Source organism: Monodelphis domestica, chromosome 4 (assembly GCF_027887165.1).
Source record: "Monodelphis domestica isolate mMonDom1 chromosome 4, mMonDom1.pri, whole genome shotgun sequence".
Classification (NCBI taxonomy): Eukaryota; Metazoa; Chordata; class Mammalia; order Didelphimorphia; family Didelphidae; genus Monodelphis; species Monodelphis domestica.
The window spans coordinates 86,982,271-87,126,449 of NC_077230.1; the positions used below are offsets into that span (position 1 = coordinate 86,982,271).

The 144,179-nt window shown below is 36.6% G+C and overlaps 1 protein-coding gene and 1 long non-coding RNA gene across 7 annotated transcripts; both read right to left on the reverse strand.

Annotated features, from left to right (window-relative positions):
• Nucleotides 1–14,779: 14,779 nt before the first annotated feature.
• On the reverse strand, nt 14,780–96,774 carry KPNA1 (karyopherin subunit alpha 1). 6 transcript variants are annotated; one of them, XM_056793531.1, is made up of 15 exons: nt 95,934–96,302; nt 95,632–95,692; nt 65,631–65,764; nt 56,749–56,856; nt 50,742–50,841; nt 45,369–45,463; nt 36,009–36,140; nt 32,113–32,201; nt 31,414–31,513; nt 29,427–29,590; nt 27,153–27,231; nt 24,964–25,089; nt 22,262–22,389; nt 19,831–20,009; nt 14,780–17,488 (listed from the first exon to the last, which is right to left on the reverse strand). In XM_056793531.1, the coding sequence occupies exons 2-15, from the start codon at nt 95,633–95,635 to the stop codon at nt 17,301–17,303; spliced, it is 1,626 nt and encodes a 541-aa protein (XP_056649509.1). In that variant the 5' UTR covers nt 95,636–95,692; nt 95,934–96,302; the 3' UTR covers nt 14,780–17,300. The 6 variants fall into 6 exon arrangements, with proteins under 6 accessions (XP_056649509.1, XP_007493848.1, XP_056649510.1 ...); XM_007493786.3 differs by lacking the exons at nt 95,632–95,692; nt 95,934–96,302 and adding an exon at nt 96,766–96,774; XM_056793532.1 differs by lacking the exons at nt 95,632–95,692; nt 95,934–96,302 and adding an exon at nt 96,375–96,521.
• On the reverse strand, nt 43,528–45,362 carry LOC130453657 (uncharacterized). Its single transcript, XR_008911121.1, has 2 exons — nt 43,957–45,362; nt 43,528–43,799 (listed from the first exon to the last, which is right to left on the reverse strand). It is a non-coding gene; the product is annotated as an uncharacterized LOC130453657 (long non-coding RNA).
• Nucleotides 96,775–144,179: the final 47,405 nt, after the last annotated feature.

Here is a 144,179-nt window from a genome sequence, read left to right on the forward strand (position 1 = left end):
ACTGGTTTTATAAGCAAACTATTCTAAACCTCCAGAGAATATGTAATCCCTATATTACATAGATTATTTCTAAATAGAGAGAAATATGGTATGCTACATAATTCTTTCCATTTGGAAAATGTAATTTGTTTCCTTAATTGGTTAAAGGTAAGGCTGTAAAATAAGTATGACCAATCACATTAATGATAATGCAAAATATTTAAAATTATATTGATAGGATATAGTGATATATGTGCATCTATAAGTATAAATTTATTCCAGGGATGCAAGGATCATGGCAAATATATTATTTTAATTATAGATGAGGAAACTGAGATGGTAAATGATTTGGCCAGGGTGAGTAATGGAATACATAGTAGAGTCAGAATTTAAGTTTATGCCTTTTAATAAATAATTACAAGCAAAAATCATCAAAAATAAAACTGATTAAGAGAGGCAAGGTGATAGTAGATTGAGCACTGGCCTAGGCATGGAAAGATCTGGGTTCAAAAGCCCCACCCCTGACTTATACTGGCTATGTGACACTGGACAATTCATTTACTCTCTCTGTGTCAGAGGAAATTCTCTAAGAATATTAATGGTAGAGCATTAGAGGCTACTATGTGACAGGTGCTGTACTAATTGCTGGGGATGGGGATGCAAATAAAAATTCAATTCCTGTCCTAAAGGAGTTCTGTAAGAGAAGAGTTAGGGGGCAGCTGGGTGGCTCAGTGGATTGAGAGCCAGTACTAGAGATGGGAGGTCCTGGGTTCAAATCTGGCCTCAGACACTTCCCAGCTGTGTGACCCTGGGCAAGTCACTTGACCCCCATTGCCTAGCCCTTACCACTCTTCTGCCTTGAAGCCAATACACAGTATTGACTCCAAGATGGAAGGTAAGGGTTAAAAAAAAAAAAGAAGAGTTAATCCAATTTGTACAGAGTAGTCTCTGACAGAAATCAGCTGTGGAAGGGGTGGGGGAGGGGGAGGGGCAAGAAGAAAAAAACTGAAAGTTCCAGGAGGGAACATGAAGCTGGGAGAACTCCAACTGGTCCCTCCCTTCACCTCACTTCCAGCTAGGAGCCAGAGAAAAATGGCAGGTCTCCTAGTCTCTGGAGATCCACTATTTCCCTTTGAACCCCTGGATACCTCTCACTCAGCTCTCAACAGCGGCAGAGCCATCAGTGAATATTGAGGACTGTGACTTGAAGAAAGCTGTCCACCAAGATCCTTTTCAAAGATCTCATTCCAAGCTAGTTAGTTTAGGCATAGCCAACTGGCAGCAGAAAAGAGATCAAGGCTGGGAAAGCCTTGAACCCCTATACTTTGGAGGGCCAGTCTGCCAGAGGGGACAAGGCATAAGGCTTCCTGTTCACCCACCTACCCACTTGATACCTTACCACTCCTTCTGTTTGAACCCAAATAAATGTATGTTATTTTAGATCTAGGTCTGGGCCAGTTACTAAAAGTAGTAAAGGGGACTAAAATTTTGGGGGAGGGTCATACCTCTCCCCAAAAAGGGGGGCTAGCCCCAGGATCCCAGTGATTCAAACTACCAGACCCAAGGAGCAAACATCTCTCCTAGGCTGTGGAGTAGTTCCAAGGTCCTGAGGGGAATTGGCAATTGGTGTCCCTGAGGAAACCGGAGGCAAAAGAATTCATCTAGCCTCTCAAGAATAGCCTGGACCTCAAGGGGGACATTGTGTCACGTTACCAGGGCTTTCCCCTCTAGCTCTTGTTCTCCCAGAACCATTCTCTGTCCTTCTTTCAAGGAGACAAGACTTGGTTACCTCCCCCCAAAAGAGAGGGGAAGAACAATCTCTTTCCCCTCTCTCCCTCCATCATCCCTGTGTTCCCTTTTAGGCCTTACATTACATTACAGTTCACAGTCTAATGGTGAAGATAACACACAAGCTGAAAAGGAAGGTGAAAGAAAGGATGTCTTTGGCTTGGGAGTATGACAGAGAAAGCCAAAGAAGTTCAAAAGCAGTGAAGCTGGTGGAAAATGAGGACATAACTGTCCTGGGTCATCCTTAAATAGAGGTTTGAAACTCATGGCACCACTCTCCAATAAGGGGGTCCTATCAGAGGAGCAGAGGATACTAATAAGAAGTGAGTACCAAGAATGACTAGCCCCTGCGGGATGACGAATTTTCCCAATGGTGAGGTTTCTGGGGTTTGATAGCATAATAGTATGATGCCATGTTGGGGAGATCCAAAGATGTTCAGAAGCAGGAAATGTCAGAGGTGGGACTTGAACAAAATTAATTTCCCATTTTTTATGGTCATGAGAAGAAAAAACATGGGGAATGAAATTGGAAAATAGCATGTTTAGGGCTAATCTTCTGTAATATGACAATGCCAAAGTTAGTTGCTAAGATCTATACCATGGAATTTATTAAACTCACCTCGCATATGCCTCAAGATATAATTTTCTGATTTCTGTGACTATAAAATAGGTTTGGCAGGGAAGAGGTATTTTGTTCTAAAGCATAAGCTCTAAAATTAAGTTCCTCATACCAATGAAATCACAGGTCTATTCCAAAAAGAGAACCAAAAATTTGCTTTGCAATTGCTGACGTTTTGGATAAATGAAATTTCTAGTCATACAGTGTCAAAACTTGCATCTTTCCATGTCTTTATCAAGATTCTTTATTCATTTTTTACTTTTCCTCTTCTTTGGTTGTTATTAGCACACTAGTATATTTATTAGTACTGCACTTTTGCCTCAACCTTTTTCCTTTTGCATTAATTCAGAAAGCTTTTCCCAGATTTCTTATTTATCTTGATTGCATCATAGCATTTCATTGTATTGATAACCTTTACTTGATCATTCTCCTATTAATGGACATTTAAATTGTCCCTAGTTGTTTACTATGACAAATATGGTTGCCATGAAAATCATTGAATAGGAACTTCCATGATAATGATTATTCATAGACATATTCCTAACTATGGAATTATTGTTCTAAAACATGTGGCTATTTTTGTTCCTGTTGCTGCCAGATAGTTTCCCAGAATTCTAGGCTTTTGTAATCCTACCAGAAATGAAGGAATACCCAGGCATCGGTTCCTTACTTTTAATTATTTTTCCAATCTGATTGATGTGAGATGGTACTTCAAAATTGTTTTAATTTAAATTTATTATTTATTAATGATATTGGACTCCAAGTGATTATTAATTATGTGTTTTTCCCTTTAAGAATTATGTATTTTGCAAATTAAAACAACTCTGATGTACCACCTTATACCTAACAGACTGGCCAATATGGCAGCAAAGGAAAGTGATAAATGTTGGAGGGGATGTGGAAAAAGTGGGACACTAAAACACTGCTCGTGGGGTTATGAACTAATCCAATGATTCTGGAGGGCAATTTGGAACTGTGCCCAAAGGGCTTTAAAAGACTGCCTGCCCTTTAACCCAGACATACCACCACTGGGTTTGTACCCCAAAGAGATAATAAGGAAAAAGACATACAAAAATACTTATAGCTGCACTTTCTGGTGCTAAAAAATTGGACAATGAGGGGATGCCCATCAATTGGGGAATGGCTGAACAAATTGTGGTAAATGTTGGTGATGGAATACTATTGTGCTAAAAGGAATAATAAAGTGGAGGAATTCCATGTGAACTGGAATGACCTCAAGGAATGGATGCAGAGTGAGAGGAGCAGAACCAGGAGAACATTGTACATAGGGCATACATTATGGAACAATAGAATGTAATAGACTTTTCTACTAGCAGCAATGCAATGACCCAGGACAATCCAGAGGAACTCATGAGAAAGAACACTATCCACATCCAGAGAAAGAACTGTGGAAATGGAAATGAAAAAGAAAAATATATGATTGGTCATATGGGTCAATGGGGATAGGATTGGGGTTTTGATGTTAAAAGATCTCTCTACTGCAAATATGAAGAATATGGAAATAGGTTTTGAACATGTATAATCCAGTGGAACAACTTGTCAGCTTTGAGAGTGGAGAGGGAAAAGGGGGATGGAGGGAAACATGAATCATGTAACCATGGAAAAATATTCTAAATTAAAAAAAAAAAAAGAATGACCTTTTTCATACTTGCACATTAATTCATTAGGACTGCAGGGTTACCCTTATGCATTTTTAACAGCACTTTATACGTTTTATATGTCAAGCTTTTTTTATCTGTTGATTATTTTTCCCAATCTGTTACTCCTCTCTTAGTTTATTTTAATGTAATCCATTTTCTTCTTCCTAATTATTCATTACATTTGTTTAATAGAAATAGTCATCTCCATTCCATAACTTAGAAGAATACATCATTCCATTTTATGCACTGTTTTGTAGGGCTTTGGTTTTTTTACATTTAAACTGATAATTCAGCTTGAATTCAGGTATCCTGATTCCAAACTCGGTACACTTTCCACTATGGCAAAATGTCCTTTTGGAGAATTGTAGTAGTGTATTCTGGGAATATTTAATAAGATTACAAAATGAGTCATACACTTTATCTCATTATCCCTTTTCTAAGTATATAGCCTAACTATGTTACTGTAGGGGTCAACATGTCTAAAATATTTTAGCTGCTTTATCTGTATCTGGGAAAAACTGAAAAAGCCTGTGAAACAAAAAGTTAGTGTGAAAAAACCCCTGCATATCTATATAATGGAATATTATTGGGCTACAAAAATATGAAATACAGGATATATGAAATAATATAGAATGAAAACAACTAAAATGATACTAGAGAACAGCTACAAATGTTATGAATACACAAGTGAACCACAAGTATCTCATCTCTCCCTTACCATCAATCTCTCCCTATATAGAGGCTCTTTTCCTATTGCCTACAAATATGCCTAGGTCTCCACCATCCTTAGAAGACTCTGAGATGTGTCTTTCAAATTATCATTTTATAGCTCTCATTCTTTTCTCACATTCCTAGGAAAAGTTATGTCTATATTTGTTGCTTCCAACATTAGTATCTCTAGTGCACATTGTAGGTCTTTAATAAATGCTTGTTGATTTCCCTTCTTTTCCTGTAAACCCACTTAATTCTTTGTAATCTGGCTTCTGATTATATTATTCAACTGAAACTGGTGTCCAAAGTTACCAGTGATTTATTATGTTCGTTTTTAAATAATCTTCATTTTTCACTTTTCTTTAACATTTGACAGTAAACCACTGTACATTCCAGGTAGACTCAAATCCCTCGCTATTTCATTGACACTATTCTCTCCTGGCTCCTCCTGAGGCTCTTGCTCTGTCTCACCATCTCTATTCCACCCCATCATTGAGGGTGTGTCCCAAAGCTCAATCCTGCCTAGATCTTCTTTTTTCTATACTCTCTTTTTTTAAACTCTTAGCTCCCATCTTAGAACCAATACTGTCTTGGTACCAAGGCAGAAAGGCAGTAAAGGCTAGGGAATAGGGGTTAAGGGACTTGTCCAGGGTCACACAGCTATATACACATCAAATTCTATGTCCCATAGGCATCTCAAACAACAAGTTGACAACACAAAAAGACAGCTAGGTGATGAAGTAACTAGAGTGCTAGACCTGGAGTAAGGAAAATCTGAGGTCAAATCCAGTCCCAGTCACTTACCAGCTATGTGACAGGGCATGCTACTTAACTTTTGTCTGCCTCAGTTTCCTCATCTGTAAAATGGGAATAATAGCACCTACTTCTCAGGGCTGTGGTGAGGATCAAGTGAGATATTTGCAAGGTGCTTTGCAAACCGTTAATGCTAACTATCATTATTATTACCTTTTTCTGTTTGGGGCACCACTATACTATAAAGTCTCATTTAGTGTCACCCTCAACTTTCTCTTTTTAATTTAAAAACCTTTACCTTTCTATCACAAAATTGAATAATATGGGAATAGGTATTATATATGTGTGTATATATATAAAATTATATAGTGATAATACATGTATATAACCCAGCAGAATTGCTTGTTGGCTCTGAGAGGAGGCTAGAGAAAAGGAGAAGAAAAGAACATGAATCATGTAACCATGGAAAAATACTTAAAAAGCCTTACCTTCCATCTTAGAATCAATACTGCATATTGATTCCAAAGCAGAAGCATAAGTGTTGGGCAATGAGGATCAAGTGACTTGCCCAGGATCACACAGCTAGGAAGTATCAGCTCAAATTTGAACCCAGTACCTCCTGTCTCTCAATTGATCCATGTAAGTTGCTCTTCCCCCAATTTTTTCACTCATCCAATACCCATCTATTGCAGGATCTTGTTTTCTTTCTTTGTAACATCCCTCACATAGCCACCCTAGTGGAGGTCCTCATTACCTCTCATTCGATCATTACAAAAACCTCCTAACAGGCTTCCCTGCTTTTCTCCCTATTCTAATCTATTCTACATACAGCTGCAAAATCTCTCCAAAGTGCAAGCATGATTGACTATGCCACCCCCATAGTCAATACATTCCAATACATTCCTTATTACCCAATTGAAAGTTTTTGACAACTTGTTCAAGAACAGAATTTTCACCTTTGTTTTTGTACCCTTATGTACACAGTAAGCAATTAATAAATGTAGGTTGATTGATTGAAGGGAGCAGAGCCAAAAAATTAATCCCAATCATTTTTAAAGGTTTATTTTCCTTTATTAAAATATAAGAGTTCAGATGTTATTTGGAACGTCATTCCTCATTTTGACAATAGGACTTTATACTTGCTGAGATTGAATTTTTAATAAAAAAAATTTTTTCCACAAAAAAGTGATCCACAAACAACTCCTAAAGATTGTTGCTGTGTCCATGGCACACCAACTCTGATTAAATAATAGATCCTTGAGGTACTTAAGTAATTTTCTTGGTACCTTTATCCAGAGATAGCAGTTCAATGAAGAACTCTGAATTTAAGAGTTTCCACAAAGGATAACTAGTTGGCTCAGTGGATTGAGAACCAGGCCTGGGGGTGGGAGGTTCTGGGTTCAAACGTGACCCCAGACAAATCCTAGCTGTGTGACCCTGGTCAAGTCATTTAACCCCCAATTGCCTAGTTCTTACCACAAGGCCTCCTGCCTTGGAACCACTTACTTAGTATCAATTCCAAGACAGAAGGGTTAAAGAAGTCTCCATAGGTTCATCCTGCCTCTGACAGTGACTAAATGTGTCACTGTGGGTCAAGTCACTGAATCTCCCAATGTCTCATCTAACTTCTCAGCATTTAAGTCCTCAACTACAGATAATATAGTAACCTCGTTGCTAAGGAAATCACAGCTCTTTGACAATATGGCTGGCTTTCCCAAGGTTGTATGGCAAGTAATAGATTTTTCTACTCACATTTATAATGATGTTGCTGTTTACAAAGGAACAACAGGAGCTTTCTTCAGGCAGGAGCCCCAGCTTACAGGTGTGTCTGCTTCATAATGTGTTAATGGCAACATTGCCACAACAACAAAAACATTATAATGGTGATTCTGGTCCGAGTCATTATGCAACTATTAGGTTTAGAGAAGGAAAGGAACAGAGGGTCAACTGAGCAATTAGCCCATGAGAAAAGCATTAAAATGGAGAGGAAAAAGAATGTGCTAATAGAGATGGAAAGCTGACTGGCCAGGACCAAGAGAAGGCTATTTCCAAATTATTATGGACAGACCCCAGGCAGCACTGGCCAAGTAAAAAGCATCAACTGGGTTTAAGAAGTTTCAACCAGATGCTGAAGGATGTGGATTTGAATGAAGTCCACACTGATGAGGCTCTACTTCTCCCAAGAACTCAACCTAAACCTGGGAGGAGAAAGAGGGTGGATTAGAAAGGGCAATGACCTTAAAGCTAGAATTCTGGCCTTCTGGAGAAAAGGAAAATAACGAGTCTCTAGAAGTCCTTGACTTATACCACGCTGAATTAACATGTGATGTATTCTTTACCTAACCTGTACATCGTCCAAGACTGCCACACACTTTAATAAATATCAGTTATGCACTTTGAACTTTCTGCAGTGGACACAAATGACAGGAAAAAATTGGGTAAAGGTAGAGATGTCAAACTAAAAAAATTCTTTCCTCACTGATTACTGAATAATGGCACATAAATGGCATGGCAGGGAAGGGACCTGGCTGGAGAAACTTTGTTGACTGCCCTTTTTTGTTTGAATGCTAATTCATGTGTCAATCCACTAGTATAGGACCTGGTCCCATAGATCAAACATAGGATGAATTAAGGCACAGGGTGGCCAGTTAATGACTATGGAAAAGCATGCAACATGGCAAAGGGATTATGGTTTTAGCAGCACAGTCTGAGAACTGGAATGGATCTTAGAAGTTAACTAATCCAACTCTCTCATTCTACAGTTGAGGAAACCAAGGCCCAGAAAAGTTATGCCAGGATTTAAATGCAGGTCTTCAGATCTCAAGTTCAGTTTTCCTTCCATGACTCCGGGTACATTTCAGTAGATACATGCTAGCTTGACATGTCCCCCTACTATCTTCCATTAGGGAAGGGAGCATGTCACTGTGGCCACTGGTATTCCATAACTACCTCTCTTCTATCCTTAACTCTGACACTGAGGGGAAATGATTCTTAAAGATGAAGAAAATCTACTTGAGGAAAAAGTTCCTTTTTATAATTCTCAAACTAACCTTAAGTGTTAATCCTTAGAAAATCATCCTGGATGAAGAAATAATGTGAAAATTATGGGAAGAAGTCACTTCAAGCTTTTACTGGTTGGACTATGGGCGGGCTAGCTTAATAGAAATTTATCATATTTATTAGAGTAACAACTGCCTGATGGGCAGGATTCATATGAATTTTTAACACTGCAAGAAAATAAAGATAATTTAGCTCAAATGCTTCTAGTTATGACTTATTGCGGTTTTGTTTTGGTCTGGCACTGTGATTCTAGTCACAGAACCCCCACATATATCAAGAACCCACAGCCTTGTCAAAGCTTCTTAGATATGAAGTAATTTACCCAGTCACAAAGTAGTATCAGTGCCATGACTTGAATTGAGGTTTTCCAGACTCTCAAAGCCAGCCTTTTATTCCTTCCATTGTGTTGCCCCTAATAAATGATTTGACAGTTCTGCTATTGGAGATCCAATAGCTCTCTGATGAATCTGCAATGACACTCTTACTACTGTTATGTTCAAATAAGGGAAGGTGGAAAAAGGAGGGGATAGCCATTCAACAATGTTTGTTGAATTGAACTGAACCAAATTTTGAGAATTCTTCCTCAAAATTGAATCTAGAAAGAACCACAATTTGCTCTAGTAGCTAGAGTGATTTGTCCAACTAGGTTGAATTGGAAACATGGTTAATAATTCACCAGACTTCAACTACCTTTCCCCCCATACATGCTTTCCTATAAATACAAAGCTTCAGGCCTTTGGCACTCTAGTTGAAAAGTTCAGACATTGCTCCACTATGTGTTTAAATATTGCAATATTGGAGAATAAAGCATTTTATTGGCCCACTTCTTTCTAGATGGGAACACAAGTGTTTCATGCATTAGCCATTGCCCAGTTATGCCTGACAACAGAATGGCTTTTATGTGTAGTGCAGGATGTAGAGCTCAGATCAAGCACAATATAGCCTCACATACCCAGACTTCTCATGCCCAGGAACAATTCAAATATAGAAAATGCTGAGGACTGCTGTGAATCAGTCTGCTTGGAATGAGAATCAGGTACATATCTAACAATGACAGAAAATGTAACCTAGACAAATACCTACAAGTGAGTTGTACTGACACATTAACCTGGGTTAATAAAAATGCTGGAAGAATGATACATTTCCACCAAGTTTACTTTGCAAGTGAAACTGGAAATGTGTTCAAGGCTTGCTCACTCTTGCTATTGGGAGGCTAATGGCAAAGGGCAATGGAGCATCCAAAGGAATCTTTGTGCACTACCCAACAAAAAAAAGCAAGCCATCATCAGGTCTACAACTTACGTCTGACTTACCAGTGGTTCTGGGAAAGTCCAGCTGGAGGGCAGTCAGAGCTGGACGCTGATATTAGGCACTGACTCTTATCGATATACATTCGGGGGGGGGGGGGGAGGGGAGAATCCACCTCTACAGGAAGATAACTAGTAGCATCTAGGCTACAAGGAATTGCATTAGTATATCCTTTCTTAGGGAGTGTCAACCTTCCCTAATTTAATACACAGTTCTTCACTTTTAAGATGCAGATAAGCTTAAACATCTCTATCACTAGATGTTTCCTGAAGTCCAATAGTTAATTCCAAAGAGACAATTACTATTTGAGTAAACCTGGAACTCAAGAAATTCTTTCACCATCCTCAATTTCTTCTATATGTTCCAGGAGTCTTTGCATAATCACTTGGGAACCATAAATTACAGCACTGGGCTTATAATCAAGACCAGAATTCAAATCCAGTTTCCTATTTTGTGATCTGGGGCAAATCACTTAGCCTGTTTTTCCAATTCCCTCAACTGTAAGATGTGGATCACAAGTGTTTACCTCATAGAGTTGTTCTATCAAATGAGATATTTGGTAAACACTTAACATAGAGCCTGGTACATGTCGTTAAAAGGCTTGATAAATGCAAATTCCCTTCCTTCCTCATTGATAGTTTCTCATATTGCATAGGTTCCCACATAAACTTGATTTAAATGCTTTCCCTGGCCCATTACTATCCCTTCCCCATGCCACTATATAGGCTTTCATTCACTATGCTTTTGCCTTTCTATTAGGCCAACTCTCAGTGATCCATTGTAAGCCAGAAAGTGATGTGGGTGAGGATTCAATCACGTATATATTACTTTCCTCCTCCAAATCCTGAGACTTAATCTCTTTCTTACAGAGGACATTGCCCAATTTCAACTCCCTTACTGCCACCCAATCCAGAGTAATATTTTCTAAATTGTTATAAAATATACGGCCTGATCCCTTAAAAAGCAAATGAAAATAGGGGGAAGAGTTTGTTTCTTATAATTTACAAAAACCACAACTGACTCTTCAAAAGTTACTGGTGATACCTGCTTCTAGTTTTGTGCTACATAGCAGGAAAAGGACTGTTGCAAATATGTAGCAAGAAATGATAGCATAACAATGATTAGACAGTCCTTCCATTTTAGCTGCTCTTTAAATTATAGCAAAGGGAGAAACCCACTAAATGCTTTATGAATTTGTTTTTTTACTAACCTCATGGTTCAAAATTCTTGTGTCTTAATGCCACGATGGAGAGATAACTTTACTGTAGCAGTATGCTGTAACCAATAGGGTTCTAGATTGCTTCTAAGGGTCCAAAGGGTTAAAGCTTACCTCCAGGACTCGCAAGGTTATATGACATAGGCAAATTGCTTCTCTGAGATTCAAATTATTCCACCTGTAAGATGGGATGAGTGCCTTAGTACTTACCTATTGAGTTGTGGTGGGGTTCAAATGAGATCATGTATTAAGCACTTTGCAAAACTTAAAGCTATATCAATGTCAGGTTTTATTAACTGTCGAAACAAGCTTATGTCCTATTAATAGTATCCAATACACATTCAATAATTGATTCATTTACTTTTATAACTCTAGAATATTCCTGTTATGTATTCTAAGGAGCAGTAAAGCAAAGAGATAATATGACTAGGGGACAAATCACCCAATGCAACCTCATTTTCTTCATCTGTAAAATGGGGATAATAGCTATAGCATTCATTTCTCAGGATTGTTAAGTCAAAGAAAATAAGTTCTATAAATCTTAAAAGCACTACACATGACAACTATTACATAGGTCATATGAATTTTACTATATTGCATGTCTCTTAAAAGATATTGCACAAATAAATTAAAAGCCTTTTAGCTGAGATCTTAGCATGTAATAATTGTATTCCCTTTGGTTTCCATGAGGGAACCCACTGTAATTTCCCTTGTTTTAAGCATTTGGGGATGGCTTGGCATCCTATTCCCAAAGCTGATCAATACAGAAGGTTTACTATGGTAAAGCCAAACTAAGCCATGGTTTACTATCAGGAATTGCTAGCATATCACCACTGGCTTCTACTAGATATCCCTATCCTCTGAGGTTCTTTTCATTCCCTCACACCTGATTCCATCTAACTTTAACTCAAAAAGACTTCTTGTCATATTTTGCTAACATTTGATGTTACTTAACATTTTATTTCTGCCAATAATTTGTCTTTTTTTTCCTAGCAACCTAGGACCTCATCTAGTAAGGATCTAGTAAGTACCATTATAACTTCTTCATTAACATTGAATTTACTATGCTAGTGAGACATTAAGAGTCTGAATTTTTCTCTGATGGCTCAAATGCAGAGAGAAGCAATCTAATCGATTCCCATTTGTGTGGAGGTTCTTTTATTTTAAGTAGCTCATAATAAAGCAAAATGGACCTAATAGCATCATAGGATTTTGGTGCTGGAAGGGAGATACTATACAAGAAGTCAGTTAGGGGATGATTAACTTGAGAAGACACAAAAGCTTGGGGTGGGGGAAATTACAATAACTATCTTCCAGTGTTTGAAGAACTCCAATAGGGAACAGTAATTAAACTTGTTCTCTACGGCCCCAGAAGGCAAAATCAGGAGCAAAGAGTGGAAGTTGAAGAGGCTGGAGCCAGGAAAAAAATCCCCAATAATTACAGCTCTCCAAAAGTGGAATGGCCTGACTCCAAAGGGGATAGGTACCTCCTCCTTGGGGGTCTTCAGGCAGAAGCTGTACTTTAAGCACTTACCAGGTTTGTAAGAGTGGTGATGGTGGACTAGATACTGAGGACCTTTCAAGTCATTTACTCCAATCCATCATTTTACAGATATATAAACTGAAGCTGGCTCTGTACAGTTCTCCAAACTTAAGCAAGGCCTATTTGGCCATTTTTGGAAAGGAACTACCATCTATAAATAATGGAAGAGTAGTAACATGGCCCCTTGCAAAGTCTGGACAATGTTCTTTACTGCTGCTCTGGGAATATTACAAGTACTTAAAAAACTCCAGTTAAGTCTGGTTCATGTGTATGTATGCACATATATGTAACTTACCACACTACATGAAAAACATTTTTCATGCTGAAACCACTCTGTAGAAAAGGTGCTTTAATAGGACAAGTGTCAGCTCAAGATAGATATACTTATCTTCTCCACTGCATTCAAAGAAGAAAAAGAACATGGCATACTGCTGATCTTAGAAAGTCCCTTCATAACATTACCCCAATCTATGTATTTAAGTCACTGAAAAGGTAATATAGTGTTTAAAGCAATAATAATAATAATTGTTTTTGTTTGAAAAACCTTTACCTTCCTTCCATCTTAGAAGCAATTATTAATTATTGGTTCTAAGGCAAAAGAAGAGTAAAGGCTAGATAATGGGGATTAAATGACTTGCTCATGGTCATACAATTAGTTAGTGTGCCTGAGGCCACATTTGAACCTTCCCATCTCTAGACCTGGCTCTCTAACCACTGAGATAACCAGCTGCCCTAAAATATTGTTTTGAGAAAATTTGATTTGGGAATTTGGATTAGAAAAATAAGTATCACCCAGAGTTAGATTTACTGCTGATTCAAACTATGCCTATAAAAATTCAGGTTCAGATCAGCTGGGGTGTGAAGAAACTTAGTAACATCACCCAAAAGGTGACTCCTCCATGGCATGCAACTAAGAGTAAATGAAAACAATGGAAATGAAAGAGGAAGCAGCACTTGATTAGCAAGCACGAGAGAATTAAAAAACCTATGGAGAAATGTTTCTATAACTTTCTTTTCCTGTCTCCATGCACCATGACTTCCCTGCTCCCTATCTAACTATAATCTCACCTAGCTACTACAGTCTCTCCAGATTTTGTCATTGATTTTGGTCCACCTTGAACCTCACAAGAAAATCTGACTGGAGTTATTCAGACACCAAAGAACTAAGAAAAGAGAGAGCCTGTGCCCGGAAGGGTAATGTGAGATTGGAGAGTCTTTACACAGATTTGAAGTTAACATATGTGGGTCATTCACATAATGCATCAGAAAACAAAACAAACAAATACACTTCCTGTGTGACAGGCACTTTGTGGCTGGCTCAAAATAAGTGAATTAATGAAATGATCAAGCTAGCAACTTTAGAAAACAAAAGTAGATAGTTCATAATTACCTCATTCATACCAATATTTAATTACATATTGGTCCAAATAAAGGTCATCTTTATAAAATGAGATCTTTTTGAAAGGAAAAAAATTGATATACACTGAAAAAAACACAAAATCACTGTTAAAAATGACTCATTTGCGAGTAATCAATGAAAAGCAAATAAAGGATTCTGACCTGTAGAAAAACATAAAACAACATAACCAAGTTAGAAGGAATTCAGGGGAAGTGGGGAAATCGAGACTTGCAAATATGGGAAACTAGGCTTTCCTTGGCTGAGAGGAAGGAGCTGCACCAAATAAATCACTCTTACATCATCCATTCTTCTGGCTCCTCCTCCAGAGGTCCCTGCCTCCCTTTCAGGGCAGTTTCCATAACTTGTTATAAATCCTACTACTCCTTTCCCTCACCCTCCTATTATTTTGCTCCAAGTCACTGAACTCCATAGTTAGCTCTAAACTGCAAGCCAACAGCCTTAAGATCTACACACAAGTGAAAAATAGAACTCCTGTCACAGGACAAAGTATAAGCTTCTTAGACAGAAGAACTCCTACTAGAGATACCCTCCCTCCATCTAAATAGTCCCCTTGGGGATATGGGGGAGGGAAAACTTCTGTAGTAAAATAATTTCTTAAAATTGACACAATGGTAATTTTGTAGTCAAGAACCTGAGGTAGCCCATATGTCATAATTCACAAACCTGCTCCATTTCAGGGAAAACAAAAATTCCCTTGTTTTGGACAGAAAGACGGAACACATTTTAAATGGACTCTTTGTTTTAATTCACTCATTTAGGCACCTGCCATTACTAGCAAAAATTCCCAACATACACTATTCTTACTAACTTGGGGGAAACAACTTTCTGCTGTGCTTTATATATTTTTTCCATTCAAATTGGTTTACAAAATATGGTGTATTTTTGTACTGTCCAATAAAAGGTACATGATTTAAAACAGATCCTCTAGAAATGACATGTTATCAGTAATTTACAATTTAAAAAAATCCAGCCACAAAAAAAATGTCAAAGCTAAAAACAAGATTTTGCTACGAATCAGTGCTTCTATCACCCTTCTGAAAGAGAAGTTACTTTTAATGTGATGTAAAGGCAACATTGAAGGTTTTTCTTTAAATTAACCACCTAATTTATCCCTAAAATTACAAAGAATCAAAGTCCCTTTACAGGTCAAGTGCAGTAAACTAGATGTTCTTTCAGCAGAAAGCAGCACTAGAAGAAGTAACAGTTGTGGATGGAGTGGACTAGTTTTTCAGGGGCTGCTCCAAGATTAATATACATACATCAGACGTTATCCATCCAAGAGCACAGACACAAGTACAGACTGGATGTGAAGGAAGCATGTGTCACACTTGGAGCTGATAATGTCCGCTGTCTTTGTATCTTTATGATTTGGATGACTTTTTAAAAACAATGTTCAAATCAGGTCATGTCAAGTGGCTGCTGCTGCCAATTGCCAATGGTGAATAGCATCACGATGAGGTATGAAAGCTCCACACATCCCACACACTTAGCAGGGTTCCCCAGGGATGTAGGGCAGCTCATCAATGGTATTTTTCAAAAGGTTTACTTTGGGGGTGACTATGAATCCTAGAAAAAAGAAAAAAAAATCCAAAGCTGTGTGAAAGGGTGTGTTCAGACATAGAAATGAGCAGCTTTCCTTCAGAGACCATTGGCACAGAAGGGCAACAGCAAGTCTTCTCTGATCACGTCCCAACGTTGAATCCAGATGGCCAATGAGCACTGAGAAGAAACCATTGGCATTAAGCTCCTTAGCTTTTCATTGGAAGGTCCAGTCCCATGCTGTGGACCAACTGAGGTACTGTTTGTTGGTACGATGAGAGGACATCATGCACAAAGCAGCACCTCACCAACACAGCTAGACGTACATTAGTACTAATTCAAGGATGGCAGTACTAGTAAGGGGATGGAATAAAATCAACATGAAATTAGGAGAAGATCCATGCCCCCTTTTTAATTAAAATAGTGCTGAGAAGGTATTTTGGGTAGGTATTGGGAGGGTGGGGGATGACGGGGGGGGGACATAAGACTGGGAGCTGTGGTCAGAACTATATTTCACAGCTGGAAGAACCATAACACTATCCAGTTTTTCTGGTTATATCCTTATTATTATTATTATTCCTGGTGTTAATATTAAAACAGATTAAAGATGGTCTAGGCTAAAAGAGTCATGTTTACAGCATGAATGTGTTAATATCAAGCTGCCTAAGACCCCCCCCAAAAAAAATCCTCAAGCAATCTTTAAATGGATGTTTTCTGACAGCCACAAGAGAGTGAGAGCACCTGGGGAGAACTCCAATACCTTAAGGATCTTTGTCAGGACCACAAAGCCTGAAACATTTCTTCGTTAATGCAGAGACACTGCTTCTAGTCACATTGTGTTCATGTCTGGGGAGATGTCATATTGGTTTTAATTCTGGGAGTCCTCATAACAGCATTAAAACTGAGCCACTTCCGAATCCTAAAATGTTCTTGAGCAAAGGGGGAGCAACTGCCCTATATGCCCCTTCATCCCTTTTCCTCTAAGGGGACCTGCAACCCACTTCATGGTACTTAGACTTTCCAGGATAAAAATGTCAAATAATTCTTCATCACTCTTGACAACCAAAAAGCACATTCACCAAAGACTGAAGATAATGGGGGAGCAGATGGCTTACTTTAATATCTGAAGAGTTGTACGAATAAGGGTTGGTGGGGAATTCATCAACCTCACTGAGGATTAATGCCAATTTGGCTGGAGAAATTCACCACTAATCCAAGGGGTTACTGTGGAAGAGCATGTGAAAAGAACTCTGAAGTACACACAATGTGTCTACATTTCCTTTGACTTGCAAGCAAGTTGTGTGGAATACAAGATAAATGTTAGTATTATCTTTTGTCAGTATAATTTTTTTCCATTTAAAGGGGAACAAAGGGACAATTTTTTCCAACAAAGGCTAGGAACCATATTAATATAAATGTCCCCACACAACTCTTGTAAAATGTAAATGCTGATATCCAAAACCTATGGGTTTTCCATAAGAAGGTGGGCCATTCTGGTTATCCCTTTGTTAAGAGGGCATTCCACCACAAAGAGCCAGAGGTTTTCCAGATGTGTGTAAGAGAGCAGGTGCGCAAGGCAAGCAAATGAGCGCAAACAGTATTATGGAAAACATTGAGAAATTAGCTCCATGAGGGCTGCGGGCTCCACGAGAGGACTTGATCGAGTAGCCTGATCTGACACAGGAACATATAAGAACACTGCTTCAAAGTTGGAAACCTTCCATGGGAGCCTCACACTGCTGGAAAATGTACTGCTGTTGGTCAAGATCAACTGAAGGAGCGATGCTGCTATCCTCATCCTCTGTCCCAAAGTAATGCTCAATGAGATCAAAGGCCTTCTGGTAGATTTCCTGGTTTTCATGACTCTGTAGGAATTCAATTTTATCCAGACCTGCAAGCATGAGGTAAAACAAAAGGAAATGTGATAAGTGTAGATTCTATGAGGCTATATGGCCCCCAAAGAAGCTTCTTTACAGAAGAATATTTCTATATGTTTATACAGCACTTAAAAATGATTTTTAGGGGGCAGCTAGGTGGTTCATTGGATTGGGAGCCATGTCTAGAAACAGGAGATCCTGAGTTGAAATCTAGTCACAGATTCAAATATGTGTGGCCCTGGGCAAGCCACTCAAGCTCCATTGTCTAATCTTTACTGCTCTTCTGCCTTGGGACCAATACATAGTATTGATTATAAGACGGAAGGCAAGAGCTTAAGATATTACTTTTTCTTACCCTCACAGAAATCCTGTGAAGTAAACAGTAGAAGAGAAAATAAGCTTTTATTAAGTGCCTACTGTGCACTAGGCACTGTACTAAGTGTTTTACAAATACTATCTTAAAAAAAAAGCACAACAAAGCCTCTTCCCCACAAAAAAACAACTTTATCTACTGTCTTAGAATCAACTAAACACTGATTTTAAAGTAGAAGAGTGGGTGGGTATGGGGTAGGCATTTGGGGTTAAGTGACTTGTCCAGGGTTACATAGCTAGGAAGAATCTGAGGTCACATTTGAACCTAGGACCTTGTGATTTCAGGCCTGGCACTCTATTCACTGTGCTACCTAGCTGCCTCTGAGAAGTATATATCATTATTCTCATTTTACAGATGAAAAAATTGAAGCACAATCAGTAAGCAAAAGAACTAGGATTTAATCCCAGTTTTTGACTCCCAATCCAGGGTTTTCTACCTCAGCTGTTTCTACTAACTTCTAAAGTAATTAAATATATATGATTTCCACTGGTATAATAAAATACATATGATCCCAATAACTTCAGGGTTTTTCTTGATCTCTTATAATATCTGCCTGAAAATCACACAAGAATAAAGAATACTATGCACACAATTCACTTGATGGTAATGACCATAGAGTACCATGTAACCAAATCCTTAAAATGGAGATCTACCATCTGGAAATACAATACACTTACACAACAGTCTATAATTACATCTGCCAGGAAGTGATTAAAGAAAGAAATGTTCAATGTTGTAATTTCTAAGTAAGACTTCTTTATTCCATAATATTATGTGCTGTTGTTAAGACCAGGCAGCTAAATCAAAAGGAAGTTTAACAACTGTGCCCTACCTCCCCACAACCTATACAGGAACATAATATAACAAAATGCTACACATGAACCTATCCCTATGTTGACTGGAAGATAATATCCTAAATACAAACTGAAAATGTAAAAAAAAAAAAAGATTCTGTCAAAGACACAACCAATATCTAAAAGGACAACCTGCAAAGTATTTGTTACAGGTGATCTGTGACATAATATTTCAGGGTCTAAAAAACTATTCAGTAATACTACTCAGATGTAGCATTGAGTCTTCTCTTACAGACAGTATACTTAATATACAGTTAGAACTGTCACAAAGAGAAGCAGGAAATCTTTTCTAACTGTCATTGGAGACTAACACAGGTTTTAAAGTGGGAAGGGACAGTAAGAGATTATCTAGTCCAATAACAGTACATAATCTTAAGATCCTGGAAAGCTTAAAATGTAAACCAGACAATACTGATGACTAGACACATGAAAAGATTAGAAACAAACAAAAAAAAAGCAGAGCTAAATGTACACATCAATAAATATTTTTACCACTCTACCTATGTCTTCTATCTTTTAAAGGAGATATCAACGGTCTCACAGTAACATTAGCCTAACAGCTTACATTTACCTTCTCAGTGAACCAGTTAGCAGAGTTAAAAGGAACTGTCAGATTAGCAGGCAAGTAGTGACTATCAGAAGGACAACTGGTCAGAGAAAAAGGCAGAAAGCAAAGGGTAGGATGAAAGATTCCAAGGCTAGAATTCAATGACCATTTTTTTCCCAGTTCGTACATAAGACAGGGTGAGGAACTAGACTTATGATTTCACTGAATCCACAACTATTTTCCAAAGTGAAGAAACTATAGTTAAAAACTTAAGGTGGTCAGTATAGATAAGTGAGAGTTGGCATATTCTCCTGATTCCAAATCTAGATTGGAAGGCAGGTATAAGGCTATCCAGAGACCCATATATGGTTAGAAAACAAGATAGGAAAATAGAAGTAGGTTACAGAGTTAAGAAGCTTTGGCTATCCTATTGCAGAAATTCACTTAATAATGTCACCGGTCATCAGGCAAGGATACTTTCAATGTATGACAAATTTACAGAGCACAAACGAGAAAAGGGGACAGAAAAGGTGAGAGATAGCAACAAAAGCTATTTCAATCATTTACCAAATGATGTCTTACCATATGCTTCCTCAATCAATGCACAGTAAGGGTTAATGCCATTGCCATTCCTCTTGGCCTCTTGCTCTCCAAGCCTCAAGATGTTTTCTAAGCCATTCAGGGCAACTTGAACAATCTTAGAGTCCATGACTGTGAGAAGATCACAGAGTGGTTTGATACAACCAAGATCCACTAGGTACCTAAAAAAACAAAACAAAAAGCACTTTATTCAAATTAAGAAACAGCTCAGTACTCTAGATCATGTGATACCTACCCCTGAGGTGGTAATGTTAAATTAGCAGATTAAAAACATTCAGCTGCCAGAAACAGTCATGTTGCTCCTTATCTTAAGAAGGCTTTGTTTGGATTTTTAGAAGAAAAAACAAGTACACTTTTACTCAATTTCCTGGCCATCACTCCAAATTTTACAATTTCTTTACTAAGATGTTACTGGAATGGTACTTCCACAGTAGAAGAGTTGAATATGGAGAAGGAAACAGCATAGGTGATTTGGAAGGGTTTGGGTTAGTGAAGAGAAAGACTCAAAGAAGGAAAAAAGATTGTTGCTAAGACAAAGTAAGAAAGAAAAGGAAAGTGAAACAAATAGAGAATAAAGTAAATTCAAAGAATGAAATAGGGGGTGGGGCAAGTTGGTGAGACAACCTGGGGAGGCTTCACAGCAGTGAAACTATTAAAATTAAATAAATAAGTAAATGTTAAAAACCTCAAGAAGCTTATATTCTATCAAGGGAGACAACACACAAATATAAACAGAACCCATAAAAATTAAACACAGAGTAGTTTGGGGGGGAGAGAGCACCAGTGGGCCTTGGAAAGAATCAGGAACCGTTTCATGCAGAGGTGGTACTTGAGCTGAATTTTGAATATATATCAAGTGATCTAGATAATTGTGCTATTTGATTTTTGTAGTGCTTAAAAATGCAAAATAATCAAAAGGTGACAATATCTACCTGAGAACAGGATTATTTAACATTCATTGAACTAAAAATATTTCCACCATGAATAAGTCATCTATTACTATAATGTCACATTCATACATACTTCAAAAAACTTCTTCACCCCTTCCATCCAATATGCTTTCCTTTTTCTTTTCCACCTAGTAATTAATGTTTTTCAAAATATTTTTTGAATCACTGTACCTTTGTAATCTCTCCTGAACTCATGCTACTTATTAACTAGATAACCTGTGATTATTAATTATTTTATAACAAATCTCCTGCAGTTTAACTTATTAAATCTTTTTTCATTTTATTTTTCATGTATTCATGCTTATTGTCTCATAATATCTTAAGCTCCTTTAGAACAAATACTTTGTAGCACCTACAATGCATAGAAAATTCTCAAAAAAATCTTTGATTAAATTTAATTTGGTCAATGGATAGTTGAGTAGCAGAGTGGATAGAGCAGCAGGCCTGAAGTCAGGAGGAACTGGGTTCAAATTTGGCCTGGGAAAATACCTAGCTGTGTGACCCCAGGCATGTCACAACTCCCATTGCCTAGCTAGCTGCTCTTCCATCTTGGAATTAATACTAAGACAGAAGGTTTTAAAAAAAAAAAAAGAGAGAGAATTTTAATTTGGCCTTGATGGAGACAACATTAAAAAACAAACAAAACACAACTAGGAAAGGAATGAACTTTATCAGTACTATATGGTATAAACTGCTATTAACAATTTTGGAAAACAATTTACTGGACCAAGAAAATAGGAAAGCATAGTTCCCTTTAAGCAAAGATATTGATTTTTTTTTTGTGGTTGGCAAAATATTCAGTCCAGACATAATATAATGTTGCAATTCTGAGCGGAAGAGGATTTCTGTTATTTTATCAGGGTTCTGATCAGAATTTAGGGGATGAATTATATTATAAATAAAGCATATAACTGTTTCAGGCCACGGTTGCTTTTGTTCTGGGCTATCCAGCTATCTAAGGAATTTTGGAATGACAAATTCAGGTCAAGACTAAAATTACAACTTTACTACTAAGACCTAAGGGTCCATAAATAAAATAAGATAGGTTTTTCAAAGATAAGATTCATATCTTTTCATTGTCTTCCAAACCGACCCAAACCCTTCTCAATCTTTCCCCTCAAGTTTCCAGAAAATGTTGGGAAATCCTTAAGGGCATGTCCTCTGCATTGGTCCCAAATTATGCACTACTAAGTTACTAATCCCCTCCTTCTCTCAGAGCTATAAATATGCCAGAAGTTAGAACTTAGTAATAGGTTTGGTCTAGCACTGGAAGTAACCATTTGCCTAAATATAACAAGGATGCAGTTGAAATGTATACTTATATATAGGTGTGAATCCCCCAAAAAGCTAGGACTGTTGATTCCTATCTTGTTTTTCCCCACTTGCTGCAAAATGAGCCAAAATAATTCACTCCCAAAGTCACAATGAATAGAAACAATGATTAGAAGGATATGAGTACTTACTTTATCTGTTCAGCTGAACCCCCAGAAGTGGCGTTTGTAATAGCCCAAGCTGCTTCTTTCCTTGTTCGAAACTCAGCAGTTTGTAATATGTTAATGAGAGCTGGGAAAATGTTGGCATCTATCACAGTCTACAAGAAAAAGAAAAATTGCAATGGTAAGGAATCAGTTATGTCCACAGGGAAATTACTCATTAACTACAGATTTAACTTTTAATTGCCAGCATCGATCAACTAATTCCTTTTAGTCAAAAAGCAACCATCCCTTTTTTCTAGCCTTAATCTTCAAATCAATCCAGAACATAACACCACTAATTTCCTGAATCATTTTTAGTATTGCCAGAGACTGTGTAGCACAGTATCTCACTTCGTAGTAAGTACCTAATCAACATTTACTGAATAATACTGGACATGACATTTCTTCTTCTGGTTCTCTTTCAACCTCTCTTATACTTCCTTAAAACACATACTCCTCCACACCCCAGTAATGTTCCAAGACTCTTCACTTAAACTGAAAATCATGCATAATAGTGAAGCCTGTTATTTAATAAGTATTTCTTATAGGAACATACCTAGGGACTTTATGATTTTTATTAGATTTATAAGAACTACCAGCATCACTACTCTTGTACTTTAGGACCATTATTAATAACCAAATAGAAAGAGAAGCACTGCTCTGACATAGATGCAATTTGTCATAACTGAGAACTCCAAAGACTGATGTAGGAGCTATTGTTTGGTACAAACTAGAGTGAGAATGAGTGATCGGGTGAACTGCTGAGAGATTTATGCTGCTTGGGAAAATGGTTAGATTAGCATATAATTAAAATTTTTTTTGTTCTAAGCAGTTTTCTGCCTTTATATTTTTCATTTGACAATTGCATAGACTTGAATTCTATTGTGCTGAGTTCATGTAAAAAGAGGCCCTATTGCATACCAAGTGCAGATACACACACATACACAACTCAGAGTTCTAGCCACCATAACACCAGATACCTACATTTTTCAATTCAAATGGGTTACAAGGTTTAATCCTCTGTTCTTTCCCCTTTACTCTCAAATTGTATTATTCAATCCTGACTCTTCATTACCATGTGAACCACAGACTATAAATAGTATATGTGGAGTTTTCTTGGCAAAGATACTGTAATGGTTTATTATTTCCTTCTTCAGTAACTTTTCAGTCTTCAGTGTATTTGCACTCTACTGCAACATATTTGATTATCATCTTCTTTCATTCTGATGATTCTAAAACCATACCCCTACATCCCCAGCCTCTTCCACTTCTTTCAACACCTCATAAAATGTCTATAAAGTCATGTCAAAACTATAATCTTTTTCTTCTCATAATCTTCCAAGCCAAGCTCTCATTTTTCACCTAGATTACTACAATAACCTAATCTGTCTTTCAATTTCCAATTCCTCTTGCATACTACTAGAGTAATATTCCTAAAATGATGTTTTCATCATGTCACTCCCTTAACTAAGAACTTAAAATGTCACAAAGTTTAAGTCTCTAATCTTTACATTTTAAGGTTTCTCCATCAACAGGTTCTATTTTACTTATTCAACCTTGCCAATAAAGATCTTCTACCACCAGAATATCATAGATTCCAAAGGTATAATACTGGCCCCCAAGGAAAGACCCAATGGAAAGCATGAAAGGTCTTCACCCTTGGGGATGACAAGGTACCCAGTGATGTAATCCCTAAAAGAATACCAAAGTTTCAAGAAGCTAGAGCTTTAACCATTAGGAAGCCTCATTTTCAAGAGAAAGTAGGTCTAATCCCAGAGCAGAACTATAAAAATTTGATCTGGTCTAATGTTTAGCAAACATATAGCCACTTAGCCAATGGTTAGTACTTTTCAAAAGTTGCTGAACTCTCTTCTTTTGGAAAGTGAGAAGGAGGTTAATAAAGGGCACTGAAAAGGACTCTATTCAAAGATAATACCTTTACTCTTCCAATAGAAATATATACTTCTCTACCAACTAAAAATTACTTTGTGTTAATAAGCTTTCTTTGATCTCTCTTCATAGTTCCAGAAGGTGGGGAAAGGGACAAAGAAAAGGAGGTGGGAATGGGCAAAAGGTAAATAAAACAGTGCTAATTTTACAAATCTGCAGAGGACCTAAGTGATCAGAACCAACTGAAAACAATAACCTAACTATAGTCTGCAATACTTGTTCTTAATCCTTACTGTTGATCTAAGAATCTGTTCTTTCTGGATTTTCCCCTTCCTTCACACTTTCCTGACCTTATGTCTTCTCTACAGTCTAATGCTCAAATACTACTTGAATACAAGAGGTAAACATAAGAAGTTTTTATAAAAATGACTCAAAAGTCTCAGAGTGAATTAATTCCAAATACTGGTCCACTGGGGGGAAAAAAACCCATTTTATTTGGCAAAAATAAAGTCAATCTTTAAAGCATCACAAATCATCTGGAAGAAACTGGCAAGTACAAAACTAGACAATAAGAGGAGACAAAGTAGAACCTGAGAATGAATTTCAGAGGACTTAGTGTATATGACAAAATAAAAGCTAGAAAAGGAAATAAGAAAACAAAGTTTGGAGTCTTTGGTATGGGAATGAACCACCATAAAAAAAAATGCCCAAGTTATGTTTATTTTTAGTTTTGAAGGAAAAGCAATTATATGAATCTAGGTAGAACCTGTAAAGTTTAACTATGAATTATCTGATATTACCTGGATCTGAGCCCTATTTCCAGCTGTGATATTAGATATTGTCCAACAAGCTTCTTTTTTGATAGATTCTTTTGGGCTACTGAGTAAATGCAATAAACTCTGAAGGGCTGAGCAATTCAAAATTACCTAAAAAAAATAGTTAGGAAATGTTTTTTATTATAATATCGCAAACATAAATCACCCCTTAATTTTAGCACAAGTAAAATTAGATTAAATTTAAAGTTTCAGATAATGCTCTTAAATCCAAATATTTTCTCAAACTACTTCAACAAATTATTAGCTTTAAATATTATTTCATTATAACATTCTCTTGTTAAAATTATACTTAAGAATATATATATGAGAAGGAACTAACAGATTATCATACAAATTAATTTGCTTTTGTAGCATAAAATATACTATGAATCTGCACTCTACTAAAAATTCACAAATATGGATTTTTACATATGTGAAACAGGAATGTCCTTGAGCATGTTGGCAAACAATATTCATTCATTCATTTTTAAAACTCTTACCTTCCATCTTAGAATCAATAGTGTGTATTGGTTCCAAGGCAGAAGAGAGGTAAGGGCTAGGCAACGGTGTTTAAGTGATTTGCCCAGGGTCACACAGCCAGGAAGTATCTGAGACCAGATTTGAATGCAGAACCTCCCATCTCTAGGCCTTGCTCTCTATCCACTGAGTCACCCAGCTGCCCCCGGCAAACAATATTTATAACTAACATGAATTATTAGGATCAAGTCATCTACTTGCCCTTGGCACATTACAACAATACAGCTAGATGTATAACCTTAGTGGCCAGAGAGGTTAGACATTTCCTTTAAAAGTCATCATCTGATAAAGGAAAATTAACCTCCAAATCATCCAATCATTATTTAATGAGTGCCTAGCATTATGCAGTGCATTATTGTTGGAAGGATATAAAGAGAGATGGGAAATATGTAAAACACATAAATGGCAGTTTCTTCTCTAAAATAATTTACAAAGCAGTAAGCCCTTTGAGGAGTGGTCAGAAAAAGCAGAAGAGGCAGTATTTATATAAGGGAATTTTAGAATTGGAAAATACCTCAGAAATCAGTCCAATACCCTGATTTTATAGATGAAACTAAGGCATCCAAGAGGTGAAATAATTTGCTCAAAATCATAATGCACACTCAAACAAAAGGTAGAGGACTCAAACCCAGGGCTCCCAATTCCCAGGCTAGTGCTCCTTCAACTACATTATTTGTTGCTGCTTCTAGACTTTGAATGAGAGTAGGATTTCACTGGTAATAGGAGGGAAGGCAAGGCACTCCACAGAATGGGAAAGACTGAACAAAGGCAAGGAGATATGACAGTAGAATGTTTTCATAACACATTGATCAAACATTTTACTTTAAAAGAGGTTTTATGTAAGATAAGGTAGAATGACACTAAATCATGAAATCCCATAAAAGTCAATTTAAGGAATTTGAATTCTATGGGTAATAGGGAGTTACTGAAGTTTTTTGAGTATTGAGTGATAAGATGGAGGCTGTGTTTTAAGAGCACTTGTAGCCTAAAAAGGGCTAGAGAGATTAAAAAAGACGAAAAGGGAAGAAATGTTGCAATATAGAAGTGAAGTAAAGCACTGAACTAGTGATAGCAATAGAATGAAGTAAACTAATAGTTATGTTACAGCATCATAGAGGTATAAGGAGGAAAGTTTTTCAGAGGGGCTGATCAATAGTAGCAAATATGGCTGAAATCAAAGAATTAAGATGAAGAAAAAGACAATGAATTTTACTTTAAGGACAAAATTTTATTAAGGCGATAATATAAATCAGACTTTGGATAGTTAAAAAAGGGGATAGGAAGATGTCAGTGAAAAGAAAACAAAAAGAATGATCAAGGAGGACAATAAGGTCAAGCCAAAGTTTTTGCAACAGACACTGGTATATACAAATACAATGTAGAAAGGAAGATGCCAATGGAGGCAAAAAGACTGAAGATGATAGAGCAAAAGGAGATGCTGTCATAACTAACTGAGATACTTTAATGAGCACTCTTAGAAGAGAGGTTGGCTACACATAGACTGGCTTATATAGGAACTAAAAAAAAAAATAGTAGGCGTATAACTAATGCTAATTAAAATTAGAAATTAATGTGGCTAAGTACACTGGGTTTTTTAAGCAGAATGTAAAACCTGAAGAGTAACTACTGGATCATACCTGTGTCTGAACATCATCACCTGTAACAATGTTTCCTACAGCCCGTAAAGCAGGAGAAACCACCTTGTAGTCATTATGCCTGCAATTATAGAAAGATTTATATTTCACAACAATTTATTTAATATGATCCATTCATTAATGTCTTACATTATGCTATCTCACTGTGAAATTAAAGGTGATCCTCTGATCTTGAAGACTATGTCAGAGTGGTACAGGCACTGGCAGACCCTACCAACCTTGAAAGGCTTAAATAATACACCCAAAAGATGTGTGTGGCACTAGACACATCTTCTGCACTTGTCTGAGGACTAGTCTAGCACTAAAAGGCCCAGAATTTTAGAATATTTCGAAGGATCAAGCTGCATCACCTGACATGTGCATTTGTTTTATCTATGGCAAAGAAATCATATTGGTAGGATTTCTAAGTAAAATTATAATATCTGCTTATAATTGCATTTAAAATACATTTGCCTACATAAGAGAAACTATGGCCACAAGGTGAATGTTTTGGGTTTTTTTTTTGGCTCCAGTCACTTATGAAAACTCTATGGTGTAGAGAGGTTATTATCTATGTTGGATGAGAGGGTCAAACAAGGTTACAAATTTTCTGAAAGTGTAGGAGTCTAGTTTTCATAAGGCTCAATTTCCCTAAATCATTATAAGGATTAGAACTAGAAAGGTCCTTTAAGTCACCAAGTAGATGCTAGGGCCATGGTCAATATTTATGACAGAAGGGCTTCTAGTTTCTTCATTTATAAAATGAGGAAAGTGGAGTAGATAATCTCTAAAGGTCAGTTCCAGTTCTACATTCTGCTATTCGTTTTAATAAGTTTGAGTGAAGTTCTTCTTTACTGTTAAAAATATTCATGCTTTATATTTATTACCTCTTATTTAGTCCTTCAGAGAACTGATTTAACAATCCACTCAAAAAACTTTGCGAAAGTTATTTATTTCCCCATTCATTTAATCATTTTAACAAGCCTTTTAAAGGGGTGTAGGAAAAAAAGATTATATTATACCTAATTCCTGTCCTTTGAATATTGTGTGTGGGGTTGTATATACGCACACACACAACAGCACTGTACTGTCTCACATTCAGCTTGTGGTCAACTGTGACTGAAACATCTTTCTTTTCTATACATACGCACACACACAACAGCACTGTACTGTCTCACATTCAGCTTGTGGTCAACTGTGACTGAAACATCTTTCTTTTCTATACTGCCTTCATTCTACAACTAACTACATTGTTGTTTTTATTGTTATCATGCCCTTATTCTCACTGAATTTCACAGTACCTTGTTGGATTATAGGAGTATTAGCATCCTAACCCAAGCTAGTTCTATCTATAATTTCAAAAACCACATTTTCCAATCCATTATCCAGGGCTACCTGGCTCTCAGGCCACTAATAAATGGCCATGAAAATTTAGATTGGATACTTGAACTAAAAGACTGATCACAAATTCATTAATTGTAGAACAAACAAGGTGTCTGAAAGTATGATCCATACTGAATTCTTACATAGAGGAAAATGGGAAAAGAATCCTTTTTACTTGATTTCCCCCACATATATGGTGATTCCACAAAAAGAATCACTTTTTAAAAAGAATTGTCACCTGACTCTGGCCTTTTTACATTTTTAGGAGGCAAAGATTAAGAATGCCAGGGGTAGAAGAAAAAATTTTAAGAGTAAAGAGAGAACTATTAAATAGTAATCACTGAAATCCTGCTTTCCCTGAAAACCTCTTAAAGAGTCTATAAATAAGAACAAAAAGCACTCCCTAACAAAACTACATTATTTAGTGGTGCTGATTACTTTAAGGTGCTAGTTTTGGGGGGAACAGGGGATCCTCTGGTATCAGCTTATAATTCTCTCTTACCTTCTATTGATCTTTGAAATATTCAGGAAGGAAAACAGTATGTCAGAGATATAAGACTACTGGTGGTGGCTACAGAGTATATTCCTCCCTCTGTGTTCTTTTGGGGTACAGCATACCCCAACCTCACTGAATAATTAGCCTGGATCCATAAAATACTACCCTAGGGCACAGAAGTGGTCCTCTTTTTGACCTTACATCCTACTAAAGGCAAAAGATAAGGGCTTAAAGACTGTAACTACCAACAATCCAGGAATGGAGCATATAAACAATGCAAACGAGAGGCATCCTCCCTCTGAAGTAATAATATAACCTTCCTTGTAACCAAATAAAAAATTCTGAGAATAAACTAGAAGACTAACAGACAGAAACAAAATGACATATTAAATTCTTACATCAGTAGCTCCACTAGTCTCCTACAAACTCCTGCATCAATTACTGCTTGGATTTTATCATTGGGTCCATCTGATAGATATGATAGTGCCCAGCATGCATCAGCTAGCACATCAGTGTCATTAACAAAGAGCAACCAGGAAAGTACATTCAGACAGGGGGAAACCTGTGAAAAGAAGATAATATGAGTTGTGAAAATTCAGCAAAGTAGAAATATAAGGCAAAAATAGAATATTCGAGAAAGCAAACAGACATGCTGCCTAATGACTTACTAAGCAAATTACCTCTGCAGTTTTAGAGTTATAGGAAGCTATCATCTTTTCTCCTTTGAACATGCTAGTTTTGCTGACCTTGCTTTATGAAAACAGAGATATACGTTGTAGTGGAGATTCATATACATCAATTATAATGACATTTCTAAAAAAGTCAAATTTTTGGAAATGTTTCAGTGAGAACTAGAATCAAGAAGCCTCACATTTTGGTTACCCTACTTAAAAAAAAGGAAAACAAAAAATAATGGTTTCTAAGGTTTCCAAATTAGGAGCTTAAAGTAGCAGTTAAATTCATTTAATAAAAACACTGGCCTAACAAAAGTCAAAAGGGAAGGAAGCTCTCAATATTGCCAATAGGCAATAGTACAAAATATTTTTAAATAAATTTTTAAATGTTGTTCACTAATATGAAAGTAAAGGAAAATAATAAATGTTGGAGGAGATAAGGCAAAATTGGGACACTAATACATTGCTGGAAGAGTTGTGAATTGATTCAATCACTCTGGAAGGCAATTTGGAACTATGTGCAAAGGGCTTTAAAAGAATGCCTACTCTTTGATCTAGCAATACCACTACTGGGTTTGTACCCCAAAGAGATAATAAGGGAAAAATGTCTGTACAAAAATGTTCATAGCGACGCTTTTTATGGTGGCAAAAAAATTGGAAAATGTGGGGGTGTCCCTAAATTGGGGAATGGCTGAACAAATTGTTGTACATGATGCTGATGGAATACAATAAGGAATGATAAACTGCTTGATTTCCATATGAGCTGGAGAGACGCCCATGAACTGATGCGGAGTGAAATGAGCTGAACCAAGAGAACATTGTACACAGAGACTGAAACATTGTGGGGTGATCATATGTAATCGACACTTTACTACTGATAGCAATGCAATGATTCAGGACACTACTGAGGGACTTAAGAGAAATAATGCTATCCAGCTCCAGGAGGGGTGAAAGAACATGAATCATGCAACTATGGAAAAATACTTAAAATAAAATGCTTTTTTTAAAAAAAGGATAAACACAACCACAAAAATATAATAAATGTTGATCACCAAAAACATAATCACTATTCCTTTCCTCTTTCACATTTGAAACTGGCCTGTCTTTTTAAAAAAAATATTTTTACTGTCATGCAAAACACACATCTATATTAGCCACTGTTGTAAGATATACTCATAGATAACCCCAAACCCCCAAATAAAAACCATAAATATGCAAAAAATGACTCCAACAGTTCTTTCTCTGTGAGTAGATAGCATTCTCAATCATAAGTCTTTCAGGATTGTCCCAGATCATTGCATTGCAGAGAGTAGCCAAGTTTTCACAGATAATCATCGTACAACATTGCTGTTATTATGTACAATGTTCTGCCAGTTCTGCTTATTTTTCTCTGCATCAGTTCTTATAGATCTTTCTAACTTGTTCTGAAATCACCTTGCTTTCTTAAAGTACAATAGTATCCCATCACCAACATGTAGCACAATTTGTTCAGCCATTCACCATTTGATGGACATTCCCTCAATTTCCAATTCTTTGCCACGACAAAAAGAACAGCTATAAATATTTTTTGTACAAGTAGGTCCTTTCCCCTTTTTTATTATCTCTGGGTATGAACCCAGTAGTAGTATTACCAGATCAAAGGGCAAGCATAGAAACTGGCTTAGCTTTATGTACATTTGCTATAATTCTAAATTTTTCAAAATATACATACCTTTGCAAAATCTGGAGATGGATTTTTCCCTCTGCAGAGATTAGACAAGGCCCACACTGCATTCCGAGTCATGGTCAACCGGTTCTGCTTTGAAAGAAGCCTACAGGAACACAAAAAAATTAAAATGTAATTCTTGGTCAAGTGGGAGTGGGGAAACCTGTTGCTACTAAATAATTAACAGGATATCCTTCTCCAAAACAGTAAAATCTCATTATTTAGGACTACATTAAATCAAAATTTTGACCCCCTAATTCAGAATCTGAGTCAAGTAATTATCATCACTAGCATTACTATAACAAGTTACTATTAAAACAACTACTATTGATAAAATTAGTACTACTAACAACTACTGCTACTATCACATAACACTTTAACGTTTACAAAAACACCTTATATACATCTTCATTTGATCGATAACCCTGGGAAGTAGTTACCACAATCTCCACTTATACAAGTAAGGAAACAGGCTTAAAGAAATAGAGTAGTAACCTACCCAATGTCAAATTAGCACCAAAAGTTGGATATGAGTCTAGGCATCTTCCACCTCCAAAAACAGTACTCTATCCACTATCCCATTATGTTTCAACTAGAAAGTAGGTAACCTAAAATTATTACCAAAGCTACAGTGGATTGTGGGCATGTAGACATGTTTTCCTTTCACCAAAACTCTGAACTCCGGTATAAATAACAGATACTCACTGCAAGAGCGGGGGGAGAATGTTGCAGTCTAATACATAGTCTCTACACATGGTGCTGTCTCCTGCAATATTACCAAGAGCCCAGACTGCCTGTAAAAGAAGTATTGGTTAGTAGTTTCCCAGCAGATTAATTCCATCATTACCTATTAATATGTCACTCCCATGTTAAGCCACCTATTACATTGTATCTAAAAAACATGATAACATTCATTTCATGACAAGCAATGGATATGACAAAGATTCACATTTCTAAGGGGAAAGGAGGAAGAAGACAAATAAGCATAGACTGAGAACTTCCTACATGCCAGGCACTGGGGACCCAAAAAGAAGCTAAAAATCAGTTTCTACCCTCAAGGAGTTTGAAGTTGTTAAAAAGTGTCTATTTTATTAAAACTACTTAAATTTTTATAAATTTTATTTTTAAAACCTTTACCTTCCTTCATAGAGTATCAATTCTAATCAGAAAGGCAAAGGACAGGCAAATGGGGTTAAGTGACTTGCTCAGGATCACACAGCTAGGAAGTATCTGGGGTCAAATTTGAACCTAAGTGTTCCAGGCGGGCAGCTCTATCCACTGTTACTTTGTTGCCCCTAAAAATTTCTTTTAAAATAAGCATTAAGGAGATAGATAAAGTTAAAAGTATTAGAATCATTTTTATTGGTTGACTTGATCATATTTGACCATGTGGCTTAAAATCTATAGCAATCTTAATTAAAAAAAAAAAGAAAGTACACTTTTAATGTGTTTCTTCAAATTCAAAACAGGATATCACGTACCTGTTCTCTTTCTTCCCTTTTGTCTCAGAGGAAAAAGTATCCTAAAATTAAGGTTAATTCCACACCCTCTTATTCTTGATTCTATCCTTTCCCATACATCCCCTTGGAAACTTGCTTTGGCATTCATTTCTTCCTTGTGACATTTTTATACATCATGTAATAAAGTACCACACTTCTTTTCCCTCACAAAGACAAACTTCTTCTCAGGAAAAAGTAGTCTACACTTTGTGTGAATGATGAAGAACAAAGAAAGCATAAACAGAACTAAAACAGAAATTACTAACGTTAGCTAAAAAGTAACTGAACTGAATCCAATATAATATTTTGATCCTGTAGAACAGTTGATCTCAATAAAGAGGTATTTTAGGCGTACTATGCTGCATATGCATTTTGGGATCATTTTTGCTTAATTGTTCTTCTGTTAAAAGGGAGGTAGGGAGACACTAGATAACTCAGTGGATAAGAGAGCCAGGCCTGGAAAGGGAAGGTTCAAATTTGGCCCCACCTAATTACTAGCTTTGTGATTCTGGGCAAGTCACTTAACATTCCAATACTGCCTAGCCCATACTGCTCTTTAATGATTCTAATTATTCTAAATTCTAGTTATTTATTCTAAGATAGAATGTAAGGACTTAATGAAAAGAGAGGGAGGGAGAGCACAGTGGAGGGAAGTGATGATGCTATAGATGGAAATAGCTGAGATTTTTTTTTTTAAAGGCATCAGTAAAACATTTTCCTTTAAATAAAAAAATCCATTTACATTTCATGGCTTCATTACTTTACCAAAATTCAACTCTACTCAATCCCTGGCTTTCTTCCCCTTCATTTTACTGAAATTTCATTCTAAACAGTCAAATCAACACACATTTTCCTCTATTTTTAAAATTTATTATTAATTTTTTTCTTCCCATCAATTCGTCTCCAAATATATTCCTTCTCTTTTCCTATCCAGTGAGTCTTGTAACAATGATTAAAAAAAAAAAGAAAGCTCAACAAATCTCAACATATCCACTGAATCTACCAGTGATTGTTTTCATACTATGTCATCTTTTCCAATTTCCTGTATTTCTCTTATGATGATCTTTCCTGTGGTTCAATGCCCTTACTCTAGTCATATCCTCCTTGATCTCTCTGCAGCTTGTGATACTGCTGACTCCTACCAGATACTCTCTTCTCATGTTTTAACTTCAGAAACAGCACAATCTAATCATTTTCCAAACACCTCTCTAATTACTCCTTTGCTGGCAACTTGGCCTCTTCTGAACTCTTAAAAGTGTTCTCTAACATTCTGTACCTTTCCAACTAAATTTTTCACAAGGGCAATAAACAACATAAAAAAAACTAATTTTTACTCTTTATGGCTGTACTATTTTTTTCTACTATAATTTTCCACTTTTATAAGTGGTACTGGCCAGTAACATAGACAACTAGGTTTAAAATATATTATCTTTAATTCATCCATGTCCATCACTTCCCATATCCAATCAGCTGTCAAGCACTACTAAACCTTCGTATGTTATTATCTAGCTAGAATTCCTACTCTTCTCTTACTGCCACCATTCATAATTAAGGCTCTCAGTCAGTTCTCTTTCCTTTCTAATAAATTATACTATTTCCAGGTTCAGCATTATAATTCATAGATTTGGTTATTCTGTTCCTCTGATCAAAACTCTTCAAGGCTTCCAACTGAATTAAATCAATCTCCATAGTAGGAAGACTTGAAGAACATTTAAGCCACTCCACTGCCCAAATCAGGGCATTTTCACTGCTTGACCCCTACATGCCTGGAACTCTTTCCCTCCTTACCTCTGCGTATTGTCTCTCTTCAAATCTCAGATAAAGATCTGTCTTCTATAAAAAGCCTATCCCAATCTTCTTTATCACAATGCTTTCCCTCTGAGACTATCCCCAATTCAACCTGTCTATATCTTGCTTATCACCATAGCTGTTAGTTGTTTGCATGCGATCTCCTCCATTAGTCTGGGAGCTTCTTGAGAACAGGGATTGTTAGTTTTGTCTTTCCTTATAGCCACACTGAACTATGCCAGGCATTTTTAACTAGAAGGACTAGAACTTAAGATTACCTCAAAGGATCAAACTATGTCAATGGATACAAAGCATATGTTTAAATACAGAAGGCAAAGAGAAAACAGTAGGATAAAACATTTTACTTCAGAGTAAAATTAGAATCTTTTTTGCATCAAGCAATGCACTTGGTCCTTCTAATGTTTTGGGTTTTATTTTTGTTGGGGGTATCCAATTTTTTAAAAGATCAATTAATTCTATAAAGGTCCATAGTATATAGGTATATATTTCCTTATATATTTGCCCCCAGTTGGGCAATGGAGTGGCTTGAATGTTCTTTAAGACCTCCTACTGTGGAGATTGATTTTACTCAGTTGGAAGCCTTGAAGAGTTTTGAACAGAGAAACAGAATAACCAAATCTATGACTTAGAATGCTGAAAATAATTCCTTATATGTGCACTTCTGTATATAATTCTATGTAAGTACTCAATTCTATAAAGTATAGTTACTATTAATAAAAATCAATTAAAATGACAGCATTTTTGCTGAACTGATTATCCAAAAAGCTGAGTTATGGTTGGGTTTGTTTGTTTTTTAATTCTTATTTTCTGTCTAAGTGAAAACTCTAAATCAGAAGGGAAAGGGCTAAGCAAATGAGTTTAAGGGACTTGCTTAGGGTCATACGGCGGAGAAGTGGTCTGAAAATAGATTTGAACACAGGTCTTCCCAACTCCAGGCCTGGCACTCTATCCACTGTGCCACCTACTTGCTTCTAGGGCTATGTTTCATAGAATTTCTTGGTCAAATGAATTTGTAGTGTCTATAATTGCAAAATATCTACATTTCAGACCTGGAAATAGCTATGCATCAAATTGAGCAATATAATATTATTCACTCCAACTGTACTTTCTAAGACTAAGGTTTCATTTCATCTATGATTAGATTTATGATGAAACATCACCCTCTAGGAACCATGAATTGATAGGGATTTTGTTTATAAAAATCCTATTTAAATAAGGTTGAAGGGAAAATACATTAATACAAAAGTCTGATGCTTTTTTACTTAGCAATTTTAATTCTCTTTGTTTCTTTACCTGTTCCTGCACATCTTCAAATTCTGAGCTGAGTAGCTCTATGAAGATTGGCACCGCTCCTGCTTGAATCACAATTCGTGTCTGAAGAGAATTCCCTGAAGCAATATTTGTCAGCACCCAAGCTGATTCGAACTACAAAAATAAAAATAATTATTCATTGGTATAGGTCAAAATTTACACAATACACAGAACACTCAAGAGTTTCTCTACAAAGAAATAGGAATATGATAACAAATCAGATAAAATGAAATTACAAAACTAAAATACTTACAAACTAAAGGAACATAGTAGGATGCAGCCTTTCATACCTCTTCAGAGGCCATTCAAACCACTTCAAAGAGGAGGGAGTCACCTATATAACACTTCTGGTAAGATGAAGGACCACTGACACTATACTGTCTGGCCCACCAAGATTTTCTACTCACCCTGATGTTGACCCTTATTATATGTGTGTCTCATCCAATTAGAATGTTAGCTCCATGACAGCAAGGGTTCTCCTGATTTTCCATATCTCCCAAACTTAGCTTAGTCCTTGGCATATAGTTAAGTGCTTAATAAATGCCTTTTCATTAACAGAATATAAAGAATGACTAACTTTAAGATCAAGATGGGAGTTTAAATCAATCAATAAATGAGTAAGGACTTTTGGGAAGGCATATTATTGTTAAAAGTTTAATGCAAAGGCATAAAGAAAGAAAACCACAAAATGATATCTACGATAAAATTTAAAATAATAGAGAAAAACAACAGAATAAGGATGGCCTTTCAGTAAAGAGAAAGTTCTGAAACACAAGGTGTAAGAATTCATAAGTTAAGATGATGGCATATTGGATAAATTATTATAGGATAAAGTCCTGGTCTAGATGGATTTGTAGAAGAATTATTCCAAACCTTTTAAGAACAATTAATTGCTATACTACACAAATTATTCCCCAAAATTGACACTCTACCAAAATCCTTTTCATTAGACAAATATAATCCTAATACCTAAACCATAGAAAGATAAAAGCAATAATAGGGAACTAAACATCATTAATGAGTAGCAAACCAAAAATTTTAAATTAACTCTTGGCAAAAAAAAAAGAAAAAAGTATAGTTTCTTATTCAAACAAGCATTTATGGTGATCAAACTGAATTTGGATACAAGATATTTAGATACAAAGAGGGCTGAACATTATGAAAACAATTAACATAATCATATTAAAAACAAAACCATCCAAGACCATATGATTATCTCAAGATATACAGAAAAAGCCTATGACAAAGTTCAACATATAATTATATTAAAAATCCTACAAATTAATCAGTCACTAAGCATGTATTAAGTGTCCACTATGTGTAATATACAGACATAAAGATAAGTTTTAAAAACACATTGATAACAAGTACCTAATTAAAACCCAAAGCTAGCATAGTACGCAATAACAAAACAGCTTTTCCAATAAATATGGGAGTAAAGAAAATAATTTTCCCTTTCCCAGCTATCTAACATAGTTCTAGAAGTGTCAACAATAGCAGTAAGAAAAAGAAAATGGACTAACGACAGGTAAAAAAGCTACAACTATTTGCTGATGACATAGTTTATTTAGAAAAACTAAGGCATCAGCAAAGAAATAGAAACAACAGCCTCAGTATAAAGTTGCAAGCTATAAAATACAAATAGAACTGGATCCTAGTTGGTCACATAGTGACTTAGAAAATCACAAATTAACATTATGTTGTATCGCATTTCTATTTATTTTGTTAAACATTTCCAATTACATTTTAATCCATTTCCATCAGCAGGATTGTGGGCAGCCCCTATATCTGACCTAGAGGACTCATATTGCTTATGAGTCCTTAATCTTGAAATATGTCTATCTAGTCAACATACTAGAAAATGGTATAGCATCCTTCTCTCTGAAGAGTCAACCCAATTTTATATCTCTTTCTTTGTTCCCTAAAAATGAAGCTCAGGAGGTGAGTTTTAGTTGATTGTTACATCTGTCATTCCATTTTAGTATAGGATATGATTCATTCTATCTTTGGAGGAAATCTATTGTATAGATATAGATCACTTATTACAGGTATATTTGAGCTTGTTTTCACTAAAGATAGTAGGCCATTCACTTATTATATTTGTCCATGTTTGGGAAGCATATCCTGATTACTGGACTCTCATGGTTCTTGCTTCTTCTTAGTTGACTTTTCTTCCTCCTATCTCCTTTATTGGCATTCATTTGCTCTCTCCTTTTTCTCTCCTCTAATCAGATTCTTATTCATCTTCACAAATTGATTTTAATACAGATGATTCCCAAATCTCCACCCTTGGCCTTAATCTTTTTCCTGAACTCCAAGACCAACATTGCCAAACTACTTACTGGATCAATTTGCTCTACCTGGAAGTTCTACTGACATTGAAAATGAGTACATTTAGAACCAACTGCTCATGTCTTTCCCAAATCTGCTCTTTTTTCTACCTTCCTATTTCTGTGCATAGAAATGTTATTTTTAAAACAGAACTTTAGAGTTTACTAAGACTTTCCCCTACACAACATTCTACAGAGGGAGAAACTCAGAATCAGGAAGGTGAAATATTCATGTTATAGAGCTAGTAAGTCAACACCATTCTCCCAGTCCCTTTCTTCTTCCTATCCTATTTTATATACTACATGCAAATCTGTCTCTAATGTTTGTCAATTTGTTCTCTGCAGTAATTAACTGCTGTTCTCACTGTCATTACCTGACTTTCGGGTCTTCATTATCTATCACCTGGTAGATTATAACAATAACCTCCTAATCAGTTTCCCTACCATCAATCTACCATACATGCCAATTAATTTTCCCCACGTCCACATCCAAACATGTTACTTTTTAAATAAAACCTGAAAGGACACCAAAGTTTTTCATTACCTCCTCAATAAAATACAAACTCCATTGCTTAGCAATCAAAGCCATTTATACTCTTAAGTCGAATCCACTTTTGCATGTTTATGGTATACTTCACTGTGCTATAGCCAGATATCTCATTCCCCAAGCTGATCACAACTTTCTACCTTGATGTTTTTACTCATGCCATCCCTTTAAAAATATAATTGATTCTGCTGCACCGGTTGAAATCTTACCCATTATTCAAAGATTAGTTCAGGTCTTCCAATCTTGTTCTCTGATTCCTTTAGCTAAAATTAATCTCTATGTTCTCTGAACTCCGTTTATAATTGTTACATGCTTATAACATTATAATATTTGTGGACATATCTTATTTTTCATGGTAGACCATAAATTCCTTAAGGTAGAGACATATATCATTTATTTTTCTATCTGTTTAAATGTCATACACATCATGTTACCCAATAGGTTTGTCCAAATTATTCATGTTATTAATTTTTAAAATGGGAGCAAAACTTGAGTAATTTTAAAAAGCAACTGCAAAATTCAACCTTTTTATAGTAACTGATTAAAACTTAAAAGTATATAAGTAGGATGAATAATGAATTTCCAAATGAACAATTTCCTTTAAGAACTTTCACTTTAAACTAAGAAATAAGCATCTACAGAAAAAAAAGTGGCAGCCAAAGTAACTTTTATTATTTTTATTTTCTCTTGGTAATTTTATTTCTATTTTTGTAGGGCCCAGGCTAAAGCTTTTGCAGTGTTCTATAGTCTGGCACCATATACAGGAGAATCAGATAAGCTATCAGACAGTAGAAATTTTCTAAAGGTTTCACTTGCCCTGGCTCCAACTCTCATCATGGAGAAGTTATTAAAACCAGCTACAATTGGGGACTTTATAGGACATTCTAAAGAATTGATGTTTTCTCTTTCCCCTTCTCACTCAATCTCTACCTAATATTGATGGGTTCTTTTAAGAGAGGGAAAATGAGAAATCCAAAGAAGGTGGAGTACTTCTGACCTCCCATCAAGTTTCCCACTCCATGCTGAAGTACGCCTGGTCCCCCTTCTCCATTTGGATCAGGACTCTTGCTGGCCACCTTGCAGGTCTCACTGTTCCCTAGCAAATGCTAGGATCACTGGTCGCCCATTTTACATCAGGCTCACCTAGAGAGCAAGTGAAAAGAGAGGCTCATATCAGAAAAGTAAACCTAGACATCAAACCCTACAGAGAACAGTGCCTGAGCTCTAAGCAACCTTCCAACAAAGGCAGAAGGACCAAAAGGAGGGTTAAGAAAGGGCTTACTGCAGTTTATCATATTAAGTCAGAAAGAGGGAGGGACAAAGGGAAAAACAGGCCAATTTTATTACATTTGTAATTTTAAGATAAAATACCTCTGTCTAAATTTTTGGGGCTAGAAGATAATAATTCACTTCTGTGTTTAGCTGCCTTTATAAAGCAGGCATGAGGGTATTAAAGCACCTCACTAAAACAGATATCACAGAGATGATAGGTCCAAACAAAGAGATGAACTCAGGAAACTATGATGAGAAAGCCCAAATTCTATGGCTATCATCTAGGTGATCTTCCGCCCCAAAATGCTATACATTGCCAATACTATCTGCATTTCCCAAAAGGGGTGGGTTAAATTGTAGTATTCAGACCCAGCACACTCAGTCTCCTACTAAAAAAACTAAAGTCATGAGATATTTGAGCCCTTAGTGCCACTGAACTGGAAAATACTCACACAGAGAGACAATGCTGTCACTAAATCTCCAGATTTCATACCACATTAGTATTCTAATAGGATAGATAAGATAAGCTAGTGACTGGTTTCTCTCAGGTAGCAGACAGAAAAAAGATAGACAGAGGGCTACAGTTTCCAGAGTAGATGTCTCTCTTCTCTAACAAACGGTTTCTCCTCTTAGGTTCTGAGCATTTCACTGACTTGAAAAGCTAGAGTGATTCCTCTTAGAGCCAAACGGTCAGTGAGGCACACTTCTCTAACAACATTATGTTCCTATCTCTGCCTTGCTCACTGACTCTGGGGATCGATTTTATCTATAGTGCTGTAGGTAAAGCAGCAACCAAATTCTCCTCTGAATTCAGTCAGAGTGCAATGTGGTTCTCCCCCTCTGGGGCTGGGTTGAGACAAAAATCTATACCCGGGAAGGGCTCCCTAGTCAAAAATAGGACAGCCAAGGACAAGTTGCAACCTAAGGCCTCTTCAAACAGCCAGGGGCCTATCAAGCCAACTGTTATTCCACTCTCCACCAAACCTATCCCTTCTTCCCCATCCCACATTCCAAGTATTTTAGAGTTCCTTCCTCACTTGAATAAATGGTAGGGCATGATGGTTCTTAACCCCTCCTCCAGATAAACTTTTCTCCATTCTGCTCTGACTACAAAAAGAAAAAATGGACAGAACCCACCTCTAGTACAACAAACAAGGGCCCTCTGCAATCCTGCCACCCCAAAGATAATTAGGGTTCTTTGGCAGTCAAGATGATAAAACATATACTGGAGATGTGCTCTTATGAGTGACAGCAGTTGCTTGACAGGTTAAAGTTCACCTAATGTTCTCTCTTGCTCCTCAAACTAAAGGAATGCCTCACAGATCAAAGGCTGATGTGGGAAGTGCATTTTTTGCCTATGAACTCTTTAGTATAAAAATTTCCATATTCTTGGAGTAGATGCTTTATTCATATATTTGCCTAGTGTATCTGATGCAAGAAATGAATCTGGGTGTATGCTTAGTATATAGGATGGATTAAATTTCTGGAGGAATTTTTCTAGAGCTTAAATATCCAGAAGAATCTGAGAAGAAGAAGTTAGAATGTTATAGAATTATGTGACCAAGCTGGGAGAAATAGCTGACATTAGGATTATGCTATGCTCTTTTGGCATTATTAGAGAGTCTAGACATGGAGCATGAATTATCTCACTTTGGGAATGTCTCTGATTTTTTTCAATTTATGGTTATAAATTTGAGTTATACAATCTTTATTCCACATAATGACACAGAATCCTGAACCTACTTATAAAAACCTGCTTGAATTTAGAATGAATTTTGTGGATCTTCCCTGGCATTCTTAATTCCTAATATGGGGTAAAGGTGTTCTTTCACATTATAATCATGGACAAATCAATTCAATTTTTCCACTTTCTCTACCTCCCTCATCCAATTAAAAATATCATGCAATAGACTGCAGTAAAGTTCCTTCTTTGGTTTCTTTGGTTTCCTTCCCAGAGGGTTGTTTGAAGCTCAGGCTCTGTTCTCTGCAGTATTGGTTGTCTGGATTTACTCTTCAAAAAGCCCTTTTCCTTGTTCTCTAGGTGATCCTGATATTATACATATGGCTGCTGACCATACAGGTCCTTGCTAAGGACCAAAATATAACACAGGAATCATCTAGTAAAACAGTCCTAATCCAAATAGAGAATGGGAATTGGGTGAATCTCAAGCTGGAACAGGGAAACTTGATGGAGGTTGAAGTACTCTACCTTCTCTCGGTTTCTTGTTTTTCCTTCTTGAAGAAATTCATCACTGAAACAAGAGTAGATGGGAAGACAGAAAGCAGGGCTGGGGTGGTAGGGGTGGGAAGAGGTTAAAAATAAGAGATCTTGAACATGTTCAAATTTCAAATCATCATTCCATGTATATATACGATGCTCTGGAGAGCAAGAAATATGGAGACCAGCAGCAAGTGAAACTTACATAAATGACTGCCATTTATTACCTTGTTCCCCACGTGGCACCAATCTTAGATCAATGCAGAATCCTGAGACCATGTATTGAATTGCCAAATAACAGAACTTATAAAATCATTTTAGTTCAAATGAAAAACAAAACAAAACAAAATGACAGCCTGAGACAGTAAAATAAATTAAAGCTATGATGAATGCCACTTTTTGTTGTTTTATAAATGTTTAATATGTTCTTGGTAAACTGAGATTGATATATTTCAATATAAAGATATCTGGTGAATCATTTAGCACCTTAATGAATTTCTTAAGTTAATTAGCAAAAATTCCAAAGATTGTTTCACCGCATTAATTTCTAAAAACGACCAAAAGTAATTCCAAAGGCTATTGAGAGTTTAGGCATTTATTTGAGCCCATTTTTGGTTTTGAATCAATCGTCAATATATTTGATGGTTAAATTTAACAAATTTGTTGCTCATCTAGTTCAATGATGGTGAACCAATGGCACATGTACAAAAAAGGGTACACAGAGCCGTCTCTGTGGGCATACCTGCAAGAGTTCCTTACCAGAAAGCTAGAAGGAATTGGGACGGAGCTGTTCCCCTCTCCATGCACCTGAGGCCATTCCTCACTCCCCCCACCCCCACCTCTGCCCAGCAGCCCAATAGGAATGCTCCATCCCCCTACCCCCAGTCTAGGTGAGGGTGTGATATGGCACAGATGGCAGTCTGTTAACTCTGTGGTGAAGGTGATTCCTGTGTTGGGGCTAGAGAGGACCCAAGTGTGAAGGGAGCTCACAGTGTGGTACGTAGTTGGAGGGGAGCAGAGCTCAAAGGGAGTAGAGTGCTGGGGCCACTCTTCTTCACATCTTCACACACACCTCTTATCACCAGCCCCCCTCTGCCCAACAGCCTAAAGGAAGTGCTTCCTCCCTTCTCTGTGGGGGGGGGGGGGTACACCATTCGATCTAGGGGTGAAATGGGTGCAGGGCTTGGCACTCTGTCTCTAAAAAGTTCACCACTGTTGATCTAGTTTGTCATATTAACAGATACAGACTCACTGAATTTATATACATCCGAAGAGTTATCCAAGTTCATTTATGTTGGTATTCTTTTCTCCTACTGTGTTCTTTCTTGCAATTAACTTTCTTTCTAGCACCACTGTTCCCCAAAGTAACTACCTTTGACTATTTCCTCTCTCTCATGTGTTATGACCTATCAAGTAAAAAGAGTCCTGATAATCTATCTCATAGCCAAAATATTTCTTATATCAATCCCATCTTTAGTCCTACATCCCAATATAGGTTCTTAGTATCTACATAAGGTAGACCTACATGGTCTACTTTAATGTCTTATTGATAGATCTTCCTACCTTTATATTTTCCTTCTAATTCTTCCTTCATATCAGTGACAGAATAATCTTTCTTGTCTCAAGATCCCTTCAACAATGAAAAGTTTTCAGTGGTTCTCTAATATTTCAAATATTTGAAATTTAAAATTTAAAATTCTTCTGCCTCCAGAATCTGCCTCAGCTCTATCTTTTAGCACCAGTAGTTCTCTTCTATTTGGCTTTTGCTCAAATAGACTACTTTGTACCCACTAAATTTCTTCCAGAACATTGTCCATACTGAGGCAGCTAGATGGCACTGTGGATAGAGCACCAGGTCTGGAGTCAAAGAAGACTTCAAATCTGGTCTCAAACCCTTCCTAACTCTGTGATCCTGAGCAAGTCACTTAACCCTGATTGCCTAGCCTTTGCTACTCCTCTGTCTTAGAACTGATAAAAACACCTCATCATTGTCTATATGAGTGGTTCTCAACCTCTCAATTTGTAGCAATGAGAATACATAACACATATCAGGTATTTACATTCTGAAGCATAACTGTAGCAAAATTACAGTTTTGAAGTAGCCACCAAAATAATTTTTTGGTTTGGGGTCACTGCAACACGAGGAACTATATTGCAGGGTCACATTAGACAGGGTGAGAACCATTGGTCTATATTAATATCTATACCTAGAATGACCCTGTTCCTTATCTTATTATACTGTTTATTTTTTTTTCATTTTTAATAACCCAACTCAAATAACAGCTCTTCCAGAAAGTCAATTCCTATTAAATTGTGATAATCACACTTCACTCAGCTCTCAAGCAATACTTTTTTGGGGGTAATTCTTATGATATGATGTTGTATATTATAGCTACTTTTGTTGGTATCATAGCTCCTTACAAGGCTATATGCTCATTGGGGCTCAACAGTCATATATCATCTAAAGTTTATATCCCTCCCTAGTATCTAATATGTAGCAGATGCTCAATAAATATTTGTTATTCTTTTTGTATCATATATGGACTGGGATATCAAAAGACAAATTCCATGAAATATTCTTTCAACAGGGAAATAATCCAATCTGGAAATCATAGTTTCCTGGTGTTGCTCTACCCTGGTAGTCAGACCAAGAATGTTAACTAGACATTAATAACTACATAAGAATTTTAGATACCCTTTTATGTTTGCAATGACTATAAATCAAAGTTCAGGCACCTTAAAATTCATATGTTCCATGTGAACAATAATGGCTCCCTCTACTACAAATGCTTTCTAAAGGTTTATGTCGTTTTAGCAACAATTATGCCCAAACTAATATTGTTATCCAACTCAAAAAGAAGTTAACTACACTAACTGAAACTGGAGTGTGAATTTGAGCAAAATGATAAAAGTTTTCAGTGTGTTAATGGTGTTCTTTCACTCCAAAATAATATTTAAAAAAGTAAAGTCCATACCTGTAATGTACAATTCTCTTTTCGTTTGAGGAACTCCACAAACCTGGCCACCACTCCCGGTGTGTTGATGACTTCATCAATTGGAGGATTAGGTTCTGTTTCCCCAATAAAAATAAATAAATAAACAAATAAATAAATAAATAAATAAATGAAAGAAAGGAAAAAGAAAAAAGTTTAAGCTTACACCTTAGTAGTTCCAAAGAACTCCATACTGTTTTCCTTATTCATTTGCTTTCCCCTTTTTAAGTTCACTAAATGAAATAAATTTATACTAGTAATGAAGCCTTACCTGTTCAAAATCACAATTGCAAAGAAATATAAAATCTTAGCACCAGACAGTGTTAGTCACAGATAAGATTTTGAAGCCTTGTCCTTCAATTCCAGAAACAGTAGTTACCTCCTTTTTCGATACTAATTTAGAGGTATTATTTCATGAGAAAACTGAGGCCTGAAGAAGCTGAACCCCCCCCCCCCCCAATATGTCCTGGAATTAATACTATGTATTGGTTCTAAGGCAGAAGAGTGGTAAGGGCTAAGCAATGGGGGGGGGGGGGGGGGGGGTCAAGTGACTTGCTGCTCAGGGTTATAAAGTTAGGGAGTATCTGAGGCCAGATTTGAACCCAGGACCTCCTCTTTAGCCCTGGCTCTCAATTCAAAGTGTTGTCTTTGCTTGTTACATTGTGAGCTCTTTGAAAGCAATGACAGTTTTGTGCCTTTGTTTCTATAGTGCTTAGCACAATTCCCAGCATATAGTGGGTACTGTAAAGGATAATTTTAGCATTGTGACCTAAACTATATTAATTATTGGTCGCCATGGGATATCCCAAATAAAATACCCAAGTCAGCTGGAAATTTATGGTGATTTTAATTAATATAGAGGAAAGAAATTAAGGAGAAGGGAAAGAGAAAAGGTGTAGGATTTCTCCTGCCTGGCCTGTGCCAAGAGGAAGATTAGAGGCTTATAGAATGATAAAATTTGGAGAGTAAAGGAGGAAGGAATCAGCCTGAATTCCAAGAGGGCTCAGCTAAGATGCCTGAACCTGAATTAACTCAAGGGCAAACTCACTGCCAAAACCCAAACAAATAGCTGCCATCACACCAAGATGTCAGAATGCTTAGCACGCTGCCAGCCAGAGCCACATCTCCAGGGAAAGAGAGAGATGAGAGGAAGTGACGCGAAATATATAGACGATTTTACATCACTTTCCTGCGTCTCATCTGTACCAATGGTAGCTTAAGCTTGACTTAGGACAGCCCAGGGATCTGTCAGCTGTTTCTAATTCGTCATTTTTCTCTATCAAAGGCCATCCTCCTAAATACTTAATCCTTAATTATGGTTATAGACATTCCTGTTTTTGTTAGACAAAGTAGAATGGAGTGATGTAAAGTTCCCAAGACATCCCTGATTTTGTTAGACTAAGTATCTTCATTGTTACAATCAGGAGATAGCTAAATCCAATCTTCACAGTACTTAGTAAATGTTTACTGACTAAATGGCTGATATCCACAGCTAGATAGTGGTTAAGGTTTGGAATAGTACTCAGAGCTCCTGACTTCAGTGTTTCCCAATGTCAAATATCTATTAAGCATCCACTATAGTGTCAGATACTAAGTGAATATAAAGCATAAGACTTGAACATTAAAAATATTAAGAAAAAATTTTTAAAAGCAAAAAGTGAGACAGCCTTTCAGACTTTAAAAACTACATGAGAAAAGTTGGTAAAGAACAAAGTGTATCTGGAAAACAGTGAATTAACCAGGTAAACTAAACTAGAAAGAGTCCAGATAGGGATGAATGTTTCCTGAATGGAGAATGAATGATTCTTTGCAGCTACTAAAATCTTAATTCTTACAAACTCTATAATGCATAAATACATATTCCCTTCTGGAGAATAGTGGTCATAAACTTATTTCAAACCCATCTGAGAAGCTACATATATCAGAAAATAATCTCTATTCCAAAGAACAAGCCAATCCATTAAAAATTTCTTAAAAAGAACAGAGAAATCTCAATTTAAGTTCTTGCCTGAGGGACACAAATCTTCCTTTTAAAATAATCTATAACATAGTCATTAATAAAAGGTGGAATTGCTTTAATGATGTTAACTAGAGTTATAATAAATATATCTTCCAATAAAAATCTATCCTTATGCCACACTGTGTCATACCAATGAGATTCAACATAAGCTCTGGAATGTAAAGTTCCAATAAGATGAAAAATTAAGATTCAGTGTGAATAAATGTATATATTATTTGATAATAAAAGTAACTAAGTTTGAAAAGGATATCTCAACACCAGATGGTTAGTTAGCAGACAATTCTTGGGACAAAGCATACTAGGGTATGTTGGGGGGAGAGGGGTTATGTGTGGAAAGGGTGGCTTATGATCTGTGTCAGTGGAAGAAGTACCTATACTAATGGAATAAATCATGGAGCTTTTGAAATAAGCAATGGCAGGTCCATCTGAAAATTTGGAGGAAGTCATGGAGTCATGGAGGAAGGAGATTTAGGGTTCCTTCCACCAAGTGCAACTGTTCCTTCAATTAAAGACACAAGATGAAATCAGTTATTATAAATAGTTCTAGAATAAGATTCAAGTCATACGCTGCATACTGTCCAACTTGCCTCAGGAGTGTGGCTGATCATTGTAATGTAATTAAGTAACCCTGGACAAATGACCACATGAGAAACTTTCTATTGGTTTAAGAGCATGGTTAAGTGCTAAAAATATATACTTTAGAAGCATTGGCCCCTTAAGAAACAAGTTTTTAATTTAAAATTCTTCATGCTTTTTAGAAATAAACTATAAATTAATGGACATAAAATTTGATTCACCACAGAATCAGTCTAGGAAATAAAAAGAAAAAAAGGAAAAGGCATTTTATAGGCCTCTTCTCAAGAGGCAAAGTTGTCAAGGAAATGTTTGTCAAGATAGTCATATGGTTTTGTGCTTATATACCTTGACAACTCCACTTTTCTAACTCTGGTAATTATAAGGTATAGTCAGCTAAGTACAGCTTTAAGGAGCACAGGAGAAGACAGACATTCTTAACATACTTCATCAGTATCAGACCCTCCTAGTGTAGAGAGTGCTGGGCAATGCTGAATGAATCAAAAGGTTCATGACAGGTTAAGGACTCTTATTATCAGATGTGGTAAGTCATAAGAACTTCACCATACCAAACTGACCAAAGATTTGAAACTAGTGAACAAGCTCTAGGAGGTCTAATTCCAAGGTAAAGGAGAATAAAAGCTAAAGAGTAACCGCTCACTAGTGTGAAGGATATCTAAAATTGTATATATTTCCTCAAATCCTATTCAAGAAGTAGAGCTTTTTGAAATTATGTTCTTAATCAGTTATGCTAATATGCTATAACAAAATTCAAATTTTGTAAAGAATGGTCACTAAAGATCTAATAATTTTTCAAGCTATTTGGGTTTGGAAGCTGATCCCAATCACAGGCAAAATTCCTGGAAGGAAATTAATATGCTACCTCGCAAAAATAAAACTATATAAAATGACAGTAATGTCTAAACATTGGGATAAACTAGAGGGTAGTAGTGTGTCAAATGAGTGATAGAGTTGATAAGTTGGTGTTGTGTCTAACATATAATGATGCTCAATCAAGCCCTAGCCCCAGACCAATGGACACATTAACTTCTATAAACAGTATATTATTTTCCATATGATTCGGCTGATTTTCCCTAAATTATTGCTTTCCAGTTTTTATTTAAAGCTAACAAAGAATATATGCATCTCCTCAGCACTAACTTCTTTCTACAGCTTGAAGTGGTGCCCTTGTCTGTGTTTCTTACTGATGATAACTACAACTATGATTGTTGTATATAAAATTATAAGTGATATGTGGGGAAAAAAGGTTTATAGCCAGGAGAAACAGAATCATGTTAACTCTAGCTTTCTGATCTAAAAAATATGAACATTATCCACTCTGCCATCTTAAAAATTTTTATTACCAAATAGATTACTATACTACAACCCTCTCAGAAAGGACTTCAAGGTCTAAAATAAAATTCTGGTCCCATTTCAAGGAGAAGCTATAGCTCTTCTATTTTGTTTGTATCCCTTAGTTTTATCTAGAAGAAAAAAATTAAGAAACTCCTTATAAAAGTTAGCAAGCAAGCAGAAAGTTTGAAAAGGAAGGATAACTGTTTCATATCAAATGCTAAAAATTACAAATTATGGGGGAAAAACAATTTAAGAATAACTAACACTAGAGCACAGTTCAGGAATTACTAAGAACCTAAAAAATGCCATACTGTAACTAATCCAATAGCCTACCAATACTCAGTTTATGACAGAGGCACCAAAAATGACAATCAGAACTAACTCAAAAGCAGTCTATAAACTTCAAAAGAACATCAGTCCTATTAAAACACATTTTTCCATCAAAATCTTTTTAACTCCACTTGATTTCCACTGTATTAATTTCTCAAGTTTAAGGTAAAACAACAGTCAATAGGTAGAAGACTCGGGGAAATAGATTTCAGCTCAATATATGAAGAACTCTGCCAAAAAAAAGGAACTGTCCATAAATAAAATTGGCTACCTGAAGCATAGCAATACACCCAACACTGGAAGTAGAGTCCAGACAACAACTGAGTGGAGAAAACAATGCTTCTCTAATGCAGGAGTGACCAGCTGTGGTGCCAGGTCTTCTTGCTTCTACCTGTTCTATCACTAATGATCCCTCTTTATAAAAACTGTACAAGTTCTTAATGTCACTCACTAATACAGATTTTCTTCTAACACTAATGATGTCTCCTTGATAAAGCATTTATTCCCTACCTCATCCTACACTTTTTGAGAGGTTAGACTACATGACTTCTAATAATCCTTATAAGTTTCTAAGACTTATCTGAAGTGGGGAATCATTTAACTCTGGCTAAATATGTGAAATTGAACACCTCAGATCATCAAAACCTTTAACAAACTGACTTAATCCATATGTTTAATTCTACACTTGCTATTTCAGTGGTAAATTAGAAGCATTAAAATTGGAAATTAGAAATTTTCCTTTCATATGACCTATTTTTCATAAAAAATAAATGAGGCTAAAGGAAAAGTCGAGTTCTCCTCATTTAAATTTTAGCTATTAAATGCTACATCAATCAGCAAGTAGTTTTTTATGCAGTAGTTATAAAAATGAGACAAAAATGTCTTGGTTATATTCATCTAATCAAAATGGGAAAAGTTAAGACTGTAAGCATGATTAGAATTAATTACATGAAATTTTTTCTTCTGGTTAACAGAGTAGCTCAAAATATGTTGATCCATGGTAAGGAACAGATTTTGTGGATGTCTAATCTGGAAATATCTTTAAAATATATACTCGTAACAAATTCATAACTTACCTTTTGAAAGTAGCTTTCTGAACTTCTGAGTTGCTGAAAGTTGTTGCTCTGGGCTATTGGAGAATATCATTTCAATCATATCGGAGGTAATGACACCACCCTGGAATAACACACAGAAATGAAATATAATCAAATGATAGTTTACAGAGGAAAAGAAAGCACATGCAAACCCAGTTTGGGATTTGTGGAATGAGCATACTAATACAGGTTGATTAAAAAAATTTCTAAATAAAGAAAAAAGTTTAAACATAGCTAATGCAATAATTGGCAAACATAAGGAGCTGCATTTTAAATTAAAACATATGTATTTAAATAATACCTGAGTTCAAGTCCTGTCTGTGATATAGAAGACTATATGACCCTGGGCAAATCACCTAATCTCTGGATATTCTAGGTATCCCAATAAGACTATAGATTAGAGAGAAGCTACTGCAGTACCTTTTGCTGAGAGTTTCCTTACTTAAGAGTTCTCTTTATGGATGAAATCACAAGTCTTATCCCTATACACATCCTTTCATTTCAAAGCCTAAGGAACCTTAATGAAAGATTCACCTTAGGACCAAACTGGAAATTTAATGCACACAGGATTAAGTGACTTATGCCAAGAATACTATGGCTAAACTGTGGACATCTAAAAACAACAGAAAGAAAGCAAGGTAAGCACAAGAAGTCAGGTCAGAAAATAAAAGGGCTTCAGGTTTACTTTACTTTAATAGTTTAAGTAAACATGACCCTATTTTTCAATTCAGTTCTCTAACAAAAAAGAAAAATATGACTAAGACCCTTTTCTACTCACATCACAACCATCATCTAGTTCGAGCCTTTAATGCTCCTCTCCTGGACTACTACAAAAGCATCTTTCTTAGTCATCTGGCTTGAAGTTTCTTCCCTCTATAATCCACAATGCAAAACTGCTATTACTAAAGCACAGATTTAACCATGTCACCTCCCTGGTTAAGTAAATTCCAGTGGCTGCCTACTACTAAGAAGCAAATTTGACCATTAGGGAAATGCTGGATAGCAGATGGGACGGCTGACACATTATCTGCCACTAACATAGAAATATAAACCTGCTAAGGGAAATCTTAATATCAAGTTTTTGTTTTCTTTCTAGGTTGAAAAAGGCTCTATTTTTTTTTTTTAATCTGGCCTCAGATACTTCCTAGCTGTGTGAGTTACTTAACTCCCACTGTTTAGCCCTTACAACTCTTTTGCCTTAGAACCAATATACGGTATTGATTCTAAGATGGAAAATAAGGGTTAAAAAAAAGTTTACCTGAGTTTTATCAGGTTGACATGAATAAAGTTGATACAACACATATTGCAGAGGTGGTTGTGAAGGCTCCAAATGAACTCATGATTAACCAAATATAGTAAGAGTCAATTGGATGGCCACTCAATGCTTTTCTGATAATTTAGGTACCACATATCTGCCTGCAGTTCATTGAAGTCACCCCTAGATGGTGATCTTTTCTGTGTGGGGACACAATCGAGTAGCTCATTGAATTATAAATCAACCCTAAAGATCATATTTTTAGAGGAAAAACATACACAAGACTTACCTTATTGTAGAACAGCTCTCAAAACTGCATTTTGTTCTACTCAATCAATACTTTTTTAAAACAGCAGACAAATGGAAGTTTAATAAGCAGGCATCAACATGCTTAGTTGATTTAATCCCCCACAGAGTAGAGACATGATGACATGTAAAAAAAAAATGCCTCAGAGTCCTAAAGCTTTCATAGAAATTCCATAACTGGTTCTGGTCTGTTAGGTATGTGATAATGAGGAGCTTTTTTGACTGGCTCCATAGCCATAATTCAGCTGAGTTCAAAAGATTATCTAAAGCTCTAAGTATTCCTGAGTGGCATTCTGGTGAAACAAATTCTATGAGGAGAGAGTTTTGGGTGTTTTTCATATGAGGCCAACATGTAACCATAAATATGGGCCTTTTGCTCTTTGCCACTTTCTATTTAGAAGTTAGAGATGGTGATGATCCTCATGGCTTCTAAGTAGAGTTCACACTGGGTTAAATGGATAACCATTAAGGCATTAAGGCTCTTAAGGAATAATGCTAATGATTAAGTCCATTAATAACTGACAAGCAGGACTCATCTAGAGGTTATGACATATTTGGAAGTGAAACTGGTGTGGCAAATGCTATATAGAAATGAAGTTAAGTTGGACTCCACTCTCCCCAGGAACCAAAGTAGTACATACAGAGAACAGTGTGCTCTTTCAGGTGTGGGATAAAAATGTGTGTATTCCTGACCTTGCTATATTTGTAAATTAATTTACCTCTTGTATAAGTGAATTTGTTAATGTATTAAATATAAATAAAGCATTAATCACTAGCAGCAAACATGGAGGAGAGGATACACTTGAACAAAAATATTAGAGAAAGATGCCCCTACTCCCTCAGGGGTACCAGAGGCCTACTAGAACTCTTAGAAGGAAGACTGCTCTGGAAGAGAGGTCACAGAGTTAATCAGTACTTGTAGGGTCTTAACTGGGATGAAATGTGGCCCTGTGTTTATTTGCAAGGACTCCCTGAAGAAATACCCAAGATTTATAAGTTTTTCGATGCCCTGGTTTTGGAGATCCATTTGAGGAAAATGATCAGTTCCCACCTCCCACCCTCCCACCCTTTACATTTCAGGTTATAATTTTTCAGCTTGTTTTGTTTTTATTGTTGTTGGGGTTTTTCTTCTGGTGTTTGTTTCCATTACAAGTCAGGTTTCTTTGAGATGACTTTTGTATTCCTTTGCATTTGTTGCTTCTTTGAATGTTTAATATTGAAAACATGGCCTTGTATCCCTAAAATTCTGGTGCCTCGTTAAGAAATGTTCACATTATCTTTGTGTTTAAAAAGGCTTAGATTTGCTTACTTGCTTTGAGATCTTTATATACTGCAAAGCTATAGGGTAAAAATTGCTTGGCTGCCTAGAAATCCCAAATAATCAGTCCTTAGTGTTTAATCTCATTCTTGGGAGCCTTCCACTTGTTTGGATTTACTTGATTTGACTGAACCTACTTGTTTTGTTCCTGAGTGAATTTAATTACACTAAGAGTAGCACTGAAGCTACAGGAAACCATTAGTAGATATTGCTGATATCATCTGATAAAAGACCAGAGGAAATTTGCCAAGATCATTAAGTGAATCATCTCTGGTATTTGTATCTTTAAAGAAATTCTGCTGTGCATCCTGCACAGAGAGAAAATTTTGTCTAGACTCCAACTGAATGGCCTTAGGTACTGAGAGAAACCCAAAAGAATTCTCATCCAGGACAGTTTAGGTTAAAAAAGGTTTTATGTCTAGTGTTTAATTTCTATTCTGGAGAGGTATGAGAGATTATGAGAATTGGAGAAAATTATCAGTTCTCTATTTTGGTGGTTACGTGACCCTCAACACTCCTATTATTTCTTCACGGCATTCCAAGAAACATAGATAAGTTAGAAGTGAAGACTAAAGCCAGATTGCTAAGGTAAATTCTTTTGGACAGGAATGAAATTAGTTTCTCAGGAGGCCTTATTCTGTCTGGAAAAGGAAGAACAAATTCAAAGTCTAAAGGGAAAAAACCTAACAGAGAGAAGGCAACCATGTATCTAGATTCAATTCTTTTCTCAGGACTGTATAGAAAATGAGTTAATATCAAATCAAGTATATCTTTTCTCTAATGGGGCAAATAAGTACTCATGAAATCTTCAAAATGTGAAGTTTCAAGAAACACTAAAGCATTGGGAACAACAAATGTTTCCTATTTACTGTAATATTCAAGAATGAGTAGAATACATTAGTATTTAGGAATTTGAAAGAGGTACTAGAGGTCCTTTTAGGTTCTTTAGCTTGATCATCCCTTAGATAAACAGAAAAAAGTCATCCTTTAAGAAAGTAACAGAATAAATTTCTTGAATTTTGTCAAGCTTTTGTCAAGTCACAGGATCATAATAAGTGCATGAACTTCAAGCTAGAAGGAGTCTAAACTGAAAGGAACAAAGCCAGAAATATGAACCCAAGTTCTCTTGATTCCAAATCCAGTTGTCTGGATTCTACCACAATCCCTCTCAGTTTGAAGCAATGTGTTTTATCTTCATTTTTCTCAACTCCTATTCAGGGGATTTACTTTAACAATTAAACTGTAACTCTGCCCAAGTCAGAACAGATCTACAATGCTATCTGCCCACTAGTGCAAATCAATCTCTCATTGCCTTTGTTCATTATAAAATGAGAGACTGGATCAAACAATTCTAAGTGATGTAGTATCTCAGGATTATACTATTCATATCAGGATAAAACCATACTGCCCCCTAACATATTTAAGTCATCCAGAACCAGTGAGTTGGACAGTATTGTTTATCTAGGATTCCATGCACACAAAAGAAATTTCATTTCCAAGAAGCAAGCCAAAAGATGAATTGTTTAAATGTATAATTTATAAGAAAAGTTAATTTCTCTCTTACTCCAGAAGACAGATGTAGGACAAATATGTGGGAGTATCAGAGAAGCAAAATCTGGACCTTTGTAAGGAAGAACTAACTATATCTAGAAATATAATTGGGTTCATTAATTAAGTTCCCCATTATGATAATCATTTTAAGAGTTTGAATGATTAGCAAGATTAGCTCATTTGATCCTCAAAATAAACCTGTGAATTAAATGTTACTAGTATTCACATTTTACAGATGAGGAAACTGAGGTTGAGAGGGGTTTAACTTTCCTGGGTCACACAGATAGTGTCTGAGGCAGGATTCAAGCTCAAGTCCAACAATTATAGCCTCAAGCTGCTAAAAGAATAAATATTATCTGAAATCATACACTATACTATTTTGGCCTCTTTTTGTCTATAACTGAGGAAAAGCTATCCATTGAATCCAAAGACCCCGAAGATAGAACTATCAATATTTATCTGGTGTAAGTCACTGGAATTGCAAGTATAATAGTTAAGAAATACTAGCTCTTATTCTATTCAATGACAGCAAACTTGAAAATGCTACTTGTTATCTTTGAAAGAAGTTAGTTGCCACAGGATAAGTGAATCAGATCTGTTTAGATGCAGCTTTAAAAAACAAAAAGCACTGCTTGGTAAGATTTTTTTTTAGCTGGGTTTCTCCTTTCTAATATAAAGTTCTGGCATGCTTTAAGGTAGAGGGTTATTTCTAACTCTTTCCTGCAACTCGCTACAGTTAATTTTTTAAAAAAAGAGTTAAAATGTGGTGTCAGCTCAAACTAGTCCTCAGGTTGTTTTTTGATTTAGGGCTGCTTCATTTAGAGTATAACTCCTCCAATAAAGTTTTTTGCCCTATCATTCTGTTTATGTATGGAAAAAAAGAGAATATAGGGACATCACTTCATAATAAAATAATAGCAAATCAATATTTACAATACTGAAACTTTCCCACTGATTTGAAACAAATTCTAATGCTTATAAAACAATGAAATCTATGAAGACCTATTTATTCACAAAAATCACAACGTACTACACTTCAAAGTTTTCTGGGCACTATTTCTAGTGTACTCCATATGTGCTTTGCAAAGTAATTAAAATTTTTAAAGAATAAGCTAAGAGGTCTAACCTTGTTGAATTCAAAATCCAATACTGCTGTCATAATCACCAATATATAAAGATAAATAGAGCTTAAATGCTTCTTATTGGACTATATTATGTGCTACTATACAGTGATGTAGTTGTCATGGCTAAAGGTTTGATGTACAAAAGTTCATGGGCTCAATAACTTGGTTTTATCAGTTAACCAATGGGCTTTCAAGGTGATAAGACCCTAAATATCCAAGTGAATCTTCAAACAAAAGTATTCCAAACTCTTAAGTCTGGTCCTATAGACTATGATTCCTGGAGATGGGATGGGAAGCTGGAAAAGGGAGATGTTAATACATGGCCTATATATAAAAAGCTACTCTAAGCTATGTCACAAGTTACTTTAAGGTAAAAGAAAACAAGCACTCTAATTCTTAAAGTTAAAAATGTTTTGCCTTTCACATCTCACTTACTGATGCCATCTCCATGTTATTGATCTGGGCCTCATGAAAGCCTCCATCTGACATTACTTCTTCTTCCGTTTCTTCTTCTGCTGTAGCAACATTTCTTCGCTTAAACAACTGAAAAAGAAAAAAATCTTTTAAGAATAGCATTCCAAAAACTGAGAAAAGCATCAAAAATTGTGATACCCTTTAATCCAAAGACCCCCAAAGGTAGCCATATGTCCAAAAGAAGTTTATCAATAAGCATTTATCAAGCACCTACTACAGATGAAGAACAGAGGGTAAAGGTGGAAAAAAAGGTCTCACACATACCAAAACATTCACAATAGTACTTTCTATGGTAGCAAAGAATTGGAAACAAAGTAAATAACACAGGAAATGTCTGGAAAATGGCCACATGAATTATATAGCATATGAATGTAAGAGAATTATATCATAAAACACAAAAACTGAATATTTCAGAGAAGCTTAAGGAAATAAGGAATGGAAACTGGGAAAATATACATAATGAATATAACAATACAAAGAGGAAGGAAGGAAAGAAGGAAGGGAGGAAAAAGGAGAGGGAGAGATAGGAAGGAAGGACCATTGTTAATTACAGTGACCAAGCTTAGTCTATTATCAAGCTTCTCAACCAGAGTTGAGAAAATTTCCCCCACTTTCTTCAATACATGAGATATGTAATACTGGACATAATTATAACTGTTGGTTATTTTTTCCAAAACTTCTTTTTTTCCTTCTTTCACTTTTAATCTTTATTACTAGAGGTGGCTACCTGGATAGAGATGGAAAAGGGCATATTTGGAAATGAAGGTAATGTAAAAATAAAATATTTTTTTTAAATGTTTTTTTAAATCCTTACCTTCCATCTTGGAATCAATACTGTTTATTGGTTCCAAGGCAGAAGAGTGGTAAGAGCTAGGCAATTGGGGTCAAGTGACTTGCCCAGGGTCACACAGCTAGGAAGTGTCTGAGACCGCATTTGAATCCAGGACCCCCAGTCTTTAGGCCTGGCTCTCAATCTACTGAGCTACCCCCATAAAATAAACTATTAAAAATAGGTTGGTGTGTTTTTTTTTAATGGCATTCCAGAGGAACTCCTTATAGGACCAAAGTAGTTGAGAAAACTGGAGGGCAGTTTGGCAGAATTAGATTTAGACTAACATCTTATCCCATATAGCAAAGTATGTTAAGCTATATAACCAACAGATTAAAGGTCATATCATAAAAATAATAGAAGAGAACTAGATTGGGAACCTTTTACAAACTAGAACTGGAATGTTGTTAATTCTTAACCAAACAAGAGATAGAGCCAATCACAAAAGGTAAAGATTACAAATGACAGATATATTCAGTCTATTTTTGAGATACAGAAAGACAAGCACACTAAGATTTTTAGTAAAGCTCTGAATTAGCCTGACCATTCTGGAAAGCAAGTTGGGATTCTGCTTTTAAAAAGATACAAAAAGGGGGCAGCTGGGTAGCTCAGTGGATTGAGAGCCAGGCCTAGAGATGGGAGGTCCTAGGTTCAAATCTGGCCTCAGATACTTCCCAGCTATGTGACCCTGGGCAAGTCACTTGACCCCCATTGCCTAGCCCTTACCACTCTTCTGCCTTGGAGCCTATACACAGTATTGACTCCAAGACGGAAGGTAAGGGTTTAAAAAAAAAAAGGATACAAAAACAATCATATCCTTTAGACCCAGAGATTCCACTGCTAAAGATATACCCCAAGGAAGTAAATGACAAAAAAGGTAGGGTGGGGCATACAAACCAAATATTTAAAGCATCACAATTTGTGGTAATAAAGAGCTGGAAAAAAAAAACTTTATGCCCCGTAATGATTTAACAATTGTGGTATGTGAATATAAGAAAGTATTATTATTTTACTAAAAGAAAAGGTGAATATCAATAATACAGAGAAGCATAAGTCGTAAGAAGTGATGCAAAGTGAAGTAAAAACAATTAAGAAAACATAAAACACAATGATTACAAAGCAAAAAAAAAGAAGAAAGAAAAAGAAAAGAAATTGAAAACTAATTATAATTACACCAAGTCTGGTCCCAAAGAAGAGATGAAGAGAAAAGTAGGAGACTGTGGATGTGGAAAAGAACACATATAATATAGAGAAGCATATTTTTTTTCTTAAATTTTCTTGCAACATGGCTAATGTGGAAATGTCTCGTATGATTTCTCATCTAAGTGAAATAAAATGGGCATCATGTTTCTTGCCTTCTCATTGAGTGTGGGGGGAACTGAATGTGAAAATTAAAAAAAAAATTATACACTGTCAGACTTAGTGGATATATTGGTCAACTTCGCAGAATTTTTTTTGGATAACAAATATTCATAATTAAGCAAAATATATTCCCACACTTTTAATGACCAAAAATGCACCTCTCATTCTGCAACATGAGTAGTCTATCACCTTTAAGTACCATTCTCATTTATCCTCTAAAATTGTAGTTTTTGAAGTTTTAGAAAAAATTTTCCCCTTTATAATGCTACTGGTTGTTCTCCTTGTTTTGCTCACTTCACTCTGAATCACTTCATATAAGAGTCTTCTCAAGGTTTCTTTGAAACTGTCCATTCAGTTATTTCTCATAGCTCAATAATATTACATTATATTTATATCCCATACAGTCATTCCAACAGATGGACACTACCTTAAATTTCTAATAAAAAGAGCTATCAAAAATATTTATCAACCTATAGGTCTCTATCTTTTGTTGGTCTTTTTGGGGCATATATCTAACTAGAGTTTGGGACAAAGGATATGTATAATTTATTAACTTTTTGGTCACAGTTCCATATTGCTTTCTAGAATGGCTACGCCAATTCATAACTCCACCCATAAAGGAATGTGTCTATATTCCTTATACTCCCATGATATATCATTTTCCTTTCCTTTTTTTCACTTTTGCTAATCTGATGGGTAAGCAGTAACCTCAGAGTTACTTTAGTTTTGCTCTTTACTTTTTCCTCTACCTAATGTTCTTTTTCAAAAAATGCAACAAATTTTCCCTTGTTCATTTTTAATGGGGGAGGGAGGGGAGACTGTAGAGGTGTTTTGTAATGAAATGTCAAAATCAAAAAACAAAAGATATTGTCCCAAAAATGGCACATCAAAAACTAAGATTTTTAGCATCTGAACAAAAAATGTGAGAAAGAAAAGCTAGTCCTTAATGGTAAGATTCTTCAAAGAAGTAGTATATCACACTGATGATAGTTTTTAAAACAAAGTTTAGTCATAAATATTTTTTGGCATAACTGGTGATCTGGTTTAGGGTAATGAAAAATTAAACTAAGTTATTAGCACACGACTTCAGTCTCTAAAAAGTTCACCATCTAGGTAAATGTGCTTAATTGAAACATAGCATGATGATCATTTAAAACTTCAAGAAAGTTTAGGACAGTATTTCATAAAATGACAGTGACAATATGACTTTATGAAGCTACAAATTGCCTCCCATCCCTGACAACTAGTTGGTAAGAAACCCCCTTTCTGACCCTTGTCTCAGACCGAACCATCTCAACGTAGCTAATGCCCAAATCAATCAATCTATCTATCTATCTATCTATCTATCTATACAGCAGAACCTCTCTCTTGAACTCTAGGACTATGTATCACCAATTGCATTTTTGACATCTCAAAAATAATAAGTTGCCAAGCCTCATCATTTCTACAGACTCCATAATATTTCTCATATACACCCACTTCTTCCTAGTCAAACAGCCACCACTCTGGTGCAGATACTCACCACCGTACACCTGAATTACTGCAACTTCTCCCTACATGCTACACTCAGCTGCCAAAGTAATCGTCCTTTAGCACAGCTCTGCCTATGTTATCCCCCCTTCCCTATAAACTCCAAGGCCTTGTATTACCTTCAGGATCAGATATAAAAACCTGCCTGTCTGAGGCACTTATGACAAAGAATGCTATACATTTCCAGAGAAAGAACTGTTAGCATTGGAATGCATATGAAAGGATATAATTTTCATTTTAATTTATTTGGGTTTTATTTTAGGGTTTTGGTTTTATATGACTATTCTCTTACAAAAATGAACAATATGGAGATACCTTTTGCATAATAATACATGTATGACCCAGATCAAATTGGAGTAGGGAGAGAAGGAAGGAAGGGAGACAAATTTGGATCATTTCACTTCCGAAAACTTATGTGGAAATTTATTACATGTAACTGGTAAAATAAAATATCTTTATAACAAAGAAAAAAGCCCTGAAAAAAAAACAAACAAACCCTGAACACTCTATGATTCAGGTATACTGGACTTGCTGTTCCTCATATAAAACACTCCCATCTCCCTTGGTACTGGTATGTCTCATATCTATGTTTCCCCTCCTCATATCCACCTTTTGGTTTCCTTCAAGACTCAGCTTAAATTCCATCTTTGACAAGGAGGCCCTTCCTACTACATTCCTTCCCCACATTAGTGTCTTCCCTTGAGGATTACCTCCCATTATCTACATATCTTATATATACATAGTTTGTTTACATGATATTGCCCCCATTAGAATCTGAGCTTCTTGAGGACAGGTTTTTGTCTTTCTATAGATCCCTAGTGCTTATCAGGGTGTCTGGCATATAGCAGGTGCTTAATAAAGGCCTCATTAATTGACTGACTCATTGACTCCAACTTGCATGGTGGCATCTGCAATTATATGCACAGTCCTAGCTACTCAGGAGACAGAGGATGAAGAGGTTCTGAGTTCCAGGAAGCCATGCTGTTTAGATGATAACACTAAATTTGATATCAATATGGTAAGGCCTGGGAACAGGAAACTGAATAAGCCTAAAAACTAGCCCAGTGATGGCAAATCTATGGCACATGTGCCAAAGGGTATTCCTTACCTCCCCCATCCCTTTGCCCAGCAGCCCAATGGGAACACTTCCTCCCCCCACTGTCTGGGAAAAGGGATGGCTCACATGCAGCATGAAAGTGAGATGTAGACAGCAGCCTATTGAGTATGTGGTAAAGGTGACTCCTGTGGTGAGGTTAGAGAAGAACTAGGTTTGAAGGGAGCAGGGCTCATAGTGTGGCACAGAGTTAAGGAGCTCTTGAGCCACTCTCTTCTCCCCACATGCATCTCATCACCCACCTGTCTGCCCAACAGCCCAATGGGAGCACTTCCTCCCTCCCCTGTCTGGAGTAAGGGGATTGGTGAGGAGCGAAGGGGAAAGGCAAGGGGGAGGGGGGGGTCCTTGGTCGAGGGGGAGGGGAGGCAGGCCCCGCACAGCACTCAGTCTGGGGGATAGGGTAGGTGCAGGACCCAGCCCTCCATCTCTAAAACGTTTGCCATCACTTAACTAGTCTATATAGTGGTAGTCTCTCGGTAACCGAGGATGACGATTGTCTTTGTGCGTTTTTGTGCACAAAGACACTTGTGCGTGAAGAGATTTAAGTGGAAAAGTCGATGCACAGACACTCTCTCGGCGTTGGAAGCCTGGGTCCAATGGCACAAAAAGTCATTACACCTGGAGACTTCCTCAGCTGTCTTTGTAGAAAATTAAATAGATCAAAACTCTTTAGTCAATCAGTAATGGGATTATGACCCTGAATAGTCATTGTATAAAGCCTAGACAAGATAGTGACTTATATATGGTCTTGCTGTTTCAAGGTCACTTTTATTCCATGATAAAGCACTAGATTAGGGCTTATGTCAAAAGTTGAACTGATCAAAACAGTTGACAGGAAAGGTTAACTACAGAATTGTGTTGCTCAATGCAGGAAAAATATATAAATGATACAATTGCTATAAATTAAACAAACTTGTACTTTTGAAGTATTAGAGTTTATTATCTACCTTTCAGCAATATTATGTTGTCTTTGAAGACTGACATAAGCAAGAGTAAGTTTAAAAAAAGATGTTTTTAATCTTCGCTGCTTTGAGGGCAAAAGTATGATTAAGACTGCACATTTTTGACAATAAATAAAACAATACACAAGAGTTAGAATTATCTGCCAAATTTTTATTTAGGTCTGAGAGTCCTTCCTTTTCATTGTCATTTAGCTAAAAGGCTAATCATTCTAGTAATACCACTACTGGGTCTATATCCCAAGTAGATAAAAAAAATGGGAAAGGGACTATTCTTACAAAAAATATTTATAGCTATGTTTTTTTGTGATGGCAAAGAACTGGAAACTAATGGGATATCCCTCAGTTGCGAAATGGCTGAATAAACTATGGTATGGAATACTATTTTGCTCTAAGGAATGATGAACAAGATGATTTTAGAAAGAGTTGGAAAGACTTATGTGAAATGATGCAGAGTGAAATAAGTAAACAGGAGAACATTATACACAGTAACTGCAATCTTGTGGAATGGTCAAATGTGATAGGTCTATGTTTTGGGGTTTTGATTTGGGTATATGTTTTGAGGTTTTGGTTTTATAAGATTATTCGCTCACAAAAATGAGTAATATGGAAACATATTTTGTATGATAATACAAGTATAATCCAGGAAAAGATAAATAAAATTTAAAAACTTAAAAATAAAAGCCTGATCATTAAAACATAAAAGACAATTTCTGCTAACTTTGAAACATTATCTCTAATGACAATGCCCTCAACTCAGAAAATAATGGTTGACAGAAGACAGTGATATTTTCAGACTGACAATGAAGTGACATGGAAGGATCATGGAATTAAGGTAAGTTCTAGAATAAACAAGTACTGTGCCATGATGCTCACGACTTTGTTATGAGATTGGAAAACAAATGCTATATACTACTCAATTATAGGCATTGTGAAGCCTGGACAATTTAAATAAGTTATGTCTGCAAAGAAAAAAACAAAAACAAAATAAATTTCAAAAAGAAATCTAACATCAATAAGAAAGGGTAACACCTCACAAATCCATGGCGTTACTATTCAAAAAAGAGTTGTTTTAGGCAGCTTTCTAACAGAAAGCATGCTACTTCATTATATATCCCAATGATTTCAATAAATGTTGACTTTAAAAGAATTAAATCATCAATAACACATTCCCAATAACACAGCATTCTATAATGCAGTGCGGCTAACAGCACTGAATATGGGATATGAAACTAGCAGTGGCCAAATGAATACTTTCCTATTATACAACTCTGGTACACTTATGGTTCAAGAGCGCACCTACTTCTAGACCGAATTGACTTTTGAAACTTTCTAGCAATCTTGCTAATGTGGCAAAGTTGATTCCATCTTTCTCAAACTAAATAGACCATACTGTATTAGAAACCCTCTCTCCTGTTACTGGTTCATGCTGTCTGACCTCTCAACATTTCACTTCACTGGCAATGTGACAGCTGCCATAGCAGGACATTTGTCTGAAAACCCTATATAAACCTGGGCCTCCTTTGTCTCTGGGTTTTCAACAAAAGAGCATCTTTTCTACTACTTGTATGGGCTCCCACCCAACATGTTGCAACTAGAACACTAGGAGAGCAATGGAGTCCAAACGTAACTCCATTGCCTGACTGCACTTGTCCATACTCCTCCATTGAATGCTGTGCTCTGCTTTATGAAAAATTCATTCTAATCCATCCTAGAGCTGATGTGTGTCAGTCACTCAAAGTCAATCCCAATGTGTATGACAGCAAGAAGGTTTAGTGAACTTTAATCATAAAGATTAGATGTCAAAACAATTGATAAGACCCTATTGCTTGAATGTGTATACTTAAAAGTCATATTCAGGGGCAAGTAATGAGTAGGTAATTTATATGAAGATGTAGGTGATGTATACACACAGAATAAAGAAAGAGGTGCTTGTTTTATAAAAGTAATCAACGATAGCAAATTGCTATGCTTCCTAGAAAGTCACAGTAAGTGTATATTCTTATTATTCATCACTTTGGAAAAAAATGTCAAATGAACAAAGCAACTGGGCAACTAAGTAATTGATGATAAAGTAATTCTTTTTGGCATATAGTACTCAATGTTCCCTTCTAACTCTATTTACAATATATTCTTTTTCTGTACTAGAGTACAGTTGAGACTTGAAGGTTTTTTATGAAGTTGGTTATGCTGTACACAATAACAGTAACAATGTAAAGATGATTAACTATGAAAGACTTCAAAACTCTGATCAAGACAATTCCAATAGACACCAGAGAGAGAACTGATTAACTTAGTGCTAATTGAAGGATATTTTTTAAAACTTTATTTTTCTTGCTTTTTTTGGTATTTGTTTTCTTTTGCAACATAGCTAAATATGGAAATGTTTTGCTTGACTTCACATGTTTAATCAATATCAAATTGCTTTTGCCTTTTCAAGGAAGGAGGAGGGAAGGAAAAGAGACTGAACTCAAAAAAAAAGAAAAGAACTAACTGTTTGTTAACAGTTTTTTACATGAGGTTGGAAAATATTTAACAAAATTTAAAAAATATTTTCGAAAACCTGATTGTTATGCTACTACAATTACAACCATGCCATAGTCTTCATATTCATCTAATGACACTTTCCTTCTTAGAATCTTTCTAGAACTGCCCATCACTGGCATAATGAAGCATCAATTAGTCTACTTCAGCTTGAATTCTTTCTCTCTCCTTGGGAAGAAACCTTAGAACTTTCTGCCCAAAAAGTATACCCCAGCTATTCTAAAAAGAAACACAGAACCAAAAGAAAAATTCTTCTCAAGGTTTTAAGATAGAAAAGATCAAGAAGCATTATTCTAAAAGGTATGACAGCATGAAGGCAGTCAGGTCAGCTGGACCTCTAATTTAGTGGTTTAAGGGAACTCACAATGTAGAAATTGCCAGTTTGGTTTGAGAGTAGAAACATGTATCTAAAACTATGCACAAAGCTACGAACTGACTCTGCTTTCTTTCAGGTTTATCCTGGGATATTAAACATATAAGAAATTAATAAAGATCAAGTATTTACCTGTTCTTCTCTTTTTTGCTTGCGTAACTGAAGTCCTTCTTCTTCCCTCCTTCGGCGCATCTCATCAGGATTCAGGGATTTGTTCTTATAACTCTTCAGGCGGAAGTTCTCTTTTCCTGAGGTGGTCATGATTACTGCAATGGAACATTAAAAGAATAAATCCAGACCCGAGTTTTCCCTGGGAAAGACTCCTTTGTAGTCTATCTTCTGTACTATAATGTTCTGTAGTGATAATTCTGCCTAAAACTATAATGAACTGAAAAGACCTCCAGGAATTGATGCAGAGCAAAATGAGCAGAATTCAGAAGAACATTGTACACAGAACATAAAATATTGTGGCACAATCAAATGTAATGGACTTCTTTACTAGTAGCAATGCAAAACCAGGACAATATGGAGGGATCTAGGAGAAAGAATGTTATCCAGAGAAAGAACTGTGGGAGTAAAAACACAGAAGAAAAACATGATTGATCACATAGTTCAATGGGTACATGATTGGAGATTTGGGCTTCAAATGATCACTCTATTGAAAATATTAATAACATGGAAATAGGTTTTGAACAATGATTAATCCAGTGGAACTGTTTGTCAGCTCCAGGAGTGGGGAGGGAAGAGGGGCTGGAAAGAACATGAATCATGTAACCATGGAAAAATACTGTAATTAATTAAAAAAGTTAAAAATAAATAAAAATTTCAGACTATGAAGAATGGTGAAGAAACACCAGATCTCTGATAATAGCTTTGAATACAGTGAGTCCCTCATTGTTATGCCCTCAAGTATTTAAAGAGGAAAAAAAAACAAACCTCAGAACTTAGTCTACCTACCAAGGTTTGTTTTCTAGTGACTACCTGTTTATTCTTCAGAATTACTGTATTTAGATAGAAACTATATTCAAATGTGTTAACCAAATTAGTGAAGTGTCTACCTGAGAAGGATCTGGAAGGAAATAAAGACATCTTTTTCTTATGACTCCAAGAGTCTAAATTTGAAGAAGATTGTGAATAACTTTGATAGTCATACATTCAAAATAAATAAAGTTAAGATATTAGGCTACTGGAATTTCCTAGTGTGGGTAGCAGTTAGGGTCTGAGGCACTCTAAAGCAGGTCTAGCTTAGTGATCAATAGTGATAGAAGTTAAAAAATCAGAATTCCAAATTAAATGTTCTACCTTAATTTTTTTTAAACCCTTATCTTCCAAATATAATTCTTGCCCCAGGGTCACCAAGCTAGGAAGTTTCTAAGACCACATTTGAACCCCAAACCACTATAGTAGGACTCTCAAAAACATAGTAACTTTAAAAGAACACACAATCTCTGAAAAAGCAAAATATATTAATCTTAATAGAAAGACTAGAGAACGTTTAATGATCACAGGACAGTCAGAAGAACATGACAAGTCCAAAAAAAAAAAGACACTATAACACAAGAAAAAAATATAAGAAAACTTCCCAGAACCTCAAAGATCAGATCACACCCAGGAAAAACAAAAACTTGTTTCAAACTCCAAGGCACAACTTTTTTAATTTTAACAATTCCAATGACAAATAATACATTCTTCAAGTGACTAGACAATCTTCAAATATAAAGAAATAAGCAAAACTACAACGATCAGAAATCACAGAAAGGAATGGAATAATATATTTTACAGAGCAAAGGTACTCAAAATATAAATTGGAGCCTAGTCATCAATGAAAAAAGATGAGATATTCAAAAAAGGAGAGGCATTTGAAATATTCTGAAAAAAAGTGAATAAGGACAGATCATTCAATTGCAAATACCCCCAAACAAACAAAAAACACAAAAAAGATAAATAAATGCAACTACCAGAGAAAGCACAATGAAAGAATGACCCTATCTCTAGTAAACTACTAAAAGGGGAAAAACACATAGATACTTACTGATTAAAAAAAGAAAGAACATGAGTAATTTAAAGAAAGAGGAGAAATGAACTTGAAGAGAATGCCTAAGAGACACCATGGAATAAACCCCTGCAATCTACAGGGAAATCAATTTTATGTATTAAGATGAAGAATAGTAAGGTGCAATAAAAGCAGAGAAAAGAACTAGAGGATAGAGGGAATGTATGATCTATCCTAATCAAGAGGTCTCTTGGCAAGGAAAAAAGCTGCAGAAAAATGGGTTAGGCAGCAAAAAGAACTGAAAAGACAGAGGGAAAGAATGGGAGAGATCTTGACTCATTCAGCTTAAGGGGGTTCCAAATGAAGAATATTTCTATGGAGAGGTATATTTTCTGGGGTGAGGAAGAGGGGGCAGCGGGGAGAACCTTGTAACAGATTTAATTTGCAGGCAGTTAGTACACAGGAAGACCATTTTTAAAAGAGCTTTGTACTTCCACGGATAACATCCCATCTTAGAAGTGAAATTGGAACTACTACTGCTAATGGAAAATGGGATAGGGTGAGTGGGATGGAGGAAGTGAATGACACAGGAATCCCAAAAAGTAGAAAGGCATGAACCTAGCCAAACATTTTAGACTGAGTACCCAAACCACAACCCTCATGACATATGTGAGCCACCACCTTACCCCAGAGAAGGGAGGGAGGAAGCTCTCCCATAGAGCAGCTGGGCAGAAGGGTAGGTGATATGAGAAATGTCCTCAGGGGAAGTGGAAAGGGGGAGGGGGAGTAGCCCCATCTGGCATGTATGCCATAGTTCCACCAACATGGACCTAGAGAGAAGATTGTAAGGTAAATGGAGGGGAGGTAGAAAATAAGTATTTATATAGTGGAATTATCCCTATTTTTGTAGTAGAGGAAACCAGAGGCAAAAAGAGGTTAAATGACTTACCCCTAGTCATATAGCTAGTAAATTATCTGGGGCTAGATTTGAACTCAGGTCCTCTTGATTCTAAGACTAGCACTCTATCCTTTGCACCACCAGTTGACTGAAAAAAGGGAAAGAAAATGATTGAGGGAAACAGGTACAAATGGATCACAGGACTTGGGAAATGTGGCGACTTTAATACAGAGCAATGGTTCTATCCTCATTACCTCTTTGCATGAATTGATATAAAAAAGTCCATAAATAAAAATATAAAAATTCAGAATAAAAAGGATTAATGAGAACAAGGTAAAGAAATCCTTCTTAGAAAAAGTACAGAAAATGAAAAATGTAAACAAAAGGTAGAAGAAAGGAAAGAAGGGCAAATTTTCAATCATTTGGGGAAAGAAAAGGGTTTTAAAAGGCAGAAAAATTACACAACTAATTCTAAGAAGGAAAAAACAAATAAATTTACAAAACTAAAGTACAGGCTGACAAATAAAAAAGTGATATGGAGGATGAGAAGAAAAGAACCTGTGAGAATAATTACCTTAGACAATATAGAGAACAACAACAAAAAAAAAACACACTAATTTTAAGAAATGCCAAAGACCCAAATGTGAGTAAATTCAATTCTCCTAACTTTACATGCAAATGAATTAAATAAATAATTAAAAGAGATAGACTTAATGTCAAAATCTTTCAATTTGTTGCTTATAAGGGAACACAACTAAAAATCGAGAAGCTGAAACAAAATTTACTAAGTATCACATGAATATAAAAAGCTTTAGATGAAATCAGCAATTAAAGCAAAAAAAACAAATAGAAATGATGACAAACAAGCAAATTACAACAAATGCAATCCTTATTGTTTTAAAACATGGATCTGTTCAAACCAGATTTATATATTTGGGGATGATTTGATCTCAAATCAAAACTCAAATTTTGCATTTATTTATACATCATTTCATCCATAAAAATAATAAGAAAACCTAGAAATTGAATCACTACACAACTCACAAATATAGTCATCCCTCACTACATTGTGGTTCACTAATCGCCACTTCACTATCACGGGTCTTAAAAAAATACATATCTAATTCTGTAGAGCGGAATTTTTACTATATAGTGGGGTTTTGTGGATGAATACTGTAGTATACACAATGGAAATGCAGTACTCCACTACCACTTGCAGTAGTTTGCCAACTGTGAGATTGTACATGGCACACTATTGGCTGATGGGATGAAAGGCGACCAACCACAACACTGTGTTCTGCATCCTGGGCACTGATTGGCTCAGTGATTGTAGCATCCTTGTGTTTGCTCTCCTTTACTGTGCCCATACAGTCAGCATCTCTCCTTGTCCACTTCACATCCATGTCTGATCACTGCAGGTAGTGTTGTTCTGAGGTGTTGTGTTTTTGTGAGGATTTTGTAAAAGTCTGAATTTATTTCAAACCCTATGCCACCCAAATGTTCTGCACCTTCTAAGACTTCTGGCTGTCAACACCACCACTATTTTGGATTTTCACCTATCATGGAGGTCTCTGGAAAGTAACTCCCACAATTGGAGTAACAACTTTTCCTACAGTCACTTTGACAAGCAAACAAAAGTCTTTTTTTCTAGATAAACAGACCTACTTACTATATATCTTCTGGTACAGTAGAAGTAATGGTTGGGGAAGGCTGGTCTGTCTACACCACCCTACCTCCAAACATTTTCTACAGTGATTGAATGCCCTTCCCCCAGAGTAATGGTAAGGCTGCCTTTCTCTACTACAATGACTCTACTTTGTCAACCTGAACTCTGTGGAAATCAGAGCACAGCCAAATAGCAGTCCAAGGCCATGGAGATGACAATTTATTGTATTTCTTTATATAAATATGTATATTCTTTTACTTCACATATTTCTTCTTTATTAGGTTCCTGACTTTAGGTTCCTGATTTTATGTCACTCATTAAGTTTTTGAACTCTGGGCCCCTAATTCTATTATTATCCCCATAAAGCCTATGTTTTTTATACTAACATGTCAGGTTGCAGAATTATCAAAATATATCTTTTGTACTCTTTTCTTATATTTTTATCTAAATATGAATATTGTTTGTGCTTCAAGTGGTATAGCATTTAAATTCATAAAGAAAAAATTAACTGGCAATAAATGGTTAGCACAATAATATATTAATGTTCTTTTCTTGGAGTTGAACGAATATAATAGAAAGATCAATAGAAAGAAAATAAAGCCTCAAACAAACTGCCGGAGAAATTAGGAGCTAAAAGACTTACGGTGTACAATGAATCAGACCATCAAGTAAACATATGTACACATATTTATATATACACACTCACATATAAATATAGACACAGGCATAAACATATACATCTCTTCAGAACCACAGGGAACTTTTCTAAAACCTGAATGTTTTCTTTAGGTACAGAGATTATACAAACAATTGTTTTTTGTTTTGTTTTTTTTAAAGGGAACATATGCTCTTTGATACAAGAAATACTAACTAAACAAAGCCTATACAGCCTTTAATACAGTAAAAAATTTATATGATCAGTTCCACAATCACAAATAAGAAAGACAAAAAAAGAGACAAAATGAAACTCTAAATACTGAGCCAAAGGAAAAAAAAATGGAAACATTTAATTATTATGTGAAAGACAATGATGAAGATGAAACAGCAACATTTCTGGGATAAAGCTAAAGTAGTCCCTCAGGAAAAAAATATGTAGCCCTAAAAATGTGTGTATGTATGTATGCATGCATGCATGCATGTATGTATATGTATATATATGTATATATACACACAAAATAAGAAAATGAAAATATTCAAATGAACTAAAAGAGAAATCCAACAAATAAATCCAAAGTAAGCACAAAAGAGGAAATCTTGAAAATTATAAAAATAAATTGGAAACCAAAGAAACTATAGTAATTACAAATAAAACTAAAAGCTGATTCCAAGGGGGGAAAAACTAATAAATTAACAAATCTTTAACTAACATGATTAGAATACAGAAGGTAATATGAAAGTACAGAAATCTCATATAAATCTGGAAAGACTTGAATAAACTGATGCAAAATGAACAGAAAGGAAAAAATGTATATAATTACAAATATGTTTTAAAGGCAAAGAACAGTGAAATACCTAAGAAATCTAATTACCACTCAATTTTTGAAGACCAATAATGAAACATATTACCTGCCCTCTAACAAAGAGGTAAAAGACTCAAGATGCAGAATAAGACATGAATTTTTGGACCTGGTTAATGTGAGAATGTATGGTGCTTATTAATAATGCATATTTATTTTACAAGGATTTTTCTTCTTTTCCTTTTTCCCCCTAAATAGCAGGGAGATAGGAAAGGAAAAATGGTCATATGAAATAATGTTATTAAAATATAACTAATTTTTTTTTAAAGAATAGGATCAGAAGGGCTTAATGACAACAATAAAATTAAAACTATGTTGGAAGCAAGAAGCTCAAAACATTAACAGATCAAGTTATCCCACACCAATCCTCCCTTCCCATATAATCACAGAATGTATAGGGCAAATAACACAGAAAATGAATTATATTTTAAAACAAGTACAAAGTAGGAATTTAATTTTACTAGGTGTGGAGAAGTGTTCAATAACCAAACTTAATGGAATTAGAAGGGCAATTTGCCACTGATTGGCCATGTTCAGTATGTGACCTTTAAAAGCTAACTTGCCAGTTCTAGGACAAAACTGGGGCAAGGAAAAGTGTTTCAGGGAATATGATCCTTAAAAGTCTAGCAGAAAACCAGTTATAGAAGAAATACAGTTCCTGTGGAGATTGCCTCTTTTCTTTCTCCTGGTGGAAGGGCGAGAGGGGGAGGAGGGAGGAAGAGATTTATCTACTCCCAGCCATTTGCCAAAACATTTTGCTACAGAACTACTTGTCCAGTGGATACACACTGTGCTCAGTAGAGGGCAGGTCAAAAGAAAATGGTGAAAGTCAGTGAAAGCAGCTTGAAGAAGTGTTGACCCTAGTGACAGAAAAAAGAACCAACTACGAATTCAAGAGAAAACTAACCCTGACAGTTGATTCTATAAGGGACAATGTCCAAAGAGTGGCTGCGTGGCCTACTAACCAAAGATATTTGGGGGGCAGGGGGGTAAAAGGCATGAAGACAGTGAGAAAGTATATTAAGGACCAGCACTGTTGGAGGCATTGAGTTGCCTAGTCACATGCTTTCTCTGCAAAATCACTCTTCCCACTGATTCTAAGTATATTTGAGGGGATAATATGCTCCAAATTTATGGGGGGAAATGTTCTCTACTGTTCTTCTATGCTATCTTAGTAGGTGTTTTATTCTTTGAGCTAATAGCATCTAGTATTAAAGTACATTGGTGGAGGCACTTGAACTATAGTTTTTAACGCATAGAGCACCAGGAACATCCTGGATAGAAGTCACCCCTCAAAGAGACCTAACTCATAAATAACAATGTGATCTACCTACTGGGAGGGACACTTTAGGAGGAACTGGGCAACTGCTCAGAGTAGAAAAGAATAATAATAATGATGAGGAATACACAGAATTACTTACCAAGTTGATTTGTTTTTCTGGTAGAGAAAAAAGGAAACAATCTTTAGACTGGGAAGGATAGACTAAAATGCCAAAAAAATAGCTAAAGTCCAAGATAAGTGAAGAGAGTCTTTGGATAGTTTATAGATTATAAGAATAATTACATGTAGATTTCAGGAAAACATCTGACAAAGTTGTACATGTATCACTGTGGGTAAAATGAAGAATTTGAACTGTACAATGGAGAGAACTGGTTCTGTATATAAATATAGAGTGCTTAAAAAAGAACTGAACCCATTAAAAAAGGTATTATTCAGTAACTAGGTTATAAAATGGGAGCATGTAATATGTACCAAATGGTAATGTTTTATATCTCACAATTTTCTTAATTGCTTTACAAATTGGTTTTGACTACATGTTCATATAAAGCCTAAAAACTGAGTGATAACATTTTTTAATTACCTTGTGTATATGTATAATACCCTCTCTAGGCTCACTCTCCCAACTCCCACAGGGTGGCGCAGCCCCCAGAAAGCAGTTGATACACACATGTTGCATGTTATAACCATTCTAGAGCTTTTTATAATAAATCTCTTTGGTGTTTGGGAAGTAACAGCGCTTCCATACTTTGATGGGCCCACACCATGAATGCAGACTGCAATACATCTCATCTTGTGTAAAATTGTTCCTATCCTCCCATAAATCCTATTGGGATTATGGGGACCATCCCTTAACTATTTTGGAACTGTGTGCATACTAATGGAGCATGTGTGTTGTCCATCAAATATCCTTTCCTCTAAATACATAATTCCTTCTCTCGTTTATTTCTGGGGCTAGAATATTGTTCATGTATACTGTCTGTCCAAGATAGATGTATTGATGAGACTATGTTTATGAACAGTCAATCCAAATATATAACATACTATGAACACTTGTTTTGTCCTGTGATTAAAGCAGCTAGATGGTGCAATGAATAAAGCACTGAACCTGGAGTCAGGAATACCTGAATTCAAATCCAGCCCTCAGACATTTACTAGCTATGTGACCTTGAAGAAATAACTTAACCTTTGTTTTCCTCAGTTTCCTAAACTACAAAATAGGGAGAGCAAATAGCACCTACCTCCCAGGGTTTTTGTGAAGATTAAATGGGATAATATTTATAAAGCAGTTAGCCTACCTAACACCTAACTAGCATATAGTAGGTGCTATATAATGATGGCTGCCACTATGATGATGATAATGATGATCTCAGATATGGATTGTGATCCATATCACACCCCCTTAATTGTGAGAATACCCCATGAGGTACTATGAAGTCCTAGACCATCTTTTATACTATCTACAAAAAGTAAACTCATAAGCTCCCATGAGCTTAATTATCTCTAAGATGATTCTAAGATCTAAATATCCTACCCTACTCTATTTTCCTGAGGCCCAGAACTAATCACCAGCGCCCACTGAACATTTCAAAGGGAATATCTTATGGAGATTTCAAACTCTATACAACCAAAACAGAATTCATCTTTCTGTTCAAACCAACTCCTCTTCCAAATTCCTCTATCTCTATAAGAACAATGGTTCTCAAAGTGTGGTCTTGGGGGACTCCTGGGGTCTGTCTCCAAAACCTTTACAGGGGGTCTGAGGTCAAGATTATTTCTATACTACTACTAATACTTCACTGGGTGGCCCAGTGGATTGAGAGCTAGATCTAGAGACAGGATGTCCTAAGTTAAAATCTGGCCTCAGACATTTCCTAGCTGGGTGACCCTGGAGCAAGTCATTTAACCCTCATGGCCTAGCCCTTACTACTCTTCTGCCTTGGAACCAATACCCAATATGGATTCTAAGATAGAAGATAAGGAAGTATATGTGGTGTTGTTTAGTTGTTTTTTTAGTCATGTCTGACTCGGTGACCCTATTTAGGGTTTTCTTGGAAATATTCTAGAATAGTTTACCATTTCCTTCTCTTGCTCATTTACAGAGGAAACAGAAGCAAACAGGGTCAAGTAATTTGCCTAGGGTCACACAGCTGGTAAAGAATCTGAGGTCAGATTTGACCTCACATAAATGAATTTTCCTGACTCCAGGCCCTGTATGCTAATACACTGTGCCATCTAACTGCCCACAAGTGTGTGTACATAGGAGGTTCTAAGAGGTTTATGACTTTCAAATTAGAGATTTAGCTGATGATTGGACTTGCTGTTTTGCTTGTATTCATTTCATCAGCAAATTTCATGTTTATCCTGGAGCAACCATGTTGACATTTACAGTGATGATACAAAAGTAAATGCGGGTGAAAAATCTGTACTTTAACACAAATCGAAGCAGTTGCACTAAATTGTACTAGCATTTACCATATTCTTGACTGTCATAGAATCATAGGAAGAAAAAATAAGTCAGTTTCACTTGAAAATGCCATTGATGAGCCATGTTCTTTGTGGTGGCAAATGAGGGGATGCCCTCCAATTGGGGAATGGCTGAACAAATTGTGGTATCTGTTGGTGATGGAATACTATTGTGCTCAAAGGAATAATAAAGTGGAGGAATTCCATGTGAACTGGAATGACCTCCAGGAACTGATTCAGAGTGAAAGGAGCAGAACCAGGAGAATATTATACACAGAGATGGATACACTGTGGCACAATTGAATGTAATGGACTTCTCTACTAGCAGCAATGCAATGATCCAGGACAATTCTGAGGAACTTATGAGAAGGGATGCTATCCACCTCCAGAGAAAGAACTGTGGGAGTAGAAACACAGAAGAAAAACAACTGCTTGATTACATAGGTCCATGGGGACATAATTGGAGATGTAGACTCTAAAGGATCAAATAAGTCTTGATCAATTACACATGTAAATCGCAGAGGAATTGCTCAATGGCTATGGGAGGGGGCTATGGAAGGAGAGGGAAAGAACATCAATCATGTAACCATGGAAAACTATTCTAAGTTAATTAATTAAATAAACTTTTAAAAAATTACCAAAAAATTTTTTTAAAGAATGTCATTGATGAAGCCATAAAAATTATTTAATCTTATTAAACTAAATCTTCAGCAAAAATCTTTTTAATATTCTGGGCAATGAAATGGGAAGTACCTGCAGAAAGCACTTCTCTGTGCCATATTTAAGTGTAATGATTATCATGAGAAAAAAGCACTTGTGTTTTCTTCCTTAATTCAACTGCAAACTGAACTAGCTGCTTTTTCATGAAACATTATTTTTACATCAAAGAATGACAGATGAATTGTGTTTAATTCAGATTTGTGTATCTGGCAGGAATTTTCTCAAAAAAAAAAATGAACAAAGTGAGATTGCATTTTAAATAAAACAATTGACATTATTTGTTGCAATGATAAAATTCTAGCCTTCAAGAGAAAATTAAAATTTTAAAAACCTATATTTACCTATATGAACTTGGCAGCTTCCCACTACTTAAAGACTTTTGTGATTATATTAATGGTAATATTAATGCATGATTTAAAAAATACTATATAATGAAGTACCAACATTTAGAAAGACAGACTAATGGATTTCAATGTTTTAGAATAGGGAAAGTTCACTAGTATGGTTTCAGATTTCACCCTGCAACTAACTTTGAAGAACCTATCACTTTTCAAGTTTTGGTGTAGTATCAAAGGAAAACACCCACAATTATCTGAAAGAGATTATTCAAATATTCCTCCCACAATTTATGAAATCCAGTGGCATCCTATTGCCTCCAGGAACGAATATAAAATGTTCTGTTAAGTATTCTTCATAACTTAGCCCCTTTTCTTCTTTCCAGTCTTCTCATACCTTATTCCCCAACACATTCTTCAATCCAGTGACACTGGATTCTCAGCAGTTCGATGAATAAGATAATCTTATTTCTTGGCTCCAGGAATATTCTTTGGCTGTCCATCAAGCCTGAAATACTCTCCTTCTTCCACTCTAATTACTGACCTGTCTGGGCTCCTTTAAATCCAAACTAAAATTCCACCTTTTCCAGGAAAAACCTTCCCTAACTCCTCTTAATTTTGGTGCCTTTCCTCTCTTATTTCCTTATACAGTATATAATTTGTTTTGCATAAATGTATTTGTCTATATTATCCTTATCATTAGATTGTAAGCTCCTTAAGGGCAGAGACTACTTTGCCTCTTTTTTGTATTTCCAGTGCTTATTATTATTAGCACAATGCCTGGCACACAGTAGGAACTTAATAAATGTTTATAGAATTCAAATGAATTACATTTTGATCCTCTCAACTGTTAATAACTCTCCACATAAAAAATATCACTTTCTTTTTTTTGTATATGTGTTTTTTACTCTCCAAACAGAATAGAAACTCCTTCAGAGCAGGGACTATTTATATCCCCAACACCCATTTACACATTACAATCACTAAACACATGTTTATTAATTGATTAGGAGCAATTCCTTGCTTATTTTTTTTAATTTGGCCAAGCATTTGTACAGGAAATATCCCTTATTAAAAATTAACCAGGGTGATTTCTTGAAGAGGAAAAAAATTTAATGATAAAAGATATCAAATTATTAGATACAATTAAGTCATATGTTTTGGGAAATATGGTGCCTTATTTGTTTATATGAAGTCAAATTAACAAGCATTAATTAAATCTTTACTCTGTGCCAAACTCTGGAGTAAACACTGGTGAAACAAAGGGAAAAACAGTTGTCAATAATTTCCTACTAAAATGCTGAACAAAACTAATGCCATTACTTTGTTTGTCTCAACCACTTTCAGCTCAGATAAAGATATTCATTCTCAATGCTAAATAGTTTTATGGTCAGAAACTGAAGAGTTTCTTTATCTTTACATACTGAATATTAGTAAAGGGTACCTAGATTCAAGTTTTGCTAGTATTTCACCTTGGACACAATTTTCTATAAATAAAATGACCAGGTAATTAACAAGGAGTCTTCTACCTCTGAATTTCTCTGAAACTTGATGGAATAGAATTACTTTTCAATTCAATACATTCTAAAAAACATGACCTAGTGGGTGGATAAGCACTCTTATCTGGCTTAGAGACAGGATGATTTGTCTGAGGCAAATAACATTTGATGACTGAATGACTCTTGGCAATTATTCTCTATATGACTCAGACAACTTCCTAAGTCCCGGTTAGTAAGTCATAATTGTGATCTGGTGGAGAAGAATTCCCCATACTGATGAAATTCCCTTAAGTACTTGATCTGATTCTTAGTAACTCCGCTCTCTGTATCTGCTACCCAGTCTCTCAAGGATTCTGATCTTCCTTACATTTCTTTGTACTCAATTATCTAGTTTCTCTGAGTATGGAATGCTCTAAAGACTCAAGCTTGGCTTCTAATTCATTTGTCCAGGCCTTTGGTGAAGGGTATTCAAAAAATCTGCTGTCCAAAACCTAGGAGTCATCCTGGACTTAATATCTCTCACCTCCCATATTCCATTTGGTTGCCAAGGACTATTAATTTCACCTTTGCAACATCTCTTAAATAACTCTCCTCTAACACTGTCACTACTCAAGTACTCATCAACCCATATCTGGACTACGTACTGAAAAAGCCTTCTGGAAAAGTTTACTTGCCTCAAAAGTCTCTACACACTCCAATTCATCCTCCATTCAGTCATCAAAGTGATTTTCCTAAAGCACAGGTCAGACAATGTCCCACACACCACCACTTCTTACTCAATAAAATCCAGTGGCTTCCAATTTTGGCTTTCAAAGTCCTTTATAACCAAACCTCCTACATCTCCAGTCTTCTTATGTCTTTCTCTCCATCAGGATTCAGTGACCCTAGACTACTGTTTATTTCACACACACACACAAAAAAAACATGCTCAGCTCCAGACATTTTCTCTGGCTGTCCATTGTATCTAGAATACTCTCCCTCCTCATAATACTGATCTCCCTTAAGCCCAAACTAAAATCCCATCTTTTACAGGGAGTCTTTTCTTAATCCCTCTTAATTCTAGTGCCTTCTCTCTACTACTACTTATTTAGCCTGTAGAGTTTGCTTTTTTGTGTGTATATATTTGTTTATAGGTTGTTTCCACCATTTGAATGGACCTTAAGGGCAGGCACTGTCATTTGCCTCCATTTTTAATCTCAGATTGTAGCAAAGTACTTAGTATAGAGTAGTGCTTAAAAAATGTTTGTTGAAACATGGAAATAGGTTCTGATCAAAGATATATATAATACCCAGAGGAATTGCAGTCAGCTATGGGAAGGGTGAGGAAGAGGGGAGGGAGGGAAAGAATATGATTCTTGTAATCAAGCAATAATGTTCTAAATTGACTAAATAAAATTAAAAATAAATAAAATAAAAAAATAAAGGTAAAAAAAATGTATGTTGAATGACTGAATGATTCTGTGTCCAGGTAGGTCCTATCTTATCTGTGTCTGGCCAGTTTCTGAAAGGCTCTTAAGTCTGTGTCAGAATTCCAACATTTTCTCTAGCTCCTAGAAACCAGATTCTCTACCCCTTACCCCACCACCCCACTTATAGAAATGTATGAGGAAAATTACCTCCACCCATTTTGATGTCACAGATGATGCCCCCTGACATAAACCAGAGCCTCAGTGTACAACACCTCTATGAAGGGAAGAGCTAGGGTAGTAGGAAATTCCAAGAGAAATATAAGGCTCTCTACTTCCCAAATGAACTGTATCCCACCATTGCTACATTAGAACCAGCTAAATGAAGATGCTATAATTAGGGTAACTTCTTTTTTTTTTTAAAGTCTTACCTTCTGTCTTGGAATCAATACTGTGAATTGGTTCACTAGTTCCAAGGCAGAAGAGCAGTAAGGGCTGGGTAATGGGGATTAAGTGACTTGCCCAAGGTCACACAGCTAGGAAGTGTCTTAAAGCCAGATTTTAACGTAGGACCTCTCAATCCACTGAGCCACCTATCTGCCCCCTAAGGTAACTCTTTTTAAGAGAAATCTACCTCTTACCTCCTCTCTTCTCTATTAATAAACCATTAAAACCTCTGACCTGGTCTAATAATTAACAAGTCTTGTCATACTGCAGAAAGCAACCTGTGGCTCCCAAATTTTAGTCAAAAATCACTGAAAACATACATAGATGTATCTCCAAAATTACCTGAAGATAAAATTTTTCCTTTATCTTATAAAAGACATATTCTTGGATTCTGGTTCCTAATCCTTTCTACTATCTTCTTCCATTATATCAATTCATTCTATTCATATTCAGTTATGATTGCTATATATTTTCCTCTCTGTTAATCCTTTTTTTACCCTGCCCCTTTTTAGCTTTTGATCACTGACTCCTTTAATCTATTCTCCTTATTATCTTTCCCCCTTTTCTTAGCCCCTTCCTTTCTTGCTTTCTTGTAGAATAAAAAGAGTTCTATACCCAACAGTGTATGTGTGTGTACTGTTCTTTTTTTAAACCAGTTTAGATGATAAGGTGGTTCAAATATTAACCAATCTCCCTCATTTTCCCTTCCCAGCAAAAACTTCCATGCATACCTCTTTTACATGATAATTTCCCCCCATCTTCCTTTCCCTTTCTCCTCTATGTATCCCTCTTTCTTATCCTTCCATTCTTTTGGGGGGATTATTCCAACATGATCATGTCCTCTCTCTAAGTAGATAGACTTTTTAACTGACCCCTATGATAATAAAGTTCTTTTTTAGTTACATCTACTATCTTTCTGCAGAGGAATATAAAGAGTTTAAATCTTTCATTCATGGTGTGTGTGTGTGTGTGTGTGTGTGTGTGTGTGTGTGTGTGAGTGATGCTTCCCTTAAGTCTTGTGTTTGAATGTCAAATTTTCTAAACAGTTTAGGTTCTTTTATCAGGAATGCTTGAAAGTTCTCTACTATCTATTATTTCTTCAATGGATAAATATTCTGCTAGGAAGGGTTATCTTGGTTGTAATTTTAGGTCCTTTTGTCTTCCAGATATTATATTATGAGCCTTCTGGCTCCTTTATAGTAATCTTACATGATCCTAACTGTGGCTGCATGGCATCTGAATTATTCTTTCTGACTGCTTGCAGTATTTTCTCCTTATCCTGGGTGCTCTAGAATTTGGCTATAACATTGTAGGGAGTTTTCATTTGGGGTTCTCTTTCAGGAGGTAACCTGTGGAAATCTTTCAATTTCTACTGTGTCTTCTGAACAGTACCTGGACAGTTTTCTTTATAGTTCTTTGGAATATGAGGTCCAGACTCTTTCAGGTCGTGGCTTTTAGGTAAGTCCATTTGGCTCTTAATTATGTTTCCTTAATCTATTTTCCAAGTCTCTTGTTTTTCTGATGAGACATTTCATATTTTTTTCCCTTTTTAGTCTTTTGACCTTGTTTTAGTGTTTATTTGATGTCTCATAGAGTCATTCTTCCATGTAACCAATTCTAATTTTTAAGGTTATTTTCTTCATTAAGGTTTTGTATTTCTTTTACCAACTATTCGCCTTTTATAATCTTTTCTATACTGTTCTCATTTCTTTCTCCAATTTTTCCTCTATTACTTTTATTTAATTAAAAAACTTTTTTTGGGGGGGGGGCTCTTTTAAAATAAGCTTTCTTTAGCACTTCTGGGAATTCTTGTTGTATTTCTCTGCTGAGAACCATCTTGACATGGTCACTCGTGGAAACCAGGAGATCACAAAATGACTCCTTGGCAGGATGGAATTGCCTACTCAGCCCCCTTTGTATGACTTCTCTCATCAACATCCCTTACTAATGGAATTGACATGATTGTTGTCCTCCTTATAGTAATATAAGAGCAAAATGCTCATACAGTATTTTCCTAAAATATCGCCAAAAGATCAAACTCTCAAAACAAAACCCAAAAGAATAACATGGGTTAACTTTTGCTTAGGTACATAATTCCCAGCAAAAGCTGGGCCCACAAGCCGTGCTCAGAAATCCCCTACTCCCATGCCCTGAAACTTACTCTCCCTCCTAAGCCAGTCATTCATATTCATAATCATTCATAAGGAGAGGCCTGTACAAAATGCTTTGGTATACCATGCTTCATCATGCCTCAATAGCTCAATTTACTGACCAAAACCCTTCCTGAAAAACTCCCCCAAACAAACCCTGAAAAATTACTAGTACCCCTTTGATCCCTCCACTTGATTGTTGTCTCTAGAATTTCTGATTGATCATCTATTTTTATCAAAGGCAATGAGCTATTTTCCTTGTCTTGTAAGAAAATTAAGCCACCTATGACTATGCAAAACCTTTATGTATCCTGTCAGAATCAATAGTTACAATACAAGTGTATAGAATGATCTCAAACAATTTGTTAAAAGTTAATGTATCACTTATCCAATTATCTTTATTCAAACATGTACATTGAATAATGTAGCTATGTGCCAAGAAAATGAGTATAAAAGTAAAAGTTAAACCTGGACATGGAGAAGCAGTCACTCATGCAGAGCCTTGCCCCAGGCAGATACATACACACAGTTGCCTTCTGTCATTCTTTTCCACCTTGCCATCACACCTGGCTGAGAACTCCGAAACCATGAGCTAGGCAGGTCCAGAGCTCACAGCAGGGTCCAATCTGCATTTTTCTTTGAGGCTTTGCTTGTAGAGATTTTCAAATCAGTGTCTTCTGAGTTTGTGTCTTGAGCTTCCCTATCACCTTAGAAGGCTTTTTAAAAATCCTTGGTTCTTTTTTTGTTGTTATTTACTCATTTTTCTAGTCTATTTTTTTTTAACTTTCACTACCCTCCTGCTCTGCATTCTGATACCCAAGAAGGGCCCTTACGAGACTGTGACTGCTCCTTTCCAACATGGAACTGTAATATGGAACTGGATAATGGGCAATGGAGCTGCCAAATGGAGTCAGATTTGGCCCCAATGCTTAGCAGTGGATAGATGACCAGATGTTCAGTCACCTTTATCATCTCTGTGTAATGGTAGTGCCTATACACATGATCATTCTCTAATCTTAAAAAACAATTTCACTGATTCCTGTCATTCCCCTTAAGCTATCATGCTCTATTAATCCTAGTCACAATCAGACTTCTAAGAAAAGTTGTCTACACTCACTGTAAGTATGTCTTCATCTTCCAATTGCTTTTTAGTTTCTGACAGTCTATAGTTTCTAACCATACCCCTTCACTGAAACTTCCCTTTCTAAAGTCACCAATAATTTCTTCTATTCTCCCTGAATCCCTCCTTCCCCTTTCCTCTCAATCCACCCAAATGAGGTTTTTGCCCTTACTATAAGTGATTTGAGTGTAAACTCATTTAACTCACTTTAGCTAATCAGTTTCAGACCATGCTTCAAAACTCATTTCTAAATCCACTCCAGGCATCTTGCTATGTATCCTGTTGCTGCCTACACAGAGCTTTGTTCTCCAAATCATCCCATTCCATCCTTGCTCCTGCTTTCCTTTCCCCCCTTCAATTTTAACTCTAAAGTTGACCAATAAACTATTCACTCTCCTCCATCCTCTCTTGCTTCCTTGAGTATCCATCATTCATGTTCAGTCCTGAGTCAATCCCACTCTCAATGTTTTTCCCATACTAGAGCTAAACGAAGTCTTTAAACACTTCCCTGATTTTCTATCAATATCCCTTATAGCTGATACTCTCAAACTTCTTGCTTCTCAAAATCCCTAATCTCCTCCATTCTAATTCCTAGTAGTTGACCTCATCTCCCATTTTTTTTTAATATCTCCTTTTCTACTGACACCTCTTCTGCCTAGAAATATTACCCAGGCTTGAGGGGAAAAAAATCCCTTTAAATTATCATCCAATGTTGTTTCATCTCTTTCAATGTCAAGTTACTAATAACAGTTTTCTTTCTATTCCCATCTGTTCCCTCCCATTATCCCCCACTTCAACTTCCTCACCAGTGATTCACTTCCTCAAACCCCTAACAATCTGGCTTCTCATTCCACCATCCAATTGAAACTATTCTTTAAAAAGTTACCAAGTATCACTTAATTCCTGAATCTAATGACCTTTTTTTCCTGTACCTGTGTAACTATTAACCACCTCCTTTCTCCAGGACACTCTTTCTTCTCCAAGTTTCTGTAACTGTTGTCTCCAAGTTCTTCTCCTATCTGTTCCAATGATCTTTCTCAATTATCATCCATTTCCCATCTCCTAAGTATGGTTGTCCTTGATAATCTTTTGTTCTCTCTATTTTTTATTCAGTGATTTTTTTTTCATGAATTTTATTATCATGTCAATGCAGATGATTCCAAAATCTACATATTCAGGCCTCATCTCTTTCCTGAATTCCAAACCTCTATCACCAACTAGTCACTAGACTTCTCTACCTGGATGCTCCATTGGAATCACAAACTGGGCATGACTTAAAATTGAATTCATCACCTATCAGTGCTTCTCCAAACTTCCGTATTTCTAATGAAGGTATCCTCATCATCCTTCCAATTACCCAGGTTAATAACCATGGGGTCATTCTTGACTCTCCACCCCCCTCACTCTTCCCCATAATTAATCAGTTAAGTCCTGTTGCATCTTCTGATGAAAAAAATTTCACAATGTCTCTTTCTCACCATTTACAAAGTCACAATCTTAGTTCAAATCCTCATTGGCTTTCAAGGATTACTTTAATAGCTTCCTAATCCATCTGCCTGTCTCTAATCTCTCTTCTTTACAATCCATCCCTCACAAGTGCCAAATATAAAGTGCAAGTCTGACACAGTCACTTCCAAGATCCCTCTTGCCTCTAGCTTAAATATAAATTCTTCAGCCTAGTAATTAAAATCCTCATAATCTAGCTCCAGTCTGTTATTCCATGTATTACTCCCCTTCATGAATTCTATATTTCATCTCCTTTCTCCCTCATGCCTAGAGTTGACACCCTCATCTCCTCTGACAGAATGTTTAGCTTGCTTAGGATTCAGCACGTGGTACTACCACCTCCTCCCTCAGGTCTTTCCCTAATTCCCCAAATTGATAATGTTTTCTCCTATTTTGTCATATCCTACCCCTTCCAAAAGAATGTGAACCTTTTTTTAAAAACCCTTACCTTCCATCTTAGAATCAATACTGTGTATTGGTTCTAAGGCAGAAGGGTAGTAAGGGCTAGACAATGGGGGTTAAGTGACTTGCCCAGGGTCACACAGCTGGGAAGTATCTGAGGCCACATTTGAACCTAGGACCTTTAGGGTCTTTAGGTCTGGCTCTTAATCCACTGAGCCACCCAGCTGCCCCTGAAAGTGAACCTTAAAGACAGAAGCTTTTGTCTCTATATCATGAGTACTAGGAATAGTTCTTTGCATCTAATAGATAATAAATGTTTGATAAAGCAACACTGTGATTATATTACATGAAATACACAAAAAGTATAAAATAGTTCCTATCCTGAAAATAGCTTAATTGTGATGGAGAAGATAAATGGGGACATGGAAAGTCAACTATAAATTGTTAAATAATGGTTGAAAAACAACAAAAAAGCAGTGCCTGATTTACAAAACATACTATACAGAAACAAAAGAAAAATACAAATTGGCCTTCACCGTGTTATAGAAACCTCTTCTTATTCTTAAGTAGCAGCAAAAAAGTATAAGAAAATGGGGGAGAAGTTACTTTAAAAAAACTATCAATAAGAACTAGCAACCACTGGTATTCTAAATACAAGTATGCTAAAATCATTTAATAACCAGCCAATGTTCTAGTATAAGATAATTCTAATAGAACTGAATTATCTCAGGATTAACATTCTTGCTATAAATGTAACCATAAGATATAATTAAGTAGAAATAAAGTAGAATGATGAATTAATTTATAAACTTTTATTAAGCACATTACTATGTTGAATATATAAAAAGAATATAACAGTTTATACCCCCAAGGAGCTTACATATAATTGGGGGAAATAACATATATACACAAGGCAAAATTTTTATAAAATACAAAGTCAATTTTGAGTAGGGAATTCAATAAAGGTATTATATAAACAATGGTACCTGTGTTTAAAAACTAGAGATTCTTAGGAGTATGAGTAGATTCCTAGCATGAGTGGTTGTCAATATAAAGGTATGGAGATAGGAGATGATGAAGTATAACATGTGAGGAACAGGTGATCAGTTTGAATGGACCACTCAATGTATGAAGGAAGGATGTAGAAGCAAGAGGCTCAGACATATAAAGAAATCAGTAGAAGTAGTTTTATCATGAATCCTAAAGCAAAAAGAAACAGAATGATACTTAGTATGATACAATAGAAAGAGGCTTAGCTAAGGAATCAGAAGAATAGGACATATTAAGGGTCATCACTGATGAGTTACAAAGTAGAAGAGCAGAAAGGGCTAAGCAACTGGGGTTAAGTGACTTGCCCCGGACCACACAGGTAGGAAGTATATGAGGCCAAATTTGAACCCAGAACCTTCAGTCATCAGGTCTCTATCCACCAAGTCACATAGTTGTCCTTAAACAAACCAGTTGCATTCCCTACCTAGACCTTGGTTTCCTCATCAGTAAAACGAAAGGATTGAATGGCCTCTGAGATGGCTTCCAGTTTTTGAGCTACAATTCTTTTATCACAGCAAGAAAGACTACCATAAAGATAAATGCAACTTGGGCACTAATACTTTTTTAAAAATACGAATATTTTTTCCCATTAATTTTTTAAAATTCTGAATTCCAAGTTCTCTCTCTTCCTGAAATGGTAAGCAATATTATATAGATGCAATCATATTAATCATGTTGTAAAAGAAAATAGACAAAAAAATAGTGAAAAATGGTGTACATCAGTTCTTTCTCTAGAGGTAGATAGCACCGTTGAAACTGTCTTGGATCACTGTACAGCTGAAAATAGTAGGTTATTTACAATTAATTTGATCATCTTATAATATTGCTGTTACGCCTGGTTCTGCTCACTTCACTTTGCATCAGTTCATGTAAATTTGTCAAAGTTTTTCAGAAAGCATACTGCTCATCATTTTTTTTTTTAAAAACCCTTACCTTCCGTCTTGGAGTCAATACTGTGTATTGGCTCCAAGGCAGAAGAGTGGTAAGGGCTAGGCAATGGGGGTCAAGTGACTTGCCCAGGGTCACACAGCTAGGAAGTGGCTGAGGCCGGATTTGAACCTAGGACCTCCCGTCTCTAGGCCTGGCTCTCAATCCACTGAGCTACCCAGCTGCCCCCACTGCTCATCATTTCTTATAGCAAAATGGTATTCCATTATAACTATATACCCTAACTTATTCAGCCATTCCCCAAATGATGGGCATCCCCTCAATTTCAATTTCTAATTTTTTGCCACCACAAAAAAGGGCTGCTATAAATGTTTTTGTATAAATAAGAACCTTTCTTTGGGGGGATCTCTTTGTGACACAGGCTTAGTAGTGGTATTGCTGGATCAAAGGGCATGAATTCTTTTAAAGCCCTTTGGGCATAATTCCAAATTTCCTTCAAGAATGGGTTGGATCAATTCACAACTCCACCAGCAATGCATTAGCATTTCAATTTTCCCACATCCCCTCCAACATTTATCTTTTTCCTTTTCTATCATATTAGCCAATCTGATAGGTGTGAGGTAGTACCTCAGAATTGTTTTAATTTGCATTTCTGTAATCAATAGTGATTTGGGGCACTTTTTCATATGACCATAGATTGCTGAGATTTCTTAGTCTGAATGCTGCCTTATCATATCTTTTGACCATTTATTAACTAGTGAATGACTTGTACTGTTATAATATTGACTCCATTCTTTATTTTTTTGAGAAATGGGGACTTTATCAGAGATACTTGCTAGAAAAAATTTTCCCAAGTTTTCTGTTTTTCTTCTGATCTTGGCTACATTGATTTTGTGTGTGTGTATGCAAAACCTTTTTAATTTAATATAATTGAAATTATCTATTTTATATCTTATAATACTATCTTTTATTTGGTCATAAATTCTTTCCTTATTCATGGATTTTACAGGTAAACTATTTCATGATCCCCTAATTTGCTTATGGTATGGTAATACTTTAGGCAAACAATGAGAAGATAGAGAGAAACTATGATAAACTCAATAAAAAGGGTTTTAGTTAAGATGGTGTCCTGAAGGGTTGTAAAGAAGCTCAGACCTTACAAAGAAACATGGAAACATTCCCAGAAAGGGCAATAATTTTTTTAAATCCCCCCCCCCCAAAGCAAAGCTAAGCTCCTTTACCCAATCCAGAACTACACCAAAAAATGTCAGAAAAGGTTGGCAGAGATGGAAAACTAAGATACTCAGAACAAGCTCAGTAAACATGGAAGCCATGGAGATGGAGGCCAAGAGAAGGTTCAACATAGAAAATAATACGAATGCTAATGAAGCTGGAAGCTACTAGAGGTAGAGTAATGAAGAGATCCAACCTGAATTTTCACAAAAAGACCTAAAGCCAGCCTGCCCTCTGAATAGATAGCCAAACCAGCTCCTTCTACTAATTCAGATATGCATTCCTCTATAATTTAGTCTTCAGAGACTCTGTAACTTAGAGATAAAGTGAGAAATAAGTGATAGCTACTAAACAGAGCTGTATTTGGTAGTCCCTAGTGTTTAATTTGCAATGTCAAAATACAGCTGAAAGAGCAGTGTATGTTGGTGTACGCTGAAAACAGAAAAACCTAAAAATAGTGCATCTGGTCAGAAACTAGCTCTACAGTAAGGAATCAACAAGATCAAGATAATTCACTACATTTATAAGGTTGTTAAATGTACAGCCAGCCTATAGGCTGGAGCTGACCCATTGAAGATTTAAAAAATATATAAATGGCCCTGTCTTATTAATTTAACAGATGTAGCAGAAAGTTAACTATCAACAGATTTAAGTTGGACATTCCTCTACTACATGATGATGTTAAAGGCTGCCAAGAAATAGTTTTGTTTCCATTAGAATGAAAGTTCTGTGATTGTATGTGATTGATGTATGTATGTTAGCATTCTTCAAAGTTCCTTATAACACCAGCTTATAAATCTTAAACTTTGTTTTTAGAAGTATATAGCCTACATTAATCAGGTGTTATCTATTTAAAGAAAAATGCCTGTATGTGTAAACTTAATATTTATTATGTTTGGAACAGTGTTGCTTAAAATGAACATTTTAACCTGTACTGGTTACTGTTCTGATTTACATATCAGGTGGTACATGTGGACATATTCTTGGCCCATGACATTGATGTTCTCCATATGAAAGGTGTTTTTATGCAAATGAAAGGCAAATCTCACATCAAGTTTTGTTATCTTCATTCAATGTATATGGTATTAATACTTTAAAATATATTCCATACCAAATGTTTATGATTTGTCAGTCTATTAATTTGTCAGACTATTAATCAGATAATTAGGAATTCTGGAATATCACAGTATTACTTTAGTTCATGTTGCATGGGTCTCCAATATATGAAACTACTACAAAAGAAGGTTGGGAATGGGATAAATTTGATCTTTCCAAGAAACATGGGTCCCTATGCCATGCAATACTTTTTTAAAAGGAATTTTGAAAATATTTCATGATCAAATGTTTAAAGTGCCTCACTTACTTATTTTGAATTTCTTATCTCAGTACAGATGTAGTTGAAAATCAAGCTTTTTAAAATACTGCAATAATACAAACATTTAACAACTGTTCAAAAAAAGTGAAGGAAAAGATCCCAAAATAGTACAGTCAGATGAGAAATGGGATGCCTAAGCAGAACTCTCTTCTGGAATAAAAGTTTGGAGTTCATGGCTCTCTGCAAAATAGCAGAGAATAGTAATAGAGTACCAAGATGTTAAGCTCTTGCCTTCTTATTGGCAAGATAGGAAAAGGGGGAAGGAGAAGTATGGGAGACTCTTAAAACCGACAGCTCCCTATTTCCAAATATCTTCAAACATATCTATTACCTTTCCCCATAGTAACTTCCAATTAAACATGTTCAAAACATGAATTCTGACCTCTCTGGAGGTGTTATAAAGGAAACAATAACAGACTGAAAAGACAGAAAACCTGTTTAATCCCAGCTCACTAGACTAGCCAGTACATTGGTGACTCTAAATTCCAAAGAGAACATACACATAAATCTTATTCTCTGAAGTAAAATCTACGTAACTACCCCTCTAAGTATACTTTCAAGGAGTGGACTGGTTCCTAATCTGATCTGAAACAAGGAGTCAACAAATACTGTGTAGTCTGTCAAGGCCCATTCATTATTAAACTGCACTGATAATTTAGTATATAGTCCTCAAAAATCAAAGTTCCTTATATTCTAGGAGGGTTCTGCAGAGAGATTGATTAGGGAGGGAGGACTGATTAGGAAGGATTCTAATCAACTTCTACTAAACTAACAATACACAATAGTCTTACATTTTTGAAGATTCTAAAGTAAATTATCTCTGTAGTCCAATCTCCCTTTCCCTTATTTCAAGAAATGGAAACAAAAAGATCATACTAGAACTTTTTTTACTGGAAAGAAAACCAAAACTATCATGCTTTTCTTCATTTAGTGGAAAAAGCAATGGATTTAAGACTCAGAAGTAGGTCTGAGGTTTCACTCTCCTATTACAAGCTATTTGACCTTGGATGTTAGTTCAACTTTGCATCTCAGTACCCCTTGCTATAAAATGAGTAGGGTGATACTTTTATTACCTATTTCACAGAACTGTTAGGAAGATAAAATAAAATAATTTATGTACAAGTATTTTGTAAACCTGAAATGCCATATAACTAGGGCTATTACTGTTCGAATAGACAGAGACAATATGCATTGGAATTGTGCATAAGGTCTCAGTAGCCCATTGCCTAACCCTAATCCTGGCAAGTCATCCCCAGAGAAAAGATAAAATACAACATAATTAGTAAAATTCTCTAGCTTTTTAAAAGTCCCAAGCACTGTCTTATTAGCTTCTCAAGGCACTGCCCCCTTTAAAAACAAAAAGGGGGAAATGGACAATTCTGATAACATGATAAACATGTTTGTCTTTAAAGACACAAAATCTTGGAATTGAGTATTTTCCTCCTGAATTTTTCCATCCCCCCCCCCCCCCCCGCAAATTTTCAACCCTAGAACTATTCTACCCCATGTCTAGTTCAGAACCTTATTCTTTCTTGCCTCAACTACCACAGTAGTTTCCAAATTGGTCTCCCCATTCCAATTCACCATCCACATATGCCAAAATGATTTTTACTAAAGCCCAAGTATGACCATATATCAACCCCTTACTTGTTGAGTAAGTGGGCTCTCAATCTGTTACCTGTTGAATCACATAAACACATCAGTTGGCAATTAAGACTCTTCACTAATTATTTTTACATGTAACTGGAGGAAAGAATAAAATATTGAAAGATGAAAACATGTATGTAAACAGGTCTTATTTTTGTCAAAATCACTTATTTTATATAATTTGGCACTGAGTTCAGAAGATTTTAACATACATTCTTTAATTCTATATTATGACACTAGATAATTAGGTCTAGCCTTACAAAAGTATAGCTCATAAGTTTTTTTTCAATGGGGTTTGAATCAAGCAAGTTCCAAGGTCATTGAAAGATTAATTTCTTAACCTTTATATGATGTGTGGCAAGGTGCCAATTTTACATCATCCTTTTTCCATCTAGGAATTTCTGTAATTCTAGAACAATTCTGCTCCTTAGGATTATCAATTAATTTATCAGAGTTCATTATTCTCTCATTGGGGAATAAGACTTCTAGGCTCACTGAAAGTTAAAAAATCCCTATGAAATCTGGGGTGTGCATGAATATAGCTGATGAAGTTGTTTTATAGTTATTACAGGGATATTCAGATTTCTAATGATGATTTTGGTATAGACTTGAATGAAATAGTGAATTACATCAGGAAAATTTAACTTTTTTTAAATCTTCGGTATTACAGTCTTTGTATTATCTTGTATATATCAAACTTTTTTTTCCCTTTCATAGCCAAAGTTAGAAACTTTTTTGTTTTTTAACATGTCTACTCTTTGTTCTTCCAATTTCAAGAAGCCTTTGAGACATATCATGGAAGCATTAATAATATCTTTGGCTATCATGTCCTAAAAATCTTTGTTTTCTGAGTACTAATTAAACAGTTTTGCAGCTAAAATGTCAGTTCTTGGCACTGTTTTTCATTTTGGATAACATTTTCTTTGCATTTCAGTGTGACTGATGCTTGGGGTTTGAATGATCCCTGAATCATTTGAGATCTCCATTTAAAGAAGTCACTGTAAAATCTCTAAGTGGACTCTATGAGAGCTACAACTTTTGCATATTTCCTTAGAATAATGTTCATTTTGGATAAATTAAAAACTTAAAAAGAGGGCAATGCAACATTTATGTATGGCATAAAATCTAACACTCAATTGAAAGAACTAAAGGTAGGGCAAGGTAGAGAAAACCAACTGTATCTAGTTTTATCTGATCAAGGTCAAACATTCTGAGTCATCACAATATCAGCAAAAGCCTATATGAATGACCACTGCAGTCACAAAATAAAAGTCTGGAACAGGGACTGGGCCTGTGATTTTACTAGTATAGGGAACTCAAAGAAGAGGATACCCCTTCTATCAATACAATTCTCTGCTTCTCTTAAGACAGTTATCTAGTATAATGAGAGATTAAGAGACTTGACTCTAGGTTTTCCTGACTTCCAAAAGCCAATTCTCTATCCATTGCAAAACACTGTCTCACAAAATGAAATCATTGTCATTTCCTTCTCCAACTTATTTCGCCGATGAGGAAACTGAGGCAAACAGGGTTAAATGACTTTCCCAGGGTCACAAACCCAGTGTCTAAGGCCACATTTGAACTCAGAATGAGTCTGCCTAACTCCAGGAACAGCTCTCTTATCCACCTAGCTGCCCTAAAATAGTTGCTAGTTCCAAGTAATTCATACACCACTTTACTACCATGTTAAAGTTAATATCCTATTTTTAAAACTGCACATAATAGAAGCTAACAGTATCAGATACAATTTCCTGTTCTTTATTACACTGAAATGTACACACACACTCAAATATATTGAAAATATAAAACAAAAAAGGAATGTTGAGCTGTGATAATTTTCTAGCTCCTACTAAATCAAATCTTATAGTGTTACTGTTAGGATTACTCACCTTCCCCTGTATCTGAGTCCACTAGGCTCAGATTCCAAAGATATCCCACAAAATTCAAATGCACAAATCTAAGTCAGATTGCCCCAACTCCAAGTTGCTTTTCCTAATTTAGTAATTATGAATTAACAATCTCAAAGAAAACCTTGAAGTTTCCTTTTTCCTATTGCTCTTAAATCACAGGTGGATTCCTAAGCATCATTACTAGTGGAAATCAACTCACAATGGGTCAATAATTTTATATTGCTATTCAAAGGACAGCATCATTAAACTTATTTGAGAGTATAGAAATTATCCAGAGGCATAGTATCCACATTCTGTATTGCTTAAACCCCAGAGAAGATATCAAAACCATTTGTCATCCAGATCCTTCAAATAAAATTGTTCACTTAAATTACCTTTTCTATATATGCTCTATTCCTCTCACAGCTTTCCAAATAAGGGCCATTTGCATTTGAAATCAGCCTTTCTCTAGTTGGGCTCCTTCTCAGGACTAACAAACTTTCTATTTACAACTGTCCCTCCTACAGGATCAGGGCCTTCTCCCAGCTTCCTATTAACACTAGCAATTGGCTTAGGGATCTGTGTTTTCAATTACACCCAAAAACATTCATCTCCTTAGGGGCAAAGTAAGTGGCTAAGAAAGGTAGGCCTAGAGACAGGAGGTCCTAGTTTCAAATCTGGCTTCAGACACTTCCTAGCTGCTTGTGACCCTGGGCAAGTCATTTAACTCCAACAGCCCAGCCCTTACTGATCTTTTGCCTTAGAAAAAAATGCTGATTTGAAAACATAAGGGTTTTTAAAAGCCAAACAAAACATTTACCTCCACTATCTTGCCTGAATTCATCATTCAAAACAGAAACTTTTTTTAATTCAATAGCAATGAGCCAGGCACTAGAAATATAAATATAAAATGACTGCTCTCAAGATTACATTCTACAGGAGATACAATCTTTAAACTAGTAAGGAAATACAAAGATAATTTGTGATGTTCATAAACACTAATAATTATGGGCATCAAAAAAGGATCATGTAGAAAATGGCATCTGAAAACAGAACCATGAAGGAAGCTAAAGATTTTAATTGAAAGTGATCAGGAAAATTTAACTCAAGAGCCAGGTAACCTTAAACCTAAATATAAACAATTTGCTCCATTACAGCAGAATAAATAATAAAGTTTTATCTGATATTTATGCGCATTAATTAGTACAGTTTGAGGTCACTGTGTCTTCTCTCTTCTACTACATGGTAAATTCAAGGATATTTTTATCCTTTCCTAAGTACTCTTCAGAATTTTTAGGACTGTATTCTTCATACAACTGGTCCTCAAATTTTTAACTGGTAAAGAGTACTATACTAGATTAATGATCACTGTATTTTCCACAAATACTTTCTATTATTCTAAAGTAATATTTCAGATTAAATATTAAAGTTATTATTGCCATTTGAACTATTTAAAGGAAAAAATAATGGCAATAAATATAAAAGGGAAAGAACAGCTTTCAAACCCATAATTCTTCAGAAACAGCATGTCAGATGAGCTGCTTATTCTAAACTGGATTTTAGTTTCACTTAGTTCATTTTGGAGCTAAATATAATCACTGGGATAGCTGGACTAACTAAATACAGAGGAAAAAACAAGTGGAAGAAGAAAGCCTATTTTCCACAGAATAATATATAGTTTGCTGTAAAATCTATATGGCGTATTTATTAGTATAAATCTTGTTTATATAGCAAATGGACAAGGAGTTGGGCCCAAAACTGAACAGGAAGGGGAGAGTATGCTTTTGAGATGATGCAAAGGTCTTTATTACCCCAAACCTTCACCTAGAAACAAAGGTACATTTAAAAAATACTAATATTCTTCCAGTATTGTTATACTGATAACAGTCATGGAACATTAGTGTCCAAATTAACTGAAACTGACAACCAATAGGCAATGGAGCAAGTACATAGTAAAGACAAGCAGACCACACAGCATATCAGTAACATGGAATTATGTAGGAGAACTAGATTAAAGAATGTTAGCAAAGAAACATATAGAAGAAAAAGAAAGGCTGGGCAGATGAAGGGAGGGATAACATTGATGGCCCTTGTGCTCCACTGATAACCTCATAACAAGGGAAAGGGAGGAAAGTTCTTAACATTTCAGGAGGTTGTGTGTTGTAATGTTAATCCTTGGGGCACATACTGCACATACTGAATAGGTATAGATGGGTTGTGATCCATAACCTTATAGGGAATGCATCCAGATCCATTATTCTTATATGCCACCCTAACCCCTCCAAAAAGCTTGACTAGGTGGCCTTTGTTAAAATTAACCTAAGTAAACAGCTTTTGTCCCAAATTCTTTTGGCTTGCCTCAAGTTTTTAGGGCTTTAGCCCCAACATTGATCAGTCTACCCAATCCCACAAACATTCCTCTTCTCCATATCATAAAACCCATATACTCCAAGTGTAACAATAAACACACGAGGTAATTTATGATTCTGCCAATGAGAAAATGCAGTAGTTAATAACTACTTAAAGAATCTAGGAAACAATTTCTTGATCACTTCCAAAATTTAAAATAGCAGCATGAATAAGAAATGGAAGGAAGGCCCCTAATTAGAGGAGAGCCACCCCCCCCCCAAGTAACAAAAATATTTACCCATTTGTACAGATTAAACTGCAAGGAAAAGCTTGTATATGAGTTCCTAGAAAAGTCCATGCTGTAAGACGGGATGGAGGAGGAAATATTTTAGCAATTATTTGTCCCAAGAATCCTAAAGATTTTTAAAGTCTTAATATTTTTGAAATTCTCCGGTTTTATAAGCAAAGCATTCAAAACTTCCCAGCTTCCTCACCTCCCCCCACTCCAAGTCCCTCCTCCCACAGCGCTCTAAACCCCCCCCCCCCTTCTCCTCCCCGCCCCACCACCGGGTATCCTCCAGTTCTCTTCGCACGTCACACCTCCCAACCTTGACGTTCACAGCCATGCCGGCACACGAATCTCCATTTATCCGCTCTCTAGTCACAAGTGCTTCTGTCATGCCTATAATTACCACACCCCCGTCAGCCTTTTCAGGCCGGTGTTGTTATGACATCTGTCGCTGTAGCCGCGCCCCACCCCCACCTCTACAGTGCAGCTCCCCCCCACCCCCGAATCGTCCACTTCAGGGACTGGGGGGGGGGGAGGGGGAGGCTCGAACGTGTAAACTCCCACACGGATTGTCCCTTCCTGTCCGGATTAACACGAAGACACACGCACACACCATCCCTGGTCCTTCCTGCCAATGACAGGCTCTCAGGCGCCCCCCTACCCCCACGACGCAGGCATCGCGTCTGTCCTCGCCCTCCCCGCTGCCGCCGCCCCTGCGGGCGCCCAGTCCCAAACCCCCTCCCCCCGCACACCTCCTCCTCTTTTCCTCCTCCTCCTCTTTTTCTCTTCTTCTTCCTCCTCCTCCTTCTCCTCCTCCCGCCGCCACCGCCGCTGCTGATCTGCCGCAGCCGGCGTTCCTGACGGTGACCAGCACCACAGGGCCCAGCCCCAGGGCGGCCGGGCCTCCGCAGCACTGCCGTTAGCTGCACGGCGTCAGGCGAAGAAGGCGCGAGCTGACAGGGCCCAGGATCCAAGCCCGCGCCCTCTCCGCCCCCGCCCCCGCCCCCGGGCCTCTCCCGGCCTCTCCCCATTTCCCCGCGGGAGGACAGGCCGGGAGTGGGGGAGGGAGGAGGAGGAAGAAAAAAGAGGGAGGATCCCAGCAGGCGCCTTCCCCTCCCCAACCGCCGCCGCCCGCGCACCCACCTGGTTCCGTGGCAGCCGATCTCGAGCGCGCGGTGGGTGAATGGGGGTCGTCAAGCGTTCACCCGTTCCCTCGACTGCACAGCTGGCCTGCGGCTTCAGCGGCACTCACCAGGCCTCGCTCGCTTTCCGCCGCCGCGTACCGAGCGAACAGCGAGACTAGAGAAGCCGGCGTTCGAAGCGCGCCTGCGTGATAGCAGCCTACAGACGTCGAAGGATGGGAGGGGGCGTTGGGAGGCCGGGGAAAAGGGGAGGAGGAAACCTCGTTTTCTACGCCTGCGCAGTCCCCTTCTGTGGCCAAGGCCGTGGAAAGCTTGTTGGGAGTTGTAGTTCCATTCGTCGTAATCGGCCTCAGGCCTAAAGTCCCTCCCCTATCAGCTTGTGTTAAAAAGAAGAAAAACCAGGGTCCCCCTATCTTAGGGAAAGGGACGGGTTACGGATGAAGTCTGCAGTAGATGGTTTATGTGAGGGAGTGCAGGGCCTGATGATTAGGAGAGAGGTGCAACTAGTGATGAAGTACTAGAATAGAGAAGGGAGCAGGCCCTGAGGAAGCAACCAGAGAGGTTCGAAGGCCTGGGCCCAATCACTCTAGGGAAGGGGGGAGGGACGCTCCGACCGGCCCAGCCCGGCTTTCTAGTTCATTTAACTGATATTTTCCTACTCTGGAAAAGCGTGCATCGGATCATGGCTTGGTGACGGTATCCCTTAAGATCATGAGACCCCCTTGCTCTGATTACACTCCTTTTTGCATTACCTGTGTTATCCCACAATATCTATGTGGACAGAGCTCTCTTCCACACTATGTTCTGTGCACTATTAGGGCTTGATAAACATTTGTAGAACTGAAGTCTTTTTTTTTTTGCTTTCAATAGTAGACTTTGCCCTTTTGTTTCTTTTGGTACTAGAAGCTCCCTGGGGAGGAAACTCCCTCTGCCAATTCAGATCTGTAACTCTGTTTATAATTTTACATGGTTGCTTGAGGAACTGAGAGGTTAAGTATTGATATGGCTCCAGGATCTTGGTCATCCTAACTTGAAGTCAGCTCTCTGACCACTATAGTAGGCTGCCAAACATTTGACTTTGCAAATGTGCTGCTGACCAGCCAAGAACATCATTCAAATTTAGTTTGGCAGTTATGTTTCTCAGTGTAAATGAACACATTTGGAATATTGCTAATATAGCGTCTTGTGAGTTTTATTAGTTTATTATTTATTATTATTTTTTAGTTATTATTTATTATTTATTCCCTCCCAAAACCTGAGTACCTTGGGGTGAATGTGATTTCTTGACCTTGCAAATGTTAAATGTAGTTATCAGAAAGGGCTCAACTCCAGCTCATTGATCGCATGGTTGGAGCATATCTCTGGAAACTTACCACTTCTGGAGCCTTGGTTTTGAGCAGAATTTAATCACTTTGATCTCATCACTCCTCCCAGTCATTCCTCCCAATTGCCACTTAATCACATCTAGACCCTTAGGTATTATAAATTGTTAGTCACTCTTCCTTGATGAACTTTATTTAAACCCAATATTTCCATTCACAATGAGCCCTTCAACACTCACAAAGTTATTCAGTGATCCCCAACTGGAGTTCCTCCTGCCCTGATTAAAGAAAGACCCTTGTTGCTACTTTGGTAGTACTCTTTATTTTCACATTGACACTGTTAACTTGGAAATAACACAGGTCTTTAACCAAGAAAGAGATAGTGTTCAGTTTCAGCCACCACACAGAATCAAGGTCCTAAAAACCACAAAAAGCCAAGGGCTCTGGGACTCTGGGAACTGTATCTCTGGGAGAATGCACCACGTGAAATAATTCTAGGAGTTACTGTACTTGAGGGTCTTTTATACCCTCTGGAGAACTTAGTACAGCAAGAATGCATAAGCAAGCTGCAAAGAGGCTGCAGCCAGCACTGGGTTATCAGGGATAGATTGACTACTATGTATACAAAAGGAAAAGGCCAAACCAAAAACTAGGCTTCCTGAGAGAGGACTTTAATACAATGGAAGAAGCTACTGAAACAAATAAGGATACTCAGCCTTTGACTCTACCAACCAGTCCCACCCAAACTGGGGTCACCAAACACTTCAAGGTCTATAGTTTCAGGCCAAACCAGGTGTGCCTGGTACTTGAGTTCTCAAGGGACAGGGGCAAACTTAAAACTTGCAGAAAACCCAGTTGATCACACAAAATTGGGGACCAGATGCTGATCCCACTTTGAGACCCATTCTGAGCAGTCAGATACCAGATCTCTTTCTACTTGCTGGTCTTTCTCTTCTGTTTATTTCTCAAGAATACTTAGGATCACACTTAGAAAGGTTCAAAGGAACAACTTCTGGTCCAATTCATTTAGGAGGAAGGAATTCCCTTCATTCACCCTACTGATCTCATCCCCTCTGTGATTTAGCATGTTTTTTGAGAATTGCTATACCTAAAAAGATAACTCATTCCCCTGTAAGATACATGAAACAAGTGATCATCATTCTGAAGAACTCTAGTCAGAAAGAGCCCACTATCTGCATCTCATTTTTGTATTTCCTATTCATTAGGAAGTTTCCACTAATGGCCAAGGCAAGATCTGTCTGACTGGAACTCCCACTTACTGCTACTTCTGCTCTCTAGAGCCAAGCTAAATAAGCCTAATTATTCTTCTACCTGCTTGGGGGATAAAATGTACATTTAAATATGAACAAGGGCCTGAGGACCATCTGAGAAGTGGGCATCAGGGACCTAATCTCCTAAAAGTAGGGAAGACACTAAAGCTTTAATTTAAAATATTCTTTTACTTTAGTGTTTTATGGGTTACCACTTTCTTCACAACCACCCTGTGATTACAGGCTTGATTATTCCCATTTTACAGAGGAGAAAACTACAAGTAAGGAATAAGTAATTTTGCTGTAGTTACCCATCTTTTAATTCATTTTTTCCCTGAAGAATTATACTTAATTTTTCTGGATAGGTAATTTTTAGTTGTAATCCTAGCTTCTTTGCCCCCAAGAATATAATGTTATAAACCCTATGACACTTTAATGTAGAAATTTCTACCTATCCTGACTATGATTGCAAAATATTTGAATTTTTTTCTTTCTGGTTGCTTATAATATTTTCTCCTTAAATTTCCTGGGGGTGATTTTCTTTAGAGAGCTTCTATAACTGCCTTTTCCATTTGGCAAATTTTGTTCTTTAGGAATTCTTCCATTCAGGGGCAGTTAGGTGGCTGAGAGGATTGAAAAACAGGCCCAGAGACATGAGGTCCTCAGTTTAAATCTGGCCTCAAACACTTCCTAGCTATATGTTCCTGAGCAAGTCACTTAACCCCCATTGTCTAGCACTTACCACTCTTCTGCCTTAGAACCAATACACAGTATTGATTCAAAGATGGAACTTAAAGGTTAAAATAAAAAAGAATCCTTCGATTCAATGAATTTGTGTGTATCTTTTTTTTTTCCATTTGAATAATTATGCTCATTTAGTTCTCCTTTTCAGTGAATTTTTGTTCATATGTTTTTCCATTTGGCCAGTTCTTTTTAAGAAATTCTTTTCAGTGGATTTTGGTTCCATTTTTACCATTTGGCCTATTCCATTTTTTATAAAGTATCATATTTTACAATTTTTTTATGCTTTCTTTACTAAGATGTTTTAAAATTATTTTCTTGTATCATTCTCATTCTTTTCTCCAATTTTCCCTCTACCGCTCTTATTTGATTTTTAAATTCCTTTTCAGTCTCTTTCAGGAATTATTTTTGTGCCTGAGACTAATTCACATTTTTCATTGAAGCATTAGATATAGCTGTTTTGACTTTGTTGCCTTTTCTGAATTTGTGCTTTGACCTTCCTTGTCAATATAGTAATTATCTGTAGTAAGATTATTTTTTTGTTGTGGTAGTTTGCAAACTTTTGTAGCTTGTTTCTTGCCCTTTAACTTTATGTTAAAGAGGTTCTACTCTGGAGTGGAAAGGCACTGTCCCACCCTTCAGGTTGTTTAGTACTCCTGTTTTAAGAGCTATTTTTGAAGGTCTGTAAGTTTTCACTTCTTCCAAAATGGTATGATCTAAGGAACTGTGTAATCACTGCTTTCTTGGCTTGTGCTCTTATCTGTGAGTGATCAGAAGCACTCTTTTCTGCCCTGGAAGTATTACAAGGATCTCTGCTCCCCTGTGACCACATGCTCTAGTGTGCTAGTGATCTTTTTCACCCTGGAACTGCAACCAAGAACTATGTATGAACAATGCCACAGAGTCTTTCACTTAGTGCCAGCAAAGGATCCCTGTAATCTCTTTAAAAAAATGATTATAAAAATCCTTATCTTCTGTCTTAGAATCAATACTATGTACTATATATTGATTTTAAGGCAAAAAAGTCATAAGGGCTAGGCAATAGGAATTAAGTGATTTGCCCACAGTCAGATAGGTAGGAAGTGATTAAGGTCACATTTGAACCCAGGGCCTCCTGTCTCCAGGTCTGGCTTTCTATCCACTGACCCCACTGCTGGTTATTTCTTTCTGACTAGTTGTCTGATCTTGTCCTTTGCAAGTTGCCTGATTAATTTGACCTTCATAGATACTTAGCACCCCTTTGTATTAGATCTAACAATAGACCTAGCTTAAGGGTTCTTGCTTCACTTTAAGTATGGGTTGGGGACTTTTCATTGTTCAATCAGGAGTTTACAATTTTATCTTCCCCTAAAGTATGCCTAAGTATGGGTGGAGTAATGTTAGAGTTCCCACATTCCTGACCAAAGTCCCTTCATTGTTTTAAAATGGGGAATGGTCCTAACCAAATGTTCTAAGGTAGAGTCTGAGAATTTTTAAGATTCATAAGTCTGAGAAATTTTAAGATTCACACACTCTACTCTCTCATTCCTTATCGCTGACTAAAACTCATAAAACTGCTATCTGACTAAAACTATCTATAATCATTGATTAAAAGTAACTTTATGTTAAGTGTCTCCAAGTAGACAAATCAATTAGCCAAAATGTGTCAGAGGCTAACTGCCCAGAGTATGGCTCTGAGGTAAAACCCAGAGTTCTGGCAAGCAGGTCTTTGGTCTTTTCTCCTCTCACAACAGCAGACCTGCAGTTCTCAAACAGCAGACAATTTCTTCTTCATGATGAATTTCCACAGTGAGGAAAGTGCAAAACCCCTCAAGATGGTTTCATAATTCTCTTTCTTTCCTATCACAGCAGACTTAAACCCGGAGAGCAAGAGCTGAGTTTGGGTAGTCTCTTCAGAAGCCAAAGACCAACTGCCCTCAGAACTCTGCCTGCTTTTCCTTCAAAGTTCTAAGCTCACGCACAGCACTCTTTCTTCCTCATCCACTCTGCAGTCTCTGGGGCAAACCTTACAAAATTCTTCACATTATCAGAACTTATTGATATATTATTAATTTCCTAATTTCCTTACCATAACAACAAAGTCTAGTAGCATGAGAGAAAGAAATTCCATTTAAAATAACTGCAGATAATATAAAGTATTTGGGAGTCTATCTGCCAAGAGAAATCTTGAAACTACATAAACACAGTTACAAAACCCTTTTCATACATACAAATGGAGAAATAGTCATTGTTCATGGGGGTTAGGGGGTGGGGGAGCCAAGATGGTGGCTTAGTAGCAGCAAAAGCTGAAACCATGCTGGTGATCCTTCCAAATCAATCTTTAAAAAGCACCTCAAAATGACAGGAGTTACAAACCAACAGCAGACTGGAGTGATGGGACTCTCCTGCTGAATACAACTTGAAAGCTATGTAGAAAGAGTCGGTTTTCACAGGATAAGGGAGAACCTAAAGAAAACTGCACATAGAAGAATATTGGCTGACCCCCCTCCCCCACTATGCCAGGTTCTGAGCCTGGGCATAGGCCAACTTTGGGATACTAGATCCATGGCTACATTATCAACAGAGCACCCAGTAGAGACCTACCCCCTTGAAGTCCCAGGTACTGGCACCACCTCACAAAAAGGCCCAAAAGTCCATAGTGCTGGGCCCTTTCAAATCTGAACTGTGGTGGATATCCAGCCCCAGGGCAAAATAGTTCACAGTACCAAGCCCTGCAAGCCAGAACAGAAGACACAGAATCAACAGCTTTCAAAATTCCCAGTCCACAGGCAAAAAAAAAGTTTGAGAAAATTAGCAAACAGCAAAAGAAACACCTAATCCTAGAAAATGTCTATGGGTCAGAGTGAGACATAGAGTCAATAGGAAATAGTGAGATCCAAGTAACCACATGCAAAACTTCAAAGGAAAATAGAAATTGCTCTCAAGAACTAGAGAAACTCAAAAAGGAATTAAAAAATCAAAAATAGCAGGTTGCAGAAAATTTTGGAAGAAAAATGGTGAAAAGAAATGAAAGTAATGCCAAAAAATAGCTTAAAAAGCAAAATTGATCAACTGGAAAAAAAGGCACAAAAATCTAATGTAGAAAAGAGAATCATGAAAAGTAGAATGGACCAAATGGAAAAGGAGGATCTAAAGATCGTGGTAGAAATTCAGTCTTTAAAAATTAGAATTGACCAAATAGAAGTGAAAAAATGGGTTCAGAGGAAACATATATATCATCTTCCTATATTAGAATGTGTTTATTTTTATTTATTCCTTTTTTATATTTCCCTTAATTCCTATGTTTCTATGAAGCTCTGTTCTTTTCATCAGAAATATTTGTAAGTGCTCTTTTTCATTAAAAATTCATTTCTTCTCCTATATGATTATACTCAGTTTTTTGAGTAGTTATTCTTGGTTGTAAACTATATCCTTTGCCTTCTGGAATATCATATTCCAATATCTCTACTCCTTTAAAGTGGTGGCTGATAAATTGTGTGTAATTCTGTATGTGACTCTTCAGTACTTTATTGTTGCTTTGTATTTTTTCTTTGACCTGGAAATTGGAAATTGGGTTATAATATTCCTGGGAGTTTTCATTTTTGTCTTTTTTCGGTTGTCACTGGTAGATTCTATTTCAACGTTATCCTCTGATACTAAGAGATCTGAGTAGTTTTCTTTTATAATTTCTTGAAATATATTGCCTATGTTCTTTTTTTAATCACAACTTTTAGATAATTCAACGACTCAAATTTTATCTCCTCAATCTACAGTATTGCCCGTCAGTTTTTTTATGACATCTATTTTCTTTCACTTTTTCAGTTTTTTGACTTTGTTTTAATATTTCTTGTTTCATGAAGTCACTACCTCCTATTTGTTTTTTTATAATTTTTGGGAAGTTTGTTGCTTGAGCAAGATGTTGTACCTTTTGTTTCAAGCCATTAATTCCCTTTCCAATTCTTCCATAACTTTCATTTTTTTTTCCATTTTTTCCCTCTAGAGCTCTCATTTCATTTATAAAAAATTTTGAAATCATTGTTTCTGACTCTTGCGTTACTTCCCCCAGGAATTCTAGATGAATTTGTGGTCAAGCAGTGTTTTTCTTTGAGGCTTTGCTTCTTTGTAGATATTTTGAGTTCATTCTCTTCTGCAGTGATTATTTCTTGAGGATCACTCACCATAACATGATGGGATGATTGATGGGATTCTTTTATGGTTATTCTTTCAGTCTACTTCCTAGCTTCAGACTTAGGGATAGGATCTATATACTTCTGGGAAGGAAGGAGGGAATGTCTGGGCTAACCTTGTCACTATTTTCTTGTAGTATTGGATGTTCTCTTATTCATAAATCTCAGAAATAGCTCTGTTTGGGGATCTCTAAGATTACAGTACTCCCAGAGGGGTGTGACCCAGGGCAAAGCTTAGTCACTCTTCCTATAGTATCAGTTCTGTAAGTTCCTGACCTGGATTTGGGTCCATTGTCTTGCTCCTTTTGGAGTTCAATCTATTTCTGTTGAGTTCAATCAGTATTAGTCAACTGGAAAACTGGGGGTTCAGAGTGACAGAATTGCAAGTTTCCCTTTGGCCCTGCATTCCTGCCTTTGTGATTCTTCTGTAGGCTTCAGAATGTCTACAAGCTGGAGCTGAGATCCTTTTGGGCACTCAGAGTTTAAGCCATATGACTGCTGTTTGTTCTTTTGTTTGCTTTTGAACTTACTTCTTTTTTGGTACCCATTAGGTCCTAGCACCACCCCTAGGTCTAGGTCCCCTTTTCCATCTGTGATATGGAACTGTGTAAAGTGATATAATTTTTAGCTTGCACCTCTTCCTCTCCTCTTCACAAGTGTAGGCCTTTTTAACCTGGATTGGGAACTTATTTCCCTATTACATACCTTCTCCCTATGCCAAAAAGCTCCACACAGTATGATCCTGGCTAGATGCTGTCTCCAGAATCCCAATTGTAAATTGGGTAAATTGTAAATTGGACCTAAGTTCTGCTCTTAAAGAGTTGATTGAAGACCTTTATCTCCCTATATAAATGTGGGCTGGAAAAATAACTAGTGATTTTCTTCCCCCTTGGATTTTCAGATCATGATTAGATCTGGTAAGTTTTCTAGATCTTTTTGGAGATTTAAGGGGGAGATAGAGCACTGTATTTTTTTCTTACTATTTCATCATCTAGATTCTGTCCCAAGCAATGTATTTTTCCTGAATAGTCATAATTATTAGTGGCTTAGAATAAAAATGAACAGGTTATAGCAAAATTCAGTATAACATGAGATAGATACAGAAGTAATCTCAAATGCTTGGTTACAGAATTCAGCAGTTCATTAATAGAGAGAAACCATTTCCTACAGTTTCTAGGAGGATTGTCAGACCTGGTCTCTTACTCATTCAAAGAATATGGTGCTAATTTGTCACTTGTGTGTATGAAGTTTTGTCCACATGCATGGAACTATGGGAACTAGGTTGCAAGAAATGAAGAGTGTACAAACCATAGTTTGGATTTTTAAAATTAAATAATATTTTTAATTAATCTGTCTCTTCTACTACTTCTCTCTCACCCCCAATGAGCAAATTTAAAAAAAAATTCCTCGATACATTTCTACCTAGTGCAGCAAAACAAATTTTCATATTGGCTATGTCAGAGAGTATGTCTCTTTCTATGTTTTAAGTTCATTATGTCTGTTAGAAAATAAGTTGAGTGCTTTATCTTTTTCTTTTGGTTTTTCATTATAATGATCAGAGTTCCAAGATCTTTCAAGCTTGCTTTTCTCTGTAATATTGTTATCATTGTAAAAATTATTTTACTATTTCTCTATATCACTTCATAAAGTTTTTCCTAGTTTCCTTTGAAATTATCTCTTCCATCCTTTCTTAAGACACTATAATATTTTATTATATTTAACTACTCCTTAATTGTAGAGTACTTCCTTAGTTTCCATTTTTTTAGCAACCACAAAAAGAGTTGCTATAAATATTTAATTTTCCTCTTTCTTTGATTTCTTTGGAGATATTGGCCTAGCTGGGTCAAAGGGTATGCATGACATGGTAACTTTTTGGACATAGTTCCAAATTGTTTCAACCATTTCCATAGTGACTGAACCAACTGCAGTTCTACCAACAGTGCACTAGTATATTATCTAACAAATTATAGTTTTTATAAAGGTTCAGGATGGATAAATCAACTGAATGATATTATTATGCAATTCTGTAATGGGTATGGGTTCAAGGGAGTAGAAAGTTGTTTATTCTGCCACTATTGGTTGACTGTCTTCAACTATATTGAAGAATTGAGTACTTTATATTATTTGCCCAATTAAGACATTATTAGAACTATAAAAGCCAGACTATAGACATCTTCATGGATGTCACAGTCATGTTCTTCTGTGAATTTTGTAAATTGCTTATTTTATAAGCTTTTACACTGAAATAAGAAGACAATAACAAGTGAAAGAAGTTTAGTTGGAAGATAAATGAGAGTAGTACATTATTGGGTCAGCAGGACACAGTGACTGAGTTGTGGTTGGAATATATCTGGAATCAAGTAACATTAATAGGATATGGTTACAGCAATTTGACCAAGTGATCTCCATTATTCTGCCTAGAGTCAGAAAAGTTTCCCATGGGAAATAAAATTCCCCATTGTCCTTCAGGGTAGCCTAAGCAGAAATTTCAGGATTCAGAAGAACAACAACATATGAAGGTCTAGGATTTTGATTCCTCTGTTTTTCTTTGCAAAAGAGATGGGTTCTAAGGTTTGGAGGTAAGAAATATTTTGAAGTCATTGTCTTATTAAAAAAAAAAAACTAAAGGTATCCTAGTCAGCAGTCAAAAGTAGTAAGGTGATAATTCTGTTATATGATTCGGTGGTAGGTGGCATAGCAACAGAACTGCTTTTCTAGGGTTCAGGTTATATGTTTTGTTTGCCCATTGGGTTGGGGATTGTGTATTACAGAAAGGTAAATATTTACATGGAGGAACATGAATGGTACAGTTATGAAATATGATAAACTAGGGACCTGATTAAAGGTTAGTTGATTGGAAAAGACTTGGAAATAGATACTTCTATAGAAATAGACAACATGAACCATAGTTGGGGTACTAACACAGGGGGAGAAAAATGACCATTATAGGGTGTCTGTCACCACCAAGATGACATCATAACCTTGGGATAAAGAAAGATCCATGGCAAAATCTAATATCACCTTTAATATTATAAACCTTCTGGCTGCTTGATTGGATCCCAAGCCTAGGCAAATATTTCACATGGATGGATATATTATCAATAGTCATATTATCCAGTTTCAGTTGATCATATATGTGTAAGTTCTTAGACAGCTCCCAAAACAATGAATTAATAAGGGTTAAATAAGGGCTTCCTAAGCATGGACACTGTGCTAAGCACTGGTTACACAAAGACAGAAATGAGCAGTTCCTGCCCTCAAGGACTTTATATTTTATTGTGAGAGACAACATGTACATAAGTATACTATGATTGAAATCAAGGTAAACTGAGGCACAAAGCTCTGGGCATGATAAATTTATTGGGAAAGCTAGTAGTTACCAATGAAAGGAATATAGTTTCTCAGTAAGCCAAAAGACCCCAAATAAGGACAGGCATATAATTTTTACAGACAAAAGGAGAAATATCTGAGGCAACTAGGTGACTCAATGGATAGAGAACCAGGCCTAAAGACAGACAGTCCCAGGTTAAAATCTGGCTGCAGACACTTCTTAGCTGTATAACTCCAGGCAAATTACTTAATCCCAAGTGCCCAGCCCTTACTGTTCTTCTGTCTTGAAACCAATACTCTACTGATTTTAAGATAAAAGGTACAGGTTTGAAAAAAATAAAAGGAGGAACATCTAAAAATTAGAAAGCAGAATAGTAGATGGGGAAATAGTATGATTGGATATAAAACTTGTAGCATCATAGATGGGGAAATGATTGGTCATACAGACTGAAGCACCATAGGCATGAGGAACTGCTGGGAGCCATCAGGCCACAACACCTTGACAGAGTCATGTGTGGTAGCTGAGGAGGCCACAGACTGGCCCTTGGCAAGATGTGATTGCCCACTCAGTCCCCCTTTGCATAACCTCTCTCATCAATATCCCTTACCTATGAATTGACATGATTACTATCCCCCCTAGTCTCAAAAGGAATAATGCAAGAGCAAAATACCTGTACCCTAATTCTCTAAAACATCACCAAAAGATCAGACTACCAAACCCTATCCCAAAAGACTATCATGGGTTAACTTTTACTTAGGTACATAATTCCCAGAAAAACTGCAGCTACAGGCCAAGTCCAAAACTTTCCCACTCACAGAAACCTATTCTCATTGAGCCAACACACAAATCAATCAAAAGGCCCATACAATATGTACAGGTACACTACAGGTACACTAAGCTTCAATATGCCTTGGTGACTCGACTCCACAAATCAATACTCAGAAACTCACTAGTAAATCACCAGTTTAATATTAAATCTGAATTGTATTCCCAGTACCCCTCAACCTTAATGATATGATTGTTGAATTATCTTTTAAGAACTGTTGATTAATTATTCTATTTTTTTTCTTAATTATTCTATTTTATTAAAAGCAATAAGTAATTTTCCTTGATCGTTTGTAAGCTCAAAACTTCTCACAGGGTAATGAGAAAATTAAGCCACCTGTGACAAAATCATTTATCTTGTGTGCAACCTTTTATTCTGTCTGTAATCACAATACAAGAATATAGAATGTTAATCAAGTGATTAGTTAAAAGTTAACGTCTCACTTTTCCAATTATCTCTCTTTGAACATGTGTGTTAGGTAATGTATCTGTGTGCCAAGAAAATAGGTATAAAAATAAACCCCAGGCATGGGAATGGTGGAGCAGCTATTGGATACAAAGCAATCCCATGGCTGTAATGATTAAGCTGTCTTCCGTTTGTTATTCTGATTGGTCGTTCGCCACCTGTCGGGAACCCCTGGAGTCGTGAGTGAGGCTGAACCTTGCCCGTGGCAAGGAACAATGTTTCACTGGAAATATTAGGAATGATGAGCTAGCAGCAACCCATTTTTCCATCCTATTGCTAAGAAATGTTCATTGTTTGAATCTACCTCCAAGGACAACTTAGTGATAGTAGACCAGATTACCTTGGATAACAGATTAAATTCCCTGGCATTTATCTGCATTCCTCAGGGATAACAGATTTCCTTGATATGGAATAAAACAGTGATTAGCAGAAGATCTGAACTTTTGCAATGAGTGATTTGTAGGAAAGCTGAATTTCCAAACTCATGAATTGGACATTTCCAAAAATGTCAGCAGTCATACAAAATAGAATCAATAATAAAATAGAATCAATTTTATTTTGCCAATTATCAGTATATATATATATATATATATGTGTGTGTGTGTGTGTGTGTGTGTGTGTGTGTGTGTATAATGATACAAATACAAAGTAGTTTTAGGAGACAGTATGCTAGCAGATTAGAGGATCTAGGAAAGGTGGAAGGAAAAATCATTTATAAATGAACTACTATATTCCTATATTAAGCTTTTTATAAATATGATCTAATTTGGTAAACCCTTAGAAGTAGGTACTGCTATTATCATCCTTATTTTATAGTTGAGGAAACTGAGTCAAAGAGAAGTTAACAACTTCTCAAGGGTCACACAACAGTAAGGTATCTGAATTCAATTTTTAACTCATCTTCCTGACTCCAGATCCAGTGCTCTATCCATATACCATCCAACTGCCTGTATGTGAAAGAGGTCTTTATATAGAAGTTGACTCAAAGTAAGTCTTGAATGAAACTTCCAGGGATTCTGAGAGGTGAAAGTAAGGAGTGAGGGCCATCTAGGCATAGAAGATAGCCAGAGTAAAATCATGGAGTTGGGAGTTGGAACATAATTGGTGTAAAACAGCAGATAGACGAGTATAATTTGAATTTAGAGTATGTGGAAAGGAGTAATATGCAAAAAGGTCTGGGAAATTAGGAAGGATCCAGGTTGTGAATTGTGACATCATTTTAGTTATTTCTATTACAGACTGTCCTGGAGATTGGAAAAAAGAACTCAAAAGACTGAATGGCCTGAATTGATTATAAATAAGTTTCCCCTAGCTCCTGGAATTGCCCTTCTGCCTTGAAGAACTAAATTTGTAAGAAGGAACTTAACTCTAAATAACTCTAAAATTCATTTTGAAGGGTGGAGCCAAAGGGGTGGCAGTATAGGAAATAACTGGGTACAAGATGAAATATTCATGAATAATAAAATAATTACAAAGGACTAATGGGCCAACATGGCAGCTTAGTAGTAGTGAAAGCTGAAAGTGCTGACAATCCTTCCAGACTAATCTTAAAACAACAGTAGTCAAAGCAGGACAGAATAAGAAGGTTTTCCCACTGAATACAACTGGAATGGTTGGCAGAGAGAGTTGATTTTCATGGATAAGGGGGAATTGGAAACAAAACTGCACACAGAGGAGTGATGGCCAACCACCCCTCCATCTACTGCACCAGATTCTGAACCTGGGCATAAGCCAACTTCAGGATCCTGGGTCATAGACTACACCAACAAAAGAGCACCTCAGATGCACCTCAGACCCACCTCCTTGAAGTCCCAGGCCCTGGCACCAGCCTGCAGTGAGGTCTGGAAGTCCATATCACTGGGCCCTTTCAAGCTTACACTTTGATGAAGACCTAACCCCAGGGCAAAATAGCTCACAAGCCAGCAGCAGAGGAGATAGAATCAGCAAGCAGCTTTTAAAATTCTCAGTCCACAGGAAAAAAAGGTTGGGAAAATGAGCAAACAGAAAAACAAACAAGCATTAACCCCTCAAAAATTTCTATGGGGAAAAAGAGGAAAGAACAGAACAACAGGAGATGGTAAGATCCAAGAAATGATGTGAAAAACTTAAAAAAATTAGCAGGAATTGGTCTCATACTCTGGAAATACTCAAAAAGGAATTAAAAAATCAAATAAGACAGGTTGAAGAAAATTGGGGGGGGGGGGAATGAAAGTAATGCAAAAAGAAAATAACAGTTTAAAAAGCAAAACTGGTCAACTGGAAAAAGGTCCAATGAAGAGAAAAGTTTCTTAAAAAACAGAATTGATGTACTGGGAAAAGAGGCAGTAAAGATGTTTATTTTCCATAGAGAGAGAGAATTCAAAAGAAACACATGTGTGTCAGTGTTGGATAGATCCAAACCCCAGAGAAACTAGAGGTAGAGACCTTTTTATCCTGTTTCAAAAAAGAGGGGGAGGGGGTCTCTTAGATTTGGACAACATGGCAAATTTTTGCCCAGCAAAGATGTAAATCTTTTTCACTGTTCTTAGGAAGGGACTCAGATAGTATAAAGGGAAAGTTGGGGCATTTGTTCAGAGCACACTGACCTTTTTTGTGTTGGAACATTGTAAAGTTATTTCTAAGGCTTGGTCACTGTTATCATCCCTGGAAAAATAATCAGAGGAAACAGTTTCCACAGCAGTTATGTTTATTTCCTTAGACAGAAAGAATTTACAAATTTATGCAGGAGTTTGGGTAAAACTGAATTCCATGAGTAGACTAAGCTAGAGGTTTATACATATATTTTTTCATTTATGGAAAATTGGGAGTAATCTAGGAGAGCTATAAGTCATACAACAAGAAACGTTCATTGTCTATTTGGAATGTTATGTACACAGCTTGGATTGTTTACCAGGATTAATCTTGATTCCTGATAAGATAACAGAGAACAAGCTTGAAATCATTTGTAAGATTTAGGGTTTTTTTTCAAGGTTAAGGTGGTATTTATTTTTGTGCAGGATTTATGCCCACAACAGGTGCCTCAGGTTTTTATAGTCAAGATAGGTGCCTCTGGCTTATCTTTAAGTCTCCTCCTCAGTTAGTATAGTGAGGCAATCTGATTATGCCAGGCTATTGGTTATAGGATCAATTAGAGATGCCTAGAAAAATGTATCCTGGACAGATTCATTTCCATATCCACTGTTGTCGTCACTTCCACACAGCCTTATCAGATTGATCCTGATGTCCCAAAGAAATTATAAACATCACAAAAGTCATTAAAAACCTGTTAACCTTTGACACTTTATAATAAGGGATCAGAGGATAGGCTGATATAATAAACACATTCTGTCCCACTACCCCAGAATCAGGTTGCTACTGGCTCAAACCACTGGGCCACCCCACCCAGCTGTCCCTCTTCCTCCTAATCAAGGCTTTTAAAGGTTAAAACCACAAATTGGAAGGGGGTTATGGGGCTCCTTATCACCTCATGAAAAGAGCAGAATGTCTAAGCAGGAGAAGGACTTGGGGGTTCATTTGCATATTAGTGCCAAATATTTGTTTGCTTATTAGTCATCTAAGAGAGATGTCTGAGCACTTTAGGATTCTTTCATTAGAATATTTATTTGAATATCATCTGGAATGGATAGAATTGGTTGTATCAGGGCTGCCTAGAGTTCTTCTGGAACTGAAGTTATGGACTTCTACTGCTAGGATTAGCAGGGATTCCTACAATCACACTCCATATTATCACAGTTTAAATGTCCACAGTTACGCCATATAATATCTTAAATATCCACAGGCAACAATATTCCAAAATAGGCAAGAATAAAAGTTTAAACATTTTTTTCATCACTTCAGAGATACAAAGTCCTCTATCAAACCTCGGTCTCTGTGAAGTGTGTGCACAAACACCTCAGTTCCTACATAGCACTAGTCCTTCCAAGTTCTCATCCAAGTGCTTGTGACTGTCAAATCATTATTTATCTTAGCTACTACTGGGCTGGGCCTTAAAAGTGACTCTGAAAGGTCACTCCTTCCTTTTCAATGCTGAAGTGAATGAAAAACTGGACACCGCAATACTTGGGAGTGAGGCTGCCTGTATTCTCCTGACCTTTCAAGTCAGAATCCCAAGTTAATCTCTTTGACCTAAAACAAAAAAAAGAAAAACAGAGTGAGGCAAAAGAGCAAGGCTAGTTTTTGATGGGACCATATGTCATCCTTAGAGACTCAAGGTCTCTCACTTTAGAGCCTTTTCTGTCAACAAGTGAAAGATAAAAAAACAAGAGAGCTCCACTAAGAGAGAGCAGACAGTGATAAAAATGATGACTCTCTGATTCTAGTCCTTTCTGAATACAACAAGGTCTAGTCTTTACCATATAGTTTGTTGACTGGGAACCACTTTTAGAGTGTTTCCAGTATTTCTCCAATTGCTTCCATTACACATCATCATGATTTTCCAAAAAGTAAGTTCTTATGCCCTTCCCCGTGGGAAATTCTTACCAGCCAATCATGCTGATGCACTTTGTACATCCTTACATCCCCTATTAAAACAACATTTTCCCAATTCCATGGGAAACACCACAATATACCCATTTGATACTTTTCCACATAGTTAAATATTTTTTGTACTCAAAAAACCAAACAATGCTTTGGGCACATTTGTTACTATCATCAATTCTGGATAATTCTCTGCAGTCCTGGAGATTTCTAGGAGCCTCTTTAAAAAACTATTTTTTTCAGTATGAAAATATAAGTCTTCTTTCCCTCCTCTATGACCCTTCCCTACAACTGAAAAACAGAAATAAATCTTTATTATAAATATGTGCAATTAGGTCCTGATTAGTGTGAAGAGTAAATTCTATGAAGTGATGGTATTATTTGAATTTGCACTGAATATTTCCCCTTGTCTAGAAACAATCACCATATTTTATGTATATTACTATTTAAAATAGTGTCAATTAAAATAGCATATCCTCTTCACTGGATTCATTATTTGCATTAACCAGAACCTAGCTATTCAGTCAAGCAAGACAAATTTCTGGGTTTGCCATGTCCAAAAGAACACACACCCCCGCATGTGCACATGCACATGTTGTCTCAGTCTACATTCTCTATCAAGGGATTGTTAACACATTTCATGACTGGAATCATAGCTAGTCATTATGATTTCTTAGTCTTTCAAAAATTTTTGTCTTACAATAATTTTGTCATTTTACAAGTTATTTTTCTATTTTTCTCACTTCACTCTGCATCTATTCATAAAAATCCTCCCTGATTTCTTGAAGTCATCCTCTTCATCATTTCTTATAGTACAACAGGACAGTATTCTATTAAATTTATATGTGCTAACTTGTTCAGTCATTCCCCAATTGATAGGAACCCTCTTGCTTTCTAATTCTTTGTGATTTCAAAAGAACTAGAAACATTTTTGTATACCCTACGTAGAGTTTGTTTTGCTTGGGAATGAATTCATTCTTTAATCTGTCCTCCCTCTAATCCCTCCATTTCCTCTTCTCCCCTTTTCCTCTTTTTTTTTCCCTGTTGAGTGAAATAAATGTCTGTGCCCAGTTATATATGTGTAAACTCTTCCTTTGGCAAACTCAAATGAGAGTGAGGTTCAAATGTCAGTTGTTTTCATTCTTCTTGATGTATACGTCTACTTATACATCTCAATCCTGTGACATCATTTTCCCTAACCTTGTTTTTCCTTTCCTTAGACTTTGAAATTGATTGTGTGTACCAGGCTTTTAGTAAAACTTTAAAAAGAAAGCATAAACTTAATGAGGTAGATTGAAGAAAAAAATTTGTAATACTAGTTCCTTTTTATAAGTAGCAGTTCACCAGCAAAATAGCTTTCAGCTGCAAAGACAATTGACATCACTTAAATACTTAATAATTATTTTGGTCCTTTGGAACCGACAGATTCAGAATTGAGAATTTGCCTTTTGGACCTCCTTTTAAAACTATTAATCATAAACCAGCCACCCACTCTGGCACTAAGGTTAATAGCAGCCACTCTGAGGCTATCTTGAGCATGGTGCCTGTGATAGCAGTCTTGAAAGCAAAATCAGCTAATTAGAACCCAGTGGGCTGATGGGAAGGAACCACTGGTAAGATTTCCTGGGCCTTATTAGATACAAGAGTCAAGTACCAGGTCTGTTACTAAGCTTTACTTGACTTGGTAAACTGAGTCATAGTAGAAAGCAAGGGCCAACTAAGGGACTCAGCTAGATTACATGGTCCCTTGGAAAGAAACTTCTGAGGGATAAAACCTTAGAAATATATTTTGCCTCCTAAGGCAATCCTGAAAACTGTGTCTCTATATAGTTGATCATAAACAATCCATGATAGTTTGAAAGGGGAAATCCTTGAATTTCATGCCTCAGGTGGGCCAAGTAGGGGATGCTCCACTAGTTATTGTCCTTTTCCATGAGAGTACCACTGCAGGGCCACCTGTGCCAACTTCTAACAGTTATCCTTCCTGACACACTTATTATTGCTGCTGCTGGTTTCCTATTTATTATCCCTTTACATTCTGGAGTCAAGGCAAGCTACCAATTCAGCCAGGAATAACAAAAGCTCACACTATTAAACTGAGTGACCCTTAGTCCAAGACTGCTAAAGAGCCAACTAATGAACTATTTTGGCCTAAGTCTGGCACATTTGATTACTGCATCTTAGAAAAATGAAGATTTTCTATTGAAAATTCTCACCATATGGCAAAAAATGGGAAAATGAGGTGGTGTCCGTCGATTGGGGAATGGCTGAACAAATTGTGGTATCTGTTGGTGATGGAATACTATTGTGCTCAAAGGAATAATAAAGTGGAGGAATTCCATGGAGACTGGAACAACCTCCAGGAAGTGATGCAGGAGCAGAACCAGGAAAACATTGTACACAGAGACTGATACACTGTGGTACAATCAAATGTAATAGACTTCTCCTTTAGTGGCAATGCAATTATCCAGGACAATCCAGAAGAACTTATGAGAAAGAACAATATCCACATCCAGAGAAAGAACTGTGGGAGTAGAAACACAGAAGAAATATGATTGATCATGTGGTTCAACAGGGATATGATTAGGGTTTTAATGTTAAAAGATCATTTTACTATAAATATGAATAAAATAGGAAAAGGCTTTGAACAATGATACATGTATAGCCCAGTGGAACTGCTTGTTGGCTTCAGGGGGGAGGAGGGAAAGGGGAAAATCATGAATCATGTAATAATGGGAAAATATTCCTTAAAAAAAAAAGAAAGAAAAAAGAAAATTTTTACCATAAGGGAAGCTAGGTAGCACAGTAGATAGAGTACCAGACCCAGAGGCAGGAAGAACTGGGTTCAAATATGGCCCCAGATACTTCCTAGCTGTGCAAATTGTTTAACCCCTATAGCCTGGTCCTTGCTATTGTTCTGTATTAGAATTGATACTAAGATAGAAGGTAAGAGATTTTTTTTTTATGAGAAAATTTTCACCTATATCAAATTTTTGTTGGACATTTCTCAATGATTAATCATGCCCACAAAACCAAAAAGGACCTTTCTTCAGGGCAGCTAGGTATATAGAACACCAGGCCTGGAGTCAGAAGGACCAAGGTTCAAATCTGGCCTTAGACACTTTCTAGGTAAGCTACCCTGGGCAAGTCACTTAACCCCATTTGTCTAGCTCTTCTCTATTATTTTGGAGTTGTTACTAAGCAGAAAGGAAGAGGTTTTTTTAAAGGGCCCTCCTCTCTCTCCTGCTCTCTTCTTTGCTCCTTTTCTTCAGTCTTCTGCTTCTGTTCCCCCCCTCCATCTCCTCACCTGACTAATTCCTCTATCATAATGGAATCAGTCACCTCCTTTTTCCTCTTCAATAAAAAGTGACCCATGACAATGCTATGGGAAATTTAATTTCTGTATGGCATTATCAATCTTTTAGCCCCTCTGATCTTTTTGCATTGTGAAGGGATACTCCTAAACTTGATGAAGATAAAATTGTTGGTATAACTTAACTTCAGCCCATATTCAGAGGTCATAATCCAATCTGGGGAGATGTTATTGATTTAATGGAGAACTTATTCCCTCCTGTTGAAAAGGCTGTTATAATAGAAGCAGCAAACCAACTGTCCCAGCAACCTCTGCTGGTCAAGAGAGTCTTCCAAATTGGCCATTACATGCTCCTTTGAGACGCTAATAAATCTCCCTAATTATAGTAGGCTATTGCAAGCTAGACATGCTTACTTGGAGAAATGGAAATGTATGCAACATGTTCTTAATAACTGAAATAAATTTCAGAAGACTAGCAAGCAGAAAGTGAAATTCCCAACTTTTTATGAGAGGTTTTACACCAGGGGCTATACCTGATATATAAACACAAGAAATGCCAGAATTTTTAGTTCTGCTTTTCAATCAATCACTGCCCAAAATTCATTTTTACTTAAAAAAAAAAAAACAGCCTTTTACCTTCCACCTTAGAAATTGTTTTTTGAAAACTGGAAATTTAGAAATTTGGAAATTCCAAGGCAGAAGAGTGGTAAGGGCTAGGCAATGGGGTTAAGTGATTTGCCCAGGGTCATGTGACTAGGAAGTATCTGAGGTAGATTTGAACTCTGGACCTTCTGCCTCTAGGTCTAGCTCTCCCTCTACTGAGCCACTTAGTTGTCCTCCATAATTACTTCTAAAAAATTGTCCAGGATGATATGATAAGACTTATATGAACTCAGAATCATTGCCTAGTATATTTATGAAGGAAGGGACAGAAATGTAAAAATCCAAAGAAAAATCTTCAATTTTGGCCACTGATCAAGTGGCCCTGGCTTCAAATCATGTTTTTATTATTATGAAAAAAGGAGTATTTTAGAAAGGAATGAATGAAGAGAAAACAAGATCTACATTTTAAGAACAGACGGTTTTTTAGTATCTGTTTCTAGACAACAAGGGATTTGTGAGACCCTCATGAGAGTTTTTGGCATGAAGGTACAATGCAGAGACAGGGACTACAGACTCTGGTGAAAATTTCATTTTTCCTGAACCAAGTGTCTTTTCCCTAGGCATTCTTGTCTTTGCTTCTCCCTGTACTGATGAGCCTCATGCTACCCTTAAATTTGGTGACCATTCCTATGATTGTTTGATAGACTGATGCCTCTAGTTCAATTTCAATTAAAAAAAAACAAACCAGAGTTCCACTGGAATCCAAACAATTGTCAGAACTGAAGGAGATGCTGGAACAGGATTGTTCAGCACTGTGTATTGTGGATGAGTAAATTGAAGAAAACCTGCAAATAGAAGCAAGGGAGGAAGATTTGCAGAAGCTGTCAATCAAGGAGCATTCCGGAAGAGAATGTGACCAGAAGAAGACTGTTGAAGGAAAACATCCAAACTGTTGGAGGTCTCTCTCTTTCTCCTGAGACAGGAAGGAGTAAGGACTGAGAAGATCCTCTTCTTACTGATTTCTCTCTTCTGTATCAAAAAGTGACTTAGCCCTGTTACCCACATCCCTCATTCAAGGCTCTACAAGATTATTCTTTAATTTAGGATTATTTTAAGATCAGAGAAATCCTAAACCCTCTCTCCCATCCAACTTCCTTTCCTCCCCCTTTCCTTAAATAAACCCCTTGTTCTAACCATTCAAAGAATGAGTTATCTATTAGATATATCAGGAAACTTACTCACAATTGACTTCCAGTTTGTCACCAACTGAAGAGACTACCTGAAGGGGGAGGGAGATGTGAGGAGGGAGCCAAGGGAGGAGGGTGGCAGATCTGATTCCACATCACCATAATCCTTAAAGATCAACCACCGAATACAATTTGGCACCCTGAAAAGGTCTTACCCTATTCCAAATTAAGGGAACCAAATAAGGAGAAAAAAATGTTCATACAAATGGCTTGTGGCATGATGGTTCTGGCTGTCATAGCCTGCTACTGGGTATATAATATACTGTACATACAGTAACCAACTTTGTACTTGAAACCATGAGATTTATATCTAATACAACATCTTTCATCCTAACGATGCCCTTTCATAATGATACTGTTATGTGGCAAATCATCACTCAGTTATCTGTGTTCACCATGGCTGCCATACAAACTTTTAGCTATATGAGAAACATTTACAAGTTTTTGACACCTAAGAAAGCAGCCCAGATTATGGTGGTTGATACAAACTTAGAAAACTTAGTAAAAACCATGTGTGAAGAGTTTCTGAAGAAGTGGGGCTTGGATCAGGTCAAGATGGGAAATGAGCAGGCAGACAATGAATTTAAAGATAAGGACAAGAAAGCTAAGAAAAATAAGACAGGTACACAGGGCAATGACAAAGATAAGGACACTAATAACAACAAAGATGCTGAAAAAATATTTCCCTTAAAAGACATTACCAAAATTTCAGAAATTGCAGGAGTGCTACATTCAAAGGTACACAAGCAATTTACAACCCAGGAGCTTGACTCAATTCGCAGAAGATTCCCAAAATTTATCTCTGAGCCTCATAGATCTCATAAGGAGCTAAAGAGGGCATTTAGGATTTTGGGGCCCAGTTTTGAGGATATAGAATTCCTTTTATCTGAATTATTTAGCCCCCATGAACATTGGCAGTTCATTGAATGGACAAGGTCTGATAACACCCTGACTAGTTGGCCTACAGAAGAACAGAGGGAAGATCTTGACTTCTCTAATCCTGCTTGCATGACTTATCTCAGAAAATGTAGAGAGGATCTGCTTCAAGCAATAAAAATGTTTTGCTCCAAACCCAATGCATGGGGCAAATTTGATAAATTAGTTCAGGAAAAAAACGGAGCATCCTGCAAGTTTTATAGATTGTCTCTCTGAGATCACAGAGTCTATTATGGAAATAGAAAAAGATTGAGGAATCTGTGGCTTATGTAAGAAGACAATTCTTTAGAGGTTGTACACCACACCTAAGAAATTTTTTCAAAAATTATTTTCCAAAATATGACACTGTTACTCTGTCTGACCTGAGAGAAGTGGCATCCTATTTATTTGACAGTCATAATGAACAGAATAAACAGATGTCAGAATTAAAACAGAAATTTTAAGACACAGAGAAAAATTTAAAGCAAAAAGAGATTCAGGAAATTAAAATTTTTAATACAATCAAAAGATACACAAAACCTTCTTACCAACAGAGGAAAGTACACAGATAAACTAGAAAGTGCTTCTTATGCCACAGGACTGGACACCTCATACAACATTGCTATTTCAAAAAGAAATATGAAATAAATAATAAAAACACACAAGGAAAACATTACAAACAGAAAAGAGATACGTGCTGCAAACATTGTAGTTTAAAATCACCTCAAGAAGCTTCAAATATTGAGGAAATGCATTCAGCTATTAATTCAGGGACTAAACCCAGATACTCAGATTTATGAAGCCAGAAGTATAATTTATTTAGTTTGATACATGGAAATAGAGAAAGTATATTGTATGATGTAGCAAGCAGTGAGAGACAGACAGGAGCAAAACAAAAGCAAAATCAGAAAAGAGAAAATAACAGGGTGATGCAGAAAACTAAATGTATTAAATATGTGAAAAATGATGATGATAAATCAAACAAAATATTAAGTGAAAAGCAGAGACAAATACATGAGCTAGATGAAGAGATTAAAAATATTATTGTGCAGATACAAACTGAAATAAGAGACTTAGACAGAAGGAGCATAGTAATTACTCATGAAAAAAGCAGAAAACAAGTGAAAACATATCTAAAAAACTTTTTCAGTGCAGATTGGGCACAGGAATTGAATTTTGGACAAAAAGAAGTCAGGAAAAACTCACATAAACCTAATCAGAAGCTGTTGAAAGAGATGGCGAAACAAAATTTAAATTCCCTGCAACAAAATGACTGTGGCAGATCACAGGAAAAGGCTACTATTACAAACAATTTTACTGAGCTATTAAAAACTTACAAAAACTCACAGACAAACAAAAAACCCCACATGAAGCAGTTAAAATTTCAAATTGCTATATGGTACAGATTTCCTTAGAAAAAATATCTAGCTTGAACCCAGAAACTGAAATTTTTCATCCTATAGTAAATAATTTGGAGATTACAAATCTAAATGATAATAGAGCTGAAATTACAATTGGAAATAATAATCATAGTCAATGTAATGGAAGTGAAATAGCAGTTAAATTTGAAAAGATGAATAGAATGAAGGACTTAACTGTTAGGATAGCTGAAGGTTCAAGTGACATCCATGAAGCCAACATTCTAAATTCAACAAGCCAAAATTATAAATGGACAGGGTGGTCTGACCAAGTAAAACTATATGAGATTACAGATAGCTGTGGTTTAAATTCATATTCCAATGAAGTGGAAAACACAATACAATCAAATTTAGATGAAGATTACTTAGGAAATGATTTAAGCCAGGAAGATTTAACTAGTTCAACCATACAAATGGCAGAGGATAACAGAGCAGTGCAAAGTGAATCATTAACAATTAATTCAATAACTACACAAAAGCCAGAACCATATGTATGGATTAAAGTGGGAAAGAAAAAATACAAAGATTTCGTGGATATTGGTGCTTCAAAATCAGTCCTAAAGACATGTCCAGGGGATACCAACATAGGAGGTATGGTTTCTGTAGCTGGAGCTATGGGACAGATACAACAGGTCCCCGAGCTCAAAAGTACAATGGTTAAATTGGATCCTTTCACCATTGATCATACATTCCTATTGATCCCTTTATGTCTAGATAACCTTTTAGGATGAGATTTTTTATATAAGATCGGAGCAACTTTCAATGTGAACAGTCTGGGAAAATATACTTACATTTGCCCAAACATTCTCTGAAACACTACCCATTATTATATCTAGAGCAATTGGAAGAAGAACTTGAGAAAAAATCTAAATTTTAACATCAATGGATGAAATACTAAAAGATATTCCACAAGGGGTGTTTGCTAAACATCAGAATGATGTGGGTAGAATAAGATCAGTTACTCTAGTAAAAACTGAAGTCAAGGAAGTATACCGCAATACAAATTAAGCAAAAAAGCAAAGGAAGGCATAACATCAATCATAAACAGTTTGTTGGAACAAGGCATTTTAAGACCTACAGTGTCTGAATTTAATAGTCCAATTCTGGCTATTAAAAATAATGAACTTAATGAAGATAGAAAACAATCTTGGAGATTTGTGATGGATCTTAGGGCAGTGAATGACTTTATAAAAAAAGACATACAAGGTTACACCTTTACCAAACGACATAATCACAGATTCCTTTAGATGCCCAATGATACACTGTGTTGGACTTGAGCAATGCATATTTTACCATACCATTGCACCCTGACTCCCAGAATATTTTTGCTTTCCAATGGGGACAAACTCAACTCTGTTACACTAGATTAGTGCAAGGATGTTGTGAATCAGCTTCCATATTTTGTCAACTTCTACAAAGAGATCTAGCTAACATAACTTTCAAACATAGCAAGCTAATACATTATGTAGATGGCTTGCTGCTAGCATCACCTGACCCGAAAACATGTTTGGAAGATTCAAAGGAGTTATTAATAGAACTTTATAAGAGAGGACATAAAGTTTCTAAAAAGAAAATACAGTGGGTTCTCCATAAAGTAGACTATCTTGGATTTGTCCTGGAGGGGGGCATCAGAAAAATCTCAAATAAAAGGATAGCAGACATATAGAAGCTAGGCATCCCTAGGATCAAGAAAGAACTTAGGGCATTTATAAGGATTGCTGGTTTCTCAAGACAATACATAGTAGGGTATTCTCACATTTCCAAGTGTTTAACTGACTTGACAAAGAAAGAAGGTAAGGAACACTTACATGCTTTGTCACAGTTGAAAGGAGTCATTTTACAACTCCGGCTTTGGGAATACCAGATTATAAGAAGGAGTTCCACTTGCATGTCCATGAAGCTAAAGGCATCTGGAATGTTAGCACAATATTTTGGGCTGAATTTAAGGACTATAGAATTTTACATTTCTATCCTCTATACTGTTACACAAGAAATGGTGTATTGCCTGAGAAGTGTTGTGGCTACCACTTTCATGGTCAAGAAAGCATATGATATATTACTGGGATGCAAGTTACATGTGTATTCTGCACATTAAATAGAAAAACTGCTAAGATCACAGAATATACATTCTTTTACAGATGCAAGAATATCCCAGTATGAAATCATTTTGCTAGGTAATGACAACATCACTATTCATAGATATATACCATTAAACCTAGCTACTCTCATTCCAGATTTGCCACTAGGTGGAGAGCCACTGCATGACTGCAACCAAGTTATGGAAATGATGCATAAACCTAACAAAGATCTTAAAGACACACCTCTTAGTGATTCTGATATGGAGTTATACACAGATGGATCCTCATACATCCATGGAGGACACAGGGTCCCAGGAGCTGCTGTAGTTAACAATGACAAAATGCTTTGGTATGCATCATTACCAAGTCATGTTAGTGTGCAGGGCTCCAAGTTAAAAGCCCTGCTCATAGCTCTAGAGTTATCAAAAGGCAAAAGAGTGAAAGTTTTCATGGATTCATCTTATGCTTTCACAATGATTCATTCATCTGCATTGATTTGGAAAAACAGAGGGTATAAGACATAAACTGAGAAACCAATTGCAAATGGCAAATTAATAGACCATCTTATAAAAGCTGTAGAACCTCCAAAGGAGGTGGCCATAATCCAATGCAAGGCACATACTCATGGAATAGACAGAATATACCTAGGGAATGAAAGAGCAGACATTCTGCAAAATATGCTGCAAGGTTCGGTCCCCACTGTGTGCTGAATTTCTCTCTGGTTGATAAGCATAATTTCACCAAAGCTTACAATGGAGATGAAGTACAATCATGGAAGGAGTGACTAGGTGCTAAATTAATCAAAGGCATTTTGATTGCTCAAGGAGGTAAACCTATTCTCCCTAGAAAATTATATCAGCATCTATGCACTGTAATTCATGCAAAAGGACATTATGGGGTGCAGGGCATTCTGGATACAGTACAGTGTTTTTGGACAGCACCTGGAATAACAACAAATGCCATTAGAACTTGTCAGGCATGTGAAACATGTAGGAAATATAATCAAGGACATTTAAAAAGCATAGCATTGGGAAGCAGACCTCTCAGCTATTTGCCTTTCCAATGTATTCAAATTGATTATATCAACATGCCCAAAGACAAGGGATACAAGTATGCATTGGTTATTTTGGATAGACTGACAAAATGATACAGCCACAGTAGTGAGATTTCTACTGAAAGAAATTATCCCTAGACATGGCATTCCCGATACCATAGACTCGGACAGGGGGGTCTCATTTCACTTTCCAAGTTCTGCAAGAAATATACAAGAACTTGGGGATCAAATGCAATTATCACAATGTCTATAGACCCCAAAGTTCAGACCAAGTGGAAAGGATGAACAAAGAATTAAAAACACAAATAGGGAAACTCTGTTCAGAAACACACTTGAAATGGACAGATGTTATATATACCTCTTGCTTTGTTTCACATAAGAACAAGACCTAGAACTGATTTGCATGTATCACCACTTGAAATGCTGTATGGTCAACCACTTTGGAATGGTAGGACAGTAAAGCCATCATATCTGTCCATATTAAAAGGGGAATGTGTACTTCATGAATATTTGAAGCAAATACAAGATAGGCTGGACAAAGTAAGAAAACTAGTATTACTTGTGCAAAGAATACCATTGGATTTTTCATTGCATAAAACCAGGAAACAAAGTATATGTTAAGAATTTTAATAGAGAATCTCCTATAGAGCCAAGATGGATGGGTCTGGCAACAGTCGTAATGATGATCCCAACATCTGTTGGTTGAACAAAAAGATCCATGGTTCCACGCTTCACATGTAAAATTGCATCATACCCATGACGTTACCAGCAATGAAGATAAATAAACTATATTATCTGTAACAAATAGCCCTAGCATAGTTAACAATAGTCCCTATAAATGGAAAGCTATGAAAGAAAAAACATAAGGAACAGACATGAAAGCATTGCACATGTTAATATAAAGGAAGAACACGAGAGTACAAATTAAAACAGAAACAAGCACTGCAAAAGAAAAATGGAACAACTCCAGACAGATAGACAGACAGACAAAAAGAAATTCATGCACATTAGAATTAGTTCCAATGTCTCTGCAATATATCTCTGCAAAGTCTCTGCCAACAATTGTAACAAGGAAAATGTAACAAAGTTATTTGGCTGGGAAGATATAACTATCTGAAATACTTTATATCTTCACCCATAAGCTAAAAGCAGAATTCTATCTCCAAGAAAACTTAAAAGTCAAGAAAATCTCTCAACGTGAACATCTTAGAGAAGCAAACTATACAAATAAAATGCCCTTGTGAAAATCAAATATCAACTGAAATAAGATAATATCAGATTTAAAATAATAACATACACCTGAAAACTTATACAATATAACACACTATATACACCCACACATGAAGATGATCACATGAAAAACATACTTCCACTCATGAAGAACCAATTCATGAACACTGATAAGCATACATGAAGAATTCAAACCTTACTTCCATGCACAATGAAACAATTCAATTTTACATACACTCATGTAAAATCTTACATGTATGCATGGTCCCGAATGTGCATGTATGTTAAATAACATGGGACTTCAATCAAGGTGAGACAACAGTCAACATGCGTATGCAGCACAGAGGAAAAAACCAAGACATGTATGTTTCTACAATCAACATCAAAGACATGGAAGGACTTTGAAATTTTGAACTGATGGTCATGAGGTCATGTAAGAATGTGACATACATGTTAATTGCACATATAGGTACATACATATATATGCAACTACACATAAGCACAACGTGGAAGAGAATCTCATGGACAACACATTGCATAATTGAAACACACAAAATTCATACTGATATAAATTTCTGTGGAATATTCAAAGAAATTTTCTTATCTGCATGATTTTGCACAGAAATCACAACATTGTATTATATTTGTACATATGTAAAATCTGTATAAATACAGCCTATGTACATATGTAAATACTAATGTACCAACAGACTAACAATGTTAGGGTAATTTATTAATGTTCTGATTATTAACACAGATAGGGCAAGCTTAGAAAATGTGTTCAAATTCCTTGGTGATGTAGGGACAGACATATAGCATTAATTATAGAAGTTGTTACATAATGATTTTAGTAAGAAGTGTTATTCATAGAAATTTTACTTAGTACAAGTTATAGACATTAGGAGATAAGACAGTTACGTTGTCAAAAATATTGTTTAAATTGTTACATTGTTTACTATTATGTTCAAAAACCTTATTTCTGTAATGAACCCGTATTCCCTAAATCATTTTCCTATACCCAAAACTTAGCATAGAGTTAGTTAGGCAGAATAGTTAAGACAGACTAGGATTTATTGTTTTGGAGGGTAATGGAATAGTTTAACATAGGATAGGATTAAAAAATTAGCTAGTTAGGAATTCGTCAAGATAAACTCATCTGGCACGTAGCGTTAATACAGGATGCAGGCTGCATCCTTGTCAAGAGAAAAACAAAATGGGGGATTGTGGATGAGTAAATTGAAGAAAACCTGCAATTAAAAGCAATGGAGGAAGATTTGCAGAAGCTGTCAATCAAGGAGCATTCCGGAAGGGAATGTGACCAGGAGAAGACTGTTGAAGGAAAACATCCAAACTGTTGGAGGTCTCTCTCTTTCTCCTGAGACAGGAAGGAGTAAGGACTGAGAAGATCCTCTTCTTACTGATTTCTCTCTTCTGTATCAGAAAGTGACTTAGCCCTGTTACCCACATCCCTCATTCAAGACTGTACAAGATTATTCTTTAATTTAGGATTATTTTAAGATCAGAGAAATCCTAAACCCTCTCTCCCATCCAATTTCCTTTCCTCCTCCTTTCCTTAAATAAACCCCTTGTTCTAACCATTCAAAGAGTAAGTTATCTATTAGATATATCAGGAAACTCACTCAGAAATGACTTCCAGTTTGTCACCAACTGAAGAGACTACCTGAAGGGGGGAGAAGTGAGGAGGGAGCCAAGGGAGGAGGGTGGCAGATCTGATTCCACATTACCATAATCCTTAAAGATCAACCACCGAATACAGAACCCACATCCAAGAAGGAGCTATACTTTATGACCAAAGCAGAATTGCAGTAAAAATAATTGTGAGATATACAGATTTAGAAGCATCTCCATCTCTAAACATTCACATGGACTTTTTGTGCCTGACTGGTAGTGTTCAAAGCTCATATTGGTCTCATCAGCCACAGTCAGACATACTGTACATTGACCCTAATTTAGTGATGCCACTTTGGTGCTCTTTAAATACAAAAGACAACAAACAGCCAATCAACTATGTGCCAGGTATGATGCTAAACACTGTTAATAAATATTCACCGGTTTGATCCCACAACAACCCTGAGAAGTAGAGGTACTATTATTATCCTCATTTTACAGCTGAAGAAACTGAGGCAAATGGAGGGTAAGTGACTTACAGAATCACATAGCTAGTAAGTGTCTGAGGCTATAGTTTAATTCAACCAATAATGACTTGTTTCGGCTCTGTATAGTTTTTCACCTGTTGGTAAGATTAGGTAGTTCTGCTTCTGATGTAGTTGTGAATAGAAACTTTGTGCTAGATTGTATCAGTCTGACCAGAAAGAGGACTGGGAAAGGACATGGTTTGAGGGCATGATATTTCACGGAAGAATCTTTTCTTTTTCTCCACTGGGTTGCTGAGAGGAATCATTTAACTTGAGTGAATGACTAAGTGTCTATTAAGCAATTACTAGTGGGGCAGCTAAGTGGCACTGTGGATAGAGCACTGAGCCTGAAGTCAGGAGGATAGCTTCCTGAGGTCAACTCTGGCCTCAGACACTTATTAGCTGGAAAACCCTGGGTAGGTCACAACCCTGTTTGCTTCAGTTTTCATATCTGTAAAATGAGCTGAAGAAGGAAATGGCAAACCACTCTAGTACTCTACGGAGAAAACCCAAATGGGGTCACAGAGTCAGACAAGACTGAACAACAAAAATAAATGGGCAAAGCATTGTGTTATGGACTGGGAATATAACTCTAAAAGCCAGGCAATTCCTCCTCTCAAGGATCTCTTATTCTAATTGAGGAGACAACAAATATGGAAGGACTCAGCAGCAAGTCAGATGGAAAGTTCTCATGGTCCTTGGGGCACAGAAGCAAAGCATATGATAATGCTTCTTTTTAGATGTTATTTTTACTGATAAAATCATCCTGGTTTCTAAAGCTGAATTTGGTAGTGCCAAGGACCTTGGTGGCAAGATCTTTCTTTCCAGGAAATAAGATCAGTAACAGGATTTGGACATGGACTAGAATACGCCAGACTCTAAGCTGAGGTGATATAGTCTTTTTCATCCTAATATCCCTAGGAACAGTGCACTAGAATCAAAAGAATTAGAATACATGCCATGACAAAAGATACTCCTATAAAAAGCTTCAATGAAAGTATACTGTCTGGAAAGATATTATATCATAGGAAATTCTTTTAATATAATATATTGATGCAAAAGAAGAAGTTGTATTTAGTTAGAAAGGAAATATGATGTGCTGGAATTAACAGTGATCTATATGGTGTCAGTTGAGACTTGGGCTCAAATTCTTCCTGACACTTGATAACTTGTGAAATGGAAAGGATTGGGGGCAGCTGGGTGGCTCAGTGGATTGAGAACCAGGCCTAGAGACAGGAGGTCCTAGGTTCAAATCTGGCCTCAGACACTTCCTAGCTGTGTGACCCTGGGCAAGTCACTTAACCCCCATTGTCTAGCCATTACTGCTCTTCTGCCTTAGAACCAATACACAGTATTGATTCTAAGATGGAAGGTAAGGGTTAAAAAACAAAGAAATGGGAAGCATTCATTGGCCTCTTTAAACCTCTTTCTTCATCTGTGAAGTGAGGATGACAATTCCTGTAATGTTCATCTCACAAGGATATTATGAAGTTCAAATTTTGTTATATGGAAATGTATATTGCTACTATTACTTTGAAGTTTTTTTCTTTCTTCTTTAAACCCTTCATTTCTATCTTTGTAACAACTCTAAGACAGAAGAACCTGGCCTAGGCAATTAATGACAGGATTAAATGACTTACCCAGAGTCACATAGCTAAGAATCGTATGAGTTTAGATATGAATCTAGCCCTCCCAACTCCAGCTTTGGTGCTTTATCCACTGAGCCATGAAATTTTCTTTTTCAAAAATGTACTTTTGATTACTTTGCAATATGATAGGTACAGACTATTGTTTATTTTTTAAGTGATTTGAAATTTGAACTCCTTTCTTGCTGTAAGAATTTATGCCATTTATGATATTTTGACCAGAAAAGGAGATAATAAACTTAGTGTTAGAGGGAGATGAGAAGTAGAAAATATGTAATTTGTTGCTAGAGTAAAATGATTGGCTTTTAATGCCTTTCATAACATAACCCTTCCTACCTCTCCAGTCTTCTTAGATCTTATTCTATTTGGCTTACACCTCCACATATTCTATAATCCAGAGTCTGGTCTCCTTGATATCTCTTGCACAAGATACTCCATTTCATGATTTAGAACATTTTTTTAAACTGATGCTTGGATGACTTTATTAAGCAAGTTCATTTGTTAAATCATAGCTTCTGTCTTGCCTAGCATGTGTTTAACCAGATAAAGCATGAACTGGATTTTAGTGAGGCAGAGGTGCCCAAAATAATCAGCCTCAATTTGGAACTATGCCCAAAGGGCGCTAAAAGACTGTCTGCCCTTTGATCTAGCCTTAGCACTTCTGGGTTTATATCCCAAGGAGATAATAAGGAAAAAGATATATACAAGAATATTCATAGCTGCACTCTTTGTGGTGGCCAAAAATTGGAAAATGAGGGGATGCCCTTCAGTTGGGGAATGACTGAAAAAATTGTGGTATCTGTTGGTGATGGAATACTATTGTGCTCAAAGGAATAATAAAGTGGAGGAATTCCATGGGGACTGGAACAACCTCCAGGAAGTGATGCAGAGCGAGAAGAGCAGAACCAGAACATTGTACACAGAGACTGATACACTGTGGTACAATCAAATGTAATGGACTTCTCTACTAGCAGCAATGCAATGATCCAGGACAATTCTGAGGGACTTATGAGAAAGATGCTATCCACATTCAGAGGAAGAACTCTGTGAAAAGAAACATAGAAGAAAAACAACTGCTTGATTACATTGGTTGATGGGACTATGACTGGGAAAGTAGACTCTAAATGATCACCCTAGTGCCAATATTAATAATAAGGAAATGGGTTTTGATCAATGGCACATGTTAAACCCAGTGGAATTGCATGTCAGATACAGGAGGGAGTGGGGGAGGGGAGGAGAGAGAAAGAACATGAGTCTTGTAACCATGGAAAAATATTCTAAATCATCTAATTAAATAAAATTAAAAAAAATAAAGACCTAAAAATAAAACAATCGGCCTCACTCTCTTCTAGAGTACTGAAGTCCAGTAGGAAGATGAAAGTCAGGACAATTGCCATTGCCCCAGGATTCGATGGATCACCTTGGCATCTTTGATATCTTATCAAACTCAATGTGCTTCACAACACTTGCTTCAGTAACTTACCTGCCATTGGAATAAATTGTTCTTCTCTGCCCATCGCACTGGGAGAAACATTCAGGAATGTGTGAAATCAAAACTTCTCCTGGGATGGATCCTTAAAAGCTTGCTGGCAGGCCATGTCTCTCTCATACTTGGAAAGTATCTAGGTTCAAGGCTGGCCTAGTTTGGTGGCTCTAAGTTCACCATTGTAAACCTCAAAATTTCTTAGACTTATAAATGTTGGAAATTTCACCATTGGGAAATTTCATACTTGAAAAATTCCCTATTGATAGTGGGTCTTGGCTATTGGAATGTGAACCCCTTTGGCATGAGAGTTTCCCCCTCCTCCCTTCTTAAGATTACTTTAGGACAGAAACCTTTTGCTGAACAATGGAAAGGACTTTGACCTATGCTTAAGCATAGAACAGGAATTTCTTTGAGTCATGATTGATTTTAGAATTGATACAATGGAGATACTTGGAATCAATCTCCACCCTATTCAGTCCTAACAGGATTGAGTAAGGGCTGCAGCCTAGATCAAAATATAATTATTTCAATCTCTACCCTACTCAGGTTAACAGGATTTAGGAAGGGCTGTAGCAAAGGATCAAAGATTTAATTATTTGAAAATATGACCTTCAACAGACATGTGCAAAGCCAGAGACCTCTGAGCGGTCCTGGGTTAAGCTAGAGCCTCCATTGGCACAGGGAAATTGATGGACAGTGATTGGTAGATGTGAGGACTGAGGGGAGGGAACTTGGATGGTTTCCTGAAGGATAGGGGGGTCTGAAGACTCGAGGTGGTGGAGGAGTTTGTCGGAGTAGTTGCGGTGTGCTCGGAGAAGCTTGCTCTGAAGGAAGCTGAAGGTGGGGCCTCTGAGACTGTTTCTCCATTTTGGTCACGTGAGTAATAGGGACTGATCTCCTTTCTTTGCCCCAGCTATCTAAGGACTTGGGCCTTTTGGCCCAGCCTAAACAGAAGGGATATTTAAGCCCTATTCCCTTCTCTCCCCTTTCTCTCTCCCTCTATCTCTCTATCTCTAATTCCTTTCTTCCTCCTGTTTGTAATTAAAACTCCATAAAAGGTTGACGGCTGACTTGAGTTTTCATTTAGGAATTACATAGCTGAATTCCTTGGCGACCTTTAATATATATCAGTCTTTTAAAGTGATTCCCTTGTCACACCATCTTGGGAACATATGCTATCTGTAAATGCTGAACTAGGTGATTCACAGGATTTAGGATAGATGATCCTGTATACCATTCCCCATATTACTGAAAACTCACATTCTCAACCATTTTGGATTTCAGAATTATTTTGTTAAAGTGTAACCTTGAGTCACTTCTTAAGTTTACAGCAATATCACTGGCCCTTGACATACTCATGGGAATGTTCTGATTCTCTAGACTTAGGGCTGCCATTGCCCCTAGAGGTTCTGGTATAATAAGAGTCATGTGTGTTGAATTCCAGGTGACTGCACCTAATTTGTAAACCATTCAGATTGGAAAAGCAAAGCTTCTGTTCAGGAGGTCTATATGTAAGCTTGAGAACCATGGTATATAAGTGGTTGTCTTCTTGCTCATGGTGTGAGATTTTCGACAGCCTTCAAAGAAACTTGGAAGATGATTTTCCTATTCCTGACAAGGAAAGTGTAACTTTATTGCAAGTTTTGCTGACGAGTAAGAGTCTGCATTCCGGGCCCACCATGACAGTCCAAGCTACCTGAGGGACTCTATCCTTGGTCTCTCATCATCCAAACTGTGTAGGATCTGTGAAAATGAAATAAACGTAAGATACAGTTTAAACAGTTTGTGGCTCCTAAAGTTCCATGTAGATGCTCATCAGCTTGAGTGGCAGGACAGCTGACATCGTAGATTACAACCTGAGTCCTCATAGTCTGGTTGGCCAGGAATTTGAGGTTCACTAGGTACATACACTGCACCATTTAGCACAACTCTCATATATGACTCTCAAGAAGAGGTTTTCCGAGTTCATAAATGGGCACAATTCAAGATTTTATTGCCAAAGGAATTGACCACATTTACTTGAAAAAACATTGCCAAGATCTTCAGGAAATCCAGTCTTCATTTCACGATCATAGTAAGTGACTTTTCCTAGAAAGCTGGTAGCTGAGAAGTGACTAACCACACTAGAGGTGACAAGGGTCACAAGGCAGAGGCTCTAGGGAAACTGTCCCTTTAGGGGCTGATTTGGGGCCTTTTTACTGGCTGTCCTCCTTGCCTGGAATTCTCTCCTTCCTCTCCCTGATCTCCTAACTTTTCCAACTTAAAGTCTTAACTTAAGTCTCACCTTCTATAAGAAGGCTTTCCCACCCTCGTTGCCCACCCACCACCCCAGCAGCCTTCCCTCTGGGATTAATTCCAATTTATTTCATTTATATGTTGTTTAAAGTAGTTGTTTGTATGCTATCTCTCCTATCAGATTGTTAGCTCCTTAAGGGCCTTGCTTTGAATCTCTGGTGCTTAAAGTAGTTAATGTGACGCCATTTTTGTGTTGTATCTGACTCTTTGTGACCCCATTTAAGGTTTTCTTGGCAAAAATACTGAAATGGCTTGCCATTTTCTTCTCCAGTTCATTTAACAGATGAGGAAATTGAGGCAAACAGAGTTACCAAATGTCTGAGGCTACATTTGAGCTCAGGAAGAAGACTTTTCCTGATATCAAGTCTGGTACTCTATCTCCTACACCAACTTGCTGTCCCTGTGTGACACATAGCAAGCACTCAATAAATGCTTTTTTTCACTTGACTTAAAGTAAGACAACATCAGAATTTTCAGCCTTTTCCAAACAGCTCACTATATATTATTTGCACAGAATGAAAGAACATGATGGGAGAAGTTGAAATCAGTTTCTCGTAATCACCCAACTCTTTATACAAAAAAAAGATATTTTGGGATATTTTGCCTAGCTAGAGAGGATAATGAGAAAACCTCAGAACTAAAATGATTTTCTGATCACATGTCTGGGTGAGTTATACCGAAGAACTCAGAGGAGCTATTTGTAGAAAAGTTAGTTACAAGAAGAGCAGGTGGGAGAAGAGAACAGCTAGTAGCCCCATATTTATGGCCTTCTGTAGTTATGGATCAATGCTAAAGGAAAGAATTAGAGATACGGCTGTTCTCTGAAGGGCAAGAGGCTTATGAACCACAGTACTGCAGCTTCCTCTGCCCCATCTTCAGTGTTTGTAGAACATAGTAGCAGGAAGTGTCACCTGAAGACTATAAATGAAGCTAGAAAAAGGAGAAGCAGTTTAAAAACTATCTTCAAAGTAAATATATCTTATCAAGGTCTGTTATCCAAGTCACATGGAATTTACACAAACATTTGTGAATGTGACCCTGATCTCCTCCCTTGAGAGCATTGCTATGGAGACATCAGATTCCAGAAATAGAAAATTAATTCTGCCCCAGCATGCAGTCCTTTTGGGTTGGCTTGGTGACTTGGCTTTTACAGGTTTTTGGGAAGAGGGAGCTGGAAGTTTGTCTCTCCTGGATCATACAGGAGGAAGAGGAGTGGTTAGACTAGAATGGTGCAACAATTGTACCAACAAGGGAACACCCAGTTCCCTTTCTCCTCTCCCTTCTTTCTAGACTTTAGCAGCTGGTTGTTACAAGTGCCACGATCAAAGTTGTGCCGCACCAGAGAGATTGCCAAGAGATGAGAATGTTGGCTGATGAGACAATGCATACCCCTTTGTCCCCCTCGTTGTGAGTAAGGAATCAATTGCCCAACACTTCCGAGCTCTATCTGTTCTCTCCTTGGAAAGAAGAAGAGTCAAAGTAAGAAGATGATCCTGTCTCCATAGTAGAAATCATTCATTTCTTCCCATACAAATTAACTCTATCTCTCCAGACTGCTCACTGTACTTTCCCTGTTATAGTTTATTCTCTTTTAATAAAAATATAACTTATTGATCAATAAGCCTCATATATGTGATCAGTACAGGTTTGGACATAGCTCAAGGAGTAAAACATCAACATCATTTAAATTTATTTTTTTAAACCCTTACTTTCTGTTTTAGTATCGGTTCTAAGAAAGAAGAGTGCCAAGGGCTAGGCAATTGGGGTTAAGAACCTTGTCCAGAAACATCTGAGGCCAATTTGAACCCAAGTCCTTCCAACTTCAGGCCTAGTGATTTGTCTGTCCACTATGCTACCTAGTTGCCACTACCAACATCATTTTTTTGATGATTAGTTGATGCTCAACATCTTTATTTTAATTTTAGTTCTCTTATTAACTTGGATATTTGGTATTATTGTAAAATTTTCTTTTTCTAAAAATAAGTCCTTTTAATTGTTAATTTTTGTTTTGATTCTGGCAAATGCATATCTTATTAAAAACTATCAACTAACTAGCATCCCAGGCTAGTTAAACCTGGGTGGTTTAAAGGAATGTATACACACATTGAGCAGTAAAATATTGTAATGGATTGAAAGCTGGTCTTGGAGGAAAGAAGATTTGGGTTCAAGGTTGCTTTCTTTTACATACTGATTTTCTTGATACTGGGTAAGTGATTTAGCCTCTTAGTGCTCCAGGTAACTCTTTGAGCTTCTAAGTTACAGAACAGTTACACCAGCAGAGAATTTTCTCATTGAAAAATCCCTACATCATTGAAATTATAGGACTGAATGAAAAGCATCTAACCTAGTAAATATTTTACTATATACTATAAACACAACTAACAAAGGCTTGTTCTGAGAAACAGAAGTATTTTATCAATTGTCAGAGAGGAGGTTAGATTATATTGTTTGTTTCTTTTTTAAATATTGCACTTAAGAAAATTAGTTTCTCAATTACATATATTAACAATCTTTAACACATGTTTTCTGAAATTATAATATGCAAATCATCTTCCTTCTTCTCTTTCCTCTCCCTTCCCTGATATGGCATGCAATTTGATCTAGGTTATATATGTATGATCTTGCAAAACATATTTCCATATTGGTCATGTTGTAAAAGATTATTCATATAAAACTAAAACCCCCAATAAAAACCCACACAAAGTGAAATATAGTATGTTTTGAGCTACATTCAGACTCCATCAGTTCTTTCTCTGGTGGTAAATAGTATTCTTTGTCATAAGTCCTTCAGAATTGTCTTGGAACATTGTATTGCTGAGAACAACTAAATCTTTCACAGTTGATCATCATATGATTATACAATATTGCTGTTACTGTGTATGATGTTCACCTGGTTCTGCTCACTTCATTCTGCATCAGTTCATGGAAGTTTTTCCCGATTTTTCTGAAATCACCCTGCTCATTGTTACAAGGAAATCACTTTAAAAGACTGATATATATTAATTTAAGGTCGCCAAGGAATTCAGCTATGTAATTCCTAAATGAAAACTCAAGTCAGCAGTCAATCTTTTATGGAGTTTAATTACAATAGGAGGAAGAAAGGAATTAGAGATAGAGAGAGAGAAAAAGGGAGAGAAGGGAATAGGGCTTAAACACCCCTTCTGTTTAGGCTGGGCCAAAAGGCCCAAGCCCTTAGATAGCTGGGGCAAAGAAAAGAGATCGGTCCCTATTACTCACGTGACCAAAATGGAGAAACAGTCTCAGAGGCCCCACCTTCAGCTTCCTTCAGAGCAAGCTTCTCAGAGCACCCACCAACCACACCGACCAACTTCTCAACCCCCACCTCCAGTCTTCAGACCCCCCCTATCCTTAAGGAAAACCCTCCAAGTTGCCTCCCCTCAGTCCTCACATCTACCAATCACCTGTCCCTCAATATTCCTGTGCCAATGGAGGCTCTAGCTTAACCCAGGACCGCCCAGAGGTCTTCTGGCTTTGCACATGTCTGTTGAAGGTCATATTTTCAAATAATTAAATCTTTGATCCTTTGCTACAGCCCTTCCTAAATCCTGTTAACCTGAGTAGGGTAGAGATTGAAATAATTAAATTTTGATCTAGGCTGCAGCCCTTACTCAATCCTGTTAGGACTGAATAGGGTGGAGATTGATTCCAAGTATCTCCATTGTATCAATTCTAAAATCAATCATGACTCAAAGAAATTCCTGTTCTATGCTTAATCATAGGTCAAAGTCCTTTCCATTGTTCAGCAAAAGGTTTCTGTCCTAAAGTAATCTTAAGAAGGGAAGAGAAGGAACCTCCCATGCCAATGGGGTTCACATTCCAATAGTCAAGACCCACTATCAATAGGAAATTTTTCAAGTATGAAATTTCCCAATGGTGAAATTTCCAACATTTATAAGTCTAAGAAATTTTGAGGTTTACATCATCATTTCTTATGGCACAATAATATTCCATCATGATAAAATGTCTTAATTTGTTCAATCATTTCTCAAATGATGGACATTCCCTCCATTTCTAATTCCTTGCTGTTACAAAAAGATTAGCTATAAACATTTTTGGACAAATAGGCTCCTTTCTTTCTTTTTAAATATCTGGGGCACAGGCCTAGTAGTGGTCTAAATCAAAAGGTATGCACATTTTTATAGTCTTTTGGACATAATTCCAAATTCACCTCCAGAATGTTTCAAGTAGTTCACAACTCCACCAACAATGTATTAGTATTCCAGTTTTGGAAAGATGATATTTGTAATTCTAATTTTGCCACTTCCCTCCAACATTTATCATTTTTCTTTATTGTCATATTGGCCAGTCTGATAGGTGTGAGGTACTCCCTCAGAGTTGTTTTAATTTATTTTTCTCTAATTAATAGTGATTTATAACATTTTTAAATGACTATAAATAGCTTTTCTTTCTTCACCTGAAGAGTCTATGTCTTTTGACCATTTGTCAATTGGAAACAACCTGTATTCTTATAAATCTGACTCAGTTCTCTACATATTTGAGGAATGAGGCCTTTATTAAAGAAATTTGCTGTAAACAATTTCCCCTGATTTGTTGTTTCCCTTCTTATCTTGATTGCATTGATTTTGTTTGTACAATTCCTTTAAAATTTAATATAATCAAAATTTTTCATTTTATATCTTGTAGTGTATTCTTTTCTTTTGAATTTGTTTTATTATATTGATGTCCCATTAATTCATTGGCTTTAATTTACTCAATTTTAATTTTTAAGAAATTATTTTCTTCATTGATCTTTTGAACCTCCTTTTCCATTTGACCAGTTCTCCTTTTTAAAGAGTTCTTTTTTCATTGGATTTCTGTACCGCTTTTTCCATTTGGTTAATTCTGCTTTATAATAAGTTCTTCTATTCAATGGATTTCTGCCTGTTTTATATTTGGTCAGTTCTGCCTTTTAAGTGTTATTTTTCTTCTTATGTCTTTATCATTTCTTTCCCACATTTTTATTATTTGACTTTTGAAATATTTTTTGAGCTCTTTCAGAGGCTGAGACCAATTCCCATTTTTCTTTGAAGTTTTGCATGTAACTGTTTTGATCTCATTGCTTCCTTCTGAGTTTCTGCCTAGCTCTTCCTTGTCACTATAACAATTTTCTATGGTTAGGTATTTGTTTTCTTGTTTTTGTTTTTTGCTTCTTATTTCCCCAGTCTTTTTTCTTGACTTTTATTTTTGCCTTAAAGGTTGGCTCTATTCCCAGTGTGGAGGGAGCTCTCTCTTGAACTTCAGTATTTTCATGCTGCTTCCCTGATATCTAGTTTGGGGTGTCTGCAAGTTTTTGTTCTTCTAAGGTAGCATAATGACCTGTTAGCTGAGAGTATCCCACTGACTTCTTTTCAGAGCTTACCATTGGTTTGTAAGTCCAGGTGCATTGTTTGGTACTCAGGACCTCACCAAGGGCCTGACCCCATCACCACAGGCTTATACTGACTAGAAACATTGGGGGATTGCCCTGGGGTTAGGAACTTTTGAACTTGTTAGGTGTTGGAGTGCTCTTCTGTTGATTATGCAGGTCTCAGGGTCTCAATGCTGGCCTAGGCTCAGAGCCTTGAGCAATGGGAGAGGAGAGTCTCTCTCTTGTCCTGTGCGATTGGTATAGCTTTCTTATGAACTACACTCCCTTTTCATCCCAGTGAAAGCAACCTTCTCTCCCTATCTTCAAAGTTGTCTTCTATAGAAAATTGTCTCATTGTATCCCTCTGTTGATTCTGCCACTCTAATATTTGTTTTGAAGCTTTATTTTAAGGTTAGTAGGAGGGAGTCTTCAGAGAGATGTGACTCTGCATCTTGACTCTACCCTTTGATTACATTGTTTCTATGGTCACTTTCATCTCTAACTTTCTATGGTTCCAAGATATAAGGGCCACATATGTATAATGGTTAAATTGATGTTTTGATTAAATAAGAGATTAATAAAAGAGTGGTCGCCGATTATTATCCCTTAAGTCAGGAAAACTGTTAGCAGCTTTTAACAATTTTGTTTAATTGGAATATTAGTAAAAAGAGAGAAATGTGGAAGGGAAAGAGGTAAAGAAACTGCCTAGCCTACCCTAGATGCTGAGCTTGTGAAATGAAGCTTGCTCCCTAACAGAGTTCCAGTCTCCACATGGGAATCCTAGTCACTTACCATCAAGCTGGGCAAGATCTAGGCAATGTCCCAATCAGAAAAATCCTTGTGAGCTAAGCTCACCAAGGCAGCCATGAACAACAAGAAAATCCCTGACTCCAAGAGGTTCCAAAGCTGAAAATTGAAGTCTTGAAGCTGAAAACTCCAGTTGAAAGGTCCAAAGCTCCAAGTCAAAGTTGAAATCCAAAAGCCCAAGGAGCTTTCCTCCAAAGAAAAAGTCCAAAAGAGAAGATCCAAGGAGCAGAGACTCCAAAGAAGAACTCCAAAGGAGAAGATCCTTGGACAGGAAGTTCAGGACTTTTTATAGTCTTTTTGTCACTTCCTGTCCCTTCCCCACTTTATGGGAACCAATCGTAGTCTTTCAATTTGCCTAGCACTATCCAGAGGTGGGGTAGTGGCCTCTGGAGTTGTCACCCACTCTAGTAAGTGACTTATGAACTCTCATACTTAATGACTGGTAAGGTACTAAGTAGGGGTACTTAAGTTTTTTGATTGATTAACTTAAAAGTCACTGATTGATAGACAAAGAGTGTTTGATTCACTCTTCACACATGTTTGATGTAGGTCAAGCAAATCAATACATTTACAAACTACTGGAATATCACTGAAATGGACAGAGGAACTTGCAAGGATTTAAGTCATTGCTGTTCCTTCTCCTAGTACTTTATAGAAATGTGTATATTATCCTTGAAACTTATCAATGTAGTAGAGTCCTATTATTATCATTAATATTTGACAGATTTGGGTTAAATTCTTTCTCCCTTTGCCTTTACATTTTGTAATGAAATTATTTTAGGCCTAAGCAAAAAAGGAGGGATATAACTATACAAAAATCCTGAGTTACTCTCAAACTAACTATGCTAACAATAATATGGTAGAAAGGGTCTTGGTTTTGGAATCAAAAGAATCTGAATTCGATAAATCCTGTCTTTAACATTCACTGCCTGTGTAAACTTAGATCAAATCACTTAACCTCCATGGGACTTCATTTTCTAATCTGAAAAATGAGGGGGGTGGAGGGCACTATGAATCTGTGGATTAAAAGCCAGACCAAAGGATGGGAAATCCTGAGTTCAAAGCTGACCTCAGACACTTCCCAGCTGTGTGACCCTGGGCAAGTCACTTAACCCCCATTGCCTAGCCCTTACCACTCTTCTGCCTTGGAACCAATACACAGTATTATTCCAATATGGCAGGTAAAGGTTAAAAAAATGAGATTTGTACTAACTTCTGAGATTTGGTCTAGCTCTAGAGCTTTGACTCTAAGATCCTTAGGCAGGCTCACTGATAAAGCCAGAGAATTGAAAAAATTCCCTTAATATTTGTCCAGAACGCAAACTTTCATAAACCAGAATGGCAAGGGAAATGATAGTTAGTTGTCTTTAAGTGTTTGAAATGGAAAATATGGAAGAGGCATTAGATTTATTCTGAGTAATTTCAACGGACAGAGTAGAGTTAACAAGTGGATATGAGGTGGTGAATGGGCATATTTAGGCTTAATATTATAAAAGTGGGAACTTCCAATAATTAGAACTGTTCCAAAGTAGAGTAGGCTACCCTGTGAAATCATGAGTTTCTCAACAAAGGTTGGAGATCCAGGACGTTGTAGTAGTATTCCACTATTAGGTAAGACTTGAATGAGACAACTTCTGTCATCCCTTCTGGCCCTGGACCTAGGATTCAACCATTCTCCATGAGAGATTGAGGTTGTCTTTTTTTCCTCATGGTAGGTAAATTCCTCAGAAATGTAGGTGTACAAGAGCAGCTCCTTCCATTTAATAAGCACTTCTATACCCACCCCAATGTGATATTACCATGTTCTCCAATAAATGGCTTTCTTCATTATACCAGTCATATCAGCTGTCTCCTCTTTCTCTAATCATCATCCAATTATTTTATGATACTGTAGGGAGGGAGTAGGGAAGCTTTAGGACTGCCAGAGCTATATCTTCTGCCTTTCCAAGGAATAGTTTTTTTTTTCTCATTACCTCTTCAAGAAAACTGGAATCTATCCATATTTCTTACAGTCTGATATATATAAATCAAAACGAGCATATCTAGTTGAAATCCCCATGGTTCCTGCTACTGATTGACTCACAAGAGACATAGATTTTAAAAAATCATAGAAATACAGTGAAGAAGGTCAAATTTCAGCAACAAAGAATAGATATTCAGACTTGGGAAAATACACTGAAGGCAATAAGGCGTTTGGTTATGTTTGTGAACAATTTCTTTCATATGCAAAACCGAAATGTTATTTCCTAAAAGTAGCAAGGTATTCTGGATAAGACTGATTGTCATAAAATATGACAAATAATGTAGGCTTTTGCATGTGGTCAGTAACACTGTCATACAGAATATCAGAATCTTGAGGGTCCTTTGGTGGAGAAATAATGAACGATGAATTTCCAATAGAGTAATCACCTGTAAGTACGCATGCATAATACATATACTTCTTCCCATTTATGTCTGATTTGGAGTATCTATCGTTAGCGTAATAACTGGCATGGGCAGCAAAGTAGGTTCCATTTCCCCAAACTGAAGCTATACAAAAAGACAAAAGTTTTTATGAACTTAAAATTATACAGTGTATGGGATTATATAATTTATAATAGCATTCATCAAATTTCTTTTTCACATTGAACTTTACAATTCTCCCTTCCATTTATTACCTTTTGCCTGGTTATAGATTCCTTAAAGTCAAGATCTATGACTTGTCTTATTTTTTTAATCCATGGACCTTCGCATACTGCCATTTACAATGTCTGCACCTAATAAGGTTTTTTTTTAACTTTATTTTTTTTTCAATCAGCAAAAACCTTCTTTTTCTCCCTCTTCCATTCCTCACAGAAAGTGTGCGTGCGTGCGTGCGTGCGTGCATGTGTGTGTGTGTGTGTGTGTGTGTGAATCCTGTTTTAAACATGTCTAGGCAAGCAAAACAAATTTCTGCATTGGTCATATTCACTAAGTACTTACCTACTCTCTTAAGAGATGGTAGTGTGTTTCATTATTAGTCTTTGGGTGTCATGGCTGTTTGTTATGCTAATTAAAGTTTTTAATTCTTTCATCTGTTTGTCTTTACTATTGTTTTATCATTGTATAAATTATCTCCCTGTTTCTGTTCACTTCACTTTGCATCAGTTCATATAAGTCTTGCCAAGCTTCTATTAAAATGTCCTTTTCATTTTTTGTAGCAAAAGGGTATATACCATAACTTGTTTATCCATATCCTAATTTATAGCCATCCCCATACATTTCCATTCTTTGCTACCTCAAAAAGAAGTACTAATATATTGATACATTCTTAAAGTTTGTTTTGCTTGGTTCTAATCTTTTCCTTATCTATCCTCCTTCTAATTCCCCTTCTCACCTTTCTGTTCTACTTTCCCAATGAATAAAATGTGTTTCTGAACCTTGTATGTATGTGTTGTAAGGGATAAATTTAGGTGTTTTTAACTAATATATTATCCTTATGGTTGCCAGGGATTAGTTCAAATCCCAAGAAAATTACTCGTCAGTTTGGGAATTTTATGTTGGTTTAATTAATATAGAGGGAAGGAATTAAAAAAGAAGAGAGAGGGAAAAGGGTATAATATTTCTCCAGCCTAGCCTGAGCCAAGGGGAGTTCAGAGACCTTACAGCCACGAGACCTCCTCAGAGATGAGGGGCCTCCTAGGAGGATGGCATTTTTAGGAAAGGTAAAGGAAAAAAAGAATCAGCCTAAACTCTGAGAGAGCTCAGGGAAGACCCTCACCTCAATCATGCTACTAAGCTTCCCCCAGTCACCACATCAAGGATGCTCACTACCAAACCCGGACAATAGCTGCAGCCATGCCAAGATGCCTCTGCTGCCCAACAAGAGAGAGAGCCATGTCTCTGTGAAAAAAGAGCCTAGAGAGAGGAGGAAGTGACGTGAAATATATAGACCATTCTTTACATCACTTCCTGCGTCTTACATGTACCAATGGTAGCTTAAGCTTGACTTAAGACAGCCCAGTTGTTTCTGATTTGTCATTTGCTAGCACATGTCTGTCATAGGCCATCCTTCTCAACACTTAATCCTTAAGTAGGGGTGTAGACATTCCTGTTTTTAGATGCAGGGTGGAGTAAATCTAAAATTCACTCTGTGTGTGTGTGTGTGTACACATGCACGCATGTGTGCACGCGTGCATTCTTCCCTCCGATGACCAGTACACATAAGAGTAAAGTTCAGACATCAAGCATTCCTTCCACCTCCTCCTTCTTCTTTGTATAGATGTCTCTTTGTATACTCTGATTACATGAAATGATTTTTACTGTTCATTTCCTTTCCCCTTGTGTATTCTTTCCCTCTTTCCATTCTTCTCTTAAGATCATCAAAACAACAATAACAAAAATATTTCTGCCTAATTAGAAACTTTCTTTGACCCCTAATGACAATAGAGTTCAGAGGGGACATATAACATTTCCCCATATTTGAAGTAAGCATTTTACCTCTTTTATATGAGATAATTTATCCAATTCTCCCTCCCCCTTAACCTTTTCCCTAGGGTATTCCTCTTTCTTATCCCTTAATTTTGTTTTTTTAGATATCATCCCATCATATTCAATTCATATGCTTGCCCTCTATGTATATTCCTTCTAATTGCCCAAATAATGATAAAGTTCTTAGGAATTACAAGTACAATCTCCTCTTATAGGAATGTAAATAATTTAACCATACTGAATTCCTTGTGCTTTCTTATGTTTGCCTTTTTAGTTCTTTTTTAGGTATTTTTTGTTTGTTTTTTTGGTTCTCTCTGTTTTTGAGAGTCAAATTTTCTATTTGGTTTCATCTTTTCATCAGGCATTATTTTGTTAAATATATATTTTGTCTCCTTTACAAGCTGCCAAGTCTTTTTTCGTCATTTTCTGAATTATTTTAATTTCTTTTCCCAATTTTTCTTTATTACTCTTTTTTTATTTTTAAAATATTTTTGAGTACCTCCAGGAATTCTTTTTGAGCTTGAGAGCAATTCATATTTTTCTATGATTTGGATTCAATAGCATTGACTTTGTTGTGAGTTCTGCTGCTCCAAAATTCATTCTGAGGCATTTTATCAAAGCTGCTTGAGAGCTACTTGGGAGAGATCAGGCAGAGTCTCCACGATCATGGCTCTGCTCCAACAAGCCAAGTAATAAAAATATTTTAAACTAACTTTTAAAAAATCCTCTTCCTTCATCTCTTCCTGAAATTT

Excerpts from the sequence above, each read along its gene's own strand:
- KPNA1 (XM_056793531.1), bottom strand. Across the intron at positions 36,141-45,368 it reads AAGAGAATTGTACATTACAG|TTCGAATCAGCTTGGGTGCT; the intron begins GTATGGACTTTA and ends TTATTTTTGTAG. Across the intron at positions 32,202-36,008 it reads TTGAAGATGTGCAGGAACAG|GCAGTCTGGGCTCTTGGTAA; the intron begins GTAAAGAAACAA and ends CTTCTTTTACAG.